The sequence below is a fragment of the Panthera pardus genome, unplaced genomic scaffold (assembly GCF_024362965.1).
Source record: "Panthera pardus isolate Hobbes unplaced genomic scaffold, ASM2436296v1 HiC_scaffold_17, whole genome shotgun sequence".
Classification (NCBI taxonomy): Eukaryota; Metazoa; Chordata; class Mammalia; order Carnivora; family Felidae; genus Panthera; species Panthera pardus.
In genome coordinates, this window is record NW_026526732.1 from 100397623 (window position 1) to 100541801 (window position 144179).

At 42.8% G+C, this 144179-nt stretch overlaps 1 protein-coding gene and 1 long non-coding RNA gene across 3 annotated transcripts; both read left to right on the forward strand.

Moving 5' to 3' along the window:
* Nucleotides 1-28373: 28373 nt before the first annotated feature.
* ELOVL5 (ELOVL fatty acid elongase 5) lies at nucleotides 28374-109329 on the forward strand. 2 transcript variants are annotated; one of them, XM_019457428.2, is made up of 8 exons: nucleotides 28374-28590; nucleotides 82042-82107; nucleotides 85163-85350; nucleotides 99943-100020; nucleotides 100775-100946; nucleotides 102726-102850; nucleotides 106194-106328; nucleotides 107449-109329. In XM_019457428.2, exons 2-8 carry the CDS (start codon nucleotides 82050-82052, stop codon nucleotides 107590-107592), a joined length of 900 nt encoding a protein of 299 aa, XP_019312973.1. In that variant the 5' UTR covers nucleotides 28374-28590; nucleotides 82042-82049; the 3' UTR covers nucleotides 107593-109329. The 2 variants fall into 2 exon arrangements, with proteins under 2 accessions (XP_019312973.1, XP_019312972.1); XM_019457427.2 differs by lacking the exons at nucleotides 28374-28590; nucleotides 82042-82107 and adding an exon at nucleotides 82681-82704.
* A 3449-nt stretch (nucleotides 109330-112778) lies between these two features.
* LOC109271762 (uncharacterized) lies at nucleotides 112779-117123 on the forward strand. Its single transcript, XR_002082102.2, has 3 exons — nucleotides 112779-113429; nucleotides 114986-115081; nucleotides 115827-117123. It is a non-coding gene; the product is annotated as an uncharacterized LOC109271762 (long non-coding RNA).
* The last annotated feature ends 27056 nt before the right edge of the window (nucleotides 117124-144179 follow it).

Sequence of the window (144179 nt, forward strand, 5' to 3'; positions counted from 1 at the left end):
GCTGGAGACCTACATGCAAAAGACTGAAACTAGACCACTTTTGATAAAAAGATCAACAACCCAATTTTTTAAATGGTTACAAGACTTGAACAGACACTTCACAAAAGAAAACACATGAATGTCTAATAAACACACAAAGAGGTACCCAAGAGGATTATTTGTTAGGGAAATGTAAACTAATAAGGTATCATTGCAAATTCACTAGGAGGATAAAAACTTGAAGAGTGGAAACATCACCTACCATCAAGGATGTGGAGCCACAAGAATTTTTTTTTTTTTCAAACAGAACTTTTATCATTGCTTGTGGGAATGTAAAATGCTACATCTACTTTGGAAAATTGGAAATTTCTTAAATAGTTAAACATACATCTAATCCTATGACCCAGCAATGCTAATGCTACTGTTTATCCAAAGGAGATAAGATGTAGGTCCACAAAAAGCCTTGTATGAGAATGTGCATAACAGCTTTATTCATAATAGCCCCAAGCTGGAAACAGCCCAAGTGTCCATCAATTGAATAACTCTGGTATATTTATACAATAGAATACTATTCAATAATAAAAATTGACAAACTACTAGCAACATGAATGAATCTCAAAAACTTTATACCAAGTTTAAGAAGTCAGAAACAAAAGAGTACAAAATGTATAATTCCAGGTATATGAAGTTCTGTAGCTGAAAAAATCAATTTATAAGAAAACAGAATAGTGGTTACTTCTGTAAGTATTGGGTGTTGACTGGGAAAGGGTGTGCGGGACCTTCCTGGTTGATTGAAATATATTTCTATCTTGATTATCTTGATAGAGGTGTGAGTTATATGGGTGTAAACATTTGTAAAACTGGTTTAACTGTAGGCTTGAGGTATGTGCATTTCACTATGTATGAATTCTATCTCCATCAAACCACAACTCATTTCCTGCAAAGAGCTGCATTGTGCATTCTCTAGCACTTTAATACTTTTGTTTTCAATAAAGAATACATAAATATTTGAAGTCTATTCCTATACACACCCACTTCACCTTTTTGCCTTTTGGACCATGATGAAGGGAGTTATCAGGAACACCATGTGGGGCAATAGGGGTCCCTATGTCACTGGCTATAAACCACCAGCAGTCCAGAAGCTCAAGTAACTTAAATTGAATTACCAATTTCAAATAGAAAGAAACATGAAATAAAAAGGAACGTTGTACATTTACAAAGTACACATAATAAAGGCTAATGAGCTAATATGTAACTATTTGTAAATGATCAATCTGGATATCTGAAAGCAAAGGTCACTTTTCTTTAGTTTTAAGGGAGCAATGTCTTTAACAAGTCATAATCTGTACCGTTACTTCTGTGCTTCATTAGGAACTAATTAACAACGTGCAAGGTATTTAAAATACCACTCAATATTAATTTTTATTCATTTTAGAAACTAGATATAGATGAAGTAAACAGTTTATTTGTTTGGATTTTAGCAGCACACCGTATGGACGATAAACCTAGTTTTTGGTGATTAGAATTTAGCAGTCATTTCGGTGGATGGTGTAATTAAAACTATCCCTTGTTTCTTTATAGTGTTCCTCTCTTGGTCTCGCTCAAAACTTTCTATGGAGATCCAAGTAGACATTTTCCCACTTTTTCTTTATTTTCTTAACCTATTAACAAAGATTCTCTGCTTGATCCAAACTCTAGCCAGGTTTCTGAGCCCTTCCCCTCACTAGGTCCCCATCTTAACCTGTAAAGACTTGGACAAACATTAACATAGTTTCTAACAGCTCAAAGCCAAATCCCTAGGATGACTCTAGCCTCGTGAACACCTGCTTTTGGATTAGTCACAGAGCATTCCCCAGTGGTCGCCATCCTGGGCAGCAATGGGCTCTTTCCCAATATGGCCAAGGAAAGGATCTACCCAATGCAGGGAGAAGACTGTGCAAACCAGGAAAGGCTTTTCTGCCTCAGGCAGAGACTCTTGGAAGCATATTCTGAGAAGAAACCAGGGATGCAAGGAAGAGGAAAAGCTGAATCAGACTCCCTGGGCATTTCAACCTGCAGCTTTTGTGTTGGGACTCAGAACACGAAGGATCCAAACTACTTGAGGTCAGTTACTTGAGGTCCCGGTGAAGGTAGAGATTCACTTTGTTTCCTTTTACTTTTCAGCATTTCCTATTATGGTTTTGCTGTGTTGTTTTGTTTTGCTGCTCCCCTAGTTTGCTTGGCCAAGGCAGCAATCTGAAAACTTAGATTCTCCAGACCCGATAGCACAGTCCATCATTATGTCACCTAAAACAAACACTCTGAGGGCTTCCGGAAGTCTCCAAGGCCTTCCAATCAGTTTACTTTGGGAGGATCTAAAACCATCTCTGCTTCATTTCAAGGGGTTCCCTCATTCAGTCCTCCATTACGCTATCACCTTCAACTGCAAGAGTCTTCATTTTTCCACTGTTTCTAGCTCTTCTCTCTACCTCAATCCCAGAATGGAATTGATCCTATCAATCATCTAAGACACAGATCCTTTTTTGTCACATCTCTGCTGAGAAACCCTGTCTCCCCACTACATCACTGGTAAATCCAAATCCACAGCACAGAGGCATCTGGCCCAAGACCATTTTCTGCCTCATAGTCCATCACTCCTTCCCTCTTGGGCCAGCCCTCATCACCCATATCCCTCTCCTTCTGTCTTCTAAGTGCAACAGAGTGGCCATTTTTCAATCACACCAAGGGTTTTTATTTCTGTCTTTTGCTTGTATAGTATCCTCTGCCCCTGATAGTTTCCTCCCCACACCCCACCTCTGACCTGTACTCCTTACATAGGCCTCAACACCAGCTGAAATATTCCTTCTCAACTCGAAACCATCTCGACCTTTCCAGGCAAAATGAACTCTTCCAGTCTGCTCCCCAACTTACCTCTCTATTCCAATTCTTATTGCTTCAGCCTTATTTAACACTGTAAATGCATCCTTTGTTTAAATAGTTTCTTACCAGATTATAAAATCCCCAAAGGTAGAAATGGAGTTACACGCCAAATCTGACACATAATGATTTGTCACCACAAACTGTTTACATTTATTTGTTCATAGGTCTTAATCTTTCCATCTAGATTGTGAACTTTTTGAAGAGTTAAATCATTTTGTTCCCTCTTTGACTTCTTCAACCCTTACAGTTGTGATGAACCTAGGTTATCGTTCTATCTGTGAAAGGCAGATTGGGTCTAACATTTGGTAACTCTAAGAGCAAACAGTAGGAACCCAAGAAGTACATCATACGGACTTCACAAGGGCTGCTTAGGTAGTATTTATACTCAGGAACCAAACAGTGATTACCTTTTTTAAAAACAAAAGAAGTAGGAGCAATGGAGATCCTCCTCCTGTATGCTTGTGCTTGTTGACAACCCATCACATGCCCAACACTGATCTAACCACAAGGGATATAGCAGAGAACAAAACCACTCAAAGGCCTTCCATCTGTGGAGCTTACAGTCAGGTGGGGAGACAGACAATAGACAAAGGCATACATGGCATGGCCAGGTGGCCACAATGCTGGCAATCAAAAACATTACCCACTACACTACTAGTAACAATGGAAAGCTGGGTAAGTAGCTAAAGAGTGATAAAGGGCACCGATATTTGGGAATGGTAATCAGGTAGGTAGTTCCCTCTAAGGGGATGCTAACCTGTGCGTGAAATGCTGCCAGGAGGTCCCCGAGGCCATCCTCACCCTGGTCTGAGGAGTAAGTCAACACAGTGTGGTTAAAGCCCAGAGCTTTGCCAGTAAAAGGCACATTTGATTGTTTAAGGGATACAGGAAAAGAGCTTAAAATCTAGTGAAGAAACAGATAAATGGGTAAACAAATTATAGTATCGCCACAAAACCAAATATTATATAATCATAAATGGTGTTTTAGAGAGGTTTTCTTTAATCTGGAAAAGGAGACTCAATAAAATGTAGCGTGATGAACCATACATATGTATGCTCTTGTGCAAAATAAAATTCTAATTATGTCTACAGAACATACACTGGAAGGAACATCACAAAATATTAACAGTGGTTGTCTCTAGTTGATAGACTCACAGATGAATTCCATTTTTCTTTATACTTCTTTACATTTTTAAGTTTCTACCTCAAGCATGTCTCATTTATACTTTATGTTATTGTGGTAAGAACACATGAGATCTACTCTCTTGCATTTTTTAAGTATACAAAACAATATTGTTAACGACAAACACAGTGTTTCCTTTCCCGTTTTATTTTCATTTTGAAAACGGTATGTGTGGGGGCACCTGGGTGGTTCAGCAGACTTCGGTTCAGGTCATGATCTCACGGTTCATGAGTTCGAGCCCCACATCTGGTCTCTACTCTCAGCGCAGAGCCTGCTTCAGATTCTCTGTCTCCTTTCTCTCTATATCCCTCCCCTGTTCGTGGTCACTCTCGAAAATAAATGTTAAAAAAAAAAAAAAATGGTGTGTGTGCATTCCAAATAATTCAAGTACTACAGATGTGCCTAAGGTAAAGAGTCAAAATCTGCCCTCCCCTTACCTTCCCCACTTCTCTCCTCAGAGCTTTCAACGATTATCTGCCAACAGGTTTTCTCTATATCCTTAGAGAACTCTTATATGCAGGCACAGGCACATAGAGTATTATTCACTGCCCCCTCCGCCATGGGATCATAACATATATACCATTATGTAATCTTTTTCATTTGTTTAAAAATACACTGAAATACATTCCTGTGTCAGAACTTAAGGAGACGTCTCCTTCTTTCTCAACCACCAGGTAGAATGCTCTTGTTATCTTGTTCTGTAATTTATCTCAATGGATTGTCTCCAGCGTTTTGCTATTGCAAAGAGGACTGCAAACAGCAGCTGTCTGCAATTCAAGGGTTTCTCTGGCCAGCAGTTATCCGATGTTCAAGGCAGCGGAGAAGACCAGCTCAGCACCTACGTGCTGCCCTGACTTCATGGAGGCCAACTGCCCTCGCACTGATGGTGTCTTCACACATCTGGCTTCTCCAGTGATTTCTAGGGTGAGATGATGTCTCGGAGGCCTTCAACTACAGAGTCACTTCTGAGATTGGCCAGTGTCTGCTGTTGTCATGAGCCACACATACACACCTGTGCCATGTTCTCTTCTAGTTTGCGCTGGGTACAATGTTAGAGAATATTGATATTTGCTAGGTTCTGTAATAGCATCTTTCTCTGTCAGGAAGTGAAGCACTCTTGAGCCAACACTACACAGAAAACCAAAATCAATTAAAACAAGACATTTTGAAAACATAAGCTTTTTTGTCTAAATATCAACTATAGAAGTACATAATGCTTACAGTTGGCAATTGAGTGGACACGAAGCATGGATTTAGCAATGCGTAAGCTGACTTTACAGCCAGTTTCAGCTAAGCAGGATGTTCTTCAAGGGAGTAAGGTGAAAATGGTGTCTTTTCTGAATTTTCAGATACCCTTGCTTAGAAAATTCCACACATCAATAAAGCTCAGAAATGGTCTTTCCTTCTTTCCAGCTGAACCTGTTAAGAACTGATCACAGTGACCTCTTACATATGGTTTCTAGAAACACAATCACACAATTGAAGTTCTAGGCCTGGGCTTCACTGAAGTGGCCATGAGCAAAGTTCCAAAAGAGAAAAAATGTGGAGATGATGGTAGGTGATTCCCTTAATTTCATACCCCCTGAATGCACTAGTTTCCACCCACAGCTGCAGCCAATCATCAACCATGAGACTATTGAGTTTATATAAATATGACAACAGCAACTGGGGATTTTGAGCATCTGACCAAACAATGATAAATTCTCTGCAAGTCATTTTTCAGGCATGCATTGTATGGGTTTGTTTGACGGAATAGCCTCTGGTCAGGTCAAAATCCTTTATGAAATTCACAGCTCCTGGCACAACTCATCCTATAGAAGAATAATCAAAGTCTACATTATGCTATTAAAATGAAAGCTTCTGCACTAGGATACTTTAATCAGAATTGGAAAAGTGGTGTAATTCCCCTGTCCTGGGCATTTGCCTTATTAATGAAATGTGGCCAAAGGTCCCATGCGGACCAGACACAAAGGCCCAGGTATTGAGTAAATGTATAAGAGAAGGAAACAGACAACTCCAAAGGTGACCAGGGTGCAAAGGATCAGGTGTTTAAATGTAAAAAACACAAAAAACACAGAATTTGCTAAGCAAAGTTAGAAAGAAAAATTAGGCATATATATGATGGATATATATATCCATATACATATGCATATATATATATATCCATCCATATATGGCTAACGTATAGGTATAAATTATGTTTTTATGAAGACAGGAAAGAAAATAATGGGTTACGATATGATGGGTAGTTTCGGTTATTTTCTTCACACTTTAGCATTCTATAGTTCAAGTTTTCTACAATGAATCTATATTACTTTATATACCAAAACACATACAAAAAGGAAATAGGATTTTTAACTAAATAGATGCTCAATCCAAACAGCTGGAATCAGTGCATATTTAAAAGCAAAAAAATAATAATTTTAAAAACTAAAAAGCAAAGGGGCACCTGGGTGGCTCAGTCAGTTAAGTATCCAACTTTGGCTCAGGTCATGATCTCATGGCTCTTCATGAGTTTAAGCCTAGAGTCAGGCTCTGTGCTAACAGCTCACTGCTTCGGATTCTGTGTCTCCGTCTCACCTCTCTCCCTCTGCCCCTTCCCCGCTCATGCTCGGTCTTTCTCTCCTTCAAAAATAAATAAACATTAAAACAATAATTTAAAAAATCACTTTAAAAATTAAAAAGTAAAAAAACGAAATTTAAATTCAACACTTGCTATAGAGCCCCTATCACGATTCTTAGCCAAAGCTAACTCCAGCATCCTGTCTGGGATGGGGCAGAGGCTTTGGCTGCCAGATTATGGGAAGTCTGGTTTGGCTAGTGTTCCCAACAACCCTCCTAGTCCTGAGACTTGGAAAAGCATGAGAGTACAGGTTCTCTTGCTTGATGGTCAAATGACAATCAAATTGAAATCAATGACTCATCAGCTCTATTATGAGGACACAGAATCATACCTCCCGATCTCAGTCTTCAAGTAATGATTGTGTCATTAGCAGCCAGCCGCACGATTATTAAATAAAGCAAAGAACCTAGAAGTGTTAAAAAAAATATTGCCAGGCTGGAAGACATGAGACAGCTTGCTATTCTGCAAAGGCAAGAGTCCACTACAAAACTGCATGAGGAGAGGAGGAGAAAGTACATGGATTGAAGCATTCCTGGTCAGAAAGAGCAGAAGCTGGGGCACCTGGGTGGCTCAGTCAAGTGTCCAACTTTGGATCAAGTCATGATCTCATGGTTCGTGACTTGGAGCCCCAAGTCAGGCTCTGCACTGACAGCCTAGAACCTGCTGGGGATTCTCTCTCTCCGCCCCTCCCCACCCTCTTTCAAAATAAATAAACTTTAAAAAAAAAAAAAAAAAAGAGCAGGACCTGATGTAATGCTTGATACTTGCTGAAGTATTTGTCTACTCTAAGGCAATGGTTGAATATTTTAAGGAAAAATTAAAAATACACTATCTGGGGGTGCCTGGGTGTCTTAGTTGAATATCCTACTCTTTTCTTTTTTTTTTTTTTTAATGATTACTTATTTTTGAGAGAGAGACAGAGTGTGAGCAGGGGAGGGGCAGACAGAGAGGGAAACACAGAATCCGAAGCAGGCTCCAGGCTCTGAGGGGTCAGCAAAGAGCCCGTTGCGGGGCTCGAACTCAGGAACCGTGGGATCATGACCTGAGCCAAAGTTGGAAGTTTAACCTACAGAGCCACCCAGGTGCCCCGTACATCTAACTGACTCTCGATTTCAGTTCAGGCCACCAATCTCAACAGTTGGTGAGTTCAAGCCCCTCATCAGACTCTGTGCTGACAGTGTGGAGCCTGCTTAAGATTCTCCTTCTCGGTCTCTCAAAATAAACTTAAAAAATACACTATCTGTACCTGTATCAGGCTCAACTAGGCATGAACTTCTAGAGACACCTATATATGCGGAAGGAAATAGACACTGGCCAGTTTGCTATACAACCTGGCTATCACATACCATTTACTGAAGAACTTACTACCAACAGTTTAGAAGAAAATGCATCTTTTTTCTCAAACTAGGGAAAATAGTACTGAAAGACCCACGAGTTTCAAAAGAGGTTTGTCCCAGTGCTTACAATGTCCCTGGCAGTCTTTAAAGAGGCTGCCCTCATCAGCCAAGTTGCCTGGGGATGGACCAGCCCAAAGGAAGCCTCAACTGTGGTGTTTAGGTCAGTGTTCAAGACCAGTAGAGGCTGCTCAAGTGTGTACGCCTACAGGCTCCAAGTGTATAGACCACAGTAAGTTGAAATTTCCCAGATCAACTTTGCCATTTTTTTTCTTAGCTGTTTATAGGCTTGGATTTTCACTCACAGATCTGTAGGGGAACGTCATCAAAAAAGACATGATTGCCGGAGGCTCATCACTCCCACCTCTGTCCCTGGGATGTGGGTTGTGCTTGCCTCTCCCAGAGGCTGCTCCAAGGACATAACCTTGAGATAGTGATGTGGTTATTGAGAACACTGACACCATACACATGACTGAACCCGGTGAAGGCCACTTTATTAACTTTAAGATTTGGCCTGTCTGTGCAAGCCAAAAGGTATGAGGTATGACTGTTATATTAGATTACTGATCTTTCTTCTCTGAAAATACATTAAGCATCACATCCGGGGAAGCTACAACTTTAAGGGAGTCAATCTCATGTGTTTTTCAAAAATGGAAGTGGAACCTGAATTACCTTCATTTTGCAGAGTGGCTATTGGGTTTATTGCTTAAATTCCATCAAGGAAATAATCCTATTTCACTCATTGTGACATTTGTCCTTAGGGAAACAGGGCAGATTCCAAGTTCTGATAACCTCAGTGTGCTTCTCTAATTTAAAGCCATGTGGAGGGGCTCCATCCCCAATTCCTGGGTCAAGGTGAATTAACCCCACTTTGGAGCACTGGAAACTGTTATTTGCAAAGATTACTGTTACCATTTCAAAATGTGTACACTACCTAAGTTTTGAGAAAAACTATTCACCTTAAAAAAACAAAACAAAACAAAACAAACTGCCTGGACAAAAACAGTTCTGGTTTGATGAACCATTGTTTCTTCAAATGATAGGTGTTATGCAAGGTGGACCCTTGATGTGCCAACATTGCACTGTGGATACACATCTATGTTTACAAGCTGTCAGAACAGAAGGTGCTGTATATAGAAATGTTGCTTTGAAGCAGTATTTGCAAAACATGCAAACTTCCATATCTGTATTCAGGAAAAAAAAAAAAATCTCATCTTCCTGCCTTCTAAGATAAACCTTGTATGCAAGTCCCCTTTGCTTATTAAAATTGCCATCTATGAACCTGAGGCGTCCTGCCTCTTTCTTCTTCAGTCTCTCCCTGCCCTCTGGGTACAGCTGCTGTTTCAGATTTCACCAGAGAAATTCAGGGGCATTATAAACCAACAGCATCCCATACCATCCCCCTGGAAGGAATTCACTAAGATTTTCATAGTCTATTCACTACACTTGAGTGCAAAGAGTTAACATTTGTTAATATTTCTGAACTTGATTATTTCAATGAACATTTTTGGCATTTAAGGGGGAAAAAGGGTTTTTAACTAAAAAAAAAAAAAAAAAAAAAAAAAAAAATTGTTTCCTAACCATCAACAGCTTGCCCCTAAAGGACTATAATCTTCTTCAGGTCTGCATGGTTCTTATACTTCTCACATGAAATAGTGTGGTTTACCTTTATCATTGTTTTTGTATTTCCTTCATTAAGCTGAAAGCTGTTTGAGGCAAGATTTGTCTTACTCATCTCTGTGTGATCTGCAATACTTAGCAAGTGGTAGGAACCCTAGAAATGTGCATGGAGATGAATTTAATGTAATTATTTGGCATAAATGATAGGAATTATACTGTCCTACAGAACTGGCGCAAAATATCCAAAATTGCATTCATTATATCATTCACATTTGTGAATTAAAAGCCTGTTCATTGCCCTCCATTTTTTTTTTTTTAAAGGTTTTTATTTCTGAGAGAGAGAGGGAGAGCATGAGCAGGGAGGAGCACCGGAAGTAAACTCCACACTGATAACAGAGAGCCAGATGTGGGGCTCAAATCCACAAACTCTGAGATCATGACCTGAGCTGAAGTCAGACACTTAACCAACTGACCACCCAGGCACCCCTTGCCCTGCATTTTTAATGGCAAATGTCATCCACATTCTCCCAGATACCTATCACTCTCCCCAATTCTCCCCAGCAGCCCCTAGTTGTTTTGTTTTTACTGGTGCATCTTCCCCTCTTGCTCATTTCCTCTGTCCTGCTGCAGGATTATTTTTTTCTAACAGGCTTTGTGGAAGACCCTAATTTGTCTTAGTCCTCTCTGGTGAACCCTTCTCACCACCACCAAGGAAGCCTTCCTCGTACAGGTGAGACTTTAGTTTTCTTCCTCAAAACTTCAAAGCACTCTCACTTACCCAAAACCCAAATGGCTTCTCCAAGGCCCTCTAGTCTGATTTAGCTGGGCCCTAATTTCCAGCTAATCATCATTACGAGCCACGCCCTCCAAACAGACCCTTCATCATTCTATGTCCTTCCCCAGACATGTCCCTACAATTTCAAATGAAGCTGATTTATGTAGAGTCAAGTTTAACAGAGTGAAAGCAAGATACCTGAAACTTCTCCAGCTATTAGTAGTCATGCATTTCTTTAGCTGACGGAGTACAGAAGAACTAAAGCTGGAAGCCTAGACGCTCAACAGTTCCCCTGTGCTATACATCATGCAGGTATCAAACTCCTGGAAAACACAACTATGATTATACATTTTGACTCTGTGAGGGCAGGGATTCTGGTCTATTATGTTCCCTATCTCCCAAGTTCTTAGAACAGTGCCTGCCACATAGTAGAAACTACATAAATACCTGTTACATGAGGGTAAAGGTCATGAAGCATATTGTGTATGGAAGAAATTGAGGTCAAGATGCATTTAATGTGTGCCCACTCTGTAGCTGGCAGTGAATGAGCCCTGGAGACAGCCAAAGGCATAGGCAATCCATGCCTCACTCTTGGGGAGCTTTGACTTCATGAAAGGAGACCAGCATAGAGTAATTATTTGGAGTAACTCAAGTGGGGAATCCTTGATGTTAGGCGTGTGTTTACTCAACTGTCAAGGAAGAAATCCTCTCAATCTCCTATGTTCCCTGGTGTCTTCTTGTCTTAAACATGTGGTTTGTATTTCCCAGATGAATGTCCCTAGAGGCCTGGGCTGTGCCCTCTCATCTTTATATTCCCTACAGTACCTAGCAGAATACCTTGTAATTAGTTGTTGCTATTATCTGGTTTTGTCATTAAACTGACTGGGCCACAACTGTGTAATTTTTAAAACAAAATTAGAGATAAAGAGTATCTCTGATAATTCTCTTAAGAAAAGGGTACCCCCAATAAAGAAATCCTTTGAGGTGAGGCAGCACAGAACAGAACAGGCAGAGAAGCTTTCACATTCAGATAAGGACTCCTGCTTTGAGCAGTTTCTTAGTAACTTTGAGCCTTGGCTACCTTATACGTAGTACTAGAATCATCATACCTAGCTCACAGCATTAAGAGAGCATCAGCAGATAATGAACATGAAATTGCTCTCTAAGTATGAAGAACATTCGCTAACATTAGTGAATATTATGACCACTATGTGGCTGGCTACAAATCCACTTTGCATCTTCACTGCCTTCTTTCCTAACCTAGTCAATCAAGTAGAGTGTGGAAACATGGTCTTTTGTCTCTTTACCTCCTTAGATTTAAACTATTGGCTGTCTCACGTCTAGAATTTAAAATGTGGCTAAAAAAAAAAAAAAAAAAAAAAAATCAAGATTATTGGAAATATCTGTTGCTTAATAGGACAAAATAATTCAAGAAACTTAGGAAAATAGATTAAAAGTCATACATACTTTTGGTTCATCTCATTTAGAAAAAAAAAGATATGTCAAAAAATAAGGAAATTATCCAAAGAAAACAAAAGTTTACAAAGACATTTATTGCAAAATTAATTTACAACAATGGAAAATCATGACTTTCATAGCCAGCTCTATAAAACCACAAGTTATGTAACAGAGATTCTTTAGCTCACCCCCAATATTTGGATTCAGTAGATTTGGTTCAACACCTAAAAATGTGCATTGAGCAACAATGGCTTAAGCAACAGTATGGGACAATTATTAAATGGACATTTTTAAAAAGATAATGTAGCACATGGAAAAACACTAATTGTAATTACTTATAGAATTTAAAAATCTGTATTCATTCAGAACCAAGCAATATGTGGATTTGAGATTTTATGAATCCTTCATTAAAAAAACAGCTAATAGCAGTGGTTTCTGCCTTTCCCATAAAGACTTCTAATTAGTGTAGTGAGTAAATACTGGGCTTCAGCAAAATAGGTTAGATTTGTCAGTAGATAAGAGAACAAAACACAATACAGATCATGCCATTAACCTCTGAAAGAACAAAGGGACAACTACAGCAACTGTTACCAGAAATTTAGAACCCAGAAATGTTGGCATCTTGACAATTTAGTGTGCAGATATTACAGTCGCACGCATGTAAGACCACTGTGGCTCTCCCAGAACCATTCAAAAGATTAAGGAACTTTGACTTTAACGTTCACTGGTGTTGCTAGATTTTAATCCTTTTGCACCTTTACCTGCAATGTATTCTCTACACTGCAGTTAAGATGAATCCAGAAGTTTGGGGCACCTGGGTGGCTCAGCTGGTAAGCGTCAGACTCTTGATTTTGGCTCAGGTCATGATCTCGTGGTTTGTGAGTTTCGAGCCCTGCATTGTGCTCTGCACTTACAGTGCCGAGCCCGTTTGGGATTCTGTCTTTCCCTCTTGCTCTGCTCCCCACCCACCCCTCTTTCTCTCAAAAATAAATAAATATGCTTAAAAACAAAAAAAAAAGGATGAATCAACAAGTTTGCTAATTTATAAAATAGTGTTTAGTAGTCTCCTACTACTTTGGATCCCAATCTCAGTAGTTAATCTCGGGCAATTTAAGTATTTAATAGATGAGTACTTTTTCCCCATGCCTCTTCATTTCCCTGGGAATCTGTGTCATGCTTATATGTCCCATTGAAGTGGGAATTGGTGGATGCTGGAATCATTACCAGGTTGAATAAAATCAGCTGTGACTTCAGAGATTCAAGCCAAAGTAGATCTTCTCTATTTTCAGGTAACCACCTCTAATTCTTACTTTATTCAGAGCAAACCTAGCCATGAAATGCCTTAGATATAGTGGAGCACACTAATAGCTTTCTTCTCAGAACTGACAAAAAGGAACAATTTACTCTAGTAAGTTGTGATATCTAGAAACAGAAAACTCTTAGCCATGATCTGGCCAACACAACCGGAGCTAAGGGTAAAGTCCCACCAAAGGCACTATTTATGCCAGAGCTGGGATGTAGGAATTTGGATGGTATTAAAAACCTACTCTTTCATCCCATACCAGCAACCATGCTATACACAGTTGGTTCAGGAACTAACTTCTGATAACTATTGAAATGGTCAGACCAGACCATAATCTTAGGACTTCCAGGGATCTTTTAAAAGAACTGAGCCACACCAAACTAACCTAAAAACAGCAATAAATATAAATGTACATAGATTTAAAAAAAAAAAAACAACTTATTTGGTACAAATGTTTTAGCAGTCCTACCATGCTTCTGATTTCATTTGGGCAGAAAATGTCCCTGCATTGTTTTGCAGAATATTAAACTCATATTTTGAGTATATGCATTTTTCTCCAATGAACTTCCCTTTCTCCCCTTATAGGCCTCTTCCCGTGCCAGAGCCGTTTTCGGCCCAACTCAGGTGAAATTTTAGTTCTGGAGGGGCACATGTTATTCCACCCAGGGTGGACTTGGTGTTGTAGCCCCAGCAATGGCCATTCTTAATTTGGGGCAAGTCCAAAGAACCAGACTGTTTCCTAAAGTGTTGGAGGGTCATAAGGAGTCAAGTCCAGGTGGCCAGTGTAACTCAGACCCCCAAGAACCCACAAGATCATCCCTCAGGCAGTTCTGGATCATGCATCTTACACTGGCTCCCCTGAGTGGCAAACAAAATTGAACAATCAAATTCATCTCCTACTGTCACCTTCTCCTATACCTCTTCTCCTTGGGCCCAGTGTTCCTTCCTGAGTTCGGGTCAGTACTTACCTGGCTTCTGGGTGATTGAAAACTTCATGATTAACAGGACAATGCTGAATGTGTGCAGACAGGCCATCTCCAAGAGCAATATCATGCTGGTGCAATTTTGGAGGAGTGGGTTTTATCACGGAGGGAGTCAAGATGGAGGAGCCTGTTCACAGTTTTATACCAAAGATCATGTGGCGCTTGTTGAAATCCTCCTAAACTAGTGCTTTACAGAAACTGGAGCAGATGGAAAGCATCACCATGAACACACTGAAGAAATCCCATGCCTGTGATTAGCCTTACCTGTGCCTCACCCTTGCCTCTCACCTCACCTGTACCTCTCACCTCAGATCGGAAAGCTCTTTCACACATGGTACTCATTTGATCCCACAACAATTAAGGAACATCACGCTGGGATAACTGCCAAGTTATCCCATTACAGCAGAGAAAACACTACCTCTAGAAGGTTCCCACTACGGCCATAAAGAAAGCCCTTCCCAGATTAGTCCTATTGTGTATCACCCGCCCCCCCTCCCCCATTGCCCATCTAGGCTTTTCTGTATGTATCTTTTTATACATAACTTATTCTGCCAATTCTTAAATACTTAGATTCATCATAATGTGCTACCCTCTTGCCTTCCTTACAAGTAGCCTTCCTGGTGCCACAGACATTAGTGAAACCTTCACCACAGAAATTTACACATTCTCTCCCAAGGTCTCCATTGTCTAACCCAACCCAGTGCTGTCCAATAGAACATAACAAGGAAGCCACATACACAATTTAAAATTTTTCTGCTGGCGAGGATGTGGAGAAATGGGAACCCTCTTGCACTGTTGGTGGGAATGCAAACTGGTACAGCTACTCTGGAAAATGGTGTGGAGGTTCCTCAAAATATTAAAAATAGAACTACCCTATGACCCAGCAATAGCACTACAAGGAATTTATCCAAGGATACAGGAGTGCTGATTTATAGGGGCATATGTATCCCAATGTTTATAGCAGCGCTTTCAACAATAGCCAAATTATGGAAAGAGCCTAAATGTCCATCAACTGATAAATGGATAAAGAAGATGTAGCTTATATACACAATGGAATACTACTTGGCAACGAGAAAGAATGAAATCCTGCCATTTGCAGCAACGTGGATGGAACTGGAGGGTATTATGCTAAGTGAAATAAGTCAGTCAGAGAAAGAAGATATCATATGTTTTCACTCATATGTGGATCTTGAGAAACTTAACAGAAGACCATGGGGGAAGGGAAGGGGAAAAAATAGTTACAAACAGAGAGGGAGGGAGGCAAACCACAAGAGACTTAAATACAGAGAACACACTGAGGGTGGATGGGGGGGTAGGGGAGAGGAGAAAATGGGTGATGGGCATTGAGGAGGGCACTTGTTGGGATGAGCACTGGGTGTTGTATGTAAGTGATGAATCATGGGAATCTACCCCTAATATCAAGAGCACACTGTATACACTGTATGTTAGCTAACTTGATAATAAATTATATTTTAAAAAATAAAAAATAAAATATTTCTAGTAACTTCATTTTTAAAAGTAAAAAGGAATATGTGAATATAATTTTTAAATGTGGTAAAATGTACATACCTTTCACATTTTAACCATATTTAAGTATACAATTCAGAGGCATTAAGTATATTCACAATGCTGTGCAAATGTCACCACTCTCCATTTCCAGAACATTGTCATTATCCCAAACAGAAATTGCATACCCATTAAGCAATAATTCCTCAATACCTCCAGCCCCAGGTAACCTCTATTGTACTTTCTGCCTCTATGAATTTGCCTATTCTAAGTACCTCATATAAGAGGAATCAAACAATGTTTGTGCTTTTGTGACTGGCTTATTTCATCTATTTCACTGCCCAGGTTCATCTGTGTTGTAACACGTATTGAAATTTCATTCCTGGGGTGTCTTGGTGGCTCAGTCAATTAAATGTCTGATTCCCACACAGGTCATGATCTCACAGTTTGTGAGTTCCAGCTCTGCATTGATCTCTCTGCTGTCAGCACAGAGCCTGCTTTGAATCCTCTGTCTCCCTCTCTCTCTGCTCCTCCTCTGCTGGTGCTCTCTCTCTCTCTCTCTCTCTCAAAAATAAATATTTTTAAAATTTTAAAAAGAAAAAGATTGTTAAAATTTTTTTCATTCCTTTTTAAGGCTGAATAATATTCATATATTCATACATATATTGTTTTGTTTATGGATTCATCTGTTGGTAGATATTTAGGTTTGACCAACTTTTAACTGTTATCAATAATGCTGTTATGAACAGTGGTGTACAAGTATCTGTTTGAATCCCTGTTTTCAATCCTTTGGGTATATACCAAAATTAGTGAAACTAACTCTAAACATATACTTTACTTAGACCAATATATCCAAAATAGGACCATTTCAACATGTAATCAGTAGAGAAAAATGAGATCCTTTATAATCTTCTTTTCTATGAGGTCAAAATCCAGTTCCAGATGATAAATTTTCACCAAAATTCATCTGTATTTAGATTTCCCAAAATTTATAGTTGAAAAAGTAGATTTACATATCCATGTTGTTCCAGATATAGTTTAGGACATGCAAATTAATTAAAATTAAACAGAATTTAAAATTCAGTTCCTCAGTCACATTTCATTACCCTTCCATACTGAACAGGGCAGATCCAAACAATAGGGTAGAAACACTTCTCTCTGCCCCCTGCATCTGCTCCATCCAACATTCTCAGCCTGCCTCCCACTCTTCCTCAGCATGTATTCTAGGTGGACAGATTCTGAGCTTTAATTTAAAATTTTTTAATGGTTATTTATTTTTGAGAGAGAGAGAGAGAGAGAGAGAGAGAGAGAGAGAGAGAGAGAGAATGACAGACAGAGCGTGAGTGAGGGAGGGGCAGAGAGAGAGGGAGACACAGAATCTGAAGCAGGCTCCAGGCTCTGAGCTGTCAGCACAGAGCTTGACACAGGGCTTGAACTCATGAACCATGAGATCATGACCTGAGCTGAAGTCAGACGCTCAACTGACTGAGCCACCCAGGCACCCCCTGAGCATTAACTCAAGAAATATTTATTGAGCACTGACAATGTGCTAAGCATTGTGCTAACCACAGGACATGATAAGAAATAAAACCATGTCTGCACAGAGCCCAAAACAGGTGGGGCCAGCAGATAAAAAAACAAATCATTTCCCAAATAAATATATGTTATAAATTGTTATAAGCCCTATGAGGAAAAAATGGTTCCATGACAGTACAGGCAGATATCAAAGAGATAATCACACAAATAACAATATATTACAAATTTTGATAAGTGCACTGGCCAAAAAGATCTGATGAGAGTTATAACAGTGGGCTTTATTTAGAAGGGGAACTTCTCAGAGGAAGCAACTTGAAGCTGAGATGGAAGAACAAATGAGCTAGGGAAAGGGGTATAGACAGGGGACAGGGTAGTGAGGTGACCAGGCAGAGGGGACAGCATGTGTAAAAGGCCAGGGTAAGAAAAAGTCTCATCTCTGAGAAACAAGGAGATGAGAGTACGGTACAAGTACAGACAGTGGTGTCCCAGGAGGATGGGCAGGTAAGCAGGACCCAGTTCATGCAGGGCTTCACATCATGGTAAGGATTTGGGATTTAGTACCAAGTGCAATGGGAACACTATTAAAGAGTGCTTAATGATATTGGGTTGGCTTTTTTTTTTTTTTCACCAAGGCCATTCTGGCTGGTTGGTGAAGAAAGTCCTGACTTTTCAACTTGGAGCCTAAAGGGGCCTCCTTTCCTTCTGCATTTTGACCTACACTGCTTGGTAAAAACTCATCCATAATTCTTGCCTTGCATTTAGCTATTGTCACTTTATGTGCTGCCTTCCTTTACTGTTATTCATACACTGGACTCAATAATACGCTTAAGCCAACTGTGATCCTTTCCAGCAGGCAGGAAGAGCTTCTCACTCATCTTTGTGTACCCACAGCATGCAGAATGGAGCAGATATACTCAGCCAATCTTTTAAATCAGATTGAGTTAAAAGTCTGATCATAGTTTGCTACTTTCTACCCACAAAAAGCATTCTGTGACCTAATTAACTCTGTCTTTGATCCAACTTTTCTGTACTCTGCTTGTCACAAAGACTGAAGTCCCTGAAGACCTGGGCAGCCTTCCAGCATCCCCACTGGCAATACTTAATTACAAAAAGGAGTTTTGTTTCAGGTCAAGCTAGGGTTGCAAAAAGCATTGGCCCATATGTGACCCCGGTATTTCAGAACTTCAAGGAACTCTCCTTCCAGAACCCTTCAAAGTTCATAGAAAACTATGCACTTAACAGAGTTCTCAAGAAACACAAACCCATCTCCGAGAGGTGTTTGCACTTGGCTAGATGCACCATCTTTAGCTAAGGACCCTCAAAGCGTTGGATTCCTTTCCACCTTACACTTATTGTGGATTGAAATTTCATAACCTGGGGGAAGGAAATGTGGACAGGGACCAAACTCTAATTTACAAACTTGTGATCTTGGCCGGATTAATCTCTGAGCCTGTTCTGACATCTGAAAAGAGTGATAATACCTATTCCTACAGACTGGTTAGCAGAATTAAAAAGAGAAGTGAAAATATCTAGCCAGCAGTTTGCGATCAAACTGCTTTCTGTGCCTTTAAGTGTTTCGGGGGTTGGGGGGGGGGCAGTGAGGGAGTGACCTTTGCCGCCAATAGAAAAGCCACTAGGTTTCCTCTTTTCCTTCCTGGTGAATAAGACGTTATGGAAGATAAATCAGACGGCGGCGGCGAAGGAGCGCATTTATGAAATAATCCAAGAGAAATATTTTCAATATCTCAATTTATGAGGATACAACAATTAAATACAATTTTAACCTCGACAGAAGCAGCTTTTTGTTATACCTCTCTCACAGCAGAGGACACACGTTAACGAAGTCTATACAGCACAGGGCTAATTCACAGATTATTAAAAAATGACCAAAAGATGAGTAACGATTTAAAGCTTCTCTCTAGAGGCTTTTCCCAGCACCAGCCTTGGGCTGAGCTGCCCAGACACACATTTTTTTTTTTTTTTTTTTTTTTTTTTTGCTGCCTCATCTCCCCCTTTTCTCCCGCCCACGTAGTTGCACCCAGTCGCGCGTCTCCGGACTGAGAACGTAATACGCGCCCATCTGGAAGCTCTGGGCTGGATGTGAGGGGCGTGGGGACCCCTGGAGTCAAAGCCACTTTCCATTCTTCTCCCAAGGCCCGGGCCACCCTCCGATCTCTCCGATCTCGGCAGTCCGGACCGCACGACTCTCCGCTCCTTCGCTCAGCGCCTCCCCCACCCTAAGTCCCCGGCCGGGTCAGTGCTGGGACGAGGCCGGTCAATGCCCGGGAATAAACCGGCCCGAGCGCGAGCTCGGAGCGGGGCAGGGGCGAGCGCGCGCCTGGCGAGGCCCCGCCCTATCGCCAGATGCGGCGCCGTTGGTGCGCGGTGATTGGCGGGTGCGGCCGCGGGATGAATGGGGTGACCGCGGTGGGGGAGCGGGGCGGGGACGCGGAGAGCGCCGGGCGGGGGAGAGCGGTCGAGGGGCGCGCGCCGAAGGCGGCACCGCCCTTGTGCCGCGGGCGGCTAACGGTCCCCAAAGCGTGCGAGTGGAGGAGGGGACCCGCTGGGCGGGTTCTGGTCCCCAGGCTGGGCCTGCGAGTGGGGGCTCGGGAGCGATGGGGGCCCCAGAGGAGCTGCGGTTCTGACTAGGAGGGTGGGGGTGGGGAAAGGAGAAGCCGCGCCTGCTACTCAAGCCACTGGCAAAGGGCGTCCCCGCCCCTGAGAATCCCTCCCGGGTGCTCGAAGCACCTTGTGCAAAAGAGGGCCTCGCTCACCGGAGTAAGAGCTATGATTGGAATCCATGTCTGGACATCCCTGTCTGGACACGCAGCTTTTTCCCATTCCTACACCGGTACCCTTTTTTGACTTCATATTTTACATTCGGTCATTCAACAAGTATCTATTGTGTGCATACTTTATGCTTGTCACACCCCAGTAGGCAAGATAGACTTGTTTCGCACATCCTCAAGTTTAAAGGCTAATTAGTAAGGTAGTGATAAAAATAACCAGAACAATTACGGATTGTGCAAAGTCCTAAGAACTAAGTATTGACTAGTGGCCAAGGAAGCTGAAATGAAAAGAGGTGACTCCTTTCACCCGGGATAATGGGAAAGACCTATCTGAAAAGGCGACTTCTAAGTCGAGCAGTTTTAAGGAGAGAGCGTAGCCTTCCCAAAGGCCTTGCTGCTTCACTCCCTTTTTCTCATCTTCTGCAACATCTGAATTTTCATGGCACTTTTTCTGCACTTCTTAAGATACATCACTTTTCACCAAGTATTGTGGTTTCGTTATCTCAATTCCTGGCACATACCAGGTCCCCAAAGAATATTCAGTAAATATATACTCAGCATCCACTGATTCCAGATATGCTGCGAGGTGAGGTGCCCAAAGTAATTTAAAAAGTGGACTGAGCATTCATAACTGCTTCCTGAATATTAATTTTGTATTTTTATACCTGTCCTGTACATCCACCGTGGCACCCTTTATCCTTGGCCTTTGAGATTTTTTCTTGATTACTTAACCACAAGTAAATTTACCAGGCTTTCACACTTTCAGAGCTTAATTGGCTCATCCAATAAACTAATTAGGCCTATCTATTAGTGAATGAAAGTACAGTGGATCATTCTTCTTATAGAATGTGTTTGTTTTTCTGTTTGTGTTTTATTAGTAACCTGCAATCCCTTAACTCAAAGTAATAAATGAAAATTTAAAGCACTTGACTAGCCCCCTGCATTCAGAAGTGTTTACTGACGTTGGGCTGGGAATGTAGGTCCCTTCACCGTAAGCCCTCTTCTTTGGCGCAGTCAGTACCTTGATTTGTTTCCAAAGTGGCCTGCCTTGATCTCTACCTCCTTCTACTGCAATTTGGCAACCTATTGCCATATGTGTAAATGTTTTTCTGAGATAGGAGAAAAACCATATTGGGAAAGGCAAATTTCTTGTAACTAAAATATTGACATAGTTATCAAAATACTAGGCATTCCTTGACTGTTCTGACATGTAGATAAACTTTACTGCAATTATTCTGTCTCTGATTGTTTTAAAAAGTAAAACTATTGATTTTCTTTGCATCAGTTATCTATTGCTTTGTAACAAATTATCCCAAAACAGTGGCTTAAAACAACATTCTTTTCTCTCAAACTTTCTGTAAGTGAAGAATTTGGGCATTGCTTACTTAGCTGGGTTTTATGTTTCAGGGTTTCTCACAGACTGCAGTCAAGATCTCCACTGGGCCTGTAGTCATCTTAAGGCTTTGATGAGGAGGCACTTCCAAGTTCACTCACGTGGTCATTGGCAGGATTCAGTTCCTTGTGTGCTGTCATACTGAGGACCTCTGTTCCTAGCCAGAAGCCATACTTAGTTTCTTGTCCTGTGAGCATCTCCAATGTGGCACCTTGCTTCACCAAAGTATGCAATCCAGGAGCACCTGGGTGGCTCAGTCAGTCAAGTGTCTACCTTTGTCTCAGGTCACCATCTCATGGTTGGTGGGTTTGAGCCCAAGGTGGGGCTCTGTGCTGACAGATCAGAGCCTGGAGTTTGCTTCAGATTCTGTCTCTCCCTCTCTCTCTGCCCCTTCCCCGCTCATACTCACGTGTTCTCTCTCTCAAAAATAAATAAACATTTTTTTAAAGTATGTAATCCAAACAACTAGATAGAGAATGCCAGTAAGATAGCAGTCAATTCTTTTCTAACCTAATCTTGAAAAGCCATTCCATCATTTTAGCCATGTTCTTTCTATCTGTTAGGAGCAAGTAAGTCACTAGGTCCAGTCCACGGGCATGAAGATCAGGTGCCAAAGATCTTTGGGAGCACTTTCAGAAGTTGCTAATCATATTATCAGAGCACATTAAACTGATGATAGAAACTTGGGGCTCCAAAAGTCTTTCCTGTGTAATGTGAAACAGCTTACCATGTCTCATTTACTGTTTTTATTATCAAGAATGTAAATGGTCTTTTGAGAATCTAGTTTAGTAAACATTTATTGAATGCCTGCTAAATATCTGGCATAGCACAAAACTAGAGGAACAAAGATGACACATGACACATTTTCTCACCTTGAGCTGGGGAAGAGAAGTATAAGCAAATAATTGTAATGTTAATATTATAAGTCATCAAAAGAAAAAAAGGCCTGCATAGAATGCACTGATTATGGGGAGAATCTTAAAGAAACATTCTGTTCCAGGTCACATTCAAGGGAGTAGAAAGAATAGGAGAGGTGGAGAAATGAAAATGGTAAAAAATGAAAAGATTACATATACTTCAAGAACTATGTAGAAGTTGGGGCACCTGGGTGGCTCAGTTAGGTGAGAGTCTGGCTCTTGGTTTTGGTTCAGGCCATGATCTCGTGGTTTCATGAGGTTGAGCCCTGCATCAGGCTCTGTGCTGGCAGCTCAGAGCTTGCTTGGGATTCTCTCTCTCCCTCTCTCTCTGCCCCTCCCCCATTCACCCTGTCTCTGTCTCTCTCAAAATAAATAAATAAACTTAAAAAAAAAGTTTAAGACTATGTAGAAGTTAATCTTACTGATCAGCAAAATGCAGAAGTAATGACATACTATCGTACCTTTTATTTCTAGACCTTAAATAGCTTAAAATTGCCTCGATGTCATGCATATAGGGTATCTGACAGCTTTTTCAGTTTTATGCCTGAGTGTTATTCTATTGAGACACATCTGATAGATGCATATAGGGCATCTGACAGCTTTTTAAGTTTTATGCCTAAGTTTTATTCTATTGAGATACATCTGATAGAGTGCAGTGTGTCATTTAACCACTCGGATTAGAAGACAATCCTGCATGCTATTTAGCTGAAAGAGAATTGACTTAGTGAACCTAACATTAGGACATTCACATAAATTTGAAAAACAAAAATGTGCTTCACAATCAGGTGCCAAGCAATAGTTTGCAAAAATAACTGAAGTGCAACACACACTTGTAGAATTTCATAACTTCACACACTTGCCACATTCACTCTTGGCAAACCGTGAATTTAAGATTGCAAAAAGAAATTGTACTACCGGTTTTGTGACATGTAAGAGCATGTCTAATATTGCAGGTGCACACAAGCCAGGTCTTTTATAGCGCATATAACTAAAATATAACATGACCTAATTATGGAGAACTTGTTTCATAAATGAAAGAAAAAGGCAAAGCATATGACTAATTATTGGAGAACTTGTTTCATAAATGATAGAAAAGAGCAAAGCATATTCCATACTATATCACCAGCGCCAAAATCATATAGCGCACTTTCAGAACACACTGCTTTACCAGAACACTCTGCTTTACTAGACATACTCCTTAACAACAGACACCATATGGCTATTCTTTGCCAGCTGCACATAGTTTTTGGCTAGAAGTTTGGTTATTGTCTGGTTTTGGCTACTCCCTAAAAATCTTTAGCTCTTTAATATGTTATAGAATTTTAAAAAATCAATTATGAAAGTTATCTGTTGATAGCCAGCAAAGTAAAAGACATATTGAGAATCTGTCCTGGTTTAAAATCTTTAACACAGTTAAGCCTTTGAAAAAGTTGAGAACTGAAACTTGAATTCAATCGTAATAATAAAAATAAATCTATAGTATGTCAGATAGTGATAAGTGCTTAAGGAGACAAATTAAGCAGAGTGAAAGAGTTCCAGAAAATGGGAGGCAGGGAGGGAGATGTTGCAAATTTAGAGAGTTTAAGGAGAATTCTCTAAAATGACATTTATAGAGGTCAGAATGAAGCAAGAATATAAGCCTTGGAGATTTCTGGGTGACATTATTCTAGGCATGGCAGAAGAGTATGTGTAAAGGCCCTGAGGCAAGTCTAGTGCCAAGGAGGCTATTGTGGGTGAAGACAAAGTAGCATTAGGTCAGAGAAATGGTCTGGTGCTAAGACATGAAGGACCCGATAAGCCATTGTAAGGGTTTTGATTTGTACTCTTACTGAGAGGAAAGGTTGATTGATGGTAAGTAGACAAGTAACATGATTTGGCTTTGGTTTAAGAGAATCCCTCAGGCTGCCGGGTTGAAAATAGACTGTAGGAGGCAAAACCACAAGTAGAGGTCCAGGCTATTGCAAAATTCTGGGCATCAGTGTATAGTGACTCAAACCAGTGGTTGTGGTAAACATGGTGAAAAGTAGTAAGATTCTGGATATATTTTGAAAACCGAGTAGACAGAATTTTGCCAATGCATGGACGTAGGATGTGAGAGAAAGAGAGGAGCTAAACAGAATGCCAAGGTGTTTGGCTTGAGAAAACGAATGAATGGAATTGTCATTTATAAAGGAGGGATAGACCATGGATTTGAGGAAAAAATCAAGGGTTCATTTTTTATTATTTTCAGTTTGAGATGCCTTTTAGACACCCAAGAGGAGAAGTCATTAATAGGCAGTTATGTATGTAGGTCTAGAATTCAGGGAAAAATACATTTGGGAGAAAAACATTTGGGAGTCAGCAGAGTATAGATAAAATCCAAAGCCATGAAAGAGGTGATAATAACACCTAGGAAGTAAATGTATATAGAGAGGACTGAGGATGCAGACCCCTTTTGTTGTCCACTCACTCCTGGATAGAGTACTAAAGAGTATTAGAAGAAGGGGAGAAGAAAGCTAGAGAATCCAGAAATAGTTCAAACTGTTCATTGACTCAACAGATATTTATGGACATACACTGTTTGCCAGAGGTTCTACTAGCCATTGGGAAAACAATATGGTAGACCAGGCCTGGACAGTGCCTTCAAGTAGTTCACATCTGTCAAGATGAACATGCAAGGACAAGAATATAGATAAACCCCAGTACAGTGAAGACGAGTAGCAGCAAAGTAACAATGGAAGTCTAGAAATTATTCCTTGTTCTGGGGAGGAAAGGAAACTGCCTTTAGTCTCTATCTGCTTCCCACAAAGACAAGCCAGGCCAATGGGAACCCAAGATAACAGAAAATACAAATTAGAAGATAAGAAAAAAAGATCATAAAGAATAGGGAGAAAGAAACAGTAGGAGCCAACAGAGACTTCATAGCGACATCCTTAACATAAACTAGCTTATACTTGGCCTATATTTTAGTCAACTGTCAAACATCCACAGGCAAACATTACTCAAAAGTCAGATATTATGTTATACAAATATCCCCTAAGCGATATAGTATTTCATCCTTACATGAAACACGTCTCATTCATCAGAATTGCATTCTAATGAAACTTTCAATTGTATTTCTTAATTCAACTACAGATGCTATAGCAACGGAACGTATTTTCCAGGATGTTAAATACTTTCTTTCTCAAGAGCAACATTGAAGTGACTTTCCCAGATGCTTGGAAGTGTGTGGTTGCAGGAGGTTTCAAACTGTTGATGAAAACTAAGAGCAGAAACTCTGCTACCAGAATTTAAAAATAAAGAAAAGCAGGAGGAGGAAGATTAAAAGGAATAAAATAATTCAGTAATCACTTCTTGGGGGGCTATCATATGGACATTGTAAAGGAAAAGGCAAGAGCTACAGGTTTTCTTGTTTGTTTTTTTATTGCACCCTACGTGGGCTTACTTTGGATATGTTGGTTATAAGGACTGGGATGGCTCCAGCAGTGTCTAGAACCTGGTTGGCCAAGAATCTGATTCTGACTCTAACTAAAACACCTTTCTTGAATGCTGGCATTGAATCCTAGGCATTCTTTTGATTTATTTTGAAAAAAAAAAAATACTCACAGTTAAGTTGGGGATTCATTTCAGTTCTACTGCTTTCCTTGAAGCTTCATCCATGAATGTGATGGTGCTGCAATCTATAGTAATTCGTACTGTGGTCATGGTAGTTTACACTGTAGGGTGTAAGATGAGGTGTGGTTGTGGGAGGGGGGGTGGAAACTCTCCTTAAATCATATATGTATTCAGAACCCTAAGTCTCTGGCTGGAGGAAGAAAGAGAACATGAGTTCACTAATTTAGGATTAAGAGGAATCAATAGTCCTGGGACATGACTATCGGTGGGGGGGGTGGGGGGGGTGTTGGAATTCTAGAACAGAAAATGGAAGCACCAGGGGGATGATGGTGAGGATGAGAGGGAGTAAGAATTCGCTCATTCACTCACTCAAAACATATTTATTAAGCTCATATTATATACCGGGGACTGTACTAAGATCAGCAGATAAACAATGAGCAAAATTCAACATGTTTCCCCTTCTAATGGAATTTACAACCTAAAGCAGTGATCTTTAAAGTGGGGGTACAGGCATCCCATGGATTGAGCAAGATGGTAGTCAGAAAGCAACATGCATAAAATAGTATCACTTTATATTTACCTTTACCTTAAAATAAGAAAAAAAGTTTAATATTTCATGTAACACTTGACAGTTACATGAGTCCATAATTTAAAAACAAACACAAATATTTTGGTAGTATAGGCTTAAAATACTTTATTGATAAGTGAGCACAATAAAAGCAACTGTAGTGTAAAACTTGAGATTTTTGGAATACTAAGTTAAATTTGAAACTTTTAAAACCTGGAAAGACAGGACTTGGATAGGGTAATAGAGAGCTGAACAAGTTCTGGCCTTGGGCTGATAGCAGAAGTCACGAACAGGGGTGCCTGCGTGGCTCAGTCAGTTGAGCATCAGACTTTGGTTCAGGTCATGATCTCATGGTTGGTGAGTGTGAGCCCCAAGACAGGCTCTGCTCTTTACTGACAGCTCAGAGCCTGCAGCCTACTTTGGATTCTGTGTCTCCCTCTCTCTCTGCCTCTTCCCCATCTAGTGCTCTCTTTTTCAAATAAATAAACATATACTGACAGCTCAGAGCCTGGAGCCTGCTTCGGATTCTGTGTCTCCATCTCTCTCTCTGCCCCTCCCCTGCTCATGCTCTGTCTCTCCTGTCAAAAATAAATAAACATTTAAAAAAATAAATATTTAAAAACAAAAAGAAGAAGAGTGAGGAACAGAGGAAATTCCTTCACCAAACTCTTTGAGGCTTTTCACATGTCCTTTATCAGAAATCTCTTAATCTGTGTATCTTGGTTTCCATTGTAGCATTTACCACTGCACAGTAGTTGTTTCCTGACTGTATCACTTTACAGGCACCAGGGGTCCTTGAAGTTTTTTACTCCTAAAACCTAGGGTCGTATCTAACAAACTGAAACCATTCAGTGTTTATGGAGTTGAATGACAATTGACTATCAAAAATCTCAATTATTTGTGTATGTTTAAATTACCTAATTTGTGTACAGTTTGTACACCTGTATTCTTAGTGCAATGGCCCAGTGCCTGGAACAACACAGCTGGCACAGGATAAACATTACATTGTAATTATGTAAAAGAATAAATTTGGCTACATTAACTGGTTGACTATGTTGAGACAATGCGCATGGATTAATAAGAGGGCACAAAGGGAGAGACATAATTTCTGGGGCTTGAGATGGGGAAAGTGTGGGATATTAGGATGATGAAGGCCCAAAGTTATCCAATATCAATGAAAAACAGCAAGGATCTTCTATTCGTGCCTTGACCACAACGCACTGTCTTAAAAGTATTTACATTTGTCTAGCTGAAAAAGGCGTTGCTTACTTCACCTTTCCTCCTTTTAAACACCTTTGGAATAATCTCTGGAGCAGACATAAAGTTGGCAGTGACCTCTAAGAAAAAGTATGAATCCTTAATAAAAATCACATTAAGTCTATCATAAGGGAGTGAAGCTGTAACATCAATTTTGAGTGCTTTTCGCTGTTGCCTTATCTTGTTCAACAGCAGACTTTCGCTCCAGTGGTCTCCCGTATGCACTAACCCTTTCAACTAAAACCGAGGAGAACTGATCCCTTTCCACAATTGTAAAGGAGATGGCTCCGAGAGTGGGCTTCTGCGGTCCAAAACGCGGCAACTCAACCTTGCCCTGCCTGGCTTGGAGAGATTCAGAGTTCAGGGCGTCAGGAACTTCACGGCAGCTATTGCGCAGGCTCTGCGTTCCGCGCAGCCTTGTTAGGAAGAAAAGGGATAAAACTGCCAGGACACACGTGAACCCGGGGGCACCAACCCCGGCCTTGGCTCCCCACTGCAACGGGTTCTGGAATTTACAATCACGAAAGTTCTATTGTCTCGCTATTGGCTCCAGGGCCGCATGACATCATAGCGCTTGATTCATCCCTCGGGCCCGGATTGGCTGGCCGCGCCATTGTGACGTCACGGTCAGCCCACGTTCTGATTGTAGATACCCGGCGCCTTCCTCTTCCCATCGCCGCGGTTCCTCGCTACCGGTGCCTCCCTCCCACATCTTCCTTCGCTCCGCTGGTCGCGGGCGCTCTTGGCTGCCGCGCCGCCTCTCAAAGCTACCGCTGCCCTCTCGGACTACGAGGTAAGCCGTCAGCTCCTGGAAACTTCGCCTGGGGCCGCCGCTCGGCCATGACACCGGTGCGAGCGCGCGGCCGGGACGCGACGGCTGCGAACCGCCGTTAGGACCAGACCCAGTGCCGAGTTACAGCCCCCCGCGCGGCCCGCGCTCCGCCCGCGTGGCGGAGAAGCCTGTCGGGCCCCAGCCCAGCTCCCCGGGCACGGACGGCGGGCGCGGGAGCTCCGGGCGGGCGCCAGGCGGCTCGCCGGCCGCCAGGGAGAATCTGGGCGTCTCGGGAGTTCCCACCGCGCCGCAGTCTCACCTGTTCGGCGGAGGAAGCAGCTGGCAGATGGGTTTGCATGCTGACAGACGCCGCGGGGCCGCACGCTGTGCCCTGAGTGCGGGCGGCAGGGATGGGTCTGTAAGCTCGGGTCCGCCCGCCCTGTCGGGACGAACTCGCGGATGGGAGGTCCAGGGAAGCGCGGTCTGGGAGAGCGAGTGCTTTCTTCGGGCAGAACAAAACCTGACTGAGTTCAGAGAGCCTCTGCGGGGTCGCGGGGCGGGTCGGCACCGAGAGCCGGGGCGCGCCCGCCCTCGCCCCACGCGGAGCTCAGGGAGGGCGGTGAGGGGACCCTCCGGCCTTTCCTTTTTTCCTTTCCTCTCCCCGCCTCTGCCTCCAGGAGGAAAGCCCGCTAGCCCGGGGCCACTCGGGTTTTATTAAAACCAGAGAACTGCAGCCCAGCGGTACTCCGGGAGGGATAAGGCCGACGGGGAAGCGGGGGGCGGGGACTCGAGGGCGACCTGGGCGGCCCTTTGGGGAATCCGGGCGCGGGAGCGGCGGACTGGGAGGGAGGCGCGCGGCGCGGGAGCGGCTCCGGGCCGGGGAAGCCTTAGGGTCGCGGCTTGTTGGGGGTTGTAAGGAAAAGTGTCCTTGTACAGTCTCCACGCCAGTAAGACCTGCCCTTCTCTGCCGCGTCTGCCCGCCTGCGTCCGGGTGGGGGAGGTCGTGCCTGGAGCAAGAGTTCTTTTAAACTGTCTCTTGCAACCGTTCCGTGCTCTTGCACTTTGAGGGTGTTGGTTTCCTCTTCTCACAACTGTAGTTAAGCTCATTTCCCGGCTTCTTGATTGCAGATTTGGAGAGCGTATTAGGCCAATTTTGGAGTGGGGGTAGAGGTCCTGTATGAAAGAATTCAGTGCTTGACTTATTAGCTGGGCTGGGAAACCAGGAGGTTCGGGTGAGGAGGTAATTGCGGCGAGCGAGCAGCCTTAATTCTTTAAGAACCGACCCTTGGCAGGAAGTGCTTTTTAGAGGTGTACGGAGGAGCTAATTTGCTTGTTAGGTTTTGTAACGTGTTCTCCTAACCACTTAGGTAGATAACCTGTTGGTTTGCACTTGTTTTGCTTGCATGTCTCAGCCAACAACATTTGGTGCAGAATCTGCAGATACCGACGTAGCGAGTTTTGCATTCGATGGCTGTGGACAAACACTTGAACTTTACATCTTCGGTTAGGACACAAGTGAATCACTTTTTTAGTCAGATGCTGCCTGGGATTCTCCCAGAAAGCCCCGCACTTGAAAGAGAAATGTAACTCATGTCCCTTTTAGGTTCTTACCCCCAAAGTTGTAACTTCTCATTGCCAGGAGCTTTTCCTGTATTGTTTTCTCTTTTTGCATTTTCTTTTCCATTTCTAACTGAAGACAAAAAGGAAAATGTTATTGATGGCTACAGATGGCTAATTTTACAGAATATAGAATTTTGCTGAAAAGTGAAAGTGGAAAGCGTATTAAAATTCGTCAGATTTTTCAAGAAAAGTACCTCATAACTTCAAACGCTGACCTCATCCCCTTGACTCAGTTTCCTTGTGTATACGTGGGTGTTTTCTGATGCACAACTTTTAAAAAATTTTTTTAACGTTTATTCATTTTTTGATAGAGACAGAGCATGAGTGGGGGAGGGGTGGAGAGAGAGGGAGACACAGAATCTGAAGCAGGCTCCAGGCTCTGAACTGACAGCACAGAGCCAGACATGGGGCTCAAACTCACCGACAGTGAGATCATGACCTGAGCTGAAGTCCGAAGCCCAACCGACTGAGCCACCCAGGCGCCCCTCTGATGCAGAATTTTTATGGATTTCAGGAGATGGATACAAATGAAAGCCCGTCTTGGGGTCCACCAAATAGTGGTTTAATAAATGCTTCCTTATTCTTGGGGAAGAGGAACTGAGATTTATAGGATGTGGCCAAGAATAAAGCTCAAGAATTTTAAATAACTGGGAAAATATTCAAAACCTTAGGTTTTTTACACTTATTCCTGTATGCCTATGGAGTCACTTTTGAAAATGAGGTAAGTTATTCCCTTGGATCAGCAGAGCCTCTTTTTTTTTTTTTTTTTTTTTTTTTTTTTATTCCCTGGTTAGAGACCTTAATTTTGGGGATTTGCAAGGATCTTTTTTTCACTACCTTTTTCTTTTACTCTCAGCATAATTATTGATTGTCCTCTTGCTTCTAGAGGTGAGTCTCAGTCCTTGGGCGTCTTATTTCCAACATGAATTATACAAATCAAGGCAAAACTGTTAACTTCGTTTCAGATAACTTTGGTGCTCAAGTAGATAATAGAGTGTGAGCAACAGTTTTACTTTTTTATTTGTCCACATTCTTCCTCTCCCCTAAGAAATGTTGTTTTTTAATTCCTCATCTGAGCTACTAACTCTTCTGTTACTGATGGGATGATCTTTCCATTAGTTATCCATAAATGTGTCCTTTGTGTGTGTGCGTTCAGTTTCAGGTATTGCTGATGTGAGCGCCTTTCAATTAATAGTTGTTTGCCATAAATAATTCTTAATAACATCCTTATCCCCTGCCTCCTTTTTTTAATGAATTGAGACCCGGGGTCCCTGGGTTGCTCAGTCAGTTAAGTGCCCTACTTTTGATCTCAGCTCAGGTCATGGGTTCAAGCTCCGCATTGGACTCCGCGCAGGGTATGAAGCCTACTTTAAAAAAACAACAAAAAAAATTGAGACCTGAGTCCTAGAGATGTCAAGTGACTTTTCCAAATTCACAAAGCTCTGTCTCCAGTATCGTACTGCTCCTTCTTCTATCCTTGTACTGCCAGGATTTGTTCAGTCAGCTGTGTGCCATTTGTGAAGTCCTGTTACTCTGTAACTTAAAAACCTAAGGTAGTCAACACAAGATTAACAGTTTGTCATCTTTCCGATCTACCTGAAATCTGTTCCCATCCTTTTTTTCCTTACTTAATGCACTTTTTACAAATCCATTGGCTTGTCAGTTAATTGAATGTGTAGTTTGTGTGTGTGTGTGTGTGTGTGTGTGTGTGTGTGTGTGTGTGTTGGGAGAGGTTTATATATGAAGTTTAATGACATCGTTCTGACTCCAAAGGTCTTCCTGCATTAGTTTACACTTTAATCCTTTCATACCCATACTAAACTTATACCTTGGACTGAAAAGCGTTCAGAAGCAGATTTCTGGGAGACTTGTGTAACTTTGTCTGGGTAAGCTTTCTGTGGCAGAGCTATCCACATGAGACATATCAGTGCCTACCACTGCAAGATTGGTTAGGATGCTTTCAGTACAGGAAACTGGAAACCCAACTCGGATGGGCTTAAATGACCACCTGAAAGGTCATGAGGGCAAAACTTTCTATCAGTTTCTCTGTGGTCCTTTTAGGTGTCACGTCCACAGGCTGATTTTGCAAGATGACTGCCAGCAACAGTCTGGACCCCCGTTAACATATTCTCATATGGGAACTTCACTTCCCACCACCTTCCAAAGAGGGCCCTTGGTGTTGAGGTGATTAACTTCGGCCTGGTCACTTGAACTAGTAACTAGAACAATGGAAATCTGATAACCTGGGGGCCCCATCTCAGAACTGAAGAAGTCGGTTTAAATCCCACCTCACCTGTTTGGCCGCTGCCATACCTTCACTAAGGGCCAGTGTGGACATGGCGGAAGTCAGCTACTATGGGGACTGTAAAGGCCTCCAAGGATGCCAGTTCTAAAGAGATGAATAGATTAAAGTAAGTAGAACTGAATCAACATTTGAATGTAGCCTTACATTTCATAGAGGAATCTTACTGATTTGGAGAGAGAAAACAGGCATTCTAGGAGAGGAGGAGTTTGGAGAACAATGTGGAATCATTGGGCAAAAAGCAAGTAGCCCAGCTGGCTGAAGTTGACAGTGCAGAAGTGGAAAAAAAAGTTAGAAAGGCAAATTGTTGATGATAATAATAATGGCTATCTTTTATTGAGCTCTTATGTGTCAAACCCTGCAGTGGACACTTTATATGGATTTATCACAATTACTACTTTTTATTTTATTAAAAAGAATTTTTTTAATGTTTATTCATTTTTTTTTTTATTTAAACAACTTTTTTTAATGTTTATTTTTGAGAGTGAGAGACAGAGACAGAGCGTGAGCAGGGGAGGGGCAGAGAGAGGGAGACACAGAATTCAAAGCAGGCTCCAGGCTCCAAGCTGTCAGCACAGAGCCCAATGCAGGGCTCCAACCCACGAACCATGAGATCATGACCTGAGCCAAAGTTGTACGTTTAACTGACTGAGCCACCCAGGCACCCCTGTCTCAATTACTATTAATTGGTACTGTGAGCATTCCCCATTTACGGGTGAAGAAATGGAGGCTCAGAGAAGTTTAGATACTTGGCCAATTTCACAAAACATTCCAGCCCAGATCATCTTGATCCCCTAGCCTGCCCTCTCTCCTGAGGTAACAGTAACACTGAAGCTTTTGAACTGAGTGTTATGAATGCTGTACTCCAGGAATATGACTCTTATCAGAATGTGTAAGATGGATTGGCCTGGACAGAGGCTAAGAATGTAGAGAGGGGTTGGGAAGCTGTTAGAGGTAGCCTAGGAGAACAATAAAGCCCCACCGGGAACTACAGCCATGAGCACAGACTGGAGAGCACTGATCAATTGTACAAGATTATTTCTAGGTTAAGATCTATGAGACCTGGAGACCAGTTGGATTTGAGGGCCAACAAGACAAAGAAGTCTTGTAAGACTGGGTGGTAGAAGAAACATGGTGTTACAAAGAGAGAAGGAGGAAGCTTTGCAATCAGGTGTAATATCCTAACGGCCCAGACACATATCTGGACAGGTTGCTTCTTCCCCCAGTCTTTGCAACCACTTTTTTTTGTTGCCCGTCTACAAGTATGTGTTTCCATGTTTCATCCGTTTTCAGACAGTTTTTCGTATTTTAACATATCTTGGTAGAGATGCAGCTTATAATCAGTGGCATCGTAAAATCACTGCAGGTACTTCACATTTTATCCGACTGCCTCCCAACTTTTAATCAAGTGTCATTGGTGAGAGAAGGAAAATCCTGTATTGGTAAATCTTGTGCAGCTGATTGCTTGGCAGAGCCAGGAAGAAGAACCATGACTTCTGGGCTCCATCCATCAGCTGAGTTTCCTCAGTTCATATGACAGATATTAAAATCAGTGTTGCCTCATGATACAGGATTATAGTAAAACTTATGCATGTTTCTTTATTACAACTGAAATAATTTGAGAAGATGGGAAGGCATAGTTTAAGTAGGGTGCCTCATCCTTGTATAGAACCTGGCTGCCATGATTCCTTGTCCTAATTTGCCACCAACCGTGAGCAGATCAACTCTGGGTATTGGTTTCTTTCTTTAAAAGATTAAACTGAGGTGCTTTCCAAGTCCCTTTCAGAACTAAAATTTTTTATTTTCACTTTTGCCAAGAACAAACCCTTTGTTTCTGTTTGACTAGGGATAGAGAGGGAAAGTTGAAATCATTTAGGTCTTAGGCAACATCAGAATCAGTGATGGAAGTTAGTTGTTAACCATAACTACTGGACATGTTCCGGCCTAGCAAAGTGAATTATATTTAGGAAGATAACCTGACCTAATTTTGAGTTTGTGTAATAGAACCCCTCCTTCCCCTGACACACATCCCTGACCCCTATTTGAACTCATAAATGTTATCATTTCCAAACTGTTTGGTTCCCACTGGGTTCCTGCTGGCATATTTTCTCAATGGGAACTTTTTTTTTTGGTCTCATGTGTATTTCCTTTTAGAATTGTATGGTCCCTGGATATAAATTATTTGTACTTGCTGAATGTTCAGAAAGACTGAATTCCCACCCTTCCTTCTCCCCAGCCCTTGCCAGTTGTATTTGAAGTAAAGTGGTATGTAACCTTTCTTAAATTAGACTTTTGTACCTTTTGTTTGATGTCTTTGCTGACAGGGATTTAGGAAATATTTTCTTTTTTAAAAAATATTTTTAGTCCTGGTACAGTCATGTTTTCTCTAGTTAGGAAAATAACCATTTTCTTGAAACGCCTATGATTTCTTTTTTTTTTTTTTTTTTTTTTAATATATGAAATTTACTGTCAAATTGGTTTCCATACAACACCCAGTGCTCATCCCAAAAGGTGCCCTCCTCAATACCCATCACCCACCCTGCCCACCCTCCCACCCCCCATCAACCCTCAGTTTGTTCTCAGTTTTTAATTTTTTTTTTTTTTTTTTTCTTCAACGTTTTTTTTATTTATTTTTGGGACAGAGAGAGACAGAGCATGAACGGGGGAGGGGCAGAGAGAGAGAGGGAGACACAGAATCGGAAACAGGCTCCAGGCTCCGAGCCATCAGCCCAGAGCCTGACGCGGGGCTCGAACTCACGGACCGCGAGATCGTGACCTGGCTGAAGTCGGATGCTTAACCGACTGCACCACCCAGGCGCCCCTGTTCTCAGTTTTTAACAGTCTCTTATGCTTTGGCTCTCTCCCACTCTAACCTCTTTTTTTTTTTTTTTTTTCCTTCCCCTCCCCCATGGGTTTCTGTTATGTTTCTCAGGATCCACATAAGAGTGAAACCATATGGTATCTGTCTTTCTCTGTATGGCTTATTTTACTTAGCATCACACTCTCCAGTTCCATCCATGTTGCTACAAAAGGCCATATTTCATTTTTTCTCATTGCCACGTAGTATTCCATTGTGTATATAAACCACAATTTCTTTATCCATTCATCAGTTGATGGACATTTAGGCTCTTTCCATAATTTGGCTATTGTTGAGAGTGCCGCTATAAACATTGGGGTACAGTTGCCCCTATGCATCAGTACTCCTGTATCCCTTGGATAAATTCCTAGCAGTGCTATTGCTGGGTCATAGGGTAGGTCTATTTTTAATTTTCTGAGGAACCTCCACACTGCTTTCCAGAGCGGCTGCACCAATTTGCATTCCCACCAACAGTGCAAGAGGGTTCCTGTTTCTCCACATCCTCTCCAGCATCTATAGTCTCCTGATTTCTTCATTTTGGCCACTCTGACTGGCGTGAGGTGATATCTGAGTGTGGTTTTGATTTGTATTTCCCTGATAAGGAGCGACGTTGAACATCTTTTCATGTGCCTGTTGGCCATCCGGATGTCTTCTTTAGAGAAGTGTCTATTCATGTTTTCTGCCCATTTCTTCACTGGGTTATTTGTTTTTCGGGTGTGGAGTTTGATGAGCTCTTTATAGATTTTGGATACTAGCCCTTTGTCCGATGTGTCATTTGCAAATATCTTTTTTCCATTCCGTTGGTTGCCTTTTAGTTTTGTTGGTTGTTTCCTTTGCTGTGCAGAAGCTTTTTATCTTCATAAGGTCCCAGTAATTCACTTTTGCTTTTAATTCCCTTGCCTTTGGGGATGTGCCGAATAAGAGATTGCTGCGGCTGAGGTCAGAGAGGTCTTTTCCTGCTTTCTCCTCTAAGGTTTTGATGGTTTCCTGTCTCACATTCAGGTCCTTTATCCATTTTGAGTTTATTTTTGTGAATGGTGTGAGAAAGTGGTCTAGTTTCAACCTTCTGCATGTTGCTGTCCAGTTCTCCCAGCACCATTTGTTAAAGAGACTGTCTTTTTTCCATTGGATGTTCTTTCCTGCTTTGTCAAAGATGAGTTGGCCATACGTTTGTGGGTCTAGTTCTGGGGTTTCTATTCTATTCCATTGGTCTATGTGTCTGTTTTTATGCCAATACCATGCTGACTTGATGATGACAGCTTTGTAGTAGAGGCTAAAGTCTGGGATTGTGATGCCTCCTGCTTTGGTCTTCTTCTTCAAAATTACTTTGGCTATTCGGGGCCTTTTGTGGTTCCATATGAATTTTAGGATTGCTTGTTCTAGTTTCGAGAAGAATGCTGGTGCAATTTTGATTGGGATTGCATTGAATGTGTAGATAGCTTTGGGTAGTATTGACATTTTGACAATATTTATTCTTCCAATCCATGAGCAGGGAATGTCTTTCCATTTCTTTATATCTTCTTCAATTACCTTCATAAGCTTTCTATAGTTTTCAGCATACAGATCTTTTACATCTTTGGTTAGATTTATTCCTAGGTATTTTATGCTTCTTGGTGCAATTGTGAATGGGATCAGTTTCTTCATTTGTCTTTCTGTTGCTTCATTGTTAGTGTATAAGAATGCAACTGATTTCTGCACATTGATTTTGTATCCTGCAACTTTGCTGAATTCATGTATCAGTTCTAGCAGACTTTTGGTGGAGTCTATCGGATTTTCCATGTATAATATCATGTCATCTGCAAAAAGCGAAAGCTTGACTTCATCTTTGCCAATTTTGATGCCTTTGATTTCCTTTTGTTGTCTGATTGCTGATGCTAGAACTTCCAGCACTATATTAAACAGCAGCAGTGACAGTGGGCATCCCTGTCGTGTTCCTGATCTCAGGGAAAAAGCTCTCAGTTTTTCCCCGTTGAGGATGATGTTAGCTGTGGGCTTTTCATAAATGGCCTTTATGATCTTTAAGTATGTTCCTTCTATCCCGACTTTCTCAAGGGTTTTTATTAAGAAAGGGTGCTGGATTTTGTCAAAGGCCTTTTCTGCATCGATTGACAGGATCATATGGTTCTTCTCTTTTTTTTTGTTAATGTGATGTATCACGTTGATCGATTTGCGAATGTTGAACCAGCCCTGCATCCCAGGAATGAATCCCACTTGATCATGGTGAATAATTCTTTTTATATGCTGTTGAATTCGATTTGCTAGTATCTTATTAAGAATTTTTGCATCCATATTCATCAGGGATATTGGCCTGTAGTTCTCTTTTTTTACTGGGTCTCTGTCTGGTTTAGGAATCAAAGTAATACTGGCTTCATAGAATGAGTCTGGAAGTTTTCCTTCCCTTTCTATTTCTTGGAATAGCTTGAGAAGGATAGGTATTATCTCTGCTTTAAATGTCTGGTAGAACTCCCCTGGGAAGCCATCTGGTCCTGGACTCTTATTTGTTGGGAGATTCTTGATAACCGATTCAATTTCTTCGCTGGTTATGGGTCTGTTCAAGCTTTCTGTTTCCTCCTGATTGAGTTTTGGAAGAGTGTGGGTGTTTAGAAATTTGTCCATTTCTTCCAGGTTGTCCAATTTGCTGGCATATAATTTTTCATAGTATTCCCTGATAATTGTTTGTATCTCTGAGGGATTGGTTGTAATCATTCCATTTTCATTCATGATTTTATCTATTTGGGTCATCTCCCTTTTCTTTTTGAGAAGCCTGGCTAGAGGTTTGTCAATTTTGTTTATTTTTTCAAAAAACCAACTCTTGGTTTCGTTGATCTGCTCTACAGTTTTTTTAGATTCTATATTGTTTATTTCTGCTCTGATCTTTATTATTTCTCTTCTTCTGCTGGGTTTAGGCTGCCTTTGCTGTTCTGCTTCTATTTCCTTTAGGTGTGCTGTTAGATTTTGTATTTGGGATTTTTCTTGTTTCTTGAGATAGGCCTGGATTGCAATGTATTTTCCTCTCAGGACTGCCTTCGCTGCATCCCAAAGCGTTTGGATTGTTGTATTTTCATTTTCGTTTGTTTCCATGTATATTTTAATTTCTTCTCTAATTGCCTGGTTGACCCACTCATTCGTTAGTAGGGTGTTCTTTAACCTCCATGCTTTTGGAGGTTTTCCAGACTTTTTCCTGTGGTTGATTTCAAGCTTCATAGCATTGTGGTCTGAAAGTATGCATGGTATAATTTCAATTCTTGTAAACTTATGAAGGGCTGTTTTGTGACCCAGTATATGATCTATCTTGGAGAATGTTCCATGTGCACTCGAGAAGAAAGTATATTCTGTTGCTTTGGGATGCAGAGTTCTAAATATATCTGTCAAGTCCATCTGATCCAATGTATCATTCAGGGCCCTTGTTTCTTTATTGACTGTGTGTCTAGATGATCTATCCATTTCTGTAAGTGGGGTGTTAAAGTCCCCTGCAATGACCACATTCTTATCAATAAGGTTGCTTATGTTTATGAGTAATTGTTTTATATATCTGGGGGCTCGGGTATTTGGCGCATAGACATTTATAATAGTTAGCTCTTCCTGGTGGATAGACCCTGTGATTATTATATAATGCCCTTCTTCATCTCTTGTTACAGCCTTTAATTTAAAGTCTAGTTTGTCTGATATAAGTATGGCTACTCCAGCTTTCTTTTGGCTTCCAGGAGCATGATAAATAGTTCTCCATCCCCTCACTCTCAATCTAAAGGTGTCCTCAGATCTAAAATGAGTCTCTTGTAGACAGCAAATAGATGGGTCTTGTTTTTTTATCCATTCTGATACCCTATGTCTTTTGGTTGGCGCATTTAATCCATTTACATTCAGTGTTATTATAGAAAGATATGGGTTTAGAGTCATTGTGATGTCTGTATGTTTTATGCTTGTAGTGATGTCTCTGGTACTTTGTCTCACAGGATCCCCCTTAGGATCTCTTGTAGGGCTGGTTTCGTGGTGACAAATTCCTTCAGTTTTTGTTTGTTTGGGAAGACCTTTATCTCTCCTTCTATTCTAAATGACAGACTTGCTGGATAAAGGATTCTCGGCTGCATATTTTTTCTGTTTAGCACACTGTAGATATCGTGCCAAGCCTTTCTGGCCTGCCAAGTTTCAAAGGAGAGATCAGTCACGAGTCTTATAGGTCTCCCTTTATATGTGAGGGCACGTTTATCCCTTGCTGCTTTCAGAATTTTCTCTTTATCCTTGTATTTTGCCAGTTTCACTATGATATGTCGTGCAGAAGATCGATTCAAGTTACGTCTGAAGGGAGTTCTCTGTGCCTCTTGGATTTCAATGCCTTTTTCCTTCCCCAGTTCAGGGAAGTTCTCAGCTATAATTTGTTCAAGTACCCCTTCAGCACCTTTCCCTCTCTCTTCCTCCTCTGGGATACCAATTATGCGTATATTATTTTTTTTTTAGTGTATCACTTAGTTCTCTAATTTTCCCCTCATACTCCTGGATTTTTTTATCTCTCTTTCTTTCAGCTTCCTCTTTCTCCATAACTTTATCTTCTAGTTCACCTATTCTCTCCTCTGCCTCTTCAAGCCGAGCCATCGTGGATTCCATTTTGTTTTGCATTTCGTTTAAAGCGTTTTTCAACTCCTCGTGACTGTTCCTTAGTCCCTCGATCTTTGTGGCAAGAGATTCTCTGCTGTCCTGTATACTGTTTTCAAGCCCAGCGATTAATTTTATGACTATTATTCTAAATTCACTTTCTGTTATATTATTTAAATCCTTTTTGATCAGTTCATTAGCTGTTGTTATTTCCTGGAGATTCTTCTGAGGGGAATTCTTCCGTTTGGTCATTTTGGAGAGTCCCTGGCGTGGTGAGGACCTGCAGTGCACTTCCCCTGTGCTGTGGTGTATAACTGGAGTTAGTGGGCGGGGCCGCAGTCCGACCCGATGTCTGCCCCCAGCCCACTGCTGGGGCCACAGTCAGACTGGTGTGTGCCTTCTCTTCCCCTCTCCTAGGGGCGGGATTCACTGTGGGGTGGCGTGTCCCGTCTGGGCTACTTGCACACTGCCAGGCTTGTGTTGCTGGGGATCTGGCGTATTAGCTGGGGTGGGTAGGCAAGGTGCACGGGGGCTGGAGGGGCAGGCTTAGCTCGCTTCTCCTTAGGTGATCCACTTCAGGAGGAGCCCTGTGGCAGCGGGAGGGAGTCAGATCCGCTGCCGGAGGTTTGGCTCCGCAGAAGCACAGAGTTGGGTGTTTGCGCGGAGCGAGCAAGTTCCCTGGCAGGAACTGGTTCCCTTTGGGATTTTGGCTGGGGGATGGGCGGGGGAGATGGCGCTGGCGCCTTTGTTCCCCGCCAAGCTGAGCTCTGCCGTCCGGGGGCTCAGCAGCTCTCCCTCCCTTTGTCCTCCAGCCTTCCCGCTTTCCGAGCAGAGCTGTTAACTTATGACCTCCCAGACGCTAAGTCGCGCTTGCTGTCGGAACACAGTCTGTCCGGCCCCTCCGCTTTTGCCAGCCAGACTCGGGGGCTCTGCTTGGCCGGCGAGCCGCCCCTCCGCCCCGGCTCCCTCCCGCCAGTCCGTGGAGCGCGCACTGCCTCGCCGCCCTTCCTACCCTCTTCCGTGGGCCTCTAGTCTGCGCTTGACTCCGGGGACTCCCTTCTGCTAATCCTCTGGCGGTTTTCTGGGTTCTTTAGGCAGGTGTAGGTGGAATCTAAGTGATCGGCAGGACGCGCTGTGAGCCCCGCGTCCTCCTACGCCGCCATCTTCCGGACGAATCCACGCCTATGATTTCTAACTATAATCCTAATACTTGGTTAGAACCCTCCTGCTAGCACATTCTGGTTAAAGTTTACATCTCTGTGAACTTCTCCCTTTGCCCTTTCCTATCCCCATTGTCACAGTTTCACCCAGTCAAAACAAATCTTTATAAGCCCATACTAAAAAGACCTAATTAAAGCCACGCTGGAGAATTGGCCATTCAGGTCTTTACCGAATCTGTTAATGCTAAACCCCAGAGTATCTATTCTCCTCTTGTCTTGGAATAGCAAATACTACTACAGAGTAATCGTTAGGAATTTCTCTTTCCCCAAAGAACAGTTCTCATGATACCAAATTCAATAATATTCATTTACTTCTCTGGGAGTTTGGCAGTGTGGTGTGCATCCTTAGGGGATAGTGTTCAGGGTACCTCTGCTTCGGTCTTTGGCAGAAGAAATAAATTACTGATATTTACAGAAGTTGTTGACACCTCCATCTGCTATATTTGTGAGCTGATATGCAGCTCTGAAAATTTGAATTTTACTTCTTTCAGAACTTGTAGATATTTACTGTGGATCTGAGGTGTGTTTATAAGAGAAACTATCATGTTTTTTTTAAGTAAGCAAAGCCATAGGAAGCAGATTGAAGAAGATGCCTTGTAGGTTAGCAGCCACACATCTGGATGGGGTTCCACCTCTGCCACTTAGGATTGGGTAGGCTGTGGTAGGTAAGTCATTTCCTCTCTTTGAGACTCGTATGTAGAACTTGGAGGTGATAATACGGGTGCCTACTTTGGAAGGGTGTTCAAACCATCAATGTTAAACATGAAAGTTAAGTAGGGGACTGAATTTGATGATTATGGTAAAAAGATCTCTCTATTGTACAGAATGTCCACTGAAACATTGTTTATAATAAAAGATTGAAAGATACAATAAATGCCTTTCAGAAGAATAAATTACAGCTGGCCAATGGAATATACTTTGCAACTTGTAAAAAGAATGAACCTCTTCTGTATATACTGAATGTAGCTGCTCAATAGCATATATTCGACACTTTTCTTCTTTTTTTAAAAATTTATTTATTGTTGGGGCACCTGGGTGGCGCAGTCGGTTAAGCGTCCGACTTCAGCCAGGTCACGATCTCGCGGTCCGTGAGTTCGAGCCCCGCGTCAGGCTCTGGGCTGATGGCTCAGAGCCTGGAGCCTGTTTCCAATTCTGTGTCTCCCTCTCTCTCTGCCCCTCCCCCGTTCATGCTCTGTCTCTCTCTGTCCCAAAAATAAATAAAAAACATTGAAAAAATTAAAAAAAAATTATTTATTGTTTAATTTACATCCAAGTTAGTTAGCATATGGTGCAACAATGATTTCAGGAGTAGATTCCTTAATGCCACTTGCCCATTTAGACCATTCCCCCTCGCACAACCCTTCCATCAACCCTCTATTCTCTCTCTCCCTGTTTTTATATTATATTTGCTTCCCTTCCCTTGTGTTCATGTTTTCTATCTTAAAGTCCTCATACGAGTGAAGTCATATATTTGTCTTTATCTAATTTCACTTAGCATAATACCCTCCAATTCCATCCACTTAGTTGCAAATGGCAAGATTTCATTCTTTTTGATTGCCAAGTAATACTCCATTGTACATATATACCACATCTTTATTCACTCATCTGTCGATGGACATTTGGACTCTTTCATACTTCGGCTATTGTCAATAGTGCTGCTATAAACATTGGGGTGCATGTGCTCCTTCGAAACAGCATACCTGTGTCCTTTGGATAAATACCTAGTAGTGCAATTGCTGGGTCATAGGGAAATTCTATTTTTAATTTTTTGAAGAACCTCCGTATGTTTTCCAGAGTGGCTGCACCAGTTTGCATTCCCACCAGTAGTGCAAAAGAGATCTCTTTCTCTGCATCCTCACCAACATCTGTTGTTGCCTGAGTTGTTAATGGTAGCCATTCTGACACCTGTTGGCAGGTGTGAGGTATCTCATTGTGGTTTTGATTTGTATTTCCCTGATGATGAGTGATGTTGAGCATTTTTTCATGTGTCTGTTCGCTATCTGGATGTCTTCTTTGGAGAAGTGTACTGGACACTTTTCTAAGGTGCTCTACATACATTGATTTATTTTGGCTTCACAAAACCCCCACAAGGTAGGTACTCCAATTTTACAGATGAGAAAATTAAGGCACAGAAAGGTTAAGTGACTTGTTCAAGGCTCCACAGCCAGTAGCTGGCAGAGCCAGGATTTGAACCCAGGCAGTCCAGCTGCAGTCACCTTAGCTACCCTGCTACGCTGTATGCTTATTAGACCCTAAGTAGTCATCTTTGCATTTGCAGTTCTACCCATAGAACTAGAAGAAACAAAGTTGAGTTTCTTCATCCTTACATTCTGAGAGGTTAACAGCATAACCAATATAGGACTTTTGACAGTAAAGTTTTTAGAAAGAAAGCTAAAAGAATAATACTTATGATTAGTCCTTGAAAGAGTAACCTTTTGTTTATTCTGAGTCTTTTTTTCAAAATTCTGCACTGAAGCATTCTCTTCTTGGTGTAATCAGAAGCATAGACCACAGAAGAGCTCTATAATTATTTGGTGTAAAAAAAAAAAAAAATCAGTGATCAAAAGCCCAGTTGCCAGTAGGCTGGACCAGTGTGACTGCCCAAGGACATCCAGCATCAGTTTCCTTACCTGGCCTTCGTTCCACCTGGGTTTGATTTACAAGGTGTGTAAGACCTGAGAGGTGTGGGCTGGGAGGGGAGGGCACCCAAATCCTCTAGAGGGCCTCTGTCTCCAGATTGTCTGATTTCCCTTGGACGGAGGTGTAAGTCATCTGTATTTTGAAAACATCTACTAGGTCATTCTGACACAGGCCCCGTTAATGGCCACCTGTTCAGGCTCAAGATAGATACGTTTATCACCATCCTTAGTTCTCTTGGGATTATTAGACTCTTTTAGAACTTCATTTTCTTTCTGGGTTTGGGTCAGTAGATCTGACAACATTATGATGATTATGAGTACCACGGTTCCTCAAATAAGATAATCACAAAATTCCCAGAGTGGCCTACATAGTAACATGAAATGTGACCAGGTGATAACTGTTGACTTTGGAGACACTCTTTAGAGGAGATGAATAAATGATTACTAGATTGTGTTTGCTTTTTAAAGTGCCACATTGTAGCAAGCTGTTTTTTTTTTTTTAAACATTTTAACTCTGCTTCTCCCCATTCACTTCCTTACCCAATAACCTTTGTAAAATGTGGGTGTTTAGATTCAGTTTAAACAAAGAAATGTGTTCTCATGTCACATGCCTTATTTATGTTACACAGGTTTGAATTTAAATCTTTCAAGACCTTTACTCTTGGGGGTTGCATAACTTATCTTTGTTAATTATGTTTTTCCACCCTCTTTTAATTTCAGCTGAGGCTGTGATGCTGCCTTTGTGTATTTGTACAAATTAGCTTGAAGAACATGATAATTTATTTTGAATATTCAAGTAATCACATCACTTAAGAGACTGCAATCAGATAAGAATTATAAGTAGTTGCTCGTGGCAGAAAATGTTGCTTAAAGGCCCCCTTGTCTCCCAGTTATTTGCAATTGGCAGTCTCAGACGTTTAGGAATATGAAGCATTTCTCAGCCTCTTTAAGCTTAGTCTTTAAGGCAACCATTAGAGGCATGCAGAAGGTCTTGATGGCCATGATCTGCTTTGGCCATTGATTTTCTTGAATCATGCTTGTAGAGGAGACGGTGGTTGCCCTGTGAAGCACGTTGGAGCTTTTCCAGATGAACCCCTTAAATACTGCACTCACTTCCTCTTCAGAGCAGCTCCTTTTTGTTGATTTGGCAAGGAGTGGTAGGTCTGGAATAGGCTCAGTGACCCCAAAGGAAGACGGCTGTGACTGCAGCGTGCCGTGAGATAGGTGCTTCTCACTGAGCATTGATAGAGATAGAGCCTCATGCTTCAGTTCATCATCTTTGAGAAACAGGACTGGCATATGTTAAAGGACTTCCCCAAATTCGAGATTTAGGTGAGTAGTTGCAAAGTATCGTTGGAAGACCGATCTCGGTGGGTGTTCTCCTTGTCCATAGACTTGAGTATCCACCCACTGTTCATTTGATTTCTAATCCACATCTGGGCTCCAGACTGAACCTCTCATCAGCTAGTTTTCACCTAGATGTCCTACTAATTGCTCTGTCCTGTTGGCCAGCATGGTGAAGAGCACTACCATCTACCAGTTTGCCCAAGCCTTCAAGCTGGCAGCAGTGTTTGAGTCCTTCTCTCTCATCAGCCATGTCCTTCCTTCTACTCCAGCTGTCAGTCACCAAGTATTGTCCATTCAGGCTCCTCTCTGTCCGTCTCTGTCCTAGGGCCCAACCCTTGCAGCGTGTCAGTTTTTGGATAACTGAACAACTACAGTTTCTCCCTGGCTCCTTCTGGTCTTCCCTGTGGTCCGGTTCCTACTCTGTTGCCACAGTGGTCTCCTGACACGTTAATAGGATCATTTCACTTCATCCTAAAAATTTCATTCTCCCCCTCTTCTGGGCCATCCTTCATCCAGCTTCATTTCCTGCCTGCACTTCTCACTCTGTACACACCACAGACTTCATTTCTCCAAATGTGCCTGGTCTAGGGGTGTCTGGGTGGCTCATTTGGTTAAGCGTCTGACTCTTGGTTTCAACTCAGGTCATGATCTCACAGTTCGTGGGTTCAAGCCCCACATTGGGCTCTGTGCTGGCAGTGTGGAGCCTGGCTCAGGATTCTCTTTCTCTTCCTCTCCCTCTCCCAAGATAAATAAACTTCAAAAAAATTTAAATAAAAGAAAAAATAGAACAAATGTCCCATTTCTACTCCACATAGGCTGTATTTGGATGCCTCCTCATGGATTGCTCCCCACTAAAAAAACGAACACAAGAGCAAAGTAAATTTAATGGCAAAAAAAAGCCCTGTTTTTCATGAATTCTTCAAATCCTCACAGCATAGAGCTTTTGATCCTTTTGATTGAATCAAATGCTCTTGGTTCTGATACCAACCTTCGTGTGCCTCAGTTTCCTCATTCTTAAAGTGAGAATAACTAGTGCTTTGCCTTTCTTTTTGCTCAGTGTCTGGCATGTTTATCTCTGTGTCCTCGGTACCTATATGCCATCAGGCATGTGGTAGCTGTCTAGAAATTATTTGCACAAATGAGTCTCTAAAGATGTAGCTTTCAAGGATCAATTCAGTACAGTACAGCACAGTAATCTGTGCTAATGGCTGTGTGAAGATGAGTGTACCTGGGTAGCCTGAGAATACGTAATTCATGAATGAGGAGCCCACTTGGGCAGGAGACTCTGAAGGATGGGCTTCCCTGCCTGTAATGTTTCCATCCTCCCACTCTAAGCTGTGGGAGTAAAGCAGCAATAACCTCAGACCATACAAATTGCTAAATATCCACTCACCCAGGAGCAAAGGTGACACATGCTATTATTTTAAAGAGCTTTGCTTATTTGCATATTAACCTTGTTAAGCATTCAAGTAGAGCATGACAGTGATATACCACACCAGTGGCACTGCGCCCAAGGAAGGAATAGTAAATTCTGGTGTCTTAGGCACCTGGCTATTCCATGAGAAAATAATGATGGAGACTGACATGCTTTTCTAACCTTGTTTTGGTGGGCCACAACATCGATCTGAGGTTGAAGTAGACCATATAAGTTGGACAGAGCCTATCTGTGTTAGTAGCCCCATGGTCATTAGTTCATTGATCATTCACACTCCCCATTGAGGATTTTTGTGTGCTACCCTCTGCTAAGGACCGTAAATCCTGTAGTAACACATGACCATACACCCACTGGCAAAGAGATTGTAGTTCAGGAGAAGAGGTGAAGTATGTACTTGAGTCATCATAATTACTGGTATTGCAGATATGCCCTTTTTTTTTTTTTTTGCCGTAAGGTTTGGCTGTAAGTGATGAAGCTTCCAAAATAATAGTGGCTTCAACAGTGGGATCTTAAAATAAAATAGAAATTCATTATCTCCCATAAAAAGTTGCTGAGGCGGTCCAGGGCTGGTTTAACCTTCCATAGACTCACTTCTAGCTCACTGTGCATCAGGCCTAGGTTGTGATCCCTGTCTTCCAACTAGCAGGATGAAGCAAGAGACCAAAGAAGGGACACAGGGGTCATCCAGGCCTTCTTTTATTTTATTATTTTTTAATATAACTTATTGTCAAGTTGGCTAACATACAGTGTGCCCTTGGTTTCGGGGGTAGATTCCCATGATTCATCGCTAACATACAACATCCAGTGCTCATCCCAACAAGTGCCCTCCTCAATGCCCATCACCCATCCCCCCCCCCCCGCCCCCTCCAATCAACCCTCAGTTTGCTCTCTGTATTTAAGAGTCTCTTATGGTTTGCCTCCCTCCCTCTCTGTAACTATTTTTTCCCCTTCCCTTCCCCCATGGTCTTCTGTTAAGTTTCTCAAGATCCACATATGCGTGAAAACATATGATGTCTGTCTTTCTCTGCCTGACTTATTTCACTTAGCATAATACCCTCCAGTTTCATCCATGTTGCTGCAAATGGCCAGATTTCATTCTTTCTCATTGCCAAGTAGTATTCCATTGTATATATGAACCACATCTTCTTTATCCATTCGTCAGTTGATGGACATTTAGGCTCTTTCCATAATTTGGCTGTTGTTGAAAGTGCTGCTATAAACATTGGGGTACATGTGCCCCTTGAATCAACACTCCTGTATCCCTTGGATAAATTCCTAGTAGTGCTGTTGCTGGATCATACGGTAATTCTCTTTTTAATTTTTTGAGGAACCTCCACACTGTTTTCCAGAGAGGCTGCAGCAGTTTGCATTCCCACCAACAGTGTAAGAGGGGTTCCCGTTTCTCCACATCCTTGTGAGCATCTGTTGTTTCTTGAGTTGTTAATTTTAGCAACTCTGACCAGTGTGAGGTGGTATCTCGGTGTGGTTTTGATTTGTATTGTGCCTTCTTTTAGGAGAAGTTCCCAGAAACTGCCCCTGGATAATTTTGCTTGTTTCCTTGGCCAGAACTTCAGCATGTGGTCACGTGAAGCTGGCAAAGTCTCATTTGATCCTGGCCATAGGCAGCCAGAAGTCTGCTACTCTATATACAGAAATTAGGCAATAACGCTCAGTCTGTACCACAGGTGGTGGATGAGATTGACAGTCCTGCCCATGTGGAATTTAGATTCAGGAGAAGATACTGACAGATGAACAGATACGAGTACTGCAGTGATGGGGACTATGTGACTTCATGTGAATGAGAACAAACAAGAAGGACACCAAATTAATACGGGATCAGGAAAGCTTGCCTGGAGAAGCAGGAATCTGTCTGATGGAAAGAGGAAATAGGCCAAATATTCTAGCAAAGGCTCTGAAGAGAGAGAGGCAGGTGGCTAGGGAAGGGAGGAACATGTGAGGAACTGAAAAAATCAGTAAGGAAAACCAGAGGAGGAAGCAGAGGCCTGATCATGTGAGCCCTGGGAACCACACTGAGGAGTTTGGACATTTATCTGAAAACTTTTAACCGATAGTGAGGAGGTGAGTAACCTAGAAAGATGTCTTTTGGGGGTGGGGAGCAGAATAAGCCTTGAGGCAGAGATGATCCATCAGGAGGGAGGGCATTACCAGAACAGTGGCTTTGGGGATAGAGAGAAGTGGATGGATACAACTCCTATCAGTTTCATGGAGTTTAAGAACTGGGAAAGAATTTAGAAATAACCATAGTCTGCTTTTTCACTTGAGAGATGATGAAAGCAAGGTTAAGCATTTAAATAGCTTGCTCAGGGTCACCCAGCTAGCTGTGGAGCAGCACCTGGAAACTTTCTCTGCCTGAACTCGTTCCCTTAGGTCACTGCTTGATATGCCAGTTTGGCAGAACAGGGCATTGTGGGCATTCAGAGAAGGCAGAGTTAAAGAGAAGCTAAGCCACTCTGGAGCTGGGCCTTAAGAGATGAGAATAATGTGCACAGGAGAATGGACAGGGGCCTCTGGATAGAGCAGATTACCTGAGCCTGGGTGTGGAGCTCAGCTGTGTTTGGTGCTCCTGGGTTCTGCAGTGTGAGTACAGCTCTAGAAAACTTCAAGGAAGTAGTAGAAGATAATGCTGCAGAAGTATTTTGAAATCATGGAAGCCTTTAATATAAGACTAAGTGGATTAGACTTAATTCCTTAAGCAACAGGGAGCCAGTTAACGCTTAGTATCAGAGGACTTAATGTCATCTTGACAGCAGCGTCTGCATTTTGTTTAACTTTTGCCTGTCTCGGTGCTTTTGCGGGTGGTTGCAGTCAGCGGAACAGCGGCCCCCCGAAGATGGCTGCGTCCTAAGTCCCAGCACCTGTGAATATGTTAGGTTACAGGCAAAGGACAATTAAGGTTGCAGATGGAATTAAGATTGTTGATCAGCTGACTGAAATAGGGAAACTAGCCCGGATTATCCACGTGAGCTCAGTGTAATCACAGGTGTCCTAAAATGTGGAAGAAGGAGGCAGGAGAGAACCAGAACAGTGGCAGCACAGGGAGACTTGGCCCAGTGTTGCTTGCTTTGAAGGTGGATGTAAGGACTGGGAACCAAGAAATACAGGCAGGAAGAGGATTCTCCTATAGAGGCTTCAGAAAAGAGTGCAGCCTTCCTGCCACCTCTGATTTTAGTCTATTGAGACTCATTTGGGACTTCTGATCTCCTGAAATGTAAGGGAAAAATTGTGTTGTTTGTTGTTTTTTTTAAATTTTTTTTAACATTTATTTATTTTTGAGACAGAGAGAGACAGACAGAGAGAGACAGAGCATGAGTCAGGGAGGGGCAGAGAGAGAGCCAGACACAGAATCTGAAGCAGGCTCCAGGCTCTGAGCCATCAGCCCAGAGCCTGACACGGGGCTTGAACTCACGGACCGCGAGATCATGACCTGAGCTGAAGTCGGACGCTTGACCGACTGAGCCACCCAGGTGCCCCAAAATTGTGTTGTTTTAAGCTGCTTACTTTGTGGCAGTGTGTTACAGTAGCCATAGAAAACTAAAACAGTGGTCGGTATTTGTTTACCTAGTGAATGAGAGCTGTGCTTTAAGAAAGATCAATGGGACAGATTCACTTGTAACAGGGATTGGCAAGGAGGAGGTTCTGGGGGCCAAGTAGAAAACTGTTCTGGTAGAGAGGTGATGGGGTGAGACTGGAGGGGGAAGGGGTGGGGATGTGGGTGGGTGAAACTGCAGAACCTTTACAGGACTCGGACCCAAAGCCCTGGTGGCCTGGTATCCAGGGCAGGCGAGGAATGGAGCATACTTTGGGTGCTGGACTCTGGGGAAGGTTATGGGGCTAGTAACAGAAATAGGGGAATCGGAAGAGAAGGTTATACAAGTATAATGAATTCAGTTTCTGGCTTACTGACTCTGAAGTTCAGGAGCACCACACATGTGTAGGTGGAGAGAGATCAGAGGCAAACTGGCCCTTGATGTCTGGGATTGGGATGCAGGAATGGGCGTCATTGGTTGTGATTTTTATCTGTACTGTTTCTTGAAATTTCTCCAGTATAGAGACTTGGCAACCCTTTTTTAAAAATCCAGTTACATTATATTCCTTAAAATTAAGGAGTTTTTCCTAGTATTCTACCAAATTATTTTTGCTGCCATTCGAATTCCTTATACCCTGAAATTTTTTAATAAATACAATTAAGGTAATACTAAGTAAATGACCAATACATTTAAATAAGCCAAATAAAAATAAGTATCAATTTGCTGTTGAACTATATGTACACTTAGTTTAGATGTGGTTACATCTGGAAAGTTATGGTTTCCAAATTTCTTGTTTCTTCATAAAGTGCTTAGTTGTAATGATTGAAATTACAGCCTATTTCTGAGAAATGGGAGAGAAACCATCTCATGGCAACTATGTAGAATGTGTTGAGATTACAAAATTTTTTTCTGTGTATCACATTGCCTTCTGACCTGTCTGTCGTTGCTGTTTTATCTGTTTCATCAGTGTCCTTCCACTTGGTGGCATTTGCACCATGTAATCGAAGCTTAAAAGAGAGAAGAAAGATGTTTCAATGAAGACTGTGCTGAATACAACTTAAGTTTTTTTTAAGCGTATAAAGATAGGAGGTATGACTAATAATTACTTCCATAAGCCACACGTGAAATCACTTTGATTTCAATGAGATACTTCTACTTCATTCTCCAGAAAAGGAAGTAAGATTGAAACAAGAGATCTCATTCATTGACCAACTAAACTTTCTTTCTGCCCTTTGATTTGATTAAGATTTATGCATGCTAAATCGTGGGTTGTCATTTACATTAATCAGTATCTCTGTAAGACAGAGCTCCCGAAACGTCCGGAGAGCAGTCACCAAGTGCACCACAGTTTGCAGCCCTGTTGAGAAGGAGGTGAGGGAGGAGGAAATGTTGATCCTGTGCTGCGTGCTTTAACAGTTCAACTATACTCTCCACTGTAAACAAGGTCGTGTGGCTTTTCTCCCCCTTGAATTGAATTCTCGTTTCCCCTAATGAAACAGTCTGCTTGGCTTATAGGCCTTTCTCTGTAACATTTTCCAAACTAAGAAAGCAACTAGAGATAACATTTTGTAGAGAGAAACCTACAAATGACTGCTCTGTGGCTATGACCTGAAGGTGAATGCTCTGAGCTCTAGTTGAAAAGCATGATGGAGTCTTCATAACAGATGGGAGTATGTAATGTACTCCCAAGTAAGTGTTAAGCTTCACACAAGATTTGTTCTCTCATTGTCACTGCTCTTTTCAAATAAATATGCTTCAAACAGTGGAAGTCATGCTTGGAGAGGTGAAATGTCACTCTCAGATTCTTATTTTAGAGGAGAAGGGAGTGTCATGTAATTTTCCCCTTCTTTCAGTCATATTCATTCTCTGTCTCTCTGTGCTGACCTGCTTTTTCTTCCTTCGGCTGGGACTCTGCTTTGCTTCTGGTAATTATATTCCTGTACAATACCAGGGCCGTGCCTGCACCTGACACCCCATTTAGAGGAAGAAAGGAGGTGAGCCCACAGGCCAGCCAGTGATGCCGCCAGTAGATCGTGGTCGTGCCGCAGCCCGTGGGGGGGAAGCTTTCTGTCTGAGGAGGCGGCATTTTGAAGTTTTGAAAAACCTCCTACTTGCTGGCTTGAACTGAATTGCTAAATGAGTCAAAGAAACCTGGGACCTGGTGAAAATTGGACAACTGAGGTGACAGCAGACAAAAGGAAAGTGTTTTTGTAAAAGGTGTTTTGCTGTGGCAAATCGAAGTCAGGAAAATGAATTTTTGACTTTCTAAGCTAGCATTTTCTCTTTCTACAAAAATGTATAAAGGCATCAGCTTTTTATATAGTGGTTGATGAGTGAACATACTCTGTTTGCAGAACTGTCTGATGTGATTTAGCCACAGCGAATTTGGATCTCTCGTAATTTATGACTTAAAATTTTAGTTTTTGGTAAGAGTTTCCACAAGGAGTATCCTCATTTGAAAGGGAAGTTAGTATCACACTTTGACTAAAGGAACTTTCAGAGTTTTTATGTCCACATAGTAACGTGAAAATCAGCTCATCCTGTTTGTGTTGGGTGTCTCAGCGTACCATATTATGTATAATGTGATGAGCTGGTGGAGAACCAGTAAGAACTTCATTATCTCATGGAGTACTTTAAAATATGTTTATTATAAGGTTTATTCATTATTGTTAGCCTCCTTTCACAATGACTACATTAAAAAAAATTTTTTTTTAATGTTTATTCATTTTTGAGAGACAAAGCATGAGCAGAGGAGAGGCAGAGAGAGGGAGACACAGAACGGGCTCCAGGCTCTGAGTTGTCAGCACAGAGCCCGATGTGGGGCTCAAACCCACGAACCATGAGATCATGACCTGAGCTGAAGTCAGACGCTCAACTGACTGTATAATGACTTCTTAAACTTTGTACTCCTAAGTTAAATTTAACCCCTACTAAAGTATAAAGACAAAATCTTTTTGAAGTGTATTTGGGATATTTGCCGCTAAATTTATAATATAAATTCATATAAATTTATAATATCTTTTTAGAAATAAAACCTTATAAAGAAGGAAAGATTCTGTATGCAATTCTTAATACATTAGCTCTCAAACTTTTGGTCTTAGGACCTACACTTTTAAAAAGTATTGAGAACTCAGAGCTGTTGTTTATGTGGGTTATATTTTACTATTTACTCTAACCGAAATTATTCTTAGATTGTTTTTAAGTAACGATTTGAATAATACATCTAAAAATAATGAGCCCATTACATGAAAACCTAAAAAAACTATATTTTCATGAAAAATATATTTTCCAAAACAAGAAAATTAGTGCAAACAGGCATTGTTTTGACATTTTTGCCAACATATTACATATCTGGCTTAAGGAAAGAGAGCTGGGTTCTTTTATCTGCTTCTACATTCAGTGTTTTGAGCTATCATACATCATGCAGTCTCTGAGACACTTTACAATGATGAGAGAGATGAGATTAAGCAAGTAATCTCTTGGTAATGTAACACAAATAGTTTTGGTCCTGTGGAACCCAAAAAAAGGGCCCAAGGACCCTTAGTGGTATCTGTGCTATATTTTGAGAACCTCTGTTCTAATCAGATCCTATTTATTTTATTTTAAATGTTTTAGTGTGCAAGTGGGAGAGAGCGGCTGGGGGGCCGGGAGAGAGAAAGAAAGAGAATCTTAAGCAGGCTCTATGCTCTGCATGGAGCCCAACACAGGGCTCATCCCACGGCCCTGGGATCATGACATGAGCCAAAATCAAGAGTCAAATGCTCAACCAAGCCACCCAGGCACCCCTATTTTGTTTTTAAATAAGGACTACTTTTCTACTTTGCTATGAAAACATTTTTTTTTTTTCCTTATTTCAGCACCGATTACCTCCTGTTTCTCTCTGCCTGAGTAAATTTCTTGATTTATGCCACAGGATCTCTAAATGTCATCTTCATATTTGAACATCATTAGGTAGACTCGTTTTGGTCATTTTATCAAATAAATGTGTGGGGTACCCTATTTAGGATAATATTTAAAAGTAAATCCATGTCCTCTAACAGTATTGGTCACTTTTGTGGATGCTTATGAAAGACTGTATTAGTCAGTTTTTTTAAATCCAAAGTAGAAAGGGGTAAATTCCAGGATTATAGTCTTGGGGCACCTGGGTGAGGATGCAACTTTGGCTCAGGTCTTGATATCGTGGTTTGTGAGCTCAAGCTCCATGTCAGGCTCGCTGCTGTCAGCACAGAGCCTGGAGCCTGTTTCAGATCCTCTGTCCCGCCCCCCCCCCCCCCCCCCCGTCTGCCCCTCCCCTGCTTGCATTCTGTCTCTCAAAAATAAATAATGCTTAAAAAAGAAAAAGAGATTAAGGTCTCAATAGCATAAATAGAGCTTTGTAGATGTTCATTTTATTTTTTTATTTATCCTGTTTGCTATTTATGCATTATAGTATTTGGGCTTTCGGGTTGGGTGTCTTTTGGAATAGTTTTTAAAATAGGTAGTTTCTTTTGTTCATGCCTATTTGATACTACTTTTTGTTGCTCTTGTTGTTAACTGTTGATTTTGGGCAGTGCTTTTGCTTTAATAAAAATTTGCTGCATCCTGTCCCACTTCTCCATCTTGTTCTGTTTACCCATTTAACCTTAATAATTTCATGTGTTAAAGGTTTCTCTAGCCTTTTTTGTGTAATGTCTGATCATGTAGAGCTCTAGTTTGGGAACTAGTAAACCCTATGTGTGCCTCCTTTATTTTACTCTAGCGGATTCTTTCAAAATGTTTATCATCTCCAGTTCTATGTTGTCTACATCGGGTGCATATTGAGCTGCACTATTTCTATATACCAAGATTTTCTAAGGGATATATTTTGCACTGACCAATGTAATAGTCACTAATAGCCACAGGTAGTTATTGAGCACTTGAAATATCGCTAGGGCAACTGAGGAACTGAGTTTTTCCCTTAATTTACATTCAGCCGCGTGGGGCTCCTGTCCCTCTTATGGGGCAGTGCAGCTCCAGGGATGTCTGGATGTTTCTTTTTAATGACTCATGCCTGGCTCATTCCTGACCTCAGTTTCTTGCAGGCTCATCTATTCATTTTTACAACCCTTTTTGTATATCTTACCAATTTTAGAGCAGTTAAGTTTCACTATCTGTAGACTGCCTTATCACTGGAGAGGGAACTAGAGGGAGTATTGGAGCTGAAGAAATGGAGGCTGTTGATGTTGGCTGCTTTTTATGAGGTGTTGAGATGCTTCTAGATGAGATTTAAGGGGAAAAGAAAGTTAAGGGAATGATTTTTAGGCTGGGAAGGGGTGAACGGATCTGTCAGCAGAAAAAGGGAATTTAAAGGTAAAAGGAAATGAAAGTTGGGGCACCTGGGTGGCTCATTCGGTTAAACATCCAACTGTTGATTTCGGCTCATATCATGATCTCGGTTCATGGGATCGAGCCCTGCATCACGCTCTTGTGCTGACAGCACAGAGCCCGCTTGGTATTCTGTCTCCCTGTCTCTCTGCCCCTCACCCACTCTCACTCTTTCTCTTTCAAAATAAATAAACATGAAAAAAAATGAGAGTTGAATAAATTCTTGAAAGAGGCAGAAAAGGATCCAGATTGCAAGTAGGAGGAAGGAGAGCCACTCTTTATGAATTTGAAGGTAAAGAATGATTTTTTTTTTAAGTATTTGAATTTTTTTGAAATTCACATAATAACCATTTTAAAGTGGACAATTCAGTGGTGTTTAGTTGAACCACAATGTTGTGCTCCGTCACTTTTTTTCTAATTTTTTTTTTTTAATGTTTGTTTATATTTGAAGGAGAGAGACAGAGTGGGAGCAGGGGAGGGACAGATAGAGAGGGAGACACAGAATGCAAGGCAGGCTGCAGGCTCTGAGCTGTCAGCACAGAGCCTGATGCAGGGCTCAAATTCATGATCTGCGAGATCATGACTTGAGCCAAAGTCAGAAGCTTAACTGACTGAGCCACCTAGGCGCTCCTGTGCTCCATCACTTCTGATTTCAGAACATTGTTATCCACCCCCAAAGGAGACCCTGTGCCCAATAGTGGTCACTCTGTTCTCCCTGCCCTGCAGCCTCTGAGCAACAGCTTATCTTTTTATCTTTCTGGATTTGCCTGTTCTGCATATTTAAGTCGAATCCTACAATATGTAGCCTTTTGTGGGTGGCTCAATCAGTTAAGCATCTGACTCTTGGCTTGGGGCAAAATCTTAACGATTGTGACATTGAGCCCCATGTTAGGCACTGCACTTGGCATGGAGCCTGCTTGGGATTCTCTCCCTCCATCTCCCTCTGCCCCTTCCCTGCTTGTGTGCTCTCAGTCACGCATGCTCTCTCTCAAAACAAAACAAAACAAAAACAAAAAACCCTTAAAAAAATGTGACTTTTTGTATCTGGCCTCTTTGATTTAGCATAATGTTTTTGAGGTTCATCCAGGTAGCAGCATGTAAAAAGTGACATGACTTAAAGAGAAGGAGTTTTGGGGTGCCTGGGTGGCTCAATCGGTTGAGCATCCGACTTCGGCTCAGGTCATGATCTTGCGGTTTGTGAGTTCCAGCCCCGCGCCGGGCTTTGTGCTGACAGCTCAGGGCCTGGAGCCTGCTTCGGATTCTGTGTCTCTGTCTCTGTCTGCCCATCCCCTGTTTGTGCTCTGTCTCTCAAAAATAAGCAAATAAATGTAAAAAAAATTTTTTTTAAAAAGAAGTGTTTAACATTTAAAAAAAAATGGAGTTTTAAGGAGGTTATCTTGGCATCCCTGAGTCTCAGCAAAACCATCAGTTCATCCAGTTGGAGTTACCTAGAATTAAGGCTCCACAGAGATAGATGAGGATCAAGAGCATTTATGGAGTGGCCGACCATGAGGTCCAGTCTGAGCAGAGAAATGCATTCCCAGGGGCCAGAGCAGGGGAGGTGGGGAGCCGAGGTCTGAATCTCCTGATGCTAATAACCAGGAGCAAAATGACTGCCATGGGGGAAATGGGAAGGAGTGGATAGGAAGGAACTTGCTTTAAGAGGGAACGGAATGTCCTGTTTCAAAATAGGGTAAATTTAGGGTCACAAGTTAGAGAATAGATGTGGAAATAGGAGCCCATGTAAAGTGGGGGTTAATGTGTGTTTGTCACTCAGGGTCCCCCAGGACTGCTCACTGCGGTGAGCAGGTGGGCAGACCCAAGTTTCTAAGGAGGCAAGTAAGGTGGAAGGCCTCCCGGGTGGTGACGCAGAGCCTGCTGCTGTCAGGTCTGCTCACTCAGCTGGAAGCAGGGTGGTAGGAAGCGGACCTAGAGTTTCTTTGTGCTTCCTCTGATGAAGTTGAGTCAGCCATTCTGGTTGGTGCTGAGATTAGTGATGGAGGCCAGTAGTGTTGACAGCAAGTCTGCATTCCTGACTGTCTACAGAATAAAGTTTTAAGGACTTACTGGCTTTACAGGACCTTCCCCCATTTTGTCCCGAGTCTGCTTTCCAGCCTCACGACCCAGCACACCACCCATTCCGCAGATAGACCATGGGTACCCCCTGTGTCTCAAGCACTGAGCTGTTGGGATCTGGTGTACCAGACCAGGCACAGCCCTCAAGCCTTAGATACTGATTAAATATTCATTTGCATTTGGGGTGTGATTGGAGAGTAAACTGAAGGACCTAACCTAGCCTGGGGCTTTGAGGGAGGAGTCAGGGAAGATTTCTCTGGGGTAACTGATCTTTAATAGGAGGGTTGCAGACTAAATAAAGGGAAGTAGGAAGTGGGGCAGGCAGACAACGGCATTTCCATGCGCAGGATCTGCCAGAGTAAAGGCTGCAGTGGAGAAGAGAGAAGGAAGCAGGTGTGGTTGGGGTGCAGAGTGAAGGAGGGGAGGGCAGAAGCTGAGCTGGAAGCCGGGGTGAGCCAGTGCATGAAGAGGGCACTCATAAGCTAAGTGAGCGATTGTACGTTACATCCAAGATCAAGGGACATAGTTGCATCCAAGATGGGGCAGGAGTGGCCTGATCAACTTTGCTGGTTTAAAAAGAATACTGTGGTGCATTGCGGAGATGGATGGGCAGGGATGGGACGGGGTGCCTGGAATCCCACTGGGGTCCATGTGAAACACAATGGTGCCCTGGTCTGGAATTGTTGCACAGATGGGAAGCGGATGTGATAAGGATAGCAGGAGATGGTACCAGCAGGTGAGGAGATGACTCAAGTGCTCTGCTACCCTGCCCCTTCTTCCTACTGTATCTTTTCATGTCTCCATACCCCTTTTGGTCCTGTGCCTTCAGCTTGAAGTACCCATCAACACTTGGCCTCCTGGGCCTTCCACCTTGTAAAACCCTTCATAACCTGGTCACATACCACCTGTGTGTAGGCTTCCCCTGTGTCCTGTTCAGAAGCAGTGTACTTCACAAATATTTAGGGGGCTGTCACATGTTTCAAAGTGCTTTAACTCGTTGCTGACTTGATCTTCTAGTGAAGGCGGGGTGTTGTCACCTGCATGTCAATTATTCAAGCTGCTTGATCAAGTTGAGGTAAAATCTGAAACATTCCTCAGGCCCGCCCAGTATTGTAGTTCTTCCCACAGTATGGCAGCCTGTTTATCCCTCCACCCCTTGGTATTTAGAATACCCTTCCCTCATTCCTTGTCCTGCCTACACCTACTAATCCTGTGTCAGGTCAAGCCATTGCTCTGGGCTCTCTTCATGTCCCAACACCAGATCTCTCTCTCTCTTCTTACCACAGCCCTCACCTCTTTGGCTCTCCTCTTACTGGTTGCTTTTGTGGTGTTGACTTTCCATGTATATGTAATCCCAGTTATGGTAGATAATTACAGACTCTTTCAAAGTTTTCTCCATCCAAAAGAGTACCTGTAAATAGTTGGCATGTGCAAGTATTTACACATGGCTTCTAGTCCTAATAAATTCCTACAAGTGATAGATAAGATATGGGCACTTCAAAAAAATCAGCACTTGGATATAAATATCATACATTTGGCTTGTGACATGGTAATGGGTAGCCTAGAATTTGTGTTTCAGATGATTAATGCCCAAATGATTCTACTTGCTGTTTCTTTCCATAAATTATTTTGTGCTGGGATAGAACATCTAAACATGTGAGAAGTTGGTCAGTAGTAAATTGAGTGGGAAACAAATGGAATTTTGGAAGAGAAGTTGGAAACTGACCTTCCTGAAAGAACTTAACTATGGGATAGGATTTTCACATTAGAAAGTAGACCTGGAGGGTGGGGCAAAATTGGGAGACTTTAACACAGTGCTCTCCTGCCTTTATTCAGGCTGTGTGGAATAGGGTTATCCATGTCTGACAAAATCCTTGTCTTCAGGTGGATTTGTGCTCCCAGCCATTGAAGAGAGGTAGGATGTTACTTATGCAACATCCCCATGGGCCTGTTCTTTCATATGTCAAACCTATGCAAATACTTTTATTTTCTTTGTAGATAAATTTTGATTATTATTATTAAGAGGGAGAGTTTACATGAGCAGGGGTGGAGCAGAGAGAGAGAGAGACAGACAGAGAAAATCCCAAGCAGGCTCTAGGCTCCTACCTGTCAGCACAGAGCCCAACAGGGGACTCAAACTCACAAACTGTGAGATTACGACCTGAGTGGAAGTCAGACACTCACCCGACTGAGCCACCTAGGTTCCTCCTCCACTCATGCTCTGCCTCTCTCTCTCTCTCTCAAAAATAAACAAACATTAAAAAAAAAAAAAAAATTTAAAGAGCTCAAGTTGTAGAAGCAGGCGGCCAGGGTTTGAATCCCATAAACCAGGCACAGGCTCAGTGGTAGTGTGCAGTAACTTCTAGTGTGTAAGCCTCCATTTTCTTTTCTGTAAAGTGAGGAAATAACCCTTTACAGGGTTACTGAGAAAATTAAATAGTGCATGTGAAATGCGTGATATGATGCTTAGCAGTACTAAGTGTTCAGTGTTAGTTACAATTATGATTATCATTGTTGTGTTTTCTATTTTTAATGATGTTACCATCCCCAAGCCAGGGACTCTCTAAAGGAAGAATATTATGGTTTCATAATGAAATCCTCTTAACTCATTAGTGAGGCATTACAATCTAGAATGATGGGAGATTTGTTTGATGCTGGAACAAATTAGGCCAGAGTTAATGCCATTTCATCCTATTAGACCTTGGATAGCTTATCCTAGGGCCTGCCTGACATTTTGCTGATCAAGTTTTCCTCTCATTGTGACTTAATTCTTGGATTGTGTGCCTCTTGTCGTCATGAGGATTTTTGTGACCCAAGTAGCAGGTGGTTCATTTCTAAATTGAAGCCGTTGGGTCTTATGCCACTTATTTATTCTGGATGTGGTGACTGAGCTAAAAAGTGTGGGCAAGAGAGAGGACTCTTTGGGGTTTTTCATTTGCGTCCTGTGAAATGTGTATGAAATTCTCTGTGAGCAAGTCAAAATATTTTTCTAATTGCCTAATCAGTTCCTCCCTCATGGATTGAGAAAAATCAGGCTGTTTCATGATACTTTATTGACAACACTAGTAATGACATAAACTGAATTTGGCTGTTTCTGCTACTGATTAGCAAAAAATGACCTATCTTCTGCAAAATGTTATGTACACAGTTTAAAAACCCAACTGGTAGTCTTCTTACTTTGAGTTATTAAATTCATGAAACATTTGGGTGCGTTTTTTTGCTTCTTTTTAACATTTGCTTATTTTAAAGCTACTTTAATGACCCTCTCTTACTAGAATCAAATTTACTGTTGTTTTATAGGGCTCCTTTGTGGTTGGGTTATAGATAAAATTTTTAAAAAGAATAGTCCATGTGCCTAGACAAAATAGAAACTCAACAAATGCTTTATCCTTTTTTGTTAATTTTTTTTTTGAAATTTACATCCAAATTAGTTAGCATATAGTGCAACAATGATTTCAGGAATAGATTCCTTAGTGCCCCTAAGGGGCACTATTTAGCCCATCCCCCTTCCCACAACCCCTCCAGTAACCCTCAGTTTGTTCTCCATATTTATGTCTCTTCTGTTTTGTCCCCCTCCATGTTTTTATATTTTTGTTTACCTTCCCTTATGTTCATCTGTTTTGTCTCTTAAAGTCCTCATATGAGTGAAGTCATATGATTTTTGTCTTTCTCTAATTTCACTTAGCATAATACCCTCTAGTTCCATCCATGTAGTTACAAATGGCAAGATTTCATTCTTTTTGATTGCCGAGTAATACTCCATTGTGTGTGTGTGTGTGTGTGTGTGTGTGTGTGTGTGTGTGTGTGTGTGTGTACACCACATCTTCTTTATCCATTCATCCATCGATGGACATTTGGGCTCTTTCCATACTTTGGCTATTGTGGATAGTGCTGCTATAAACATGGGGGTGCATGTGTCCCTTCGAAACAGCACACCTGTATCCCTTGGATAAATACCTAGTAGTGCAATTGGTGGGTCGTAAGGTAGTTCTATTTTTAGTTTTTTGAGGAACCTCCATACTGTTTCCCAGAGTGGCTACACCAGCTTGCATTCCCATAACTATGCTTTTTAAAATCCATGCTTGTTGTAGCTAAAGTTTAGCATGCAGAAATGTTCATTGCAGTGTTATTTTAAAAGAGTAAAACTTAGGGGTGCCTGGGTGGCTTAGTGGGTTAAACATCTGACTCTTGATTTCAGCTCAGATCGTGATCTCATGGTTTGCGAGTTTAAGCCCTGAGTCCCATGTTGGGCTCTAGGTTTACAGCATAGAGCCTGCTCCCTCTCTCTCCCCCTCCCCTGGTGGGGGGAGCACAGGCACATTCTCTCTTTGTTTCTCGCTCTCTCTTGCTCTCTCACAAAAATGAACAGACTTAAAAAAAAAAAAAAAAAAAGGTTGGGGACCACCTGGGTGGTTCAGTTCATTAAGCAGCCAAATCTTGACTTTAGCTCAGGTCATGATCTCATGGGTGATGAGTTTGAGCCCCATGTCGGGCTCTGGGCTCACAATGCAGAGCCTGCTTGGGATTCTCTCTCTCTGCCCCTCTCCCCACTTGTGTGCACTCTCTCTCTCTCTCAAAATAAATAAACGTTAGAAAAAAAGAATAGTAAAAATTGAAAACAGATTAAATGGCTAATAATAGAGGAATAATTAAAGCATTTATAGAAGTCTTGTTCCAGAACTCAAATTAGGTTCCTGAGGAAAATGATTGCTACAGTGTTGAAATGCAAGATTATAAGTATGGGCTTTTTTATTTTCTACTTATTTAAAAAAAATTTTTTTTAATGTTTATTTTGAGAGAGAGTGTGCTAGCAGGGGAGGGGCAGAGAGAGAGAGGGAGAGAGAGAGAGAGAGAAAGAATCCTAAGGAGGCTCCCTGGCAGCACAGAGCCTGACACAGGGCTGGAACCCACTAACTGTGAGATCATGACCTGAGCCCAAATCAAGAGGCAGATCCTTAACCGACTGAACCACCCAGACACCCCTAGAATGGGCTTTCTTAAAGTACAGAAAAAAGTAGAAGAAATAGATTTGTATTTTAAATATTTATATGTACATTATAGAATATTAGCATAGCTCCTTGCTAAATGTTTTACATGAATCATCTCATCTGAAAGTATGATTTTTATTCCTAGTTGAAGGGAATATCCCAGATGAGACTGAGGCTTTCAGAAGTTAACCATCTTCTGTTAATGTGCACCATCACTCTAATAAATGGTAGAAGGGAAATACGGATTCTGCTACATTCTTCGTTGCTTTTACTTTTTTTTTTTAATTTTTTAATGTTTATTTTTGAGAGAGAGGGAGAGACTGTGTGAACAGGGGAAGGCAGAAAGTGAGGGAGACACAGAATCTGAAGCAGGCTTCAGGCTCTGAGCTGTCAGCACAGAGCCTGATGCGGGGCTTGAACTCACGAACTGCGAGATCATGACCTGAGCTGAAGTCAGATGCTTAACTAACTGAGCCACCCAGGTGCCCCTGTTTTTACTTTAAAATGATACAAGACAAACAAACAAACAAAAAACCCTTTGCTTTTCCAAATTTCCTGCAGTAAATATCTCTTTTTTATTTTTATTGTAACATTGGAGGGGCAGTAGGTGTGGTAGTTAAGAGAGCAGGCCCTGGCGTTGGCCTGGATAAGTGGCTCAGCTGCTCTCTGCCTCAGTGTACTTATCTGTGCAAAGGGGATGTGTGAAAGAGTGATAGGAGAATTAAGTGAAATCATCCTTGGATATTTATAGCAGAAAAACTACTGACTCATTGTAGGGACTGAGTATTAGTTGCTATTACAATCATTATGATCCTCAAAGAAATGGATTTGAAAATAAGAAAAAAATCACTTGAAATGGTGGGCTGGTTAGGTTCTCAGTGGTTATTAGCTTCGCATGGAGAGATGTTAATGTGATAGGAGAGTGGCTTGAGAAGCCACCTTGTAGCAGTGATTAGCAGACCATTTAGTAAAGGGAAATAGCAGCTTGCTAAAGAATTCAGCCTTGAGAAGTGTGTTGTAATTCACGTAGTAACATAGCGGGCTTAATGTCGTTTTTTTGGACAAGGTTGCGTGAATCCCTAAATAAAGGTATGGCGTAGGTCCCAGCATAAGTTTGAACTTCTTGTACTTAACGTCATGAACTCAGTGCACAGCTCATCTTCTAAATGTCTTCCCTGGAAGAGAACATGTCAGTGTAGTGAATTTTCAGTAATTTGCACCCCAGTAATTCAACAGGCACATCTGAAACTGTATCATCGATCTGTGATTAACTAGACTAGTAGTAGAGCAGTACATTTCTAGATGGCCAGAACTTTCCCTGCTCCTTTCTTCCAGCCTGCTTGCCCCAGTGCTCCCTGACTCCTTTGAGTAGCAGCACCCCATCCAGGGTGCAGAGTGGGAAGCCAGAGCTTGGACTCCTTCTTCTCCCTCACTTGGCCCGCCCCTGGACATCTCTTCCCTCTGGCACCTGCATTCCCTCCCTGACATGGCCTTAGAGAGTCTTCTGTCCATGGCAGTAGTCTTCTAAGTGATGTGACCTTCATCTCCCCTTCTTTACAGCCTCCTGCACACCCCCACTCCTGCTGTCCCTCCCCAGCTTAAAACACTAGAGCCATTACCTGCTGTCCAGCATTTTTCACCCCTCTCCCCTCTATCCCATCCTCCACTGGCAAGCCTTAACCCAAGCATTACTCTGTGAAGCCTCACCTGACCCACTTGTCCCTACGTAAAATTGTTCTTTTTTTACTCTCCCATTTCCCCCTGTACGTCCTTTGTCAAGGCACCTCTGTCACTTTATTACAGTTATTTATCACTTCTCTCTCCCTTGCTAGACTCTGACCTCTCTGGAGGCAGAGTTATTGTCTTGTGGATTTCTCTGTCGTGATGCATTCAGTGTATGTTTGATGGATGTTTGCTGCTGATAATAACAGAGCTGCGATGAATTGAGGGACTGTGCATTGTGCCAGGTGTTTTATATAATCTCATTTAATTCTCCCAACAACCCCATGAGGTATAAGCATTATTTTGCACATGTTTATAGATCAGGAAACTGAGGTCTATACAAGGTAGCAGCTTTCCAAGCCTTTTATGTTACAGTGTTGTGTCAGAGCACAGGATTATAATTCAGTTTATAAATATTACAGATTATATTTTCTTACAGAAATATTGAGACTCTGTAGTCCTACAGGTGCCATTTCACTATCAGTTAGGTGATGTAGGGCCGATCTGGAGATCTATCAGCCACTTACAGCTAGGGTTCTTAATTTGGCGACAGGGGGTCCCCTAGGATTTAGAAGACTCTAAATGGTAGTTTTATCATTTGGAGAGAGAGAGGAGGTCTCTTTTGCTTTAGTCAAATTTTTACAATTGGTGTGGGATCCCCAAAAGGTTAATAACTACTGATATAGCATTATTTCTATAGAAAATAGACTTTTCCAAAGACCAGAAGATTAGTTTACAAGTTAACATCTGGAACATAGCCTTTTCTTTCACCAAGATTATGTGTTTTGATAACTTAGATGAATAAAAATGACTCACCTCAGATATCAGGTGTTTTGTTGTTGTTGTTTTTTTTTTAAGTATTTGTTTTTGGAGAACCTGGGTGGCTTAGTCAGTTAAGTGTCCCGACTCTTGATTTCAGCTCAGGTCATGATCTTGTGGTGGAATCGAGCCCCGTTTCAGGCTCTGCGCTGGGTGTGATATCTGCTTAACATTCTCTCTCTCCCTCCTCTCCCTTTGCCTCTCCCCTGCTCTCGCTGTCTCTCTCTCTCAAAAAAAAAAAAAAAGCCCTAATGAGAATTACTGTTTTACAGTGTCTAAAGAAAACTAAGCTACCTAGGTGCCTTGTTAGATCTTAAGTGGCAAGTTGCCTCTCTGGTATGGACTGAATGTGTGTATCCCTCCCCACCAAATTCATATGTTGAAGTTTTAACACCACCCCCCAGCCTGTCACCCCATCCCTACCCCCAGTGATTTGGTATTTGGAGGTGAGGCCTTTGGGAGGTAATTAGGGTTAGGGGAGGTCATGAGGATGCCCATGATAGGATTCGTACCCTTCTAAGAAGAGACCAGAGTGCTGTGTCCCCCACTTTGTGAGGAGACTGTTGGAAGGTGCCTGGCTGTCTGCAAGCCAGGAGGAGAGCACTCAACAGGAACTTTATCTGCTGGCACCTTATTTTGGATGTCTCAGCCTCCAGAACTGTGAGAAATCAATGGCCGTTATTGAAACCACCCGTCTGTGGGATTTTATTATAGCAGCCTGAGCTAAAACCCTCTCCCTTCCCTTCTCCTAGATGGTGCCCTGTATTGTTCTTGTCTGTGAAAAAAAATCACTGGAAAAACCCATAGTACATTTGTAAACATGTCACTGCTTCTGTAGTCACATTAATTTTCTTCAAGTAACTGTTTTCCTTTGATTCTTCATAGGAAAATGTGATAGCTTTTCCAGATCAAAGCAGGATATTAAGTATCATTTTATATGTATCGCCCCCTCCCACCACCACCACTAACTAAATGTTCTTGCCTTTCAGAGATGGGGGGGCTGTTGAGCTGTTTTGCTGATTTGTGCTAAATTTGTGTTTTGAAGTGAACTGACAAACATGGATTCCAAAGCTAGATTTCTGAGCTTATGGGAAAGGACTGTGTTCTCTTGTCTCTACCACCTACCGTAATCCCGTAAACATATCTAGTATTCAGTAAAGGCACGTTGTTAAACAATGATATATGCCATTCTGCAACCTAAATTCTTTGCCTAAAATTTTCACCTGATCGACATCTCCCAGAAAGAATTTTTGATAAGCTCTGTGCACAAATAGGTGTTTGTTTTTTCCTCCTTAACTATGTTCTTAATTTTCATTTGGGGACTTGTTAGTGTCTCTCTCTTGGTGTTCTGGCTGTAGGTGAGCACCTAATTGACTCCATGTTAATTTGATCGCTGGCTTCCCTTTTTTTCATTTTGTTACAGCAAAAAATGGCTTTTATGACAGCTCAGAGTTGAATATTGGTACTTGGGGAGAATTGAAATGAAGGGGAAGTCTTGTTATTAACCAGTCAGAATATCCAGTTACGTTAATATGACTTGCTAAAATGCTTGCATTTCCACTAAAATGTAATCACCTTAGGGCCCAGTTCTCAGCACTTCATCTGTAATGGTTGTCAAGGGGGGGGTTAAACACAGTGGTGCACCTGTTGAAAGTAGCACTTGGTGAAAAGAAGCAAAGCATTGCTAGGAAGAGATGGAGATTTGTCAGAGAATTTCCAGAGAGCTGCAGAAGAGGTCATCTCAGCCTTTTCTGGAAAGCTGTCCTCCGGAGAGCCTCTACGGATCACACGTGTGACCACTGCGTGCAGCTCACCCCACCGAAGCGCAAAAGCATGTCACAAAGGACTCCTTCATGTTATAAAAGTGCTTCTTTACCACTTTTCCTTCTCAGTGCATTGACACGAAAATGACCCAAAAGGTAGACGAAACCACAGTTTTGATCTTTCATAGTGCAATAAACCTTTTATTAATATCTTTCATTATCATAAAACATCTAGAATCTGACAGCTCACAGCGATTGCTATCTAAAGTTTTCTGCATTCCATTTATGAGGATGGAAAGTTGCAAGGAAACGACAGGTTGCAGGAACTTATTTAAACTATAGAGGCATAGTGTATTTACAGGTTTATCCCAATTCTCCATGCCTGCTCATCTGCAGTCCAATAAAACGGGATTCGGCATTCATCATTCAGACTCTGAAACACTCAGATCACAAAATGCCTCAGAATTGTGAGAGATTAAATTTTATTTAGGAAGATTTTATTAGTTTTTGGTTGTTGTTTAAGCTCAACACCCACCGTGGGGCTTGAACTCATGACCCTGAGATCAAGGGTCACATGCTGTACTCGCTGAGCCAGCTGAGTACCCCTAGGTAGATTTTATTTGATATATTTAGTCATTTTCTTATGCTATGAATACTGGCCCATGTAAGCTGTATGATCCCTCGAAGTGAATCAGAACATGAGGCTGATCCAAAAAGTATTCCCGGGGCACCTGGGTGGCTCAGTCAGTTGAATGTCCTGATTTGGGCCCAGGTCATGATCTTGGGGTTCGTGAGTTGGAGCCCCGCATCGACCTCCCTGCTGTCAGCCTGTCAGCACAGAACCTACTTCGGATCCTCTCTCCACCACCCCCCCGCCCCTTCCCCATTTGCACTCTCCCAAAAAATAAGTAAAATATTTTTTAAAAAAAGTATTCCCCATTGCCTGGGTAGTCTGGATATAAATAAGCATTTACTGAGAAGTTCTGTTAGACTGTGAAAATAAAACTTAAGGTAAAATACCAGTATTTAGGTCAAGGGTTAATCTTTCATAAATGGAATCATGTTTCACACAGTTCTTTCCCAGCACAAACCTTCCTTTACTATTAACAGATGTCAGAAGGTCAGAGCCGTGTGTCATTGGATTGGGGAGGGGTTGTAGGGAATGGTGTTTTGAGTTGTTTTTTTTTAATCACAAAGCTTAGTCTTATTTATTGGTTTGTTTTCCTCACTTTTGTGGATCTTTCTTTTTTTAATTAAACTTTGAGATTATTCTAGATCCCCAAGCAGTTGTAAGAAATAATGAAAGATCCCAAGTACCCTTTTCCCAGTTTCCCTGCGGAACTGTAGTCTCGTGTCACAAGCAGGATACTGACATTGTCACAGTCAATATACAGACTTCTAGCCACATCTGCTTGTCTCCTGCCTTTGCACCATCTCTAACCCCAGGCAGCCGCTCATCTCTTCTTCACCTCTGTAAGTTTGTCATTTCAAAATTATCATGTACATGGATTGGCATTTTTCACTCAGCATAATTCTCTGGAACTTCATCTAGGTTGTTAATGTGTATCACTAGAGTGCTCTTTTTTTTTTTTTTTTAAAACTGCTGAGTAATGTTCATGGTATGATTTTTTCCAGTTTGGGGCTATTATGAATAAAGCTGTGATCAGGTATAGGTTTTTGTGTGAACATAGGTTTTCATTTCTCTAAATGCCTGGTAATCTAGAAATGGGCTTGAGATATAGAAAGGTTTGTGGTTTTTATTTTCATAGGGGACATTTCAAAATATATTTTGCAGGTCATGAGCTGACAAAATTATAGTTTTAAAATATACTTAAAACAAAATCAACTGCAGGGTGATCTGCAAAGAGCCCAAGATGTGAATATAGTAATCAACTCTTCTCAGTGTGCCTGGGACTTTCCTGGGTCTTTTTTCCCCACTTACTTTGTATCTCAGGAAACCCTGGAATTCCAATAACCAGGACAGTAGGCCACCCCTAGTTATAAAACCTACAGAGAGGCAACTGGGTGGCCCCATCAGTTGGACATCCGACTTCGGCTCAGGTCATGATCTCACGGTTTGTGAGTTTGAGCCCAGTGTCAGGCTTTGTGCTGACAGCTCGGAGCCTGGAGCCTGCTTCATATTCTGTGTCTCCCTCTCTCTCTGTCCCTCCCCTGCTCACGTTCTCTCTCTCCCTCCCTCAGTCTCCCCCTCCCCCCCCCCCCGCCCCGCTCTCAAAAATAAGTAAACGTTTAAAAAAATTTTTTTTAAACCTGCAGATAAGTAAATGACTGTTGTTTGACCAAGTTACCTAAACTCTGAACTTTTAGTTTCCTCATCTAAAAAATAAGGATAATTCCTTACTGAGTCTTTGAAAAGCTGGGTATGCAGTTAATCAAAAAAAGTTAGCTTCCTTGTCTGTTAAGCCTCAGGCTAGTAACAAAAGTATTATGTTGTTTTCATAACCCAATTCTATACTTTAGATAACAAACCTTTTCATTTTCTTAGCAGTGCCAACTCAATCAGGATGAGGGGAGCATTTATTCTTAAGGGCTGTCCTGACAGTTGGTGCCTTGATCATGTGTCAATAAGCAACAGGAATGCTAACAAGGGAGAAAGGAGAGTAGATATGGAAGAACCTCCCCTCCCAACCCCACTGACCTGTTAGTTTCTAAGAGTTGCTTGCATCTGTTGCTGAGTAACAAATTATTGTGAAGTTTAACAGCTGAAGCCAGCAATCCTTTGTCTCCCTCAGTCTGTGGGGTTCAGGAATCCCACAGAGGCTTAGCCCAGTGGTTCTGGCTCAGGGTGTTTCAAGCAGCTAAAGGTGTGCTGCCCCCGTCTGAAGCCCCCTGGGGCCAGAGGTCTGCTGCCAGACTCACTCAGGTGGTCATCAGCAGAGGGCCTCAGTTCTTGCCATGCTGGCCTCCCCCATAGGACTGCTCACAGCATGTAGCTGGCTCTTTCCAGGGCTAGTGATCTGAAAAAGAGACAGAGAAACACAGGGACTGACAATTATGGAAGTTATGGTGATTTTAAAAGCCTAATCCAAGAAGGGTCATGCCATCCCTTTTGCTGTTTTCTGTTGGTCGTGCACAGAACCCTTGTTCACTGTGGGAGTGGATTGTTTGGGGGTGGACATCTTAAAGGCCGCCCTTTCACAGATACCACATTCACTGTAAGGAACCTTGACCATCTAAATTTGTTTTTTTTTTTTAACATTCATTTATTGTATTATTGTTGAGAGACAGAGACAGAGTACGAGCAGGGGAGGGGCAGAGAAAGACACAAAATCCAAAGCAGGCTCCAGGCTCTGAGCTGTCAGCACAGAGCATGACGTGGGGCTTGAACCCACAAACCGTAAGATCATGGCCTGAGCCGAAGTCGGATACTTTACCAACTCAGGCACCCAGGAACCTTGACCATCTAATCCAGATAATGAAACCAGTAAGAAATGGCTCCGTTTCGGGGCACCTGGGTGGCTCAGTTGGTTAAGTGTCTGACTTCAGCCCAGGTCATGATCTTGCAGTTTATGAGTTCAAGCCCCGCATCAGGCTCTGTGCTGACAGCTCAGAGCCTGGAGCCTGCTTTGGATTCTGTGTCTCCCTCACTCTCTGCCCCTCCACCATTCACGCTCTGTCTCTCTCTCTCTCAAAAATAAACAAACACTTAAAAAAAAAAAAAAAAAGAAAGAAAAGGCTCAGTTTAGGACTGATGGTAACAGGGTCCAAGCCAGAGCCTACATACCAGCCAGTGTCTACATTCTAACGGTTGCCCACTTCTTCTCCTTCCAAGGAAGACACACAATTGGCTGTGGCCAAGTAAGTATGTACCATGATTTCTGGTGGTGGCACCCATTCAGTGGCATCCCACATTGCCTAGTCCAATCCAGTTAAACAAGTAGTTACTCAATTCCTTCTGTGTGCCAAGAACACCTGCTGGGGATTGTAGGGAGTGAGAGAGAAGTTTGCTGCCCTCATGGAGCTTTGCATACTTAGCCACCACTGATGCCTGGTTCAGGAGGTGGTGATAGGCATTAGGGCTCTTTCTTACTGACAGACATTCCAGAATGGGGAAAGAGAATTTAGAGTGATTTAATGCATGCTGGTTATATGTGATGTGTACTGTGTAACACAGTGTTTGAAAGATAAGAGAACTGATTTCTAACTTAATGGAGTTTTATTTCAGCTTGAGAGATGAGTTGAAATGATTTTTTGTTGTTGTGTTTTTCTGGTGGGTGGAGTTAGAGCAAACCGGGAATTGTAACAAAATTTGTTACAATGAAAAATAGTTTGTCCTTGAGACCACAGTCCTTGTCTAGACTCTGTTGGTGTAATGCAATATATGGATACTGTCTGGGTGACAGAAGTTGAAGAACTACAGGCGATTTACTAGCGTTCACAAGCCCAATAGATAGATATAGATATAGATATAGATATATAAAACAGTGGTTCCCAAAGATGGCTGTTCATCTTAATTACCTCAGTAACTTTTCAAAAAGACAAATTTCTCAGTCTCTAGACTATTGAATCAGAATTTCTAAGAGTGGGTGCCAGACATTTCTAGGGGTGGGACCATAGCGTTGTATTTTTTAAAGCTCCTAGGTGATTCTCAGATGCACACGAATTTGAGAACTCTGATAAGAAACTCTAAAAGGCAAGAAGGCATTCATTCACTCATTCATTCATGGTTTCAACCAGTAATCAGCCATCTGTCGGGCATTGATCCAGGAGGCTCTTTGGAGATAACAAATGGGAACATCAGAAGGTTGCCCTTGAAGAGCTTAACGCTTAATTAGGATTGTGAACAAATGAACAGATAATTACAGTATAACTGATAATCACATCATTTAAAATATAAGCCTATAATTTTATCACTGATTGAGATATAGTGGAAGTGGTGATGGGCACATGAAAAGGAGGCAAGGAGGATTTTGCTGCTCTCTTTTCCATCATCTTCCCATCTAGGGAAGATGTCTGGGGCCTCTGTTACTAAGCATCATAGGTGAGGTTTTTTAACTTGATGATGTTGTTTAAAAGAAAGTTAATCGGGGTGCCTGGGTGGCTCAGTCAGTTAAGTGTCCCACTCACGAGTTCGAGCCCCACTTTTGGCTCTGCGCTGACAGCACAGAGCCTACTTGGGATTCTCTCTCTGACACTCCCCTGCACTTGTTCTTGTGAATGTGTGTTCTCTCTCTCTCTCTGTCTCTCAAAAATAAATAAATTTTTGAAAAAAACAAAAGTTAATTATCTCATGGATATGAACTCAGACAATCTTTATACATATTGTCACCATCCTTTTAATAAGCATATGAAAATGCTTCTGTGAAAGTTTACATGGGCTGTGTTAAGAGCAATAGATCATAGCGTAGGAAAACTGGCTTCACATTTTGTCTCCACCCAAGCCCTGTGACCTTTGTCAACTCAGCTACCTCTCCAGTTGTAATAAATGAATAAATTCATAGGGCATCTTCCACATGCTAGTTGCTGGGAATACAAAAAAGGCGTCTCAGATACAGACGGCCTTTCACTCTGTACTGAAGATGGTATGAACTCCGATCTTCTCTTCCACTCACAGAGGAGTCTATGACAACATCCCCTTTACATTCCGGAGAGATTTACCTAGAGTCTCTTAAAAATCTCCATATTCATAAGTGTCATTATGGCATGTGATCCGTCCAAAATATAGAATATCAGAGCTGTGAGCGGTGGATATGAGCATGTTTTGTTGCCCATGACCTTTGTGGGGAATTCCGATTATGACTTAGCAAAACTTTCATAAATACTGAGTGTGAAGTTGGCCAATGCCAAAGGCTTTTGTAATGATGATAATAACACATATATATGCAACATGTATTGTGTGCCATGCACTCACTATTCCAAGTATTTGACATGTATTGATTTATTTAATCGTATGAGGAATGTACTGTAATTATATTTATTTTACAAAGGCATGCGTGAAAGGGTGAGTCCCTTGCCCAAGCTCACATGGCTAGTAAATGGTGGAGCAGGGATTTGAACCCAGGTTGTGTGACTCCAGAGCATGTGCTCCTAACCACTGCTTCCCCAAAATGATTGACTCACACCATCTAGTACTATGCGTTTCAAGAAGATAGGGTCACGTCTGTATTGGTCACTGTTGCTTCAATCTGCTGTGTGGCACATGGTAGGCATTTGTTAACTCAGATGACTGGTAGAGTGAAGAGCAGTCCTGTGAGAATTTTTGGGAGTGCAAAAATAAAACCAGTCACGGGGTTGACCCAATCCCTGCACTTGATCTTTTTTGCCTTGGTCTCTCACTTGCAGCCTTATGGGGATTAATTATTTATTGTCAGCAAGACCGTGAGAGCAGAATTCTGAGCCATCTGCAGCCATCTGGCCTTCATCCACCTGCAAGGAGTATTCTCTGTGTACATTAGCATGGTCTTTTTCCCAATGACCGTGTGCTTCACCCAAGTAGAAGTCATCACCAGTTCTTAATTTTGGTGTTAAGTGAGGATGAAGTTGTCATCTTTAAGGTAATAGAATTCTACAAGAGTAATTTTTTTTTTCCAGTGAACCCCTCTCCAAACACTTGTTGGGTAAATGGGTTGGTTTGTGGGGGCCCTTTCCTCCCCCTCCTGAGGACTGGGGGGGGGGGGGACTTTGAACTTGGTGGCACAGTCTTTTCTTTAGCTATAGATAAGAATTCCCCTAGAGAAAAGTTGGAAGGTTATGTTACTCTCCCTCTTCACACTGCTGAAAAATGTATCTACATCTGAATTCTCAGATTGAGTATATTTTTGTATTGCCTTCCAAAATTAGAAAAACCCATCTCTCTCTCTGAAGAAATTCCTTCTGCTGTTTAAGGGTGTGTGTGTTAATCATTGTGGTATTTTGTTATTGTTTGTTTCACACCTTATGAGGAGAACATCTCTGTCAGAGCTCCACATCCCTAGCACGGAAGAGCTCTTCTCTGGGGAACACCTTCTACAACTAGGACTTAGTCCGTGTTTTAGGAAGCTGTTATTGTGGGTTAGTGTGTGCCACTGCTTGATGCTGTCTTCCCTCTGTTTTATTTTGTAATAGAAGGTTTATCTTCTCATTTAGGTATCACCAATACATAATCATTGCACACATAGAACAAACTGGCGTACTTGCCCTTTGAGGGATGTGGGCTTTACCTGAGGAAGTGCAGAGTATGTTCCGTAATACCTGGAAACATAAGTATCCAAGTTGAAGTTTGCTGTTTGCTAAATGAGTTGTCAAGACAGCAAAGCTGTAAGAGGTCAATGGGAGAGCCTTTGTAACACCTGATCTGGGCCTTAGAGAGGGGTTGGAAGTGAAGACCAGGGAGAGCAGAGAGAAAGACCCATAGATGATTGATTCACTGGAGGGCAAAGCCACCAGAGTGACTCTACTCCTTTGGAAGACTGTCCTCCCACAGTGGCGAAAATAGTACCTCTTAAGTAACTGGTGGCAACCAAGGATGGGGAGATGGGCACTTCTCTTTTAACCTGTCTGATCTTACCCATGTACTAAGGAAACCTGATTATTGCAATATTTAAAATCCACCCCTCCCCAAATTAAACATACCAGAATGAAGCTGTTCAGCTTTCTTTAGCCATGTGGCTAACCTGAAGCAGTCCTTTGTAGTGCATATCAGCGCCCGAATTTGGCAGTTATTTATCTGAAGCTCCAAATAGAACTGTGTTTTCTGTACATGTATGATAAGACACATGCTTGTGTCAGAGCGTTAACAAGAGTTTCATATTTTATATTTTAATGTTAACATTTCTGAGCAAGGTATGGCTCATGTTCCTCCTCTCATTCTGGACCTGATTTTCTCCAACCTAGAGAAACCTTTTTACGTTCCGGAAACAGTGTTGTGACTACCAAATTAAAGCACTATTTGATTTTTCGTGTTATTGGCAGCCAACCCGAAGAATGTTCCCATGCCTGCTTAATGCACGTTGACTGTTAAAGAGATGAATGGGTAGGAGAAGAAAAAACGGAGGGAAATTTCATCCTGAACCCTTACAGCTCATCAGCTCCAATGACTCATTTTTAGATGAACTGTGACAATTCAAAAAATAAATACAACAGGATATGATGGAAGTTATGCTAAACAGTAGTTAAACGTCTGCAGTAAACACATTTTTAAGCCAAAAACAACGTGACTCAAATGATACCACAGGAAAAGGAGTTTTCACAGCAAGCTGCCTGCTACCATTGCCTTAGCAGCAAGAAAAGCCAAGACTTGACTCTGAAGATTTTTCCTGCTGTGAGTTTAGGAAATTAACTTTCTTTACTATCATCATTTTTTAAAAAACCTTGTCTTTTAAGACCAATTTGCCCTAAGATCTTAGTACTTTACAGTTGGTGATCAGCCTTCCCGCTTCCTCCTGCTCCAGAGGTAAACAGCCAACATGATTCATGTTTGCATTCTCTCTCTCTCTTTTTTTTTTTTTTTTTTTTAAACATTGATTTATTTTTCAGAGAGCACGAGCAGGGGAGAGGCAGAGAGAGGGAGACACAGAATCTGAAGCAGGCTCCAGGCTCCAAGCTGTTAGCACAGAGCCCAGCACAGGGCTCGAACTCACAAGCTGTGAGACCATGACCTGAGCCGAAGTTAGCTGCCTAACCAACCAAGCCACCCAGGCGCCCCAGCGTTTGCATTCTTATCAAAACCAAAAGCTCATCTTGAGAACTGTGATGGAAGCAACTTTCTACACTGTCTCTCATTTACCCCAGCACCCTTTTGTTGTCACACACACCTCCATTCTGTCACATTTTGTTGCCCCTCTTGGGACCAAATAGAGAGAGGGGCACACTGATTTGCTTAAAGCTTATTTTGATGTCTTTTTTTTTTTTTTTTTTTCCCAAACAGGCCTCTAGCAAATTCTTTGATAATAGATCAAAGAGAACACTAATGCTTATTTAAACTCATGCAGGTGATTCACCTGAGCATAACCCCCTTATGGAGGGAGCTGACAGGTGGATTTTCCACATAAGCAGGGCTCTCTTTGGAGGATGCCGTTTTTGCCCTTTTTTTTTGTTCTGCTTTCGTCAGTACGTCCAGGTTTCTGCATTTTGTGCAGTGGTAGTTCCGATGTTTTCTCTTACATTCAGGCCTGAGGCTCACCTCAGTCCTAAAACTCTTAGTATATGTGGCAGAAACTTGCACCAGGACACAGAGTTAATACTTGATTCAGATGCAGGTATGCTAAACTCTCTCACACCCTCTTATAATCTAGTAATTTATGGAAAGTGACCAGCCTTGATTAATCAGTTTCCTTAGTGAGATCCTTACAATGAGGCACAGTTATAATACAGTTGCATTGTTACCAAAGACATTCCAGAATTTGATAGTAGGAAGTGGCTTTCAACTCAGGGTGTCTTTTGGAAAATGTGCATAAAAGAGGAATAATTTAAAATCTAATTTACCTGCCTCTGTTTCCTACCCTTATCCCATTTTTATTGAACTTATTTTCTGTGTGTGGCCTATGAACTGGTGAACACTTTGAATACTGTTTAGATTGGAATTTATTTTTAACAGATCCTGTTCCTCCCTATCGTGACCTGTAATTCTGGGAAGCCTTGTAGTTTGAGTGGGCATCAGAGACTTAGGGTTACAGAGGATGGGGAAGCGATGCTTGGCTTGATTTCAGTATGATCGGGTTCCTGAGAGGTGCTGACCATGCCCTTTTCCTGTCTGTGTGGGGAACCAGCCAGACCAAAGAATGGCTTATTCTTTTGCTTCATTTAGGACCGAAGCTCCTCTTCCATGGGCCCAGTGCCTGGGCTTGGCCCCTGGTAGTACAATTGTACGGAACAGCTGTGTTCCCACTTGGCCCAGCTTGCCCAAGCTGCTGGTAGGATGATTCAGGTTATTGAGAAGTGATGTCTCTGGCCCGTGGGTGGCTTGGATGACAGGGGACAAGCCGCAGACCTGGCAGTACGTTTGGATGTCTTGTGCAAAGTGGGTCATGCCATTCCCAGGATTCCAGATCACTAGCAAAGTGTCAGGGGTTTTGCAGGGCCCTTTGCCCCTCCTGTTCCTTTAGAAAAGTGCAAGACTGTCGAGGTGGGCCCACAGGCCACTCAGCAAGTGCCCAATTCACCCAGCAGGGTGCACCAGCCCAGCCTGGCAGTGAAGAATTCATTTGCTGAGACCTTTTGTACTGTTCCCGTGGCACGGCAGATAGGCTCAGCAAGGGAGATGAGGAGAAAAAGGGCATGGTGCTGGCAGGCAGGCTGCAGCCAGGAGGATGAGGGGACGGTGGCAGCAAGAGCAATTAAGGTTTGGCATCTTCTGTTCTCCGCCTTTGGGGCACATGCTCTCTGCAAGTTGTGCCATGTGGTTGCTTTCTGTGGACCAGCACTGAGTGAGCTCCGGGTGCCAGGCGTGGAGTGGGGGACAGAAGGCCTCCTTCACTGCTGTCATCCACTACCCCTGGCCTAGCCTGGGGCCTCTGAGCATGCCAGGCACCTGCTGGCCTTGGAGCCATTGCATCCTCCTGTCACTCTAACTGGAATGCCCTGTGCTTTGGTGCTCTGTCCACCCGGGTGCCTGCCTGCTCTCTTGTCACTTTCTCTAACTACGTTTTCCAAAGTAGTTCGTGCTCCATGGTCCTACCCCCTTTCCCCTGCTATATGATGTTCTTGCTGATAGTCACTCTACATAACAGATTATCTGTACATGTGTATGCGTGTGTGTGTGTGTGTGTATTTCTCCGTCAGCCTGGAATTCTGTCTTGTTCCCTGTTCCATCCCTCAGGGCCTTCATGCCCGGCATGTAGTAGGCGCTTGGTAAGTGGACGGTGTGGGTGAGAAAAGTGACTATATGGTGCCGGGGGATGCTGGATGCATGGTTGGCTGGACAGAACCGGAGCTTACGCTGAGTCAACAATGAAAGTAAACCTTGGGCGACTGTCTCTTGGTAACCTGTGAAAATAACAAACAACCGTGTCTACGGTATGTGTCCGGCCGTGGGCGTGGTGGGGGAGAGTTTGGGGGAAACATTTAACACGTCAAGAGTCCAGCCCAGAATTGGGCCTGTGGTTCACAGTCAGGACTCTGCTGACTGAGGACCTGTGTGCCAGGCGCCTCCTCTGCCCTTCCTTTCTCCCCCTTCACTGTAGACGTTTCAGGAGTAATGCACCACTCTCTTGTTACTCCCCATGTGTGTCCTTTCAGAGAGGTTTGGCTGGCTGCTTCGTATGTTCCTAAATTTGACTGGGAGAAGTTCTGCCAACCTAAGACAAGAATTCCCAAGCTAAGAAGAAATGCAGTCTAAGAACAGATGTGCTGTTTGTGAGAAAATCACCTCTTGTGTGTGCTTTTTTAAGGACGTTTCATCTTAGAAAGACAGAAGAGTGCTCCTGTGCCTGCCAGCTTCTGAGGGGTTTCTGTGCAGCATGGGTTTAGCCTGGGATTACTCAGGACAGATGGCTTGTGACAGAATTCTTTAATATCTCCAAATACTAAATTTCACAGTTTCTTCTGGTAACCTGCTGCTGGCTTCCATATTCTTGGACTGAAACTTTACCTTATGTTTAGTCAAGCTGCTTTTCTGTTGCTGTGACAGTAGCCTGGATTGTCACATTGAACTATGTGCTAGGCATTGGTCTTAGGACGATAGGTCATTCTACCATTTTCTCCAAGACCGCTGATGTCCCCACCCCACCCCCCACCCCCTACCCCCTACCCCCTACCCCCTGCCAACCCCTTCCCACGGATCTGTTTCCAATCGTTTTTAACATTTTTTCCTTCTTCCTTCTTATGTTGTTCTTGTATCCTTATGTTTAAAAAGGGTGGGGTGTGCCTGGGTGGCTCAGTGTCCGACTTTGGCTCAGGTCATGATCTTGCAGTCCATGAGTTCAAGCCCCACATCAGGCTCTGTGCTGACAGCTTGGAGCCTGGATCCTGCTTCAGATTCTGTGTCTCCTTCTCTCTCTGCCCCTCTCCCACTCATGCTCTGTCTGTCTCTCTCTCTCTCTCTCTCAAAAAATAAACATTAAAAAAGAAAAAGTGGCTACAGCCCCTCTGAAAGTCCTCTTGGTTAAAATTTAGAATTATTCCCTTATTGCTTTTGTCAGGTAGTTTCCTAATGTTAGATCCCAGAATACTGTTACTTGAGTGTTATCTTCATGGCTTGCTATTAAGTATGCAACTTGTTTTAGTATGCATTATTCTAACATCTACTCATTTGCTACATGAGTTTTGGTCTTGGTTTATAGCATCTGGCTTCTTCCTGCACCACGAATGTCTAGTTTGTTCTGGGTGTCTAGGTATGCTCCTTTGTGTCTGTTCCTATCCCTCGTACATAGTAAGTGCTTGATAATTTGTGTATCTGATTAGTACGTTCATTTTAGCCTTGTCTTCCCTGTTCAGACAATGCCTCACACTGACCAGCTCCTCTCTCGTGTGATGTTATCAACGTACCCACCTTCCATTGCTGTCCCCATAGGGGGTGTTAGGACTTGAAGGGGACATTGTGGGTGGGTTTCATGATGACTGGGGGCTCACTGATAGTATTGAGTACACAGGGATCAGGGATGGAAGGCCAGCAGTGCCCCTCCTGAGAAGTGCCAATGGCCACAGATGGTTGGCAGTATTCATTATGGAGTTGAACCTATTGCAGACATACAGTAGGAGACCTTTATTGAGGGCTCACTACATGCCTGGCACTGCTCTCAAGGTCTTACGTATATTAAGTCATTTGATTTTCTTAACCTTTGAGACAATTACTTTACATTTCCCCCCATTTTATAGATAGGAGGTTAAATAACTTGTCCAAAGTTACATTGCTAATAGGTGGAAAAATGGGTTTCAAACCCAAGCTGTGTGATGAAGAGCCCAGCACTGGGCCACCTAATCACCTGCTAACCTATTACACCTCTATACCTGCTCTCAGCCCCTTTGTGTTTAATACCTGAGTTTTATATGTGTAATGAGCTCCATTATAAGCTATATACCCATTAAGTAATAGCCGGATGTAGATTTCAAACTGTTGTGGAAGAGGTGGGTTTGTCCCCAGTGGGCAGCTTATCCATCAGTAATTCATCCAGTAGTCATGGTGTTCACCACCTCGTTCCTCCTTGTGCTTGTTTGCTCTGATCGGAGGCAAAGGGGACGGTCCACAATCCATCACAGTTGAAGCTAACTGTATTAGAGTGATTTTGGTTACACAAAAACATGATGTTTGTCTTCTAAAACTTACGTATTTTAGATGATTTCCAGTAGATGATGAAAAATAATTGGATATGGTTAATTTATTTTTTAACTGCAGGACTTTTAATAGATAAAGCAATTTTTTGTTTTAGAGAGAGAGAGCGAGAGGGAGAGAGAGAGAGCGCGCGCGCACAAGCGGGGGAGGGGCAGAGAGAGAGGGAGACACAGAATCCCAAGCAGGCTCCAGGCTCTGAGCTGTCAGCACAGAGCCCATGTGGAGCTCGAACTCATGAACTGTGAGATCATGACCTGAGCTGAAGTTGGATACTTGGCTGAAGGAGCCACCCAGCTACCCCTCTCAAGATTTTTTAGAATTATCTATCCCCCAAAGAGGTTCCGTCTGGGAGAGGAAGATGACTCAGGACCAGAATGGTCTTAGGAATATAGTATGTTAAAAAGCTGTCTAATTTCTGAGTTTCAGAAGGGACCTAGTACTGTGATTGTATACTTATTAAGGGACCTAATTGTTGACACTTCAACATGTGGGAGTTGGTGGCTTCATGGTTTCCAGCCATGGGTTGAGAGAGTCAGTATGTTCCCTGCTCACCCTCACCCCCACCCTGGGGGGCAGCACAGATGTCAGAACAGAACCTGGTAACTACTACTTTCTAAGTGTTCTTGCTGGTTCCACCTGTCTCTTTCTCACTCCCGGCTGGATTCTCTGTCTCACTGCCGGCTGGACTGACTCAGTTGTAACTACTAGAGTCCATGGATAAATCGTCAAAGAATATGTATACTTCAGTGCCATAAGCCAAAGAAGAGAAGTATCGTTAAGTTATTGACAGCTTACTTAGTTAATAAAACCAATTTTGCCTTTGCCCTTTGCAGGTAAAATATTTGTGGTTATTTCTGTAAGAGTAGTGACCAGGAAAATTGAAAATGTATGCCTTCTAACTTTAATGTAGAAAATCTAGTCAATATACATGTGAAAAGATGCTTAGCTATACTATAAATGGAAATCTTAAATGGAGGGGTTGGAGGGAGCTATAAAGTCTTAGAAGATGAAGGTAGACGTGTAACTACTGGTAGGAGACCGTATCTCCAAGATGTTTCAAGTGAAGGCAAGCAGGTAGTATGTACTCCCCTTGATATAACGTTGTTTTCCGTGTAATTTTTTTTTACTGTGACCTCCACAGCAAGAGTATATTTTATATTACAACAGAGTACATAGTACTTATACATCATCATACTAATGTAATACAGTAACACTGAAGACAGGAAAATATTCGTTCTCACTAGGGGCAAAGCAGTCTTGGTTATTATTTCTATTATTACTAATAAAATTATTAATGCTAAGGTGACCTGTCATCTATTAATGGATTGAAATCCACAATTGTAAAAACACCCATTTGGCATCACTCCTTTTGTGCTCAGAAGAGAAAAATCTCTAGAGGTATGTCCAAGAAAAGTTACCATTAGGTTCCTTTGAAAAGTGGGGCTTTGGGATTGTGGTTGGAGCAAAGCGATGAAATTTTTTTTACCGTCTCTTTTCATTTTTAATATTTGAATTTTTTATCATGGACATGAAGTATTTTTAAATAGTAATTGATGCAAATAGCAAATCTCTGTACTGTGGCCTTCCTTTCCTAACATGGCTCTTCCCATCTTGGCTACAGTCTTTCTTCAAGCTTTGGTTCTTGCCCAGATGGGATTGTCTCCCGTCTGCCACCTTTTTCAGCCCGGTTCCACTTTTCTCCCCACTGAGATTCCAGCTTCACGGGAAGCATTTTTATGGAACTGCGAAAAGAAGTTCAGAAAACTGGCACTTCATTTATAACGTGAATTCACGAGATTCTGTCTTTACTTTTGATTTCCAAATTAGACCTAGCACACAAGTTACTTTGGGAATTCAAAAAAAAAAAAAAAAGCTTGAACATAACCTTGTCCATAGCACATCTTTGAAAAGAATTTGTTCTTGTTCTTTTATGAAAAAAACACTGTATAAAAAGCATTTTGAGTAGAGATTAATCAATGTCTGTTTTTCTTAATAGGTTTTAAAATGGAAAATTTTGATGCATCACTTAGTACCTATTTCAAGGCATTGCTAGGCCCCCGAGGTAAGGTGGTTTTTGGTTTTGCTCCCCTCCCTTTAGAGACACTTATAAATATTGCATGAAGAGATTCTAGAAAACATTAGCGTCTTCTGTGATAAGACCAGTGCTTTGTCCTGGATAACAAGGGGCTTGGAGAAGTCCTGTGACACTCTTGAAGCAGTGCAGTGTCCCCTGTGACACAGCTGCTGTGACCCTCTGGTGACGTTAGCTGGAGATCATATTGTGCTGGAAAGCTTGTAGCCTGAGAATGCTGCACATTTCACCATTATTGGTGCTGGGTTTTCCTCAGTTCTTCTGAGTATCCAGCTGAAACTGGTTTCCAAAATGCACTGCTGTGGTGGTTTAAAACTCTTCCCCTTTTATAATTTTCAGGGCTTGTTGTCCTTTCACGTTGTGTCACATCAGTGGGTAAATAGATACACCTGATCTCACTTTTTATGCTTAATCGTTTTGTTTCCTTTTAGGAAGTAAATCGGCTCCATGTTGCTTTTTTTGAACGTCACCTGTCATGTCTCTTGATGTGTCTATAAAGAAGGAACTTTATAGGTTTACAGAAAGAGTCATTAAAAAACTGCAAGAAGCTTTTAAACAAATGAAAAGGTTGTCAGTTTCATTTACGATTTTTAAAGTACAAAAGAAAACAAAAGAAACTGCATTTCTTAGTATGGTAGAGTTAAAACATGAGGGTGTGGAGAAACAGTCTAATTGATAAGACCTCTTTGGAGGGTAGTCGTGTCTTCCATTGAAATCAAAAAGCACATGCCTTTCGACTCTGCTATTTGACTCCTAAGACTTGATCCTATAGCTAATCTTGATCATTATTGCAAAGATGTGAATAAGGATACTCCTTTATAGCATTGCTTGTAAAGATTGGAAATAATCTACATGCCCATCAGTAGGGGAACTGATTCAGTAAGTTAGCGTACAGCCAAATGAGCAAAACCAAATTAGATCATTTTTTTATGTGTTCTTGGGTTGAGATAATGCCTTATTTCAGCTTCATAGAACAAAAAAAGTCCAACTTTAAATGGCTGAAACAGTAACAAAAATGATCCGTTTACATTATCAAGATTGAGCAACTCCTGAGTTATTTCAGGGACCCAGCACACTTGTTCTTGTCATTTTCTACTTCACATTCTCAGTATATCAGCAGTTCTGCCCTTGGAAAAATCCTTCCACCTTTCATGGTTACTGGATGACCACAGCAGCTCCAGGCAGCACCTACGGAGGAGGAGGGAAAAATCTGTTCATTTGCATGCCTTTAAGAAGGAAACTCTTCACCAGGGCCTTTCACCCAGCTGTCATCTCCTCAAAGCTCAGTGGCCACAATTGCTTCACATGCCGTTGTCTGAACAAGTCACCAGAGAGTGGGCAAGGACTGCCATGGTTGGCTAGATCCCTAAAGACTTACTGCCTGGGGGCACCGTTGGGGCAGCCAGCCGCTCTGGCAGCACTTGGCAGTATGGATGGAGGCTGGATACTTGCAGATACGGCCTTACAAGATTTTAAAAGCAAGGTGTAAAAAAATAAAATAAGATGTAAGATAGAACATCAAATAAAAGGAAATGAGAGGGTTTTGTGTGTACATTTATTGTGTTTGTGATATGTATGTACACACAAGCATATGTAACTGTCTAATGTTAGTTGCTGTGTGGGAACTTGCTTTCTCACAGTTGACAACCAGGGCCTAGAGCTGAGAACAAAAGGTGCTACGAATCTCCTCCTTAAGTTCACTGTGGCCAGCCACCTCCCTGAAGGACTTCTAAGAACTACCAGTTCAGCAGAACTGTGGTAACCCCCTCTACCACCTTAGCATAAGTATCAGGGAGAGGGTGGAGGGCATATCCTCTTAAGCCAAGAGAGGAGCACTACAAAGAAACCCAGGGAGAATTTAGAATGTCTCTAAGAAAGGAGATTGACAGTCCATTCCCCAAATGGATGGGTGCTTTTCCTGCAAGATCAAGAGAAAAAGCATTGGAGAATGTAGCAAGATGGTCCAGTCAGGAGGTCCAAGAAGGAACAGAGACTTTCCCCACTAGATGCTGCTTCTCTGAAGCTGCAGAAGGCGAAAACTGCATGCGCCTCTGAGCTCCAGAGTGAGTGGCCTTAGAGGGTAGATCAGATTGAGGAGCAATAGGTTTTGGGGGCTCATCAAAGTAGCATGCAGACGGGAACATGCTGCGGAAGTGGCTTCCTGGGAGTCAGCCACAGGCAGAAGTTGACTCTTGCAGGGGACAGGTTAACGCCTAGGGGGTCTGGCTGCCAGAGAGTTTCTCCCCATCCAAGGAGAGGGCTGTCAGATTGCTGCTGGCAGCTCTGTGGAACTAATCTTCCTCCTCTCTGCCTAGGAAAAGGGTGGGGGAAGGGAGATCTGTCCTGCACATGTAGCGCCCCCTCCCCTGCCCCGAATCAGTGTAGGTCTTCCCTCTCAAGCTTCTGCTGCTCACATGGTTCCTTAAATAGTCACTTCACTGTCATTACTGCCTCATCTTTTTTTTTTTTTCTTTAAAATTATTGTCCTCTCTGCTGTTGACCATTGCACTCATAGCAGATGCTGCCTTTCTAATCAGTAATTGTTGCTAAGCTAGATAAATAACATGTTTTCTCTGAGTCTGCACATGCTGGGCAGACTGGCAGACACTTGACTTAAGATGAGGACTTTGGAGTTCAAAGACTGCCATTTCTGGAGTTTCATTACCCTGTCTGTGCATCATTCAGCAGATCTGGTCCATAAATACAGTTAGTAGAAACTTTAGCTTTGTCCTTGCTTTCTTTAAGATGCTTTGGAAAGGATTTTTTTTAATGTTTTTATTTTATGTAGAAGCCATGCATGATATACATGTTATTATTCAGAACATGTAACAAAGAGCTTCACCTTATATGACAAATATTGAAAACTCCTGCTTCCTCTTCCAACTGCTTTGCTGGCATTAGGAGCTTGAGTATTAGATGACTGTTACAAAATTATGGGGAAAGATTTTTAATGTTTGAAAAAAGTTGTGGTTTTTTTTTATCTGCCTTATTAATCACTGTGTGTTTTCCTTTTATTATTTTCCAGATACCAGAGTAAAAGGATGGTTTCTTCTGGACAATTATATACCTACTTTTATCTGCTCTGTCATATACTTACTAATTGTATGGCTGGGACCAAAATACATGAAGAATAGGCAGCCATTCTCTTGCCGGGGAATTTTAGTGGTGTATAACCTTGGCCTCACATTGCTGTCTCTCTATATGTTCTGTGAGGTAGGTCTCTTAAATGCGTTCCAGTCACCGTCCTGAATTGTGTTCCTAAATGAAGAAGGGCAGTGTGTCGGGGGTGGGATGGGTGCACCTGGAGGTCAAATACATGACTCCATTTTGAGTATGTTTTAAAATTGATTTTTCAAAATGCAAGAGTTGTTTGTACAAATACGCCTTTTAGAACATCTAAAATAGAAGACTTTGCTATCGATTCTTTGGTTATGTTTCATATTCAGAATTAAATATTTTCAGAAATACTTTTACGCAAGCAGAGCAAAGAATGGCAAATGAACAAAATGTGAAAAAAACAGACCTGTGAACATTTTATTGTTGAGCATTTAATAAATGCAGGGTTCTTGTTTGGAGGTGGTGAGGAAGGAAGTGGGTGGCAGTTGTGTTCAGTGTGCTTTATGGTAAGTCAGCCTCTTGCCTGGTCTGATAACTGTAAATAGCTTTGAGATTTGACAAGTTATTTTTTTAGAAGCTAAGAAGAGAGGATAGTGAGATCTGCGTTTAGGATTTGAATGGTCTAAGTTTGGGCCAAGTTATTTTTTCTGTGTAACTGGGATGTTGAAAGCCATGTTTGATGATCTCAAAGGCTAGCATTGTAGCTGAAGTAAAAAGGAAAGAAACTGGAATCAAAACTTAGGTCCTCCCTCTTTCCCGCAGTTATGTAAAACAGCCTTCAAAGCCAAGCGGGGGAGGGAAGCTGCCCTCCAAGGGTAAGCACGGCCTTTGTACGTTTTTAGGGGAGGGGACTTCACCTTTCAGGCTTGCAACACAAATGCCTCACCACACAAAAGTGTCGCTGAATCTCTGGGTGGGGAATTAAGCCATACATAAACATTTGCAAGCACTTCCATTTAGCTTTTTAACCTTTTATGGTGGCTTTAATTCTCCATGGGATAGTAAAGAAGAAATAGGGGAGGTGAGGGAGGGGAGAAACCAGGATGAATCTTGAAATTAGTGTTTAGAGGAAAGCATGAACCCCCCCATCAGCCGCAGGCCTCTCCATCTCTGTCTGCATGTGGCCGTGTGCAAGAGCGTGTCTGGGTTCATACGCCGGTGTGAAACACTGTCCGATTGCGAGAGGTATTGATTGGACCTGGGCCAGGTCTGTGTCCTGTTCTCCCAGGTAGGTTTCAGAAGGCAGCGAAAGAGTTTATGATTAGAACGGTAGATGCTACTATCATTACTTTTATGCTTGGTACTCTGTGAAATGCTTACAACCTCCCTTTTTGCTTTTTTCTGTCCTGTTCTAGAATGAAGGCAGTTTAATTAGCCTCCAAGGTGGATATTGCAGGACTGGAGGCAGGGACAGTGCGCAGGAGTGTCTCCCGGGCCCAGCACTGTGCACATCTCTGTGTTTAAGGAACAAAAGTGCAGCAGGTTGTCAGGTTTTCAGAGTGAACTGTTTACTTTCCCACAATTGATAGATGATACAGCTGTTTCTTTAAGAAAGCTTTTATAGAGTTTATTATTATGCATAACAATATTCTAGACAAAAAAATATTTAAGATTATTAAATCTTCTAGTGGTTAAGGATCTGCCTTTTCTGTTTCCCAAACCCTGGAGACAGAGCTATAACCTCATCATTTCACCTCTCTCAAACAGATAATTCTTGGGTAAAGAGGGGAAGCAAAGTGTTGTATAAATTGCTGCTGTATGCAGGTGACTGAACTTGGAAGGGTCGAGAAGCACCGTGGTAGGAAATACAGATTTTCCCTGACAGTTTGGTGAGGACTAGAGAAGACGTTGAGCAGTCTCAGCACTGGATAAAGAGGCTTAAGAAATATACAGTCGGAAAACAATTTTAACTCCTGATTTAGAGTGAGTACATTAAGCAGTAATAATAATAATTCCTTGGGGTGCCTGGGTGGCTCAGTTGGTTAAGTGTCCAACTTCAGCTTTGATCATGATCTCACAGCTCATGAGTTTGAGCCCCGTATCAGGCTATGTGCTGACAGCTCAGAGCCTGGAGCCTGCTTCAGATTCTGTGTCTCCCTCTCTGTTTCCCTCCCCGCTCATGCTCTGTCTCCTTCTCTCAAAAATTAATAAATGTTAAAAAAGATTTTAAAAAGTGTTTCAAAAAAAAAATTCCTTAATCAAGTTTCTAAAAATAAACCCAAATCAGATCTGCCTGAGTTTAAAACAAGCCCTGGTACTTCCCAAGTTAGATAGTATTTACATTTGATGTTTGTGTGACTTTTTTTCTGTATTTACATAAACCCATCAATAATAACACTGTAACATAACCTTTGTCAATTTTTTCATTTCATTTTAGCTACTGTTTTTCTTTAACTTAGCATTTATATTCCACTGAATATTAAAACATAGGAGGGTAGTCATGGGGTTTTATGACCAAAGTAAGGAGGGGACAGATCCCATTTGGGCCCCTCATCCCACAGAAAGGTCCCAAGAGCTGGAGCCATTTGTCTGCGGTCACACGGTTGGCAGGGTTGGCAGGGTCATGATTATTAGTCGTTATTTACCCTTCTGCTTATCTGTATACTTGGGTCCATAAGGAATTTAAAAAATAAATACGTAGTCATTGATATTTGTGTGTATTTAATCCTGTGGCATGAATTCACAGCTGCCTTGGCAAGTTCTAGGCTAATACAAATAAAATTAACTGTCACTCACAGGAGACAAAGAGAAATCTTGAAAGAAGGAAGGTAACAAGGAAGTAAAAGGGGGAGAGTCATTATAGCTTTAAAATTACCAGAAGAAGGAAAATAACAATGACTTTTAAAACTGTGAAACGGAGTTTAAAATGTAGAAAAAATTTAGACTTGTTTATAGTTAATGCATTTGATAGCAAGAAAATTGAAAGGAGAGACATGGCATTACTTCTTATTACCTCATGAGCTTGGTGTTTTATTTCTAAGAAAATGTTTCTGGATCCCTGATTTGAACAGTGGTATGTTTTAGATTGAAAGTCTAGGGCTTTATGGCAAGCCTTTTAACTTTTACGTATTAAATTAGGTGTTACCTAAAATCACAGTCAGTGACGAGGCTCAGAAATAAAATTTCAGTTAATAGAAAACAGCTTGGCTTGTGTCACTCACCATTGTAAATCTCTATCCTTAGTAGCAAATATAAAAATCTTATGTGCCTCTGAGAGGCAGGGCATATGTCATGCTTTATCGAAGCCCCACTGTTTCTCCAAACTATCTGTATGTCCCCGAGGTCCAGATTGAGAACCCCCAACCAGATAATGCCAGATGTGGCTTTTCCTCAACATGTGGTGTATGTCCAAGTTGGACTTGTTTCCACTGTCCCCTCTGGCAGGCTTTCTGAGCCACTTCTGACTCCTTTGTTAGTGTGCCAAACATGGGAGTCCCACTCGGGCAGCTGCTGTATGCCAACCATTTTGGTATATCTGCTCTCCACCTGCCTCTGGCCTCTTGTCCCCCTAAGCTGAGAGAACCTCATTGCTTGGTTTGTTACAGTCCAAAAGGGAGCATCCCTGTTGATCAGCCTGGGTCTCATGCACTCATCCTGGGACTCAGCAGTAGCTGCAGAGGAAGCAGGGTCAGTACTGCATGGTAGGCTTTGAACTTTAAGAACTTCTGGCCCCTTTCCTCAGGAGGAGATACTGATCTCTCAGCCTGCGCCTTCTGCTTAGCTCTACTCAAACCCCCCAATACCAGTGTCTTTCATTTTTCCCATCTACCCCCAAGAAACTTCCTTTCAGACCTAACCAAGCCCACCTTTATTTGACAGTCTCCATCTCATTCTTGAAAACTACTCAAAGATCAGTTCCCCTGTGAAGGCAGGAGGACACTGAGTCAGAAGACTCAAGCTCTAAAAGGCAGTGATTCTTTAGCCTCTCTTGTCTTCCTGCTATTCCCAACAAACATGACACATGGCTTTCCATTAAACCACTCCGTGGGTGTGGCCTCTGCCTCCTGTCCCTCACACAGATGATGCACTTACAGAATGGCTGTAATCTCCATGTCTCTTCCCTTTGTTAGTAGGGCTCCATCAAATGTATCCTGAGCATTGGGATAGAACAGTTGCAAATGCTAAAAGAAAAAAGAAAAGGCCTCAACCACCATTTTACTTTATTAACAACAAAAATCACAGATTACAAACAAGATTATTTTTCAAGTACTTATGTATCTGTATTCCCTTGCAGTTAGAACTGTCTCGAGCATTCAGAACATTTAACGTGTAATTTTAATACAACAATTGAGGGGCACCTGGGTGGCTCAGCCGTTTGCCTCTTACTTCAGCTCAGGTCAAGATCTCACAATTCGTGGGTTCGAGCCCCACGTCGGGCTTTGTGCTGACAACAAGCCTGGAACCTGCTTCAGATTCTGTGTCTCCCTTTCTCTCTGCCCCTCCCCTGCTCTCACTTTGTGTCTGTCTCTCTCTCTCTCTCTCTCTCTCTCTCTCTCTCTCTCTCTCTCTCAAAGATATACATACATAAGCAAGCAAGCAATGATTGATAGCTGACTGAATAGATGGATCTGGATTGGCATAGATCTAAAACATATTCTTTTTTACCCTCTGAATTTTTTATTTTAAATTATAACTTCAGGGGTGCCTGGGTGGCTCAGTTGGTTAAGCGTCTGACTTCGGCTCAGGTCATGATCTCACGGTCCATGAGTTTGAGCCCCGCGTCAGGCTCTGTGCTGACAGCTCAGAGCCTGGAGCCCGTTTCAGATTCTGTGTCTCCCTCTCTCTCTGCCCCTCCCCTGTTCATGCTCTGTCTCTGTCTCAAAAATAAATAAACGTTAAAAATAAATAAATAAATTGTAATTTCAGAACTACTTCAGAATATGAAAAATAAAATCACATAAACAATATCTACCTCATAAATATTGATCTTTTATTATCAGTTTGAATTGTTTACTTAAAAAAGAAAATATTACAAAAATGCATCTGAAGTACAGTCCCTTCCCAAATATAACTTCCCTCCAAAGTTCCTATGTTTCTTCTCTGGATATATTTTTATATTTTTCAATACATATGTATGTATACTTGATAGCACATAATATATTGTGAGGAATTTTTTTAACTTATGTAAATGGTTTACTGTGTCTACTCTTTCAAATAGCCTCCTTTTAGTCATTGTATTTTGAGATCAATCCATGTTGAAACTTACAGATTTAGGTAATTAATTTTAACTTCTTTATTATTTCAGTTTTACAATTTATCATACCATTTTGTGCAGTTCTCTTTGCATGGACATACAGGTTTCCAGTTGACAGTGTTATATTGAGTACTCTTGGTCTCCTTGTGCAAATATTGCTTGTTTTTGTTTGTTTTACCAGATATATACGTAGGAGGACTTTAATGACTGAATCTGATAGTCTCTTGTCTTTTAGTGGGGAAATTTAACCTATTTTCATTTAGTGTAGTGATTATTTTGGAATAATTTCTTTGACCTTTTTTATGTGTGTACATTTCTTTTTTCATTTACTGATTTAAAAATCATTCCTTCTAATTGTATATTTTAGTGTTACCCATAAGTTTTGAATATGCCTTTATGATTTCATAAAGTTTAAAGTGAATTATTCTTTCTATCTTCCTGAGTAACACAGGACCTTAGAAGTTTCTGCTCTGATCCCATCTTCCATGTCTCGGTTGTCGTGTTGAGTCCCAGCGTGTTCCAAGGTCCTGAACAGTCATCTTTACACTCTGGGGTTGCTCTTCTCTGTGCTATTGACCTGTGAAATTCATTCTTGCCTTTGAGTCTCGGTTTTCTTCTTCTAGAGTAGTTCTTTCCTGTGAAGACTAAACTCTTAGTCTCCATTTGAGCATCATTTTATTTGTCTCTAAGCTTGAATAGTATTTTAGTGGGGCATAGAATTCTAGATTATTTTTCTTCAGTGCTTTGAAGATTTATTCCAGGGAGGTCAGCTGCAGTCTTGTTTTTGTTCATTTGTAAGTAATCTTTTTTGTTCCAGGTACTTGTTAAGTTGCCTAAAAAACTAAAAACAGTTGCCTGGGTAGCCCTCTGCTTTCATGTAACTCATTCAGGACTTGTGAGCCTTCAGTCCAAAAGTTTACATATTCCATGAGTTGAGGAAAGTACTTTGCCATCGTTTGCTAGATTCTGGCTTCTCCTCCTCTCTCCGCGGTTAGACACATGCTAGATAGTCCCAGACTCCACACATGCTGTCTTTTGAATATTTGTGCCTCTTTATCTCAGTCCTCTGCATTCTTCTGATTCACCCACATTTTCATTTGTGTCTCCTGTCTCATCCATCTATTGAGTTTTTAAGTTCAAATGGCTGTATATCATTCATTTCTGAAAGTTTGCCACTTGTCTTTTTTTCACTCCATAACGTAGGAGCATCGCGGGTCTTTTTTTCTCTGTGATCGAGATATGACAGTTCTCTCCAAACTTAACCATTTGTTTTCAGCCACATTTGTGAGGTCATACCTCTGGGAATAATTATTAAATCTTAGTGAAATCTCTTCTTTGAAAACAAAAAGAGTTTGGTGTTCTGGATAAGCATCCCAAACTAGTTTTGCTGGGTGGGGTTATCTCAGGTAATGTGTCTTCCCCAAGTCAAAGATCTTAAAAGGACTTCAATGTAGGCAAACTTCCTCCTTTCTGAATAATGCGTTGGGGAGGGGCCTCACCTTACATTTAAGCATCAGAGGTGATGCACTTGTTTTGGAGGGTTCTGTGCAGCTTTTCTGTATATGAGTTTGTAGTGGGGGAGTGGGTTCTGTTTTTGTTCAGTTTGCTGCATTGCCAGAACCAGACGTCCGTACTTTTTTTTTCCTTTGCATCTTCTTTTGAAGACTTCTGATGCTTCTGATGCTTCTTTATTGGAAAGATGAAAGAAGTTTGCGAGATGGGTGTTCTGCTTGTGCCTTCTGACCTCTCTGTAATTGTGGGGTTGACACTGTTGAAGCAGCTGGGCAAGCACCTGACAGCCTGTTCCTCCCAGGGCTCTGGCTTTGAAGGTCCTGATAGAACCACAGAGCAGTTGCTTTGGAAACACTATATTCTAAACTGTCTTGTTTTTCTTTCCCTTCAGGCTTTCCTAAAATAGAAATATTATTGTGGGGAAATAGGATTTGGAAAAACACTGAAAAGACCTGGTAGTTGATCATTGAATTTTATTAAAAAAAAAAAAAAAAAAAGATTTTGTTTACTAAAGTACTTTGAAAACAATATTTACTATTCTGCTTTTCTCATTTAACAGAGGTATAGAGAAGTTCAATCATCTGGTGAGATTAATACTTCTCAGAAAGGTCTGATGATTGCCATAAAATAGTTCTCACTCTCGGTTCCCCTGCAACAGAAGCTCTTTGCTCAGAAGGAAACTTATCTCAATGAGTGGAAACACCCCACGCAGTTATGCGCCCTCAGTTGATCTGGCACTGCCCTGAGAGAATGCCTTATATTGGGCAAATGGAGAAAAGGATGCAGCCTTCCCTTCACTTCCCACACCCAGCAGAAAGGGGAGGATTACCTGCCAGTTGAGAGCAAGCTTTGGAGTTGGTCCAAAGCCAGGCCTGACACCTCTAAACTGACCCCACAAGCCTTTGGTGTAACTTGGCCTGGCGGCCTGGCGGCCCGGCGGCATGAGAAAACACATTACTTTACAAATCCTCGACCAAAGCAGACTTAATCTGCAAAGCAAGAGTTGGTAGATGGAGAGATGGAGATCTCTCTTTAAATTATTCAAAGGATGCCCTGGCTGGGGCTTCTGTAACAGGAGGGGCAACACCACCTCAGGCCTACTCATGGGCTTTCATGCTCTGGAAGCAGAAGGAGCAAACATCTGGCTAGAATCTTGGCAAAGATTTATATAGGTGCCTGCCTTACGCCAGGTAGTGGGCTAGCTCATTGACTGTTCATCACACTGCCACTGCCCTCTCTGTGGACGGAGATTTCCCAGGTAGGCCTGGGATTCAGGCCTGTGCCTTAAACCATTGTGCACCACTGTCTCAGGATGCTGAGTCTTAGCTTGAGGTCTTGCTCTCCCTAGCCACTAACATCCCCATGAAATATAAAATGAGCATTTCTGGCTGTACACGTGAAAGCAACTTAGTAGAAGCCACTCCTCAGGAGGCCTGAAAAGTGAGAGAAAAGGACTACCAGCTTAAGAGGGCAGGGTGTAGGGTTCAGGGAAAAATGCCAGACATACCTATTTTGGGTTTGGATGAGGACAAGCTGTTTCTTTGTGCTTTGTTCTGAAGACTTTTCTAGTGTATAGAGCCTGTCCTTATGACTTAAGAGTATTTCATTCAGCAGTAACCCAAGGGTGTTTCTGGTAATAAGGAAAAAAAACAAAACACTTTTGAAAGTTATGAGTGTGAATTATCTTAAGTGGGCATCCTTATAGTCCGGACATGAAAGATTTTAAATTCAAGGCCACATGCTTTGATCTGACCCTATTTCATAATAGCACAGCCAAGAGCAACTAGCCAAACCCTGGAAGAAATAGGTACTTTGAATTTTGGAGTACCTGGTGGTTAATTTCAAACCAAACCACTGCTGAAGTAAAGATGCAGGTAACAAGTCTACTTTTCCAGAGAATTCTTCATGGGTAGAGCACCCCCATCGTGCTCTTATTAAGGATTGAACTGCCGTTTGAGATTGCAAGTGAACTGAGAGCCAGAATTCTGGGTGCCTGGTGGTATCACCAAAAAGTTGTGTGACCTTGGGGCACCCATATCACTTCTCATCTTTGTTTCCCTATTGAAAACATGAACTTATACACAAATCTAAAAAACACACACTTGGACATTCACATGGAAACCATAAAAACTATGAACATGTCAACCACACACTTGGTGTTGCTTAGAAATGCCCTTTGGGTCCTATAGATGCAATTGAATTCCAGTAAGGACAGTCTCTAGTCTCATTGTCTTCTATTGGATGGATGTCTGCTTGGGGGTAATGACCACACAGCTTACCAAGCCCCTATCACTAAAAGCAGCCAGCCCTTTTGGAAAAGGGTTATCTTGTGGCTCTGACATCTTGGAGTATTGGGGTGAATGGCTGATCATGGTCACCCAAGAAGACATTCTTCTGCTTATTCTTTAAATGTTAAGTGACCTTGTTTCTTGAGATGCTTTGGTGGCATTCCAGAAAGTGCTCTGGAAGTGGTTATCACGCTAGAGTTTATGCCTCATTTGTGGCTAACTGTGGTGTTAGATGAGAAAAGTCACCTCTCTCAATATTAGAAATTATTAACTCCACGAAGTGAATCATCCAGACCTAGCTGTGCTATTCACCTAACTTTTCTTCTTTAAATGAAAAGATGCATGAAACCACCTTTGGTTATTGAATTTGTCTCCTAAGAAGAAAAAGCTTCTAGCTCAGCTTTAATTATAGCCCTTTCCATGCTCCTGGCTTAATTAAAGTTTGCCTTACTCCAAGGAAGGGGAAAGCACATATGGTTTGTAGTAGTGCTATTTGTATTTTGATTACTTGGGAAAAGCCAGGTAAATAACGCACACTGTTGCTCTTGGAGTAGCTGTACTGTGCAGGTAGTGGCAAGCTGTGCGTTGTGACCGCTTTTTCATTGAGGTATAGTCCTGCCCTCTTTTGAGCTGATTCCCAGAAGCCCAAGACAGAGAGACCTACCCTTACTTTCAGTGCCTCACCTTTGTCCAGCCTCCTGGGCCCTCTCGCTTTGCAGTGTCTGCAGCAGTGTGTCAGATTTCTGGGGACCTGACCAAAGCAGCTCTCTGGAAAGAAGCCAGGCCTGAGTCCTGAAGGGAAGTGGTAGCTAAGGTGACTTTGACTAGAGCATTGTCTCCTCTGATGTGTTCCTAGTGGAGCTGGAGGGAATAGCCTTGAAAACCCCATGCTGTTTCCCTCTGATGGGGGATGGAGGGAACAGAACCTTCTGGCACTGGCCCATTTTATGGAGAATTGCTGAGAGTCTTATGGAGAAACTTTAAGTCAGGTGCTTGGTCCTCGTGTGTTAAATTATTCTATCCCTTCAAAAGCAGAGGATACTTGAGAATTCAACTTTCCATATCCCCCCACTATGACATTTGATGGGGACTGGTTTTTCCATCTTGTGAACAGAAGAATTCAGACGAATATTGTCAAATTCAAGTTTCACTAAAATACTTTGTTTCAATTTCTCCATTTACAAATGACACCTTTTGGGGTTTGGGGTTTTTTTGTTTTGGTGGGGGTTTTTTGGCTATGAATAACACATTAGGCCTCAATTTGAGGGGCAAAAAGCCATGGCTTGACCTCTTTATCATTAGTTTAGCAAATATTTATTCAGCACCTCTGGTGTACAAGTCCCTGTGCTGGGTTCTGTGGATGCAGGAGCCACAGTCCCCACCTCTGTGAGCTTACCAAAGGGCGCAAAACAGACCCTTTAACAAAGCGTTGAAAGGAGGAGCATATGAGCACATACCACAAGCTCACAAGGGTGAGCTTAGAGGAAGAAGGATAGACTTCAGCTGGAGTGCTCAAGCAAGCGATCACGAAGAGAATTTTAACCAAACTTTGAAGGTAGATAGGATTTTTAGAGCTAGAGATGGGGGTACCTGGGTGCAGACAGCACTCAGGTTGAAAAGAATAAGTTCATGGTCACTGCTAACTTCATTGTGTTTGTCCCATGTGCCAGCTTGGATACGATAAGCATTTGTACACTCCATGCATCTCATTTATTTCTCAGGGCATCCTGAAGAGGTGGGACTGCTATTTTTGTCCTGTTTGGGGAATGAAGAAACAGGTGTATAGAGATGGACATACTTGGTCTAAGGTCACCTAGCTAAATGTGGGATGCTAGGATTTAACCTCCTCCTGGCTAGTGCCCAAACCTGTGCTCTGTGCCCTTGGCCATATCGAGGTGGGTGAGGAGTGGCATGCTTGGAGAAGGAAAGGGGGCCCGTCTGACTTTAGGTCAGGGAGCAGGGGAAGTCAGCTTGGGGGAGTGTGTGGAAGAACGTGAATGCTTTGCCTAGGGTTTGGGATTGGGTTCTGAAGGCACTGAGAGTCTGAAGGGTTTTAAACCCAGAATTCAGTGGTTTGGGAGACCCTGGGGCCCCAGTGGAAGTGCTGAGTGGCAGTGGTGAGCAAGGGAGAGATGCCTGGTTGTCAGGGAGTCTCTACTAGGAGATCAGGATGGCGGGCCTGGGGCAGTTTGAAATGGCACTGGACGGATAAGAGCTTCTGGTTGGTGTACCTGCTTCACGTTTCAGTGCTGGGGAAGTTCATCCACCCAAGACCTGAAGTTCTTGAGCTTCTAGAGATGGTGGGTATTTTAGATAAGGATATTTCCCCCCATTTAAAGGAAAAGGGACAAATGGAATTTTAAGGTAATTAGCTTAAGGAGCAAGGCAGTCCAACCTGGCCGCCTTCTGAAAGACATTTTGAAAGAAAGGCATGTGTCAGTCCCTTCTGCTGGAGTTAACAGACCCTTCCTCAGTCAAAGTGGCTGCAGGATTACAGGGAAGGATTAGTCCTCTTCTTCCTCAGAGAGAGAGCTCCCTTGCTTTTCCCCTCTACCACCAAGGCAGGCATTCATGGATGCAACCATCTTTAATTTTGTGCGTGCGCGCGCACACACACACACACACACACACACACACACACACACACACACACCATTCTGTTCTCAAGTTGGCAAAAGCAACCCAGGGTATCTCAAGACACTATAAACCAAAACAGTAGCTGGAAAACAGTGATGGTAGGTCCTAGAATTTTAAATTAATAAGATGCTAAAATTTCAAAAATATGTCCTAGATACATGAGGACAGTCACTGTTAATAAATTTCAGTAAGGCTATCATTGTTAATGTATCTTTTAAATGGCATAAATTTATCTTCATGAAGAACTTTGCTGTATTGTCCTTACTTTTTATCATTTTCAGGAGTCCTGTGAAAATCTCATCGAGAACCATTAGTTCCCTTTCTGTATCGTCACAGAAGAGAATTCATTGGTTCCCTCAGGGGGTAAAAGGAAAGGCGGCAGCTCTTCTGAGGGCACACATGCCAACACCACTGACTCCCAACCCCTCTTGGGGTTCAGGCTTTGTGTCTTGATTCTTGGAACTTGAAATAAGGTCTGCATGTGGTGTGCTTCACTGGCTGTGACTTAAGAGGACAATAGACCTTATAAATTACCTTGTGGATGTTGGTTTTTCAAAGATAGTGCAGTGTAGGGGCACCTAGGTAGCTCATTCGGTAGGCATCCGACTTCGGCTTAGGTCATGATCTCTCATTCTGTGAGTTCGAGCCCCGCATTGGGCTCTGTGCTGACAGCTCAGAGCCTGGAGCCTGCTTCAGATTCTATGTCCCCCTCTCTCTCTGCCCCTTCCCCAGTCACACTTGGTCTCTCTCTCTCAAAAATAAATAAACATTAAAAAATTTATTTAAAAGATAGTGCAGTGTAGTTTGTATGTGGTTTATTTTTTTTAAGTCTTAACATAGAAATTGTAGAAAGTTAGAACAGAACCTTTAGAGATAATTTAGTCCAACCTCATCTTTTTACTTTAAAGTACCCAGGGCCTGAGGAACTCAGCGGGCTCGTCTCAGGTCCTGGGCCTTGGTGGATAGGATAGCAGCCTAGCTAGCCCAGCGCTCCAACCTTTCGCTTCCTAATGCAGACTCTTCATCACATAATGATGCCTCCCTCGTGTGTGCCCCAAACCCCTGTGCTGGTCTTTGGCCACGAAGACCATGTTAATGCCTGATGCTTTTTTATGTATAGACGATGACAAAGCCAGAAAGCAAACCACAGAAAGGAAGTTAATAGGAAAAAAAGCAGTTTCTAAGCTGGGTGTCCAGTGAGAGTGCAGTGGCCACACCCACTACCGACATTTCTGAGGTCAGACTGGGTAGAAATTTAACCGTTTGTCTTCAGGCCCTTGTCATCCTTCGTGGCTCACCCACCATGAAACCCGTGGTTTCCACTCCTAGTTGCATGTTGAAATAGCTTGAGAGCTTTGTAAAAGGCCCCTCAAGATTCTGGTTTAATGATCTGGGGCGAGGCCAGGCATTAGTTTTTAGAAACTCCCCAGGTGATCCTGTTATGCAACTAGAATGGGAACCACAGCTTTGAGCCAGTGGTTCTCAAACTTTAGCTACATCAAAGTCACCTGTAAAACAGCCTGTTACCACACCGCTGGGCTTTGCACCCAGAAATTTCTGATTCAGTAGGTCTAGGGTGGGGCTTGTGGTTTTGTTTTTCTAACAAATTTCTGGCAGATACCGATGCTTCTAGGTTAGGGACCACACTTGATAAACCACAGTATTAGATTCTCCAAAGGTCTGTGATCATGACTCTGAAGCCCTATCTTGATGATCTGCCCCCAGAGTTTTGATTTTGAAGGTCCAGGGTAGGCTCAAGAATTTCCATGTCTTGTAAGTTCCCATGGGATGTGAATGCAGCTGGACTGGAGAACACACTTTGAGACCCAAGGCCAGTTTTTTATGCTGGATACCAGATGAGATCAGGCACGAGGCAGGCCACAACATTTGTACCCATCTAGTGCCAGTTGGCCACCAGAGAGAAAGTCACCAGGAAAACTCAAGGTCACCATAGGCTTTGGGAGGAAGCAGTGAGCTACAGTTTACCTGGACAAGGAGTAGCACCCCGTAGGTGTTTGTTTAGAACATAGTGTGGGGGCACCTGGGTGGCTCAGTTGGTTGAGCATCCAACTTCGGCTCAGGTCATGATCTCACAGTTCATGAGTTCAAGTTCCACATTGGGATCTGTGATGACAGCTCAGAACCTGGAGCCTGCTTGGGATTCTGTGTCTCCCTCTCTCTGCTCCTCCCCTGCTCACACTCTGTCTTTCTCTCTCTCAAAAATAAACAAACTTAAAAAAAAAAATACTGTGGACATGCACAGGTGTTCAAATTAAATCTCTTCTCTGGACATTACAGTGGATCCTTAAGTCTCATCTAGACCAGGTGTCCTCACTGTGTACAGATGAGGAAACTGAGGCCGTCATATTGAACTGGTGATACCTGGAGCTTGCAGCTCAATTCTGGGGTCCTTTCTGTGACACTGTGGAGGTCTGCTTCGTGGACCCAGGGGATGATACAGCAACAGGAAATAATGAAGGCGAGGCTTACTGAATGATCCTAGGTTTTACAGCACCGGTTCTGGGAGTGTGGTCTCTAGACCAGCACCATCCATATTGCCTGGGAACCTAGGAATTCTTGGACCCCACCCCAGGCCTACTGGATCAAAAACATTCCCCAGTGATCCTGTTTTAACACACCCTTTCAGGGATTCTGATGCCCCAAGGTCAAGTTTGAGAAGCCCCTGGTTTAGGGAAGGGCTGAAGCTGCCTGGTGGGCAGGACCCAGAGAGCCTGCCACCAAGCTGGTCAAGGCCTTGTGACAGCCTGGGGAATTGAAAATTGTGGAGAGAGCCAGCTTGGTAAGGCAGCACCCTGGAGTGACTCCCAGTTCACCCCTTGTGAAATTGAGACTTAGGTCATCTAAACTTCCCTTTGTCCACACTCCCTGTCATCCTGATTTTTGCTCAGGAGCAAAGAGCAGACTTGCCTCAGCCAGCCCAAGGTCAGTTGTCGCAAATTCAGAAACTAATTGAAGTTTAATTGAATAGGGCTTTATATGTTCTGATATTGTTGGTGATTGGCTTTTTCTGTTTTGTTTTGTTTTGTTTTATTTTAGTTAGTGACAGGAGTATGGGAAGGCAGGTACAACTTCTTCTGTCAGGGCACACGCAGCGCAGGAGAAGCAGATATGAAGGTATGGTCTCTCTTTTTTTTAATAGTTTTTCTTTTTAACAAATCGTACAAAAAACAAAAAGTTCATGACTTCACTGCCCAAGGTAATTCCTACTGACATTTTTAAAAGAATTTTTTTTAACATACACATGGTATGAAAATTAGAACAACATGAAAGGTTTAAGATAAAAACTGCAGTTTCATTTAGTAAAATTGAGTCCTATTAATTTTAGTTTCCGGGGGGGGGCGGGAGGGGGGGTTGGAAACGCATGCATTTCTCAGCATTTATATAAACAGGATCTTATGAATAATGCCTTAAATGCTATAATCATTCCTCAGAGTGCCCTGGGAGAGTGGTCTATTTGTACATTGTGACTTCCATGCTGAGTGTTTTACATAAAAGGCTGCTGCTATATGTTCAGTATGGCAGTCCTTCCTCTCCTTAAAACTATTCGATGGGGCGCTTGGTGGCTCAGTTGGTTAAATGTCCGACTCTTCAGCTCAGGACATCATCTCAACGTGTCGTTTTTTTTGTTCATCTTGGAGGATGTCAGTGGTTCTTTTAAAATTTTTCCCTGTTGTCATTTCCAAGCTCCTCGCCCCCTGCCCCCACCCCCAGTATTCTTTAGTTAGCAATGCTCTCCAAATGACCAGAGCTCCTAGCTGCTGAAGAACTTGAGCCAGTGGGGCTTTGAGTGAACCTGGGATTCTGAGATGTTAGTAAAACATGTCAGGGGTGGTATTCCAGAGAAACATTGATGACTTCTTTCTCTTAGATTATCCGTGTCCTCTGGTGGTACTATTTTTCCAAGCTCATCGAATTCATGGACACCTTCTTCTTCATCTTGCGGAAGAATAACCACCAGATCACGGTCCTGCACGTCTACCACCATGCCTCCATGCTGAACATCTGGTGGTTTGTGATGAACTGGGTCCCCTGTGGCCACTGTAAGACTTAAATTGAGGCGGGGTCTGGGAACAGGTGTGAGCAGAGGGGCTGAATTAAAACCAAGGCTTTTAGAGAAGGTGCTGCCTCTGTAGATTTCTAGGTCAAGCATTTGAACTTTGTGTCTGAGTTGCTTTCATGATAGTGTGGCTGTGCACTCATTGAGCTGATAGAACCTTTTTCTAGTTAATAAACCATCCTCTGCTAACTTGGCAAAGTGAGGGAAAGACCAGATTTCCAGCCTGGGGCATGTTAATAAATAGGGACAGTGTCCTCTGTCATATAGGGCAGCTGTTCCAGGTAATTTCTAGTCCTTGTTTCTCTACAGTGTGGAAGGTGTTTGACTGATACAGGCAGGCCAAAAAGACAGAAGCACAACCTTGAGGGAGTACCAGGGAGTAAGACTACTGGTGAAACGCAGATTTAGCTGAGGGGCACCTAAGAAGTCTTGCATATACGGTAATACAATGACCCTCCCAGGGCATCTTCAGGGGCAGGCACCAGCATTTGAAGTAAATGCTCAAAGAAGGATGGGTGTTGTTTTTAGAAAGCTTATGGTCTGAAGTCTCATAATTTTCAGAGATTAAATTGTCACCATTAGATTTAGCTTGGGAGTTCTAACAAATGTTCTGATCAAAATTTCTGCCATCCAGCACTGGATGGCAAATTCAAAGGAATTTGAGAACCTTTGGGTCTATTCATGTGTTTTTTCCTAGGATAACACTGACCTTGATTAATTCGGCCCAGCAAGGTTCACGCAGTCATAGAATTTTAAGACTAGAAAGGGAACTTGCCAAACTCAGCTCCCTTTGGGTTTGGGAGAAATGGAGATAGTAGAAGGTTTGGTAGAGCTCAGGTTCCAGGGCCCCCTCTCATGTTTTTTTTTTTTTTCTTTCCCCCACCATCACATCTTATGGCTCAGGATTAATGACTTAACTTTCTAATAGAAACAGTGTCTCATTGCATTTGAAGAGTGGGTTACATTTTCAAAGAACTGGCAGGATAGTGGATTTTAACAAGCCCCACTGGGCCCATGAGGAACAACCACAGGAACTGCACGTGACTGGCCCAAGGTCACACAGCCAGTTACTGTGCTAGCCAGGAGTAGAAATGCACTCCCTGATCCCAGCCTTGTGGACCGTGGCTCATGGGAAAGCTGGAGAGCTCTGTTGGGTTGCCTGCTGTGGGGGAGGAGGACAATCTAAAAAAAAGAATTGGTGATTCTACTGGAATTTAAAAATCATGCGATAAAAGAGGAGTCTTTTGTCTCTAAGGAACTGGACTCTGTATTACTGAAAAAAAATGTATGTATATATAAACACACATATATGTGTGTGCAGGCCTTCCAAGGCCTCTTCAAACCTAAGCACGTGTATTAGACAACCAGCTGTGAACATACTGCTCGTCTGCTCCCTTCCCCAGGCCTTCAGCACAGCAGTCTGAGGCACTTGGGCATGTAAAGAAAAGCAGCTAGGTGATAGGACTCTGGCGACAAAACCATTTGGTGCCAGAATGGGGTGGCGGCCTCCTGACTCTTGTATTCAGCGCCTCCCTGGCAGCTCCAGCTGACCCTGGCCTTAAAGCATCCCAGCAGCTGCCTGCCCAAGTGCCAACTGAATTCTGAGTACAGGTCCGTGAAGTGCTTATTGCTGCAGTATCTGCCAGCCCCTATTCGAAAGCATCTTTTTTGGGGATTTGAAAAGAATTTTGGATTTTTTTTTAACTTGTTATGTGTAAAACACTGATGCATTCTCCTTCCCAAATCCCCTCTGTTCTTTCAGCTTATTTTGGTGCCACACTTAACAGCTTCATCCACGTCCTCATGTACTCGTACTACGGTCTGTCATCTGTCCCTTCCATGCGCCCATACCTCTGGTGGAAGAAGTACATCACTCAGGGCCAGCTGGTACGTAACTCTCCCTCCCAGGACTCTCCTCCCAGGACTCAGTGGCTCCTCCCGCCTCTTCCTGGCTGTATTGTTATTTAATAGCCTCTAGGGGGCGCCTGGGTGGCTCATTCGGTTAAGCGTCCAACTTTGGCTCAGGTCATGATCTTGCAGTTTGTGGGTTCCAGCCCCACATCAGGCTCTGTGCTGACAGCTCAGAGCCTGGGGCCTGCTTCGGTTTCTGTGTCTCCCTCTCTCTCTGCTCCTCCCCTGCTCATGCTCTGTCTGTCAAAAATAAAGAAACGTTAAAAAAAAAAAAAATTAAAAATAGGGGCGCCTGGGTGGCTCAGTCAGTTAAGCATCCGATTTCGGCTCAGTTCATGAACTCGCGGTTTGTGAGTTGGAGCCCTGCGTCTGCCTCTGTGCTGACAGCTCAGAGCCTGGAGCCTGCTTCCGATTTGTGTCTCCCTCTCTCTCTCTGTTCCTCCCCTGCTTGCACGCGCACAGACACACACTCTCTCTCTCTCTCTCTCTGTCTCTCTCTCTCTCTCTCTCTCTCACTCAAAAGTAAATAAAGATTAAAAATTTTTAAAAATAAAAATAAAGTAATAGCATCTAACATGTGCCTCTCGTGCCCTTTCTTATTTGATCCAGTTAAACTACTTGCAGAGAGGAAAATTTTCTTAATTTTAATTGGTGAGGAAATTGTGCCTGTGGGCGCACAGCTAATTGGGTTGTAGAATGAGAACTAGAATCTAATTTTCTGACTTCAAGTTAGGCCCTTTGTCCTTAGTTTGTGCACAAAGTGTGTGTGTGTGTGTGTGTGTGTGTGTTTCCGTTTCCAGGAGTTTTAGAAGGAGCTGGGGGGCGAGGTAGCAGGAGTCCCAGCTACTTGTAGCTGTTAGGCAGTGAGGATGTCTGTTAAGGCAGGTGCCAGGTGACCTCTCAGCCCCCGTGTAGCAAAGCACCTATTGGTGAGAATGGCACCTGCTGTGCTTCAGATGACAGCCTCCTTCCTGAGATTCACCACACCGGGGCAACTGTTGCATTGGTGGTTTTGTCTCACCATCCTTTGTTAAGCTTCCCTGAGCTGTCAGCATATTACAGATGCATACTTCTCTCCCCTTGTGAATTCTTTCGTGAACTAATTATTAATATTACTACTAATCTTAAACACTGACATTTGTTGAGTCTATGTAAGGAAGCAGTTTTACGTGGACTATTCCAATAGTCTCATTTCATGTTGTTATCCCCATTTTGTGGATGAGGACGCTGAGGCAATAGGCCAATGCTAGCTGATTGAGGGTTTAGACATTAAACCCTTAGCCCTAGCCCTGCCCTATCAACACATTTTTCTAAAGAAACCAAGCTGATTCCAATCTTTCCAAGTCAATTATGATTTTCCAATATTTAAAAATTATCTGGCAAAAAAAAATCTGAGAAGATGGTCTGAACTACTTATGTGTTTGACATTTCATTATCACCTCTTTGCCAGCTGCTCTGCAGTCCTTGTTAATTTTTTCAGTCACCTGTGAGAAGGGATAATTGTTCTTTAACTTTCTTGTTACACTTGAGAAGTGATGCCGAAATTGATTTATACCACCCAGCCCTGGCTACGCAGAAGCAGCATTTAAAAGAACAGACTGGGAAAATTGGTTCCCCATTTAAGCTCTGCCCTTTGAAGTAGAAGATTGCACTCAGTTTGCTTAGATTTAAGCACCACTCCTAGTTATTTCTTAGCCGGGAATACTTAACCTTAAAAAAGAGAAGAAGGGAAAGAAAACAAAAAACAGTTCTACATAAAAACCCTGGGAGCTGGGATATGTGGTGGACAGAAACCTGCCCCCTGTTGTTATTCCTCTAGAAGACAACACCCTTCAGGAGCCACACCTCATTTTCACTCCTTTTCCCTGTTTCTCCAAGCAATTCCACATGCTTTTCAAGATTTATTCATCAGAAATTATCTATGAACTTAGCATTAAATCCCGATAGAAGTTCAGACCAGCCTTCTTCAAACCCAAATGGTACATGGATAAGGAATCAGAAGAGTGTCCAGTGGGATTGTATATCCCACAGAGATACCACTGTTATCTTTAAACATACACCCCCCACACCCTTCCTTTCTCCCCTAAAAAGGTAAAGCAAACAAAAAAATATCTTTCATCTCTATGAGGCACCTGGGTGACTCAGTCAATTAAGCATCCAGCTCTGGATTTCTGTTCAGGTCATGATCTCGTAGTTCGTGGGTTCGAGCTCTGCTTTGGGCTCTGCGCTGACAGTGTGGAGCCTGCTTGGGATTCTCTCTCTCCCTCTCTCTCTCTCTCTCTTTCTCTTTCTGCCCCTCCCCCACTTGCTCTCTCTCAAAAATAATAAGTAAACATTGTTTTTAAATACCTTGCATCTCTCTATACAGGGTCCCTAAAGTTTGTATGTGGAGGGGGGATTAAGTTTTCATTTCTTTACCCAGCTTCATTGAGATATAATAAGCTTGTAGCATTGTATGAAGTATATGGTATAATGATTGGATATATGTATGTATTGTGAGATGATTAGGACAATTAAGTTCAATTAACCTCTAGAGTCACTATACATAGCTCCAATTTTTTTCTTGCTGTGAGCACTTCTAAGATCTACTCTCTTTTAACAGCTTGCGTATGTACAATATAGTATTTTTAACTATTCTCTGCATTCTTTTAAATTTTACTTTAGAGAGAGAGCATGCTTATACATGTGCATGTGAGTGCAAGCAGGGGAGGGGCAGAGATTGAAGAAGAGAATCCCAAGCAGGCTCCATGCTGTCTGTGCAGAGTCCGACATGAGGCTTGAACCCATGAACCTTGAGACCATGACCTGAGCTGAAATCAAGAGTCCAACGCTTAACTGACTAAGCCACCCAGGCATCCCTATTTTCTGAATTAGAGAAAAGGTGATTGAAGTAGCCTGGAAGGGGAGAAGAATATATATAAGACAAAGGCACAGGGTCCCTGGGTGGCTCAGTGAGTTAAGCTTCTGACTCTTGGTATTGGCTCAGGTAATGGTCTCACAGTTCATGGGTTCGAGCCCTACATCGGGCTCTGCACTGACAGCCTGAAGCCTGCTTGGGATTCTCTCTCTTCCTCTCTGTCTGCCCCTCCCCCCCAAATAAATAAATAAACATTTTTTTTAAGACAAAGGCAAATATATAGTGTAGGATAAATTTATGTATAAATGTATGCATAGTGTTTATGAAGTGACTGACTTCTGCACCAGAAAGGCCTGTAAGTGTTTATTCACAGACTGAGGAGTGCTGGATGGAGAGCCAGTCTGGGGTGGCACTGTGTCCATGGGCCATGGCTGATCAGCTGTATCCCCTCTCTCCCACCAGCTTCAGTTTGTGCTGACAATCATCCAGACCAGCTGCGGGGTCATCTGGCCGTGTTCATTCCCTCTTGGGTGGCTGTACTTCCAGATTGGATACATGATCTCTCTAATTGCTTTCTTCACAAACTTCTACATTCAGGTAAATCTCACTCTTCTGTGGCATTTGCTAAAAAGCCCCTCATCTGTTCATTTCAGGGGGCCATCACAACACGTGGGACCCTTGCTGTCACAGTGACAGGGCAGCCCCTGCCTACAGGAGGGGGACTTCTGCCAACATAGGAGATGCTGAAATCTGTCCCAAACCTCCAGAGGGCTCCATCTTTGGAAAGAGGGCTCGGGATTCACGTGGGAAAGCAGAGCTGTTGAACAAGCTCCGTGTTGGATTGCTCAGGGCCCCCTGCAGACACGTGATGGGTGATTTCAGTCAGTCTCACAGCCCTACTGCTCAGAACTTTGTGACGAAATTAAATGTCCAAAGAAATTTCCCTCACAGCTCTCAGCTGTAGATAGAAATCTGCCTCTTTGTCCCAGTTTTCTCACACGTCCACTGCTTGGGTTTGGGGGCTCAGTTCATTCCGAAGTGCATGATGTGAGGTAAGTTTTACTCACAGAAGGGTCCATTTAGGGTAGATTGTCTCCCATGGATCACTTGGTGGCTCCCCGCCACCCCTGGATGACGTGTGTTCCTGCTCCCGTGCAGTGCCTGGTTCTGGGCAGGCACCAGAGGTCAGGAGCAAGGGCAGAGGCCATGGATGTGGAGGCAGTAAAGCCCAGTCCGTCGACCAGCCACCTGGGGGCTCAGCCCCTTCCCTGTGCCCACAGGCACCTTTCTTCACACACCCCTGCACATGGTGTGTTTGAGTGAGCTCGTGAGCAGACCTTGAAGATAAGAGATGTGAGTGACGGGAGAGCTACTACTACAGAGAGGGAGAAGCTGGTGTGGCCTTGTAACCTCGATAACCTGCCATCCGGATACAGACAGGGCGAAGCCAAATAAAGCGCAAATGGAATTTTCTACTTAATTTTTAGAATAGCACTTATATCGCAGCCTATACCTCCCTGAACTCAGCTCATGCTACGCCTCAAAAAAGAAAAAGTGATTAAAACCGGTGGCAAAAAATGTACCCAGGGTCGCCTGACTGCAGACCTCGCGGTATTGGATGCTAGCAGGAAACTAGGTTGGAGTTAGGGAAGCAGGGCGCCCCCATCCACCAGCAGAGCACCCATTCACACGGCCTGTCTGCCCTTCTTCATTTCAGACTTACAACAAGAAGGGGGCCTCGCGGAGGAAAGAGCACCTGAAAGACCACCAGAATGGGTCCGTGGCTGCTGTGAACGGACACACCAACAGCTTTTCTTCCCTGGAAAACCATGTGAAGCCAAGGAAGCAGCGCAAGGATTGAAGCGGAAGAGTTGAAGACCTCCAAAACCCATCGTCTGATTGTAAGCACAGTATGAGTTGTGCCCGATGCTCGTTAACAGCTGCTGTAACTAGTCCGGCCTACAATAGTGTGACTCATGTAGGACCTCTTTCATCAGTTCAAAACCCCTAGAATACCTATACAGATTATACATGTAGGCATAAGATTTTTAACATTTCTGGGCTCTCACCGACCCTGCGCTAGACTGTGGAGGGCGTATTATTGTAGTATACGACACTGCTGTTGCCTTATTAGTTATAACATGATAGGTGCTGAATTGTGATTCACAATTTAAAAACACTGTAATCCAAACTTTTTTTTTTTTTTTTTACTGTAGATCATGCATGTGACTGTAAATTTGTACAATGTTGTTACAGTAGAAAAACACACATGCCTTAAAATTTAAAAAGCAGGGCCCAAAGCTTATTAATTTAAATTAGGATATGTCTCAAGTTTTTATTCATTTTTAATAGCTCTGTTTAGAAAAATCAAAGACCATGATTTATTGAACTAGCGTGTGACACATAATGTCAAGTGACTTGTATATGTGAAATCAGAAATGGCACCTTCAGTTTTATAATATTGGCTTTAAATCAGGCAGGCTCAATTCTAGTGGAACAGTCAGTTTAACTTTTTAACAGATCTTATTTTTTTATTTTGAGTGCCACTATTAATAATGTAAAAAGGGAGGGGGGGCTCTAAAGCAGTTTTGATGAAACCTAAGTATATATTCTTTGTCTTCAAGATTTTAGGAAGTATGTAGGGCGAGTGGGACATTTAAAATATCTGAAGTGCTAAGTGTTTTTATACAGGAAACAACGCCCATTTTGCTTTCCACTCGTCAGAGGGAGGATGTACACTTTTCAAAAGAGATATTGAATATTTACCATTTGACGGAATCCCATAGATGAACAATGGGGAACTAGTTGGCCAGGGTCCAAATTTGGGTTGATTCCTGTGCTGCTGTCTGTTTTGACACAAACTTCTTTTAAAATGTGCCTAGCTTATTAAAATGAATAAATGGGGGGAAAAGGGACCTTAAAAAGTTTTAAGGTAAAATTAAACAGATAGCTATAGCCTAAGAGAACTGGGAAATTGGATAGAGATAATTTGTTTAATGTAAATCTAATGATATGTCATTTTTTTTTTCTGCTTAGAATCTAAAGATTTGTGTAGAACTGCTTATTTAAAAATAAGACTGGTTATCATAAAATCATGTCTATCACACTTGAGGCAGTGGTCAAACAAATAAGGACTATTGTGTGTGTCATTTTAAAGTGTTGAAATTTAGTCTCTGAATATCTTCTGCATTCGGGGAAAAAACAGTCATTGAACCACTCGTGACGCATCTGAGAAGGTCATCGACAATGTATAAACTAATTGTTGGTTTGATATTTATGTAAATATCAGTTTATCATGCTTTAATTTTGCACATTCATATTATAGGGAGCCGATTGGTTCTCTTCTTAGTCTTGTGGGTTTTCTGTTTGGAAGGAGTCACAGCATCTGTTTACATTTACCTTATCAAATCTAGAATGTGTATATTTGTAAATGTGTGTCTTCCTAGGTACTAGTTTGCGAATGTCTTTACATATTTCAATACAGAAACTATAACATTCAATAGTGTGCTGTCAAAGTGTGCTTTAGCTCACCTGGGTATATCCACACTGTTAAATAATGTCTGAACATTAATCATTAAAACATTTTTGATTACCTGTGCTCGCGTTTTACGTTGTTTGTATGCTACCAATTCGGACACATTGGAGGAAAATCCACTTTCTTCACCTTGTAGGAACTCACCCAGGTAGATGTAAATAATTTAGTGGGAAAGGTTATCCTGTTGCTCAGCTCACATGAGGACAGATCCCCATGTAGTGAGGCATGGTGGTCAGTCCCCCTAATGGTTTCGTCTCGGCCTTTTTCTGATATCCCAACCAAAGGTCCCAGCTTTCTAAGCCCACCCTTTCCCCCTCCCCCCCTCCCCTCCATGCCCCCCTTCCCCCTTTCCTCCCATCCTCCATTCCACCCTTCTCCCCACTTTCACCTCTTCCCCTACCAAAATTCTCCTCTTCCCCCTTCCTCCCATCCTCTCTCCCTCCCCACACCTTCAGGCGATTAGTTACTTTCCTAGGTCTAGACCAGAGGTCTGCACATTTTTTCTGTAAAGAGCCAGAGAATACAAATTTTAGGTTTCGCAGTCCATACAGTCTCTGCCGTGACTTTCTATGCCGTTGTGTAGAGCAAAAGCAGCCATAGACAATACGTGTATGGATGGACGTGGCTGTGTTCCAATTAAGCTTTACTTGCAAAACACAAGACCTGCGCAGCCGTAATTTGCTGACCCCTTCTCTAGAGTAATGAGAACCCACCTTAGTCCCAAAGCCCTATCGCTTTCTTTGCCAAAGACCATTTCGTGTCCCCAAGTCTGACCTACAGATCCAACCATGTACACAGAGCACTGACATGTTCCTTCCATCTCCTTCGTACCACATGGTCCCCAGTGTAGGCTGGAATCTTAGCTTTTTTTTCTTTTTTAATTTTTTTTTTAACATTTATTTATTTCTGAGGGAGCATGAGTGGGGGAGGGGCAGAGAGAGAGGGAGACACAGAATCCAAAGCAGGCTCCAGGCTCTGAGCCATCAGCCCAGAGCCCGACACGGGGCTCAAACTTACGGACCGTGAGATAGTGACCTGAGCTGAAGTCGGATGCTTAACCAACTGAGCCACCCAGGCGCCCTTGGAATCTTAGCTTTTGAATGCCTTCCAGCTTGTCAATATCACCTTAAAAACGTCATGTGAGACTGCATTCAGTATTTGGGATATCGTCTGAAAAATACAGAGGGCTATGGGGGTTTGGTGGTGGTGATTAGTCCGATCCATGCCCTTCCCCTCTAAATCCAGAACACTTTGAAAAAAACACAAGACCTAGAAATCAGATGAACGAAGATCAAAATAGTTCATCTCACTGGAAAGACTGGCTGGGTGAAGCTAAGATTACAATAGGGCTTACTTATTACCCTGGCCGATAACCCTACTGACGTAAACTTAGCAGGGCTGGCTCTAGCACACCAGTGGTTTGTGGTATTTGTTGGTCTGGTGATGAGGTCATTAAAATATTTTGCATTGACCAGTAATTGACCCACCTTAACTCCAAGCTCCCCTTGCACCGTCAGATTCTGTCCTAGTGACGTTGCCGTGCTGAGAAAGTATGTTCAGTGTATCTCCCAATCTCGGCAGCCAGAGTCGCCCTCCTCCCCTCAGAGATGTAAGTGGGTAAGAGAGCAGAGTGAGGCCGCACCTGTTCCCATCCTTTTCTCTCTATTATATAGGGAATTGGGAGGGCGGGAGAGGATGGGGTGGGGAGGGAGGATTCACATCTCCCTTCTTCTTAGCAGCCATCCCATGTATGTGGAGGGGCAGTGCAGCCTCATGTGAGAAGCACAATGTGGAGGCCTAATTGCCTGGTTGTTGTTCTGCCTGTATGGCCTTTAGGCAAATACAACACAGAGCCCTTGGAACCACATCAAGCACAGAGTAAACTAAGTTTTTAGCTGTTACCTTCAAGATCCTGTTCTGTTCACTCATCTCTTAAAACTATTACCTATTGGGGTGCCTGGGTGGCTCCATCGGTTAAGCATCCAACTCTTGATTTCGGCTCAGCTCATGATATCACAGTTGTGAGATTGAGCCCCGTGTCAGGCTTTGCACCGGGCGCGGAGCCTGCTTGGGATTCTCTCTCTCTCTCTCTCTCTCTCTCTCTCTCTGCCTGCCCCCTACTCATGCCTTCTCTCAAAAGAAAAAGAAAAAAAAAGCTCATTTTGTCATTTTTAACATTTTTTTGAGCTTCCTTTTCTGAGGAATATGTGCCATAAATATGTTGAGTGCCAGCAAATTCATGGCACTCACCCAAAGGGAGAAAGTTCCCAGGACTGATTTTTGCCATTGTTTTCATAGAATGTCTGGACTCAGCTTGTGGTCTAAGGTTGTGCAGATGGCTCAGGCTCTGCGGTGGAAGTTGTAGGAGTAAGCAACTGGAACCCAGTACCTGACGATATAGTGGTGGCAGAGAACCAATCACACGGTTGTCACTGAATGTCCCCTTTCCCAGATCATCCGGACTCACTGGGAGAGTGCTGGGTACAGAGGGCTGAGGGAGGTGTCCTGAGCAAACGGGGATCTGTGACATAATACTTCAGTTCCTAAAGAAGCCTTTGTTGGATCGGGACCAAACATGCACACAGATGATTTCACAGGGTGGTTTGTGGTGAGTGCCACGAGATGGATGTAAACCGACCACTGTAAAAGCCCGGGGAGAGAGAACTTTTCTAACAAGGTGGTTGAGAAGAGCTCTGTGAAGGTGGGGGCTTAATCTGAGCCTTTGCAGACCATCTGGATTTAGGTAGGTGGTGGCTGAGGTTGCCTGAGAGAGACTGCAGGAGCGAATGAGCAAAAGGCTGAGCCAGTGAGGTGACACATGGCACCCAACTATTGATTGTGTGAGAGAAACTGCTTATTTTTTAAATAAGGTGAAGTGGGAAGAGGTTGGAATTTGGGTGTTCCCACTGATGACACGTGCTCAGAGTTCCCAGGGGAGGTAGTAATTATGCCTCCTGCCCAGACGCCCTCTTCCTGCTCCCTGTTACTAGCAGTGCTGAGGCAGGGCCTGGCGGTGGTTATGATAAGACTTGGGACTCTCCTTAGTTATTAACTGATGGGAGCCTGTCCGTTGAGCAGATGCAAAGGGGGCCTCAACCCTGGTGACAGTTCTTTCCAGCCAAAGACCTAGCACTTGAAGTCTAAAAAACTTGGGGCACCTGGAGGAAGGATCACGGGTGGGATTCCATGATGGCTTGTAAACAAATTCGTAAGCAACTATGTCAACACGTATTACTACTGGCATTCTGTGTTCAAATGATAAGCATAGATGTGGGTTTCCCTTGACTGATGAATTTGATCATGCTTTAACCGATCTAGCCCTTTTCAGCAATGTCCAGTGAAACAGGTACCTGTTTGTAGCAAACCGTCAGTACCAGGTTCCAACAATCTCACACCCTCCTGTACTCCCTTATCGGTTGTCATTTCTTTGTAAAACTGTGTGACCAGGGGTTGTCAAAGCCCCTCCTGCCTGCTGATGGATTCATCCAGAGCTCATTTTACTGAGTAAGAACAAGGCCCAAAGTCATGCCATGCCCTTAACAAGAGAGCAGTCAGAATTCAAATATTAAGCTTTCCTAAGGGCTTCAGAAGAGAGAATTGTAGTGGCCCCAACCTAGACCCTAAATTCCACCCTTATTTTAGAACTGAGTGCAATGGGATATATGTCTTAGGGTACAAAAGGCACTCTTACCTGTTCTAGAAGGGGTCTATGTATCTTTGGAAGTGACACAGCGTACATGTTAGAATAAAGGCTTTGCCATTTACTGTGCGATTGCAAGCATTACCTCGCTCTTCTGAACCTCAGTTTCCCCAACTGTAAAGAGAGATATAGATACCTAGCATAGATAGCTGAACTTATATGCAGAGATGAGGGGTGCCTGGGTGGCTCAGTCAGTTAAGCATCTGACATTTGATTTTGGCTCATGTCGTGATCTCATGACTTGTGAATTTGAGCCCTGAATCTGGCTGTGCACTGACAGTGTGGAGCCTGCTTGGGATTCTCTGTCTCCCTCTCTCTGCCCTTTCCCCACTCATTCCCTCTGCCTCAAAAATAAATAAATAAACATTAAAAAAATTTTTATTGCAGAGATGAAATATTAAGCGTTTAGCACGGACCCTTGTAGTAAAAGTCACTTATTATCAAGGATGAAAAGATCACATAGGTAAGTAAACAAGGAGGCATGCTGATCAATTCTGTATCCAATTTTAAATCTGTTCCATACAAATTATTTGCACTAAGTTATCCTTGGTTGAAGCTCAGTTATTAATAGCTCTTGGTGGGGCATCTAGGTGGCTCAGGTCATGATTTCATGGTTTGTGAGTTCAAGCCCCACATGGACGGGGGTCTCTCTCTCTCTCTCTCAAAAATAAATAAGCATAAAAAAAAAAAAAAAAAAAAGCTCTTGGTAAGGGAACTCAAGTTTCTTAGGAAAATGGATGAATTGAACATCTTAAATTTAGTTGCCTCACAAAATGATATTAAGTAGGATAATAGTCTAATCTTAAGTGGTCACTCAAAAGTTATCTATTAATAGCACCAACTGGCATGAAATTCTGGTAGGATACATCATGATTTGCTGGGTCTTTCATGAATAAACGAGGGGGTTGTAGGAGCATTCTGGTCCCTTCCCTCTTAAACATTGTGTGATTGCAAAGTAGGACTCCCGACAGCCCAAATTTGCTTATAGCTCCTTGCCTTGTCAGGACATTGACATGTAAGGCAGAACATAACTTGCTGTTCATCTCCAAGGTGAGACTTTGAACACACAGAGCATGATACAAGGAATACTATTTGGCTCTGTGGGACCATAGACTGTAAGGCCTTCCCTATGTATCTCAACACTTCTTAAGAAAAGCAGCCTGGATTTAATACAGCAACATTTTGTTTGGGCTCTTTTATTTTTTTTGTTTGTTTATTTTTGAGAGAGAGTGCATGAGCAGAGGAGGGGCAGAGAGAGAGAGAATCCCAAGCAAGCTCCATGCTGTCAGCACAGATGCAGGGCTCGATCCTACAAACCACGAGAACATAACCTGAGCTGAAATCAAGAGTCAGACACTCAAGCAACTGAGCCACCCAGGTGCCCCTTATTTGGGCTCTTTTAGATTAGTCCCCAGTGTTTGGAGAATTTAAGAGCTTTATATTTTTTTACAGCGTGTTTTGCTGAAAATAACTCTTGATTTAAATGTGGCTCTTTATGAAATGAAGTCAAGGAATTCAGCAATTTCTCTGGCCCAAGGTCCAAGTGAGCATGGACTGTGTCCCTGGCCCTGTGGTAGGAGATTTGCAATGAGGTTTCTGTAGAAACAGAGGCAGGAAAAGATTAGAAGAAAAGTACAAAGTTTGGATAAAAGGATTAAAAGTAAGCCATCAGTGCAATAAAACCAGAGAAGGAGTACCTTTCTGGAGACAGCAGTTTTTATGATCTGAGTTAAATAGAAATGGTGTGCTCACAAGCCTTCCAGATCCCTGAAGGCATTCTGATTGGGTCAGGCGTCCCAGAAGGGAGTCAGGTGGGGACAGCGCCATGGTCTGAATGTGTGTCTCCCCCACCTCCGCCCCCACCAAATTCATACGTTGAAGCCTAATGCTCAGTGTTGACGGTACCTGGAAGTAAGGCTTTCGGGGGGTGATTATGTCATGAGGGACAGCCCCTGCGCTCGGGGTTACTGCCTGGTACAAGACTCCCCAGAGAGCTAGCTCCTCTGTTCTGCCATGTAGGTAACGGCGAGAAGATGACCACCTATGAGAAAGTAGACCCTCACCAGACACCGTATCTGCCAGCACCTTGATCTTGGACTCCCAGCCTCCAGAACGGTGAGCAATAAACGTGCTCTGTTTATAAGCCACTCGGCCTGTGTGTTCCGTTAACGGCAGCCTGAATGAACTAGGACGCGTGCTTAGTACCAAGCGCCAACGGAGTGAGGCCAGAGGTGCTTTCCGCCCCGAGTCTAGCTGTGAGCGGCCATCCTCCCCATTTTACAGATGAAGCTAAATCCCACAGAGGGTACGTGCCCTGCCGTGACCTGCCGAGGAAAGCGTGGCCTCCAACGCTTTCCAACGAGCTGTTCTGTTCCCATGTTGATGCCTTTAGAGCTCACTGTGCAGGGAGACGCCCCAACAGCAGCCCCTCAGACCAGCTAGTCTCAGGGCATTTACAGCTGCATGGACTGGAATCATGCTGGCTACTTCCTTTCCAACCAGGGAGAGAATTTGCCCACGAGTTTTATATCCATGCGATTTTATATATTTGAAAAATACCCATTATCAGTTAATGGATTAGAATGTTGGGAGAGTCACTCAAAGAGAACCCCAAATATTAAAATGTCTGATTTAAAGCTTTGGAATATTTAAAGGGCTTTAACTTATTGCACGATTCCCTTCCTTCTGGGATGCCACTGGGTAAAAGAAACTGCCAAGTCATAAAAGCAAATACCAAATAATATCTGTAAATGTGATAAAAAAAATTTTCAGGAGAAAAAAAAAGAAGTTCACAAGTCTTTTTTTAAAAAACTAACGGTAATCTATATTTAGACAACCACATAGCATTTATTTTTTTCAGCATCACAGTAAGACTTGAATTTAAGCTTCTCCCAGACACAGAAGAAAGACGATTCCAAACCATTTTGGCCACAGGGAGGTTACACAGCATCTCAGCCACATGCTGCTTCCTCCAGCCCCCTGTTTTTGGTTCTTCCTCTGCACATGCCCACTCTGCTCCACGCATCTTGCCAGTTGCTGGGGAAGCAACAGTGAAAAAATCATTCAGTTGAGCTGCCGCAGAGTGACAAGCGGGCTTCGACATCGACAACTTGTCTTTCTAGCCCTGCATGATAGGCAGGGCTGTCTTGCTGAAGATTTTTTCAAGTGACAGTTTACGATCCAAACTAAAGTGAAATCCAAGTATGAATAGGGAGTACCAATGTCAGCCAAGGACAAATGGCTCAATGGATGCTATTCATGAATGGCACAACCTGCCTGGCAGCTGGCAAGGTTCTTTAATGAGAAGAAGAAGACAAATGACCATTTCAGGAAGTCTAAAATGGTTTGTGTGTTGGCCGTGGGGCATCTGTGTGTTACATGATCTCACTCCATTCTGGAAGATGAGGTATGGATTCCAGACAGCCCACTCCATTTTAAGACACTTGAGGACAGGGACTGTCTTGTATTTGTATCTCCATCCCCAGGGCCCACCTGGTACAGCTCCAAACAGTACATGTTCCATAAATGTTGTGATGAAAGGAAGTACTCAGGAAAGATTAACCAGTGAGATAGATCGTTAAGAAAACAAAAAACAAAAAACAAAAACAGTTTTTCCAGCCAACTGGATCTGAATTTAGATCCTGTCACCACTTGATAACCATGTATCATGGACTGAATGTTTGCATCCCCACAAATTCATATGTTGAAACCCTGCCCCCCAATGTAATGGTATAAAGAGATGGGCTTTGGGAGATAATTAGGAGTAGAGGAAGTCGCGGGTGGAGCCTTATTAATGGGATTAGTGTACTTATAAGAGCCATAAGAGAGCTTGTTTCTCTCTGCTCTCTGCCACTTGAGGATACAATGAGAACTTGGCAGTCTGCAACCAAGAAGAGGGTCTCACCATAACCTGACCTTGCTGGCACTCTGGTTCCAGACTTCCAGCCTCCAGAACTATAAGAAATAAATGTCTGGGGTGCCTGGGTGGCTCAGTCGATAAAGCATCCGACTTTGGCTCAGGTCATGATCTTACAGTTTGTGAGTTCAAGCCCTGCGTCGGCTCTGTGCTGATGGCTCAGAGCCTGGAACCTGCTTCAAATTCTGTATCTCCCCCTCTCTCTGCCCCTCCCATGTTCATGCTCTGTCTCTCTCTCTCTCTCTCTCTCTCTCTCTCTCAATAATAAATAAATGTTAAAAAAAAAAAATCAGAAAAAAAAAAAAGAAAGAAAGTAATGTCCGCTTCTGGGGCACCTGGGTGACTCAGTCAGTTCAGCACCAGATTCTTGATTATGGCTGAGGTCATGATCTCACAATTCGTGAGATCGAACCCCACATTGGGCTCTGTGCTGACAGCTCCCACACTCGCACTCTCTCCCTCTCTCTTTCAAAATAAATAAACTTTAAAAAAATAAATGTCTGTGGGGCACCTTGATGGCTTAATCGGTTAAGCATCCGACTTCTGATTTTGGCTTAGGTCATGCATGATCTCATGGTTCTTGAGGTCGAGCCCATGTCAGGCTCTGCATTGAAGGTGCAGAGCCTGCTTTGGATTCTCCCTCACCCTCTCTCTCCTCTTCCTCTGCTCAATCTCAAAATCAATAAATAGACATTTGAGAAGTAAATAAATGTCTGTCTGTAAGCCACTTTGTGTATGGTACTTTGGTATTGAACTAAGACACAATGTGACCTTGTCAAGGGCTAGAGAAAATACATATGGATCACATGGTCTACCAGGGGGACTCAGAAGGAATTATCCCCACATAATAGTTGATGGTTATGCAAGGTGGTGGTGTAGCAGAAATAAAGTCTGCATTCCTTAAAAATCTCATCTGTTTCCGATAGACCTAGGATGCCAGAGCAGCTCATCTGAATTGTAAAACCCCCAAGTCAGTAAACGTGACAGTCATAGTGACCAAGACCCCAGAAACTCTCCCCCAAATCCCTAAATGCTTCCAGCCTGCTGGGACTCAAGGTGGTCACTGTTGGGTGCAGGGCCTGGGAGAGTCTGTAGCGAATCAGCACATTGGAAAGACATGGTAGAGCAGACCAAGGGTCACTAGCTTCCCTCTGCCTCAGGGCCACCTCTAGACAATTGCTTCACAGAGAATCAAATGCTGAATCTTCCCATGGCCTATCCTCCCTGAGCTGGCCCCAGCCTCCTCAGATCACCCCGTGCCCTCCAATTGCATTCAGCTACCCTCAAGTCTTTGCTGGCTTTCTGGTGGAGCCTTTCCCATCTTGAGGTCCTTATTCTTGCTGCTCTTCCCCAGAGATTTCCATGACTCGTCCCCGCATTTGAATGCCACATCCCCAAAGAGGCCCTTCTCGAACTACCAGATCTAAAATATCACCTTCCCCCCAACACACACACTCCATTCTCTTACTTGGCTTTATTTTCCTTTGTAACATATTCATTAGGTTAAATACTTATTTTGTCTCCCTCCTGGAGGACAAGATCTTCTCTTGCTGGGCACCTAGGGAAAGTCTCACATACCTGAATAAATGAATTTATGAATGAATGAATTTGAGATGATTAGTGTAGATGTTGCCCACACCCTCCCATGGGTGGGGGCGGGGGGCGGCTTTAACCTTGTCTGGCACAAGAAGGGCACTGTGTTGTTAATAGCCCTGAGGTTATCAATAAGACATCTTAATCATCTCAGGAAAACAGGCCAGATATATTTCAGAATGGAGCACATGACAGTGAACAATCAAATCCCACCAATGTTAAGAATTAATGAGCTGTCTGCTCTCTTATGAACTTAATGTATAAATTCTGCTGCTCTGTGCCATTTGGATTTAGAATGAAAGACTAAAATAATTGTGAAGGTGAAGGACACCATTGGGAACTATTTTTAGGATCCGCAACAAAGGTTTTGTGTGTGTGTGTGTGTGTGTGTGTTTTTAAGTTGAGCCTTATTTGATTTTATGACCTTTCTTAAGTGCTTCTCGAATTATAGGTTGGGAATTATGATCATCCCAATTTTTCTGATTATTAGAACTCACAAACTCTTAGTGCCTTGATGAGGAGAGAATGGAGTGATGGTAACTTCTTCCAGTGAAGAAATTAAAGAAATCCAGAGGTCACTCTATTGTTAATTTTCTTTGAGATTCTTACCGCTTCCCCAGTCAAGCATAAGTAGGTGGTGGGATGTATTCACAGGCAAAGTGGTCCGTGCCATGGTCTGCCAAAGAGTTTTATAGGCATGACTTCAGATATTGTGTCGAGGATTCTTCATTCACTGCTCTTAGAAATAACTTTTCAGGAGCGGCTAGGTGGCTCATTTGGTTGAGCATCCAACTCTTGATATCAGCTCAGGTCATGATCCCAGGGGTCATGGGATCAAGCCCCGAGGGGCTCCACACTGAGTGTGGGCCTGCTTGGGATTCTCTCTATATATGAAATGAAATGAAATGAAATGAAATGAAATGAAATGAAATGAAATGAAATGAAATAAATAGAAATAAATAGAAATAAATAGAAATAAATAGCAATAAATTTAAGACAGAGTCAAGACGCAGAAAACACTCACCAGCAGCTGGCGAGACCAGGGAGGCTCTGATGAGATGGTTTCAAGCGTGGTGATGAGGACAGCAATAGCAGGGCAGAGAGAAAGCAAAGGAGCTACTAGAAGTGGGGGTCATAAATACCATGACAGTTAAGTTGGAGAAAAAGAATTAAGAGTGCAGGGGAGGGAAACAGCATTTACAGTGGGGGCACTTGAAATCCTGGCCTCACTTTTCCCTGTGCTCCAAAAGACGGATGTAAATCAAGCTGACACCTATCAACTTTCTCTGTTTCCTCTACCCAAACAATTGGGTACAAACATCACTGTATTTTTAAAAGACCAAGCATGCCCATTGCGATGGTGTTTATAACAACAACAACAACAACAACAACAACAAACATGGTGACAACCTGAAAGTCCAAATGGGTTGAGTAGATTAGGGACCTCATTTATAGGATGATGAAAGAAATTTATGATGTGAGAAAAAAATCGTGGAAGTATTATTAAATGAAAAAACAAGTTATCAATCAGTTTATACCACATTTTCTTCTAATTTGTTAAAATATAGCCGTATGTGGGGGCACCTGGGCAGTTCAGTTGGTTAAGCTCCTGACTTTGGCTCAGGTCATGATCTCACAGTTTGTGGGTTCCAGCCCTGCATCGGGCTCTGTGCTGACAGCTCAGAACCTGGAGCCTGTTTCAGATTCTGTGTCTCCCTCTCTCTCTGTCCTCCCCAACTCAGGCTCTGTCTCTCTCTGTCTCTCATAAATAAATGTTAAAAAATTTTTTTTAATATAATACGGCCGTATGTGGCATGCCTAGGTGGCTAAGTTGGTTAAGCATCTGACTCTTGATTTCAGCTCAGGTCATGATCTCATGCTTCATAAGTTTGAGCCCTGCGTTGGGCTCCACACTGACAGGGCAGAGCCTACTTGGGATTCTCTTTCTCCCTCACTCTCTGCCCCTCTTTTCTCTCTCTGTCTCTCAAAATAAACTTAAAAAAAAATTTTTTTTTAAATACAGTCTTATGTGTATGAAAAAAGACAGGAAGGATACATATCAAAATATCAACAGCAATTATATCTGAGTGGGAGGATTACAGGTGATATTTATTGTCTCTGTGTTTTTCTAACTTTTCAAAGTTTCTGAAGTAAACATTATGTGTATAATGGGGGAGTCATTACATTTTTTGGAAAGAATAAACCAGTCTACCACAGAGTGATTCAATCTATCTGAAATAAATGCCTTTGTAAGAATGAGAGGACCCTCATTTCCCCCTTGAAGATACTGTCTTGCTCTCTAGACCATGGTTTTCTACAGAAATGACATTTTTATTTTATTTTTAAGTTTTATTTATGTAAGTAATCTCTACAGCCAACGTGGGGCTTGAACACACGACCCTGAGATCAAGAGTCGCATGCTCTATCAACTGAGCCAGCCAGGCACCCCATTAAATAATTTTCAAGTGGACTGATGGCTCCTCGTGTGTGAGAAAAGACACAAGTCAGAAGTCCACACTCCTCCACTTGGACCTGGGACAAGACAGCCTCTTGGAGTTTCCCCATCTAGAAAATGGGGGCATTGCTGCTTTTCTGTTCACCTCACAAGATTCTTTTTGGGTCCCTAAAATGCATATTACATGGAAAGGAAGGTAGGTCTGTTCTCACAGAAATACAGTCCAGACTCCATTTTTGGCACAGGGTGTCTTTCACTAGAAGGCCAGAGAAGAGGCTGGTTGGGAGGGAGAAATCCCTGCAAGGAGCAAACTGCTGGAAATGAGCTGTGAGTCATTCAGTGAGTCCCTGAGGGAAATGGCAGAGGCGGCAGGAAGCGTTCTCAGACTGGAGCCCACCAAGGTCTGCAGCAGGAATGCAAGTTCAGTCTTTACCCAAACAGTGTGGGCTTCACAGCTCAATATTTTGACTGCTCCGCCATCTGGCAGTAGTGTTTTGCAGCCAGCCTGGTTCTGAATATCTCTTCCACGAGAGATTCTTGGCCATCTAGATAGAGAGAGGTGGGGAGAGTTCGTTCTGAGTTCTACTTGGCCCACACTCAAGGTCACAGCTAAGCAACTAGTCACACTGCCAGTGCCTGACATGAGCACCCTCAGATGCCCCTTTTTCATATTTTTGCCATCTTCCCTTGACTCCTGCTACGTGCTTTCCCATTCATCACCTTCAAAACACTTTGGAGTAGTCATTTACAGACTAGTAAGAATTTGAGTCCCTAAATCTCTTCTCCCAGTAGCATTTTAAGCTCATTCCTTATGGTATGATGAAAGGCTTTCTCCAGTGCTAGGAAAACTGAAGGCAGTAGTGAATGAGGAAAAAGGGTGAGGTCAGGGAAATTTAAGGGAGGCATTGCTCACTCTCCCCTCCCCTCCCCTCCCCCCCAACACAGAAGCACCTACTCTCTCATTCTAAACTCTGATCTTAAAGCAATGTCAGTGATGCCTGCTTTGGGAAACACAATACTCAACTGGAATATCATGGAAATAAGTAATTGCAGTGCTGAGGGCTTTTCTTAAAATTGCACAAATGAGAATAAAATCCAAACTTTTCACACGGGCCTGTGACCCCATGTGATCTGGCTCCTGCCCACATCTCTGGGGTCCCGCCCCCCAATCCCCCTGTTCCAACATGAGACTTCCTGAACAAGCCAAGCTCATTTCTGCCTGGAAACGTTGGCCCTTCCTGTTTTCTCTCCTGAAACTCTCCCTCACCTCATTTACGGGGGTCTCAGAGGATAGGGTTAGTTACAAGATAAAATGCAGGATGCCCAGTTAAATTTGAATTTCAGATAAATGACAAATAATTTTTTTAGTACTTGTATGTGCCAAATATTGCATGGGACATGCTTGTACTGAAAAAGTTGTCATCGCTTCTCGCAAACTCAGATTTAATTGGGTGTTCTGTATTTTTATTTGTTAAACCTGGAAACCTGACCTGGGAAGACTGACCAGTCACCTCATCTAAACACCCCTGCCCCAAGCAACTACCTTGCAGCTCTCCTATCTCCTCACCCTGTTTTGTCTTTTCAAGGCACTGACAACCACGTGAAATTATGTTAGCCTCACCCTGCTAGTTGGAGAGAAAGTTCCATCTCCCAGGTATAGAGAGACCATGTATATCTTGTCCGTGGCTCGCTCCCTGCTACCTCTCTGATAGCAAATACCATTTCCTTTGAATGAATGAATGAAAGTATAAATGAGTGAGTTTTACATATATTTTCTTTCCTTGAATCTTTTACTTGAAAGAAAAAGAATACTTCCAGCATGAGTTTTCAGTTCCAGGTTTTCTGCTCTTTGCCTCCTTAGCTCCCACGGCTTCCTTCATTTACTGCTGGAGCCCTTTCTAGTGGCTGTCTTCCTCTCTGAAAATGCCTGTCCGGCTCTCACTCGAACCTTCCTGTGCATACATTCCCAGTCCCCCAGAGCCAGTCGCATACCTCTTCCCTGACTGCCCTGACATCTGAAAAACACAGAGATCCCCTATTTTTTTTTTTAGGTCTGCAAAATGCAAGTGCTGCCCGTTCTTGGGGCACCTGGGTGGCTCAGTTGTTTAAGCATCTGACTCCTGATTTTGGCTCAAGTCATGATCTCACAGATTGTGAGTTCAAGCCCTACATCGTGCTCTGTGCTGTGGCAGGTGCAGGGACTGGTTGGGATTTCTCTCTCTCCCTCTTTCTCTGCCCCTCCCCCACTCTCTCCCTCTCTCTCTCTCTCTCTCAATAAATAAATAAACATTAAAAAAAAGAGTTTTTCTATTCTCCTTGATGCAAACAAATTTATCAGATTCTTCCCTGGAAGCAGGTATTTGGTGTAGAGAAATGAGAGAAGAGAGAAGTTCCAGGCAGATTGTGTACAGGACCCTTGGCCAGAAAGAAGGGATCCAGAAAAGTGAGATCGGGAGTAACCTTCCAGCACCTTCTGTCTGCACTACCCCTTCCCAGCCCAGGCCACTGTGAGGATTGCCAGCTGCCTGGCACTCTTTCCCTTTCAACCATTAGCCCTTCAAGAGAGAACAGGAGTTTCAAACCTCTTAGCTAATGTTAGCACAGTGCAAGGCCATTTTTGTGAGAGAGGTCAGATTAGCATCTCTTGACTGCTCTAGAAATCAGGGTTTGGAGAGAACAGTGACACAAAGTCATCTCTGGGCCTGGCTCTGGACTCAGATCCCCCTCTGTACAGCCTTGGGGGGCAGTGCCCTAACTGGAACATCAGGTGAATCCCAAGCAATGAAGCATCACAGCGGCTGAAAAATGAGGCTTGAGTTCCCGTAATCAACCAAAATACTCATGTCGGGCCTCCTTATTGATTTTGGTTTTCCTTGTGCACAGCTTTGAATCTCTGTCTCATATTTGGGTCAGAGCAACGGGAGGGACACATGACTTGCTTTAAAATTAGCCTCAAAACTCATTGTATAACAGCTCTCGTTTTCACTAAATAGAATGGTTTCTTGAGGAGACAAGCATAGCATTTGTAATTAAGTCTGTCTGGTTGGATTAACTTGGAGTAAACCCTTTTGATTCAGCAAGACTCAATGTTTCCACCTGTAAAATGGGGTAAATTTTTGTTTGGAAGAAAAGAAATAAATGGTAACGAAATAAAAATAACCATGTCAACCAGACCTTCTTCCTCCAACTACCACCATCACACACACACACACACACACACACACACACACACACACACAGTATATTTGGGTTTGTCAGCAGTTGGAGAACAGTCCCTTGTAGCTTAAGTGAGCTCAGAGTATACATTTTAAGTCTTAAGAACACAAACTTTTCTTTCTAACTATTTCTCCTGGGACGGTTGAGATAGTCTTAACACACATTCAAAATCAGCAAAAAGAAAGTAACAAAACTCCACCCTGACTGCTGTCCTTCTCCAAGGACAAATAGTTTCCCCAGATTTCTGATTCATCTTGGCAACATCTACAAATAAACCCAAACGACCCAGAGGCTAAATAGATGTAAAAAAAACTATGAGTTTTTGTTTCTTTATGACACAGAAACACTGTTCCCATGATCTACTGAGTTGGAAGAATAGTCAGTCCATTGTAACTTATATCTCACTTGCGAGGTGCTGGTAAAGAGCCCGGTGTTGGCAGAGGGCGTGCTGAAAGAATCATTCCCCCTTTTAAGCAGAGGGACAAAGACCACGTAGCACAGATGAAACCACCACGCGTGGGGTGTATCTCAGTTGCTGCGGGGTATATGACTCAGCAGGGAGGTTTCTGTGTGTGCTTAAAGGTCTTTGGAATTCGAGAGACCTGGGTTCCAATCCCAGCTTACCAACCATGTGGCCTGGGGCGAGTTACTTGGCCCATTTGAGCCTCACTTTGCTCATCTATATAATCTCTTCTCCCCCTCTCTCTATTTGTCTCCTGTAGGGACACTCGTCATGGTACTTAGGACCCACCTGGATAATCCAGAATGATTTACCTTGAGATCCCTAATTTAACAAGTCTGTTAAGACCCTTATTCCATATAAGGTCCCAGTCAACAAGTTCTAAGGATTAGGGTATAGTTGTATCTGTTGGGGGGTCACCATTCAACCCTCCACAGTGATATCTAGTTGGTGACTTAGCAAGTAATACAGTGCTGGCCACAGACCTGGGCTGGGCATCCCAGGGCCCATCGCTATAAGAGGCCCTCTGTCACATGACTCTAAACAGTGGCTCAGCGCAACCTGTAATCCTGAACATCTGCTGGTGGCTGACACCATTCAGCTCCCAGGCAAACCTCTAACTTTTGCTCTGTTCCCCAAAGAACAGGTGAGCTCACGCAAACCTGCAGAAGTCTGTACAGTGCACTGCGGCTGATGTCAGAAACAGACGCTGTCGTGGAGAGTGGGGAGGACCCGGGCAGCGGGAGCTCCTGGAGGGGAGGAAGGACAGCTTAGCTCTTCAGACATTCCTTGCCCATGGAGTTTTGTTCCTCTTCACGTTCCAGTTTCTGGGTTCTAGAGGGTCTCCTGAATTAGCACAATATTCACACACAACTCACGTTACTCTTGAATGTGTGTGTATGTAGGTACCCACATAATATGCATGAAACGCGGTGTCAACTCTTTATATTATATGGATCCAGATTTGTTTTAAGATATTGTTCTAAAGGATTTGTTAGATCATGATATAAATTAATTTATAGGATGAAATTTTCAATATTCGTAATAGTGTGTGATAATGGCAATGGATCATGTGACCCCGTTACAAAGCTTGCTATTTAAAATTAAGAATGTTATTGATGGGGCGCCTGGGTGGCTCAGTCAGCTGGGCGTCCGACTTTGGCTCAGGTTATGATCTCGCGGTCCGTGAGTTCGAGCCCTGCGTCGGGCTCTGTGCTGACAGCTCAGAGCCTGGAGCCTGTTTCAGATTCTGTGTCTCCCTCTCTCTGACCCTCCCCCGTTCATGCGTTGTCTCTCTCTGTCTCAAAAAAAAAAAAAAAAAAAAAGAATGTTACTGATAATTTCAATCGTTGCTGCCTCTGCAGAGCAACATTTATCCAATTTGAAATGGAAAACAACCTAAGATTCAAGAAAGTTAATCTAGTTTGGTTTTACTATCAATATAACACAAATTATATGAAAATCTTAATCATAACAACATATTGACTTTGTTGAAATTAAAGCAAAAACATTAACTTATGGATAAATATATAGTTATACATGAATTGTGTGTCTTTATTGCTCATTTATTTTTTTATAATATTTTAATTTATTTTTGAAAGAGAGAGAGAGGAAGAGAGAGTGCCAGCAGGCAAGGGGCAGAGAGAGAGCAGGACAGAGGATCCAAAGCAGGCTCTGTGCTGACAGCAGTGAGCCCAATACAGGGCTCGAACTCACAAACCATGAGATCACGACCTGAGTCAAAGTCAGAAGCTTGCCAACTGAGCCACCCAGTCGCCCTCTTTAGTGCTCATTTAAATGTGTTATAACAATACCCACAAGTGTGCAATAATCACAAAATCATCATTTTTAAAAATTTTTGCAAACTTTCAGTCAGATAAAACCCACAGATTTCACTTTTTTCCCCAATTTTGTTGCTATGAAGATATATTTGCCCATGTACATACAGGGCGGAACAAATTCTCTTTAAACATCAGACCTGAGCTGTGTGGGTCTCCGCATGTATTCTTAGCCCAGGTCCTTGCAAATGGTAGCAGCTGGTCTGTGTTTCAGGGTCTTCATGTATAACGTGGGAACGTCTGCATTTAATGCAGGTTTTCTTGATTTAGAATCTCTCTGCCCCTTGGCAGGATGACACCTAGGCCGTCCAGGAAGAAGGTCAACACCGCTGGTCTTCTGGGGTCATTGAAGGCAGTTCACAGGAAGGCAGGCAGTGGATCACGATTGCTCTCCGGAATGGCATCTCCTGAACCAGGGGCCTTGGGCCATCAGTGTTTGAAACTTAGGAGGGCTTTCAGAGGTCTGCCCTCACTCATAAAAGCACGGCTCCCTTATCAGTGGCACCTGGGTGGCTCAGTCGGTTAAGTGTCCGACTCCTGATTTCAGCTCCAACTCCGGTCATGATCTCGTGGTTCGTGAGATGGAGCCCCACATAGGGCTCAGCGCTGACAGCATGGAGCCTGCTTGGGACTCCCTCTCTCTCTACCCCTCCCCTGCTCTCTCTCTCTCTCTCAAAATAAACAAAGAAACTTGGGGCACCTGGGTGGCTCAGCTGGGTAAGAATCTGACTTCAGCTCATGTCATGATCTCATGGTTTGTGAGTTCAAGCCCCGGGTCGGGCTCTGTGCTGACAGCTCAGAGCCTGGAGCCTGCTTCAGATTCTGTGTCTCCCGCTCTCTCTGCTCCTCCTCCACTCATGCTCCCTCAAAAATAAATAAATGTTAAAAAAAAATTTAATAAACTTTTAAAAAAAGCACAGGTTCCTTATTTATCTCTGCATCTCCCTCATCACTTAGGTCCTATATTTTATGAATGAATAGTCCAGACACACAGAAGCAAATAGGTACAGCCTCCTCTAGCTATGCATTCTGCTTTCTTCTCCCTTAGAATATTCCTAAACCGGGGCCCCTGGGTGGCTTGGTCAGTTAAGCGTCCGACTTCAGCTCAGGTCACGATCTCGCGGTCCGTGAGTTCGAGCCCCGCGTCGGGGTCTGGGCTGATGGCTCAGAGCCTGGAGCCTGCTTCCAATTCTGTGTCTCGCTCTCTCTCTGCCCCTCCCCCGTTCATGCTCTGTCTCTGTCTCAAAAATAAATAAACGTTAAAAAAAAAAAAAAAGAATATTCCTAAACCACCTCTCACTCATTGCTTCATAATCTATTGCCTTTGTTTCTGACAATAGGTTGTAGGAAAATTCTATTTCTGATGGTAAAGAAGCATTAGGATATCTCATAGCTAGAGCATCCCAATGTCATGTCTGAAATCAAGCTTCACACGTGTTTCCTGTGATATGTAAAACCCAGTGTGGGTCACAGAGCTTGACCTTTCAGCCCAATAGCTCGGCACGTGCTTACCATGCAGGGTGCCATGCTGAGTGGGGCCAGGGCTACAGATCAGGTGCCATCTGCTCTCCCGGCCCCACTCTTGACCAGCCCAGAGGGACACCCTCTTTGAATTCATCCACAAGGGGTGCAACTTTTCTAGTTTGCATCAAATCATCGGTATAGGTTTGAGGTGGCCCGGCCTGCGTCAGGAATCTCTCCACGGCCATCCTTTTTTCCTTCTTCTACAAATCAGGGATCCTGAGCACTGACAGTTAACCCAGATGAGCGAAACAAGATAATAGATCCCAAGCTGTTTATATTGCAAACAACATGTCACCTGCCCAGGTGAATTGTCTTTTAAAGGCTGTGCTTGCATAACAAATGGACAATAGCCAGAGTGCAACACCTGAACAAATTGTGCTTGAGCTCTTCTGACCTGGAGGCTGCCACAGTCATTAAGAGACCAATATGCAGCCAGCTGGACGCTCCTGGTGGCTCCCAACCAGCCCACGAGGTCCAGCAAAAGGTCCTGGAGACCGTTCCCTTGGTTCATGTCCTGAAAATCTCTCTAGGCTCTTGGGTTCCACCTACTGGCTCACTGCTTCTCCTCACCTGTTCTCCGTCTATACCAGTGGTTCTCAACTGAGGCAATTTTGTCCCTTCAGGGGGACAGTTGGCAACTCCCGGGAACATTTTTGGTTGTCACAACATGGGGAATGGGTGCTACTGGCATCAGATGAATAGAATCCAAAGATGTTGCTAACCTTCCTACAACATACAGGATAGTCCCCCACATCAAAGAATTATCTGGTCCAAAATGCCAGTAGTGTTGAGGCTGAGAAAACCATGGTGTACACCCTTCACTGGGATACTTTTACTTGAATTTAGTTCTTACCATCTGATTGACCTTTGGATGATGCTTTGGCCACCCCTTGGGCCCAGGCTCACTCACACCTTGAATGTAAATATTGTGTTTCTTTTTGTTCCACATCCCTGAAGCCACTAAACAAAGGCAAGGCTGTCCTCACCTCACCAGGTTCCTGACAATTCTTTCAAACACTGTCTGGGGTTCTGTGATGACTTCAGACAATTCGTGGGGCTCCCTCCACCATCTTCCACCCATGAAAGTCAAGCTAAACCATGCAGGACCAATTTCATTAAAGCTAACACAGGCTTGCCGTTTAAATGGTGTGAGTTTTAGGTTTTAAGTTCTGTTTTGTGAAGGTATGCTATATAACAGAAAAACAATCCCATGCTAAGCCTCCAATATTTGCTCTGGCTTTTTCACAGAGAATTAATGTGTATCTAACACTTAACTATTTTTGTTCCTACAGTAACTTACCTGCTTTCTTGGATTTTTTTTTTTCATATCAGCCCTTTCTACTTCTTTTTACCCCATATATTATGAAGTCTAATTTCAATTTTTCATGTCAACACCTATACTTCTTTCTTCCTTTCTCTCTTCCTGTCTTTCTTTCTTTCTTTTCTTTTTTTTAACTTTTTTTGGAAGTGAGAACAGTTTTATTAAAGATACAAAGGGGTGCCTGGGTGACTCAGTCGGTTGAGCATCCAACTTCAGCTCAGGTTTTGATCTCACAGTTCATAAGTTCGAGCCCCACATCGGGCTTGCTGCTGTCAGCATGGAGCCCACTTTGGATTCTCTGTCTCCCTCTCTCTCTGCCGCTCCCCTACTTGTGTTTTGTCTAAAAAATAAACATTAAAAAAATCTTTTTAAGTTACAGAGAAAGTACAGATATGGACAGAGCATCAGTGGGACTCAAAGGAAGGAGAGTGAGTCTTCTCAACACCCACACTTCTTTAAACACAAAATTTCATCCATGTAGAAGACAAAATAATGCCCCCTCATCCCCCAAGAATGGGGGTTCTCAGAATATGTAGCCATGTTAACTTACATGGCAAAGGGGACTCTGCAGATGTCCTTGAGGGGGTAGTAATCCTGAGTTATCTGGGTGAGTTCAACCTAATCACAAGTTTCCTCAAAAGGGGACAATCCTCCTGTCCTTCGGAAACCAGACAATGAACAGAGGTGAACCCCCTAGGGCCTCCAAGCAGGAGCACAGTCTTGCTGACACCTTGGCTGAGGCTGGAGTAGACCCATATTGGACCTCTGACCTCCAGAACTGATAAAAATTTGTTGTTCTTTTTAAGCCACCAAGTTTGTGGTACTACGTTAAGGCAGCCATTGGAAACTAAATGCAATCTCACATTCTCCATCCCTCATATTCATTAAGGTATTTTCTCCCCATATCTATCCTTGACTTCTAAAAGACTTTTTAAAACTGTTTTCCTTACTTCTCATGTCTCCCATTAACAAACATTATTCAGCCATCCCTTTCCGATGTTTCTGGGAGCTGTGAAGTTGCAAAATTTTAGTTTGTTGGGATGCGGCCTAATCTCCTACAGATCTTATTTTGTAAATAAGAACAGGATACCTCTGAAAGGACAAAGGGCTTGTCAAGTTCACACAGGTACCACTCAGCAGACAGGCACCACACCCCATGTCCTGACTCACCAGCTGTTCCTGTATTAATTTCCTTCCTCTTAAAAAAGACAGACTAGGGGCACCTGGGTGGCTCACTTGGTTAAACATTCAGCTCTTGATTTCAGCTCAGGTCATGGTCTCATGGTTCATGGTATCGAGCCCCAAGTTGGACTCTGCACTGACAGCACAGAGCCTATTTGGGATTCTCCCTCTCTCTCTGCCCCTCCCCACACTCACACTCTCTCTCTCTCTCTCAAAATAAATCAATAAACTTAAAAGAAAATAGATAGGACTATCCCACTGATCCAAGAAGAACCTGTTTGCTTTTTCCACTTTGGGGGGATCTGGTAGCGGACACCTTATAGATCAAGGTTTCCTGGCAAAAGTCTGGTGGAACTTAGTTCAGGGAGATAGTCCAGGAAAATGTTTAAAAAGCCTCTGTGGTCAAATAAACTTGGGAAAGGCAACATGTTTATCCCACCCCAGCCTTACTATAATCTGAGACTCTCGGGGTGGGGCCCAGCGGTCTGTGTTTTAGCAAGCCCTCCTGGTGATCTTCAGGGACACTAAAGTTTCAGAACCACTGACAAGTTAAACACATCAGCCGCAGTGAGTTCAAACCTAAGACAGGTGAGGCCCTTTAAATGAAATGATTGAGTCTGAATAGTAAGACCCACACCAGCAGCTAGGAAAGCTCAGGCTCTCGGGGAAGAGGCATCTTGCCATGCCTTGCCCATTCAGAGAGACAAGTAAACGTAATAATGACACAATGAGGAAAACACCAGTTAGTACAATTAATGGTGGTTCCTATCAGAGCACTAAGGGGTCACGGTTGCAATTCTCACAGGAAGCTTTTACTTCAGATTTTCTTCTTCTTTTTTTTTAATGTTTATTTTTGAGGGGGAGAGAGAGAGAGCACGCGCATGTGCACACGTGTTTGGGGGTGGGGGAGGGATAGGGGCAGAGAGAGAGGGAGACACAGGATCTGAAGCAGGCTCCAGGCTCTGAGCTGTCAGCACAGAGCCCGACGCGGGGCTCGAACTCACGGACCGCGAGATCATGACCTGAGCTGAAGTCATGTGCTTAACCAACTGAACCACCCAGGCACCCCTACTTTAGCTTTTCTTAATTAGTTACACTGTTTCCTAATCTCCAACCCGGGTCACAGAACAACCACATCGTAATGGAGATAGGATTTGTATAAAACTCAGCAAATTAAGAATGTGCATATATGCTCACTACAAAAAAAATAATAATTATGTGAGGTGATGGAGGTGTTAACTAACCTTACTATGGTTAATGAATTTGCGATATAGACATGTATCAAATCATCACCTTCTATACCTTAAGCTTACACAATTATGTCTCAATAAAGGTGGAAAAACAAAGAATGTGTACATGTGTATAAGAGCAGGGGAGGGATGAGGGTGTGATTAGAAGTGATCAGTGTGTCTGGACACGTTATGAGGATGCTTCGGAGTCTAAGGTAAGATCCCTCTCTACCTGAGATCTCTGAACCCACTTTGTCACCCCCAAGGTGACTGCTTTCTTCCTTCTATTAAACAACCAATTACTGATGACTCTCAATTTTCCAAAGACTCATATATTGTTGTTTAATCTTCATGAGGATCCCAAGAAGCAGTGGACATTTGTTGAATTCTTGGAAGCAGAAGGGGCCAGACTGTCCTGTCCCCACTCTGCCAGCACGGTGGAACCTTCAGGAGACAGAAGAGTGATTCATAGCAACAGCTGTGTGGTGGGAATTCAGCTCAGGCAGCAATATCCAGTGTCCCGTGGGGGTGACATCAACACCGATTTCCTAACCAAACCATTCACCTTGCACGACATTTCCTGCTCCCAGGCCTCCCTCTATTGTGTGAGTTGCCCTGAATTTATCTAGTAAAATCATCTTTTGCCTGAGTAAGCCAGGATTGTTTTCTGTTGCTTGCAACCAAGAGGTCTGACTGCCATAATATCATTACCATCTTTTTCAGACAGACAAACTGAGACTTGGAGGTTAAGTAATTTCTCAAATGTGTGGTAACCCCCAAGATGACCCCCAATGATCTCCACCTCTTAGGTGTTCATACCCTGAGTAGTTTCCTCCCACGTTTAATCAGGAATGGCCTGTGTAGAGTATGGCACAGGTGATGGTGTGTGATTTCTGAATCTAGATCACAAAGAGCTTTGCAACTTCTGCCTTGTTCTCTTGGACTGCTTACTCTGGGCAAAGCCAGCCACCATGTTGTGAAGGTGTATTACTCATTTCTTTTATTTTTGTATTTCTATGCTTTTACATCTAGGGCTTTAACGACCCTGGAGGGACTGCCCCTCCCTGGGCAAGCCAATTCCTAGAGATAACAAACAACGTGTCTGTGAGCACACTTTTCACATGCAAGTCAACCAGTCCATGACCCATATCCGCAACCACCTCCTTTCTTGAGCTCCCACACTCTGGGCCACTAGTAACCCCCAAGGCCAGGTACTAGACAACGAGGGAACGGCCGTTATGCCCCAAGGCCTGCTGCAATAATTCAAATTAACCAATCCTAATACACCTACTCAACCTGCTTCACCCCTTCCTTCCCGTGGAAACCACACTAAAGGCTCTTGCCCCCATTTCCCCTTATTGCCTCTGCCCCCCAGGCCAATCCCAGTGCCTTCCTGTGGAGGAGATGTGCCTTCCCCTTGTGACCTGACTGTGTAACAAATTATCTTTTCATTGGCATTCATCTCTTGATCTGTTAGCCCTCTCATACCAAAATAATAAGATCTTTATTTAAAACAGAGGATACTTGGGGTGCCTGGGTGGCTCAGTCGGTTAAGCATATGACTCTTGGTTTCGGCTCAGGTCATGATCTCACAGTTCATGAGTTCAAGCCTCGTGTCAGGCTCTGTGCTGACAGCACGGAACCTGCTTGGGATTCTCTCTCTCCCTCTCTGCCCCTCCCCAGCTTGCTCTCTCTTTCTCTCTCTCTTTCTCTCTCTCTCTCTCTCTGACTCAAAAAAACAAATAAAGAAAAATTAAAAAATAAATAAAACAAAGGACACTCAAACAGCCCTATTGGAAAGGGAAGGCAGTGGGGAACTGAGGCCTGCCACTGGCCACACAAGTGAGTCCCTTAAAGCAGATCCACCAGTTCTAGCTAAGCTGTCGGGTGACTGCAACCCCAGCCAATACCTGTTTCCAATCTCATGAGAGGAGAAAATCTAAGCCATCCCCAAAATTTGCAACCCATGGAATCTGAGAGACAATATATGCTTAGTGTTTTTTTTTTAAGTCATGAAGTTTTAAAGTAGTTTGTTCATCAGCAACAACCTAGAAGTGGAGGAACTAATATGTAAAACCAGGTCCCCATAATTCTAAAGCCCAGGAGTTTCCTCACTGCCTCATCAGTGCACCAGCATGAACTGTATTAAGATGTTTTTGGCTTCTGACTCAAACAGGAGGAAAAAAATCTCATATAGCCAGAATTCAAGAGGTAGATGGGTTCCAGGGTTGATTAAGCAACTCAGATATATTACCAACGACCCAGATGATTCTTTCCATTTCTCTACTCAACCAACCTCACTCAGCCTGTCAGCTTATCTCTCATTTTCAAAAGATGGCCATGGCATTTAAGGCATTGAATGCTGACAACACAATATGTGTTTTCCTGGAAGTCTCTCAAGTGATCTCCCTCACATTGGCGAGAACTGTAATTCACACCCGTACCCAACCCAATCACTAGTGAGGATAACAGGAAAATGGGAACACAGTGCCTGGCTCACACCATTCAGTGTTTTCCCCTCAGGCTGAGGCATGGGAGCTCTTCTCTTAGCTACCTGAGGCTGGGGGCACCCTTGATCACAATCAGAGTTCTGTCAACAAGGAAGAGGGTGGTGGTGAATGGTTTCGGTACATTGTCTTCTGTATGACCCCACGAGAATCCAGCTTCACTAGTGAGAAGGGAACTAAGATCCGGAGAAGGTGTGGGGAAAAGCAGAAGCAAGAGGCAAAGACAAGTGGATAGAGGGCAGTTGAAGAGATAGGGCCCTGACACAGGGCAAATAACCTGCATGAAGCTTTTCTCTCGAACTGTGGTTCACTCACTCCATTCTTCCTCCTGGGGATGGGTTATGTAACTGCTGGCACATCTGACTGCTCTCCCACTTCGCCAGTTTGGGTCAGGGAGCGTGACCCAACTGCCTCCAAAAGCCTCCCAATCCAGTGGAGCTGGAACAGACTGTAGACACATTGGTCAGCCCATGCCTGCTGATTGGAATTCATCTGCATTCGCCCAGGAGGAGGCCACCAGGCATCTGCATGAGCTCCTCCTCCATTAAGACCAGAGAGGGTTATTTGTTTAAATGGTGGTTGGTATGGCCAAAAATATGTGGCCTCCTCTATTTGGATGTGGAGTAATCCAACGCAAATCATCAGAGATGTAAGGAGACTAAAAGTCCAACTCTCTTATTTGGTAGTTTTGGAAATCCACGTTCACAGTGAAGTGACTTGGCCGGGGTCACAGAGGCAAAACTGGAAGTAAAACTGACAGTCTTTTTTTTTTTTTAATATGAAATTTATTGCCAAGTTGGTTTCCATACAACACCAAGTGCTCATCCCAACAGATGCCCTCCTCAATGCCCATCACCCACTTTCTCCTCCCTTCCAACCCCCACCAACCCTCAGTAAAACTGATGGTCTTAAGCCTCTTGCTCAACATTCTTTCTCATTATACCTGTGGAAAAACATTCCATGCCAAATTCCATACCAGATCTCTCACCTCATTTTTCTGGCACACAGAATTGCTGGGCAGAATGTTCTAACAATCTTTCGTATCCATTTAAAAATACAAACTCTCCTTGATAGTGAGACATTTATCTTACCGTTGTCTAATTAGACTTTCAAGCTCCACCCTCAAAACATTTTCTCTGGTATTTACCAAAGCAGGCCAAAAGTTCAGCTAATAATATTGTCAGCCACTTTTGTTGCTCTCCAATAAATTATATTACAAATTATCAAGAGTAATTCTTTTCCAAGTGACAGCAAAAATTAAGGATTTCAAGTGTCCAGTTCAAGAGTTCGTTGGACTCATCCCTTCAAAGAGAATATAAATAAGCTTCTGAGATGACCTTTCTAAAATAACTCTTCTCTCTACAAGCTGACTTGCAGAACTGACTCTGTGCAGCACAGGTCCACATGACTGAGTGCAATGCTTGGCTTTGGAAGAATATTATAACTTTTGCCTTCTTAGATGATTTTTGCTCTTGATTTCTCTGTTTGAAGAGGGGAGCCACAGCGGGGAGCCACATATGCCAATTGAGTGGATCTTCTTACCATTATTTTCTGTTTTCCTTTACAAGATCTATTACAACTTTGGAAATGTGGTGACATTTGTCTCAAGGGACTAATAAAGACAAAATCTAGTAAGGTGGCTCTAAGGGAATGCATGTGAAGGTGTGTGCTGTGTATGTGTGTGTGTCTGTGTGAGTGTGTGTGTGTGTGTGAGTGTGTGTGTGTGTTTTGGGGGTCAGCCAGGTAGAAGAGATAAATTTTGAATTTATAATTGAACTCCAAGATAAATTCTGAAGTTCAATTATAGCACTTGGAACAACAAAAAAGATGTTTAGCATATATCCATAATAAATGTGGCCTTCATTATGTTTAGTTATTATTTTATATTTAGTTATTATGTTATCTCCACAAAAATGAATTTTTTGTTTGCAAAACTAGATTTATTTATTTACCATAAATGCAAGACAGAGATGCAATTTTCAATGTAAATGTTGCCCTTAAAATACAGATATTTATCACTGACTGTTTTTTAATTAATTTCTTGGATTTTGCACACAGAAGCATTCTAGCTGGTAACCATTGACTTTTAAAAATTAAATATTATCTGTGAAAATTATCAGATTAACAACATTGCAAATTAAATTTTTTTAACTAAAGACAGCATAATAGTTAGAAACCAGCCCCCACATTACATATGTTCTCTGGACTCTACCTTGGAAAGACCACTTGTAAGATAATAATTATTCTTCTGGAGGTGAGTGGAATATTAGCTAGAATTTCAATAATAAAGTGACTTACAAACTGACTGTCATAAATAAATTGACATCATGTCATTCCAACAATTGACCCAAGAAACCATTGGACTTTTTTCCCCTCTGAAATCTCTTGCCAATCCACTGGAATTCAGTTCTCTGAATCTTCCTACATAGGTGGCTGTGGAACATCACTGCCATTCTAGAGTGAACAGTATTCAAAACTCATTCTTACTATACAAACTTGTAGGTTTCCACATTTCAGGCACAGCTTGGCTCAGCTGGCCCCCACTGCCTCTAACTCTAGATTCTAAATACACAAAAGCTTTTATCAATTCCTCCAAACTTTCCACACCTTTCTCATCTCTTAGCCTGCATACAAGTTTCTCACATTGAAAGGCTCTCAGTCCCATTTCTTTTTTTTTTTTTTACTTATTTTTAAATTTTATTTATTTTTTAATTTATATCCAAGTTAGTTAGCATATAGTGCAATAATGATTTCAGGAGAAGATTCCTTAATGTCTCTTGTTCATTTAGCCCATCCCCCCCTCCCACTACCCCTCCAGTAACCCTCTGTTTGTTCTCCATATTTAAGAGTCTTATGTTTTGTCCCCCTCCCTGTTTTTATATTATTTTTGCTTCCCTTCCCTTATGTTCATCTGTTTTCTATCTTAAAGTCCTCATATGAGTGAAGTCATATATTTGTCTTTCTCTGACTAATTTCACTTAGCATAATACCCTCTAGTTCCATTCACATAGTTGCAAATGGCAAGATTTCATTCTTTTTCATTGTTGAGTAATACTCCATTATATATACATACCACATTTTTTTTATCCATTCATCCATAGATGGACATTTGGGATCTCTTCATACTTTGGCTATTGTTGATAGTGCTGCTATAAACATTGGGGTACATGTGCCCCTTCAAAACAGCATACCTGTACCTTTTGGATAAATACCTAGTAGTGCAATTGCTGGGTTATAGGGTAGTTCTATTTTTAATTTTTTGAGGAACCTCCACACTGTTTTCCAGAATGGCTGCATCAGTTTGCATTCCCACCAGCAGTGCAAAAGAGATCCTCTTTCTCCGCATCCTCACCAACATCTGTTGTTGCCTGAGTTGTTCATTTTAGCCGTTCAGACAGGTGTGAGGTGGCATCTCATTGTGGTTTTGATTTGTATTTTCCTGATGAGTGATGTTGAGCATTTTTTCATGTTGGCCATCTGGATGTCTTCTTTGGAGAAGTGTCTATTCATGTCTTTTGCTCATTTCTTCACTGGATTATTTGTTTTTTGGGTGTTGAGTTTGGTAAGTTCTTTATAGATTTTGGATGCTAACCCTTCATCTGATATGTCATTCGCAAATATCTTCTCCCATCCCGTTGGCTGCCTTTTAGTTTTGCTGATTGTTTCCTTTGCAGTGCAGAAGCTTCTTATCTTGATGAGGTCCCAATAGTTCATTTTTGCTTTGGTTTCCCTTGCCTCCGGAGACGTGTTGAGTAAGAAGTTGCTGCAGCTGAGGTCAAAGAGGTTTTTGCCTGCTTTCTCCTCGAGGATTTTGATGGCTTCCTGTCTTACATTTAGGTCTTTCATCCATTTTGAGTTTATTTTTGTGTATGGTGTAAGAAAATGGTCCAAGTTCATTTTTCTGCATGTCGCTGTCCAGTGTTCCCAGCACCACTTGCTTAAGAGACTGTCTTTATTCCATCGAATATTCTTTCCTGCTTTGTCAAAGATTAGTTGGCCATCCATTTGTGGGTCCATTTCTAGGTTCTCTATTCTGTTCCATTGATCCGAGTATCTGTTTTTGTGCCAGTACCTTACTGTCTTGATGATTACAGCTTTGTGATACGGCTTTAAGTCCATCCACAAAAATAATTTAAAGCATTCCTAGTTCAAATAAATGATTCATAGAAGGTAATCAATGGCAGTCTGTTCAGTAACTATTGTTTACTTCCCTCGCTAACTTTCAGGTTGCCAAATCACTATCAGGAAACTATTCTTGGTCAAACAAACTGTAAGATTTATTTGTCCTCATCCACTTAGGCACACAAGTACGTTAACATGGGCTAGAAACAAACTTTGATTAAACAATTCACCCACCAAATGTGCAAAGGACAATTGCCATGGGATAGTTTTTGTGTTACTGTAAAAGTAAATAGGAGAGCACCTGGGTGGCTCAGTTGGTTCAGCGTCCAACTTTGGCTCAGGTCATGATCTCAGGTTTTGTGAGTTTGAGCCCCAAATAGGGTTCTGTGCTATCAGTGCAGAGCCTGTCTCCCTCTCTCTGCCTCTCCCCCACTTGCTCGAGCACTCTCCCTCTCTCTCTCAAAAATAAATAAACACAAAAAAATTATAATAACATTTAAAAAGTAAATAGGAAAAGGCGAAGGATTCGATTTGGTGTAATATTGCTTAGAGGCACAGACAGATGCATGGAAACTCACTGGTGGGGCACCAGTCCTGATTTCAGCAAGTAGATGGTCTGGGAAGGTTTTCAGGAGGAGGAGGAGGAGGTGACATCTGAGCTAAATGTGGAAAGACCTGCCAGAGTCAGGCAGACATGGAGGTAAAGAGAGAAGGAAAAACAAAGGCTTGGGGGGTGTGAGGAGGGAATGTGGCACATTCAAGAACCTCAAAGTCAATACGGTAGGGGCGTAGGGAGATGAGGTGGATGGATGCAGAGAGCCTGGGAGCCAGCTCCCAAGGGAGCTGTGTCTGCCTTTCCAGATCAGACTAAATCCTGAGAGAAGTGGGAGCTGCCGAAGGAATTATTTCAAGCAGAACAGACTTGTTTCGGGTTTACTGGAGGAGTGGGGAGGTTGATGTTTGCATGTGAGTGTGACTAAAGACTAAAGAATAAACTTGTTTGGACAAACCTTAAGCTCAGTAAAGGACAACGTGAAGTACTTGAGATCAAAAGAACCAATACAATCTGTCATACACTATTGCAACATTCTCTCATTCCCTAAGCACATGAGGATGAATGTGTTCTCGACAAATATTTCCTTCTTTAACATGAGAGCAGGGAGTTTTAGTGGGAGAGAGAGCAAATAAAAGAGACTCCAAGTTTTGATGACTTTTCTTTTTTTAAATGTCTCATGATCTCACTGTTGACGTTTCATCCGAGTATTTCACACTGGCTTCCTCAAATTTTTTGCACTAAAGTCTTAACAACCATCGTGTCAACATGGACCCTAAAAATTATCCACAAGGCACTTTTCTGGGACAATGTATTCAGGGGAGAGCAATCTCCCCCTTCGTCTCCCTTCCCCCCAGTCCATCTGTGCTTCTGCCCAAGTCCTTTGTATTTCAGAGCTTCACACTGTGTTCTTCAGAGCACAGATTTTATTTCTACGAGCCATATCAGAGAAACTGAGAAATTACTTTTATGACTTGACTACTTGAAACTTCGCAAAGAATGAATAGTAAGACTTCTTATCACATTCAGGCTTATTTAAAACTTGCTCTAAAGAATTAAAGGACAAGTTATGTTTATTTAAAATGTTAATCATTACATCTCAGGAGCCACCAAATCAGACTCAATATGACTTTAAACACATTGCACTAGGGGCACCTGGGTGGCTCAGTTGGTTAAGCATCCAGCTTCAGCTCAGGTCATGATCTCCTGGTTTGTGAGTTCGAGCCCCGAGCTGGGCTCTGCTCTGACAGCGCAGAACGTGCTTGGAATTCTCTCTCTCCCTCTCTCTCTTTTCCCCTCCCCCACTCATGAGGGTGTGTATGCCCTCTCTCTCTCTCTCTCACTCTCTCTCTCTCACTCTCTCTCAAAATAACTAAATAAACCTTAAAGATAATAAAAAAATAAGCACATTATACTCACACACACATACCTTTGGCAGGATCACGAAATGCATCCATTTTTCATTACAAGTTCAAATCCACTTAAGGTTTTTGCATTTAAAGTCAAACATCTTTGGGGCACCTGGCTGGCTCAGTTGGTGGAGCCAAGCAACTCATGATTTCTGGATCTTGAGTTTGAGCCCCACTTTGGGTGTGGAGCCTACTTTATAAAAAAAAAAAAAGGAAAATAAGGGCACCTGGGTGGCTCAGTCGGTTGAGCGGCCGACTTCGGCTCAGGTCATGATCTCGTGGTCCGTGAGTTTGAGCCCCGCGTCGGGCTCTGTGCTGACAGCTCAGAGCCTGGAGTCTGTTTCAGATTCTGTGTCTCCCTCTCTCTGCCCCTCCCCCCGTTCATGCTCTGTCTCTCTCTGTCTCAAAAATAAATAAATGTTTGAAAAAAAAAAAAAGGAAAATATAGGGACACCTGGTTAAGCGTCTGACGTCAGCTCAGGTCATGATCTCATGGTTTGTGAGTTCAAATCCCACGTTGGGGTCCTTGCTGACAGCTCAGAGCCTGGAGCCTGCTTGGGATTCTGTGTCTCCCTCTCTCTCTCTGACCCTCCCCTGCTTGCACTCTGCCTTGCTCTCTCTCAAAAGTAAATAAACAGTTAAAAAAAAATTTAAGTAACATATAAATTTGTAAAAAAATAATAAAGTCAAACATCTTTTTTGGCTTGTTTACTGGTCACCATAGTCACATGTTTTAAAAAAGAAATAATACATTCAGTCAAATACGTCCATATTAGGAACTACTCCCCACTCATGTAATGCATGTTCTTTTGTTTGGGGCACAGATTGTCCCCCACATACAGCTATTTGCATCTATTTTTCTCTTAAGAAACTTAATCTCAAAGATGCTCATAGATTTTGATTTGCATCTAATTTTGAAAACTATAATTTTCCCTCTGAGATTTCTTTTTCAAAAATTAGCAAAGGATAATTTAGCAAAAACAAACAGCAGCGTGAAGTTACATTTTGAAAACATTTTGTAGATTTGTAAGTAAACAGTGACCGCATCTGCCTACTCACTGAAAGACTGTGGGAGTTTCAAACAACCCCCCCCCCCAACACAGACTGTGTGCTTCCCTTATCCCTTCACCCCGACCTCTGTATTCCAATGACCTAAGTCAAGCCTGAAGATCCATGAAGTCATGTTTTCTAGACACCAGAAGGGTTAAACTGGACTTTAAACATTATTAAAAGTGTCTCTCCCGGGTTAGCGCCTACCAGACAAGCCACTGTCCTGGACACTCAAAGGAGATGATTTCAATAGAGGAGGGGCAAGAGGTGGGGACAGAAGATGGAGTGGGGGGTGGGAGGGAGCAGATTGAAAATGATTTTTTTAAAAGACATCCGGTCTCTGTTTGGGTTGCAAGTGCACTTGCTTCCCCAGGAGCAATTGGAGAGGAAACACTAGGAGTTAATCATTCAAGACACAGGATGAAAGCAAGAAGGAATTCTAAAAATAATGCCTTCTCCTTCAAAACTGAAGCCGTCTGCAAGAAGCAGAATTGGAGAGCTTATTAGCGTGACTCCTTTGCCCTCTGCAGCTGAAGCTCCCTGTTAAAATCCTGGCACACTCCTAAAGTGGGAGTTCGCTCTGTAAAGGTCAGAAGAATCGAGGTCACCAAAGAACACGTTATTAGGTGAGTTTGGTGGCACAAAACCAAGTCATCATTCTGCATCTGTGTTGGGGCTCCTCCGACCTCTCCATTATTACTACCATCTCCAAAGGAAAGGAAGTGGCCAGAATTGTCACTGACAGTCGTCCTCTTGTTGAACCGCTTTGTCATCTTGTGGTATTAGTTGCTTTGGGAGGAACAAGGAAAGGGAAGGTTGCCTAGGCATTTGACTGTACGTACACACAATTCTATTTTCTGCGCCCTTTATGCAAAAGAGGCTCTCATCACAGGCCCCATCTCCTTCTAAAAAGCTTGCCACCCAGATCCACCTGTCTCTCAACAAAGACTGCAAAAATTTTGTAATCATATCGCTGATCCCATGACCATATTACCTGATGACTCCCTTTCATTCTTTCTTCTCCCCCTTCCTATTTCGACCCTCAAACATTTCGGGGCTCTGTACTAGATACCAAAGGTATGAAGAAGGGATGGTTCAGGGTGGTTCAGTCAGTTAAGCATCTGACTTTGGCTCAGGTCATGATCTCATTGTTCGCGAGTTTGAGCCCCACATCGGACTCTCTGCTCTCAGCACAGAGCCTGCTTTGGATCCTCTGTCCCCCTCTCTCTCTGCCCCTCCTCTGCTCTTTCTCTCTCTCTCAAAATAAATGGATAAACTTAAAAACTAAAACTAAAACTAAAGGTATGAAGAAGACCAGAACATTCCTGCCCCTCAAATTATTCTTGGTTGAGTGGAGGAGGTAGAAACCAAGAACTGAAAAATCCGAACAGTAAAGAAATTTGTCACAGACTTCCAGCTCGCATGGGAAGCAGAACTTCTATCTTCTGACTCATAATGAAGGCCTCTATGCTCAATGCCACATACAAAACATGTGCTCTTTATAAATTGATGACCGTCACTAATAAATAGGTAAATCATTTCAGAAAAGACCGTTTGTGCCAAGAGAGCAGAATTAGAAGTCCTAACTTTTCTTCCCCCCACTCCGTAAACAAAGACAGAAGAACTGCCAGAAGAGCTCAGGCCTGACGGGATGGTTTAGAACATGTGTGGGGAGGTGTCTTCCTCCCCGCAGGGCACACTCCCAGCACTGTCCCACCAGCCGTGCAGACGCGGACCAGGCTCTTACGTCTTCTGCGCCTCAGCTTCCACATGCGTGTGGTAGGGATCATCATTCCTTCTACACGGGTTGTTGTGATATTTAAAATGGGATACTGGCTGGGGCGCCTGGGTGGCCCAGCCGGTTGAGCGTCTGTTTCGACTCAGGTCATGAGCTCAAGGTTCCTGAGCTCAAGCCCCGTGCTGACAGCACAGAGCCTGCTTTGGATCCTCTGGCCTCTCTCTCTGCCCCTCCCCTGGGCACGATCTCTGAAAAAATAAATAATAAGACATTTAGAAGTCAATAAATAAAATGGGATACTACTGGTGCACAGGAAGTGTGCAAGAAGTGGATAGCATTGTCATTAGCACAGAGGTGTCTGCCTCTCCTCTCATTTAAAGCCCCCTTCCTGAGGAAGATGGGGAGAGAGGGCCTGACGGGCAGGTGTTGCTTTCTGGAGGGACCAGGGCCTTGCCAGGACCGTGGCTTGGGAGGCAGAAACAGAGGTCCAGGTTTCCCAAGAAATTCTTCCATTTGTATACAACACAGTGTCCTCGGCAGCTGGACTTCTGGGGGCAGCAGGCACATAGCAGCACCAGGAAATCCAGGTTGTGGGGGATGGATGCCTGAGGCCAAGAAAGGAGCTAGAAGGAATGAAAAGTTTACAAGTGTATAGATAGACCCAGTGACACAAAATCAGAGAATGCACTGGATATGTTTATTTATTCCCTATAAGCAATTCTCAAATCTTTCCGCTTTCAGATGGTACAAATTCATGCCACTGCCATGAGTCCCAGAGAAAGCAAAGTCTCTGTTGCTTAGTAAATACTCCTCCATCTACTGCCTCTCAACCTAGCCAGCAGTGAGCTGTCAGGCCCCTTCCCCCCTGCCATGGTGCCGTGTCAGGAATCTTGTGCTAAAGCTAGGTGCTCAAGTTCAAACATCACTTCATTTCTGTCAAAGACTGTTTCCTCAATGTTTTGGTGAGCTACACCTGTGTAAGAAACTACCTAAAACATAGTGGCTCGAAATAACGAAGACTTTATTTGCTGGTGATCCTGTGAGACAGGAATCAGACACGGTTCAGCTGGGTACACTCAGCTGGGGTCATCGACTCAGCT

What these genes read in the sequence shown, in the direction of transcription:
- ELOVL5 (XM_019457428.2), top strand. Translation starts at nt 82,050, where the DNA reads ATGGAAAATTTTGATGCATCACTTAGTACCTATTTCAAGGCATTGCTA. An exon ending in CTCTCTATATGTTCTGTGAG is followed by an intron (nt 85,351 to 99,942) that starts GTAGGTCTCTTA and finishes GTTTTATTTTAG; the next exon opens with TTAGTGACAGGAGTATGGGA. An exon ending in TCACAAACTTCTACATTCAG is followed by an intron (nt 106,329 to 107,448) that starts GTAAATCTCACT and finishes TCTTCATTTCAG; the next exon opens with ACTTACAACAAGAAGGGGGC.